This window comes from Papilio xuthus, unplaced genomic scaffold (assembly GCF_000836235.2).
Source record: "Papilio xuthus unplaced genomic scaffold, Pxut_1.1 DF828780.1, whole genome shotgun sequence".
In the NCBI taxonomy this organism is placed as follows: domain Eukaryota; kingdom Metazoa; phylum Arthropoda; class Insecta; order Lepidoptera; family Papilionidae; genus Papilio; species Papilio xuthus.
Window position 1 is genome coordinate 204,868 of NW_013529869.1, and position 116,670 is coordinate 321,537.

Genomic DNA, 116,670 nt, shown 5'->3' on the forward strand with positions numbered 1-116,670 from the left:
TTGACTTGATTAAAAATGCACAAGAGTATTTACAAGAGTTTGAAAAACTATAACTGTAAGTCAACTGATTTGTGGTCTCAGCGAGGTTACAATTAACAGCCGGGTATGCGGCATAGCTATACAGGGTTATTACCAGGAATAGTACTTAATAGTTTATGAAATTTAATGAATTTGGTACAATGCCAAATATAACATAGCTTGGAACAAAAACGATTTGTTCCAGTCGACACATTTACGTCAAAGTTGAATTGTTATGCTTACGAAAATAGTGTATGATCAGGATTCTCGCGCCAACTTAATGCGAAGTAACTATATGAACATCCGAATAATTTGTCAGATAATGAGCATAACTTCATAGAGTCAGTAACTGAAGCTGTCCATGTAAGAATAAAACAATGGGCAGTTCAATTGCATTATCACACATGCGTGGCGATACGGCCGGCAAGGGGCGCGAGACGCGGGGCGTGCGGCGAGAGGCGACCTTGCACGGTGACATTGGCGGGCACGGACGCTTCCTGTTATCTCATTTGCGATACTCCTCGACACTCGCGACCGGCATTAATCATTATTGGAACAAAGAATGTCCACTCACGGCGATCGCAATTAGCACGCGTCGACCTCGGAGTGCGCATTATCTGCCGCTTGAGCCTCGAGCCTTGAGCCTCGGTCACCATGGCGGACGCACGTCACAAAGGACTGTTATAACTAGCCCTGTGCACAAACGACAATGTTTTCCTCGATCATTGTTTCTCGTTTTTAATTGCGACAAACATAAACCAGGAAGTCGTAAGTAATTATAACGTTACAAATTTTGCAATTAACATAATTTCGATTCCATAAAATGATTTATGAGCTAATTTAATTTGAACCACACTGCCTATTTTGTTGTTTATCCTCTTTTAAAATAATTATTAAGGTATAATCGATAGAGATTGTTAACTTGAGTGTTTACAGAAATAATATTATTAGAAACACGTGTATAGTGTGGAATAAACCGAGTTATGGAGTGTTAGCGTGTGTGTAGAGGGCAGGCCGGGCAGTCGCGGGGCGATTCGCGACGTCATAGTAATATCGAGTGCGCAGCGGCGACCGGCGACTGCGCAAACATGTTTACAGCGCTCGCAAAGTTCAAGGCCCCGGCTAACTACGACTGCGGAACAATGTACTTTCCATGCGGAGGTTTCCCCGAGGACACTCCGTCAACGCCGCCTGACCCGCGCCTTCCCCGCACGCAAGGACAACGCCTTTGAAGTCACTAACTTCAATTTAAATCAACAACTATATCTCTTATCTCTTATAATAAAACTTATTGTTATATGTATTATTAAAATCAAAACACAGTCATATGTGCGCGGTATATTTGTACCTAAAAATAGGTACTGTATTTATAAAGATATGAGAGTTTTAGTTTTATTTTTTAAACCAGTTTATTTAAGGTTAGATTTTCGCGAATATTTTTGATTACTCTGATTTCATACTTTTCATAAATTTTATTTGTTTCAACTGCAAGTATCCAAAGTAACAAAACATACATATTTGATAGTTGTACGTTGTATTTCCGTTACAGGAACCTTGAAACTAAAGCCGGCTAAAGCACAAAATTTATTTAATAATGTCAAATAACATCCAACAAGCCAGCGATACCAACCAGTCGATATTAGTCACTATTTAAATGTAAGCAGTATTATTAAAATTACATAGATGTAACTGACAAACATAAAAACAAAATAAATTGTAAGCTGATTGAAAATATTTGTAATCCTTTCGCGTTTCCAAAAGTATCCAACCCCTATTGTACCTATTTATATCTTCTTACAAAAATAGTAATAGACGCCAGCAACAATAACATCTCTTGCACAAATTGGCCAATGAAACACAACGACCACACAGAAGACAGGCTTGAAATAGAAGCAATTTTGCGTTTTGTCTGATAAGTATGTAAGCGAAAGCCTAATTTACTCCTCTTTACCTACCCTTTTCTTATTAGATGGAGAAAAGTAAATTATATACAAGTGTGTAAAATTAAAATAAGTCTCTACTAAAAATGAGCATAGTAATAAGGTTAAGGGACAAATAATTAAAAACTTAAATACTTTGTGCAATAGCATGGAGGTGCAGTGTAAGTGTGCCAGTCGCCAGATGTCCGACACACCTGCAGAAGCCCTCGAAGCATTTCACTTGCGCGCCGCCTGCCGTACTGCTTCCAGGTGTTTCGGAATCTGAGCCGCTCAATTCATTGTAATTGCACGTTACCATCCGCGATGTTGCTGACCTTATTTAATTTTTTGCGACGCCATGTGCATGGTCAATTTTTTTATACAGGATGTTGCACAAGGTGATCGTAATTGAATAATTGAGCGTATTTAAAGGTAATTTCAACATAACAAAGGACTAATTTTTAAAATTTTAATCTATTTGTCCGCAACTCTGCGTTTGACGGGACTTTGACTGGAAGGTATGGTAGCTTATCAGCTATACAACCTTATTATTGGATAGTTTTTTGTGCAAAATCATTACATGCGTTACATCTGATCTTATCCTAAATTTTTTCATTCTAGTTTTGCAAATAGTTTCAGGAAAGAGGCGAAGGTCGTCTGAGACGTTAGCGGTTACCTTGCACTGTTCGACTTCCAAAGGTGGCTTCATACGACTTTTATATTTAAATCACAATGCTTTTGTAATGCTAAATCGGGATTTACGTAAATGTATTTGTTGTTAAGGATTCCATAAGATCACAATAAAGTCAAGAACTTTCCAAAATGTTGTCCATTTACCTTTTTTTCTCATAAATAAATAGTTATATTATTTCATTGATAATATAATCTGTGTCAGTGTGACCTAAACGTGATGCAAAATAATAATAAGTAATTATATTTTGGGTCATGGGCGCAGCAATGTACAGCACTACCTTGCAACTGTGTATTTATTTTAAATGAATTGACTATTGAAAATATATTAAAAACTTGGCACAATATCTTTATATATATAATTCTTCTGTGGACCAATCGGACCGATTTTGATGATTTTTTTTGCGTGTGTTCAAGGGGATCTGGGAATGGTTTAGATTCACAATTTTGTTGGCTGGACAATGTTTTTTTAATTAATTTTTAATTTATTAGCTACCATCGTAGTGTCAAATTGTCAGACAACGTCTGTCATGTCCGCTAGTATTTATATAATATTCTAATTCGAAATTCTCTTTAATAGAATAATGTTAGCCTTACACTTGTTATCGTTTTTAAATAGTATTTGAAGGTCCTATAATATGGCCGCGTGCAGCTACCTTCCCGTTAAAGTCACTCAAGACAAATGCGGATTTGTGGACAGATATTTAGAAATACAGGCACGAAAAAAAATGGATCTTCTTTATAAGCAACGCAAATTTACTGATCCCTTTAGAAGATAATTGTTAAAGGTTTTCAGTAACAGTTCAGTTTTGTTTTTAAAAAGATATTCATTTAGAGCTATCTATTGTTTTTGCTCATGATTTTAATTGTAATAGACAGCCATATATATAAGTTTAATCTCTGCGATACAATCATCTATTAAACACTTGAGTACTTCTACTTCAAAATTACTAAAATAATATTAATCTTACAAAATCTTACGGGTTTTGTGAATTCAAGAGTAATTCCAAACATAAGCACAATATATCTAGGATTGTTTGCGACCTGGGCTCCTACTATTGTACGGGTTCTGTTCATTTACATGACTATGTACTACCTTCATACAAACGGGTTAAGGTCGACAGAACACTACGGCCACGAGAGCAGAGATTGGCTTCCATTGAAAAACATTCTCAATGCGCTGGAACGATCATTTCCTTATTATTATAAACGGTTAATTTATTTTAATCAGGTACTGGAATCATAAATTCTTATTGCAATCAACGTTTCATATTTTATGTATGAATAAATTGCCAATATAGTGTAAAATAAATGTTGTTAATGAACGACTTGTAATGCAACAAAAATGTATGCATTTTGTAGGTTAGGTGTAAATTTTGCATAACACATTGTACTAAAGGGTCAATCCCCTCAAGGACGTCGTCAGCCGATGATCTAGGCTAGATATATGGGGGGGCAGGTTGGATATTTTTAATTCCATATGTATAATGCTTTTTAGGTAGAAAATGGAACAACTGACATGTAGTTTTAGTTTAGTTTTAATATTATAAGATAATTGTATTTGTAGTATCATAGTAGTTTTAATATCTATTTTTTGATTTTTCGATTCTCTACGGGGGAGGAGTAGCTGCCCCCCCCCCCCGTCGTGGTGACGCCCGTGATTCCCCTGATCCGTCATGAAACAACATGATAGACATTTACTGTTGGATGTCGTGCCAAGTTATAGGACGTATAAAATCACTACGTACGAATTTACTTGTTTATCATACATCTAATGGATTTTGGCTTTACATTGACGTAATACCAGGAAACAGATAGACAAAAATGGTGAGCGGAAATTCCGAAAATTTAAATATGGAGGCTTATTTAACGATCCTGCATCATTCTCGGAACAGACATCATTTAATAATATCGATATAAGTATAGATTTAAGCAAAATATAATTCAGTAGATGTTATAATGTTATAGATCCTAAAGATACTAAGTTAACGAATAGCATAACAAGAGACAAGTAAGAACAAAGATAACCGACTCAAGGTTGGATGAAGGTTTTCAAAGTTGACGTACATAAACTTTTACAAAGTAATTTTAGAGGACAATTAAAAAGGACAAAGAGGGGTGGCGGAGCGGCGCAGCCTTCCGGAAACCTGACACTACGCGTGAGTGAGAAGCGCGGGTGACGGGCGCCGCGGCCGTCGACTGACGACCCTGACTCTTGAAATAGTCTTCCGCATTAACGTCGAGAGCGAAAATATCGCATGATGCCGCCGCAAGGCCGCTCGAGCCCCCGCGTCCCCCGGCTCCAAATTACCCTCCTTATAAGGACGAAAATACACAGTAGGCGTTTGAAATTCGGTTGACATTTCGCACGTCTACCTTGGAGAGTCGGTATTTCGCAACAATTCGATGTTAAGTGTAATTTAAAGTAAACTTAATCTTGTAGTCACAGCCGTGTTTGGAATAATCCTTTATTGACTCTAGTGTCATTGTCTCAGCGCAGACATCCGTTATTATATCATTAATGCGACGTAAGCTTAGGTCTTAGAATTGACTTCAACACTTCCTAGTAGGCAGACAGCAAGGTCTTAACCGTTGACTTTGTTTGCAACGTAAATAATACGAGTGAATGGCATATAACTGTACACTGAACAGCGCAGTTGTACTACGTCACAGATCGCCTCATGCTTTCAATAACAATACTTCTCTTCAACATCAAAAAATGAAATAAACTTTATATAGAAAATGTTGTAGTCGATATAAGCATTTTTTGTAGTCGCAACCTCTCTTCTCGACCATCTCTACTAACTTAATTCTTTGCAATACGTAAACTAGTAGAAAAATGTCATTTACAAGTGTAATGTCGTGTTATAAGCAATTAAATTGGTAGATAATAGTTTCCTAATTCTATAATCATTCACCGACTGTTTGAAGTTATTGCAAAAATCTTGTTCAATGAACGCATCGATATGGCATCGCATGATGCATGTAATCACGATTTACCTTATCATTTCCAGCTGCGAACAGTTTAATTGTATTGTCATTGTAATACATACTTACGTATATGAATGTCATTGAAATCGCAAGAAGTTTTCCGCTGTGCAACTAATGCTAGCAGCGGCAATGCCAATACTAGTGTTTAATTATTATACTAGTTTCTGCTAAAACACGTCACGGCCTTGCCCCGGACTCTCCGACTGTGCATTCGACGTTTGTTTGAAGTCGTAAATCAAACGGTCGGCTGTAAACAAACTGCCCACTCAGCTAGAAAAGTCGAAGTTTAAAAAAAAAGAGTGCCTGGCCAATATTAACAACCTTGTTGAAATTTGAAAATGAAGACGGTCAATGTTAACGTGCCAAAATTGTTGTACGAACATTAATTGTACTATTTGCTCGTGAAAAATTTTGCGGTTTTATAAATAAATAAATGAACTATTTGCGTGTCGTGAAGGTTACGAAATGTAATATATTTAAACTATAGAAGTCAATTATGCTTTGAAAAATTAATTAACGCGTTACAAAATATGTAATATCAACATCATCATAGACAACGCTATAATCATCAAACTAATTTCCAAGAGAAGTTTCGAGTGTACTACAAATAAATCATGGAAGTGCACCACTCCGGTCCAGTCTAGCAAGACTTACTTAAAATATAGATAATTAATATATAATAGATTCTTGTCAGGAGAAACTAAGGATCTCCTTCTAAACTTAATATTTGCAGAGTTTGCAGGTTTTTTTTTTACTGAAACACGCCTTTTCTTCGAAGAACTTTTTTTTTCTTTGGCAGCGTGACAAATCAAAGTTTAAGAACACTGTAATATTCAACACTGCTTGTCTTCTAGAACCTTCTATCTTAATTATAATTTATTGTATGTGGGAATCACTAAATAATATAACTACAGCAACCTGAACATACCTGGTAACCCAGATCGCACACTTTTTTGTGTATTATTGAAAGCAAAATACAGCTATATAAGACCCTGATAAACATCTACAAATACCTGTACTCCTGATTTGGATATTTATAAACTGTCAAATTCACTTTCGCTGTCACCGATTGTAAATCGGGCATACATTACTTTGTCAGACGTATTGTGTGCCGTTTCGGCAGTCACGTTGAGCTGTCTCACGCACCACCTCACGTGCTCAAGGCATCAATATTAGTCCAATAGCACCTCTTTTAATTCACGAATTATTTTACACTGTTTTTTTTTTAAGTTTATAGAGTCAAAAATATGACAAAAAATTCTGTTATATATTTATATAAAATAAAAACTATTTATAGAAGTAATTAATTCATAGCATAATTATTCGCAACTAGTGAAAGCGACGTTTGAATGTATGTTTCATAATTTAAATGTCTAATTAAACACCGCAAAGCGAAAGTCTAATATAATCTCTTGAACCTATATATTACGATCTCGATGAAAATATCTCGACATATAATTTAATACGTGCCATTAATCACTTGAAATATTGTCATCATTATTAATCTGTACTTTGTAAAGTTTATTTTGAGTTTCTACAAATTTGTAAGAACGGTCGTTGCGCCCAGCGTTCATTCGATCCCATTTGTCACACGGTTCACTGGCAAAATAAAAAGGCAACATCCGAATAAACGATGAATCGTAAAAAATGTGTTGTCACGTCAGCAAGTAATGCAGGTCACTGACCATCGGATACGGCTCGTCGTTGTTTCGTATCGCGCTGAAATACGAGAAATTGGGCAGTTTGTTACACGAGAATGTAAATAAGAGCACGGAAGTGTGTCGCCGGCGCCAGCGCAGCGCAGCAACCGCGGCGGCGCGCTCACATTGTTTCGCTTTCTCTTCGTTAATACATCAACTCTATTGGCTAATAAATTTTGAATATGCTCCTTAACTTTATCTAGACAGATTGAAAGTTTTGTAGATAGTATAATAAGTGTAGTGTCCGAGCTTATATAGTCATTTTAACTTACACACCATCACAATGTTTTATTTTACTATACTTAACATATTAATAAAAATTACGATAGGCACTTAGATGATCATAAAAATTAGATCATTTTAATTAACTGTCGCGACTTACTAAACATAAACTTAACTCTCACGTTAAATTACTTTTTATATCATATTATAACATGTCCGAAGTATCAAATTGTAGCGCAGGAACTTTTGTTAAATTTGTCTAACCAGTGTGTTGTATACAATAAAATAAAAAGTAACATTCAGACCTAATAGAATAAAAAACTCACATGACATACATCATTACGAAACATATAATTTATATAATCTTTGTATGACAAAGCTTTTTAGGCCGGCATCAACAGCCCGGCCCACTGCCCTGACCTACATATTGATGATTGTATGTAGATGTTACAAGTCGTAAGTCAGTCGAGCCTGTGTTGCGATGACAGCATCTATAAGAACGACGAGATGTATCGCCGCGTCCTCGCCCAATGTGCAGAGAAATTGAGGCGATATCTCTTATGATACGGCCTCATGAGATCTCTGCCCTAGTGGCCAACTAACTACTGCTCGCAATCCACTTAAGTGTCTGATGTTATCATAGTCAGGTAACGTAAGTTAGAGATTGCTAGTCATTTTGTAGTTTCTATTTTTAGTTACTAAGGTAAAATTAGTTTTATAATTGTTTAATATGCACTGGATTTACTTGGTACAAAATTCTTCAACAAATAGCTATACGTCCAAGTTAACTTTGGAAATCATAGATAAAAAATCTAAATAATTGTGTATGAGAAACCGTTCCATGTAAATAATTAATAGCCAACAGGTAATTTCACATTTTAGCAACGTTTTCCATTTGTACTTATACAAGTAGAAAGCTTCTCAGCATTCACTTAATTTTTGTTTTAATTTGTCCATCCATTTCTTTGATCCATAATTGCCCTAGTTGCTTAAATTTTAGTCTTAAAATGTTTTTTAAAAATAAAAATGAGGCCATGAGGAAATAAAATTTTCGTACACAATAGGCGTTAGTCTAAAAGCTCGATACAGTAGCATCATTAAGGACGAGGTCCTTTCTCTCGCGGCGGCCGGCAAAGATTTCTCTCGCGTGTCCGTATTCGAATTGGGGTCAGGCCGCGCCCGCGCCCGCGCCCGCACTACGAACCAACGCCGCCTTATGCTCAAACAATTGCACGCTAATTTCGTGTAAGAATAAAATGATTTATTGACTATTCAAATTGCAATATGTTATTTATGAATTCTTGCTTTTAATAATTACTTATTATTTGTCTTGATAACACAGAATTTGCTTTCAACATCTACAAACAATGGAAAATTAAAGGGTAAAGTATTCTTAAATAATTTTAAGTAAAACATTATAAATAAGATTATTTAATCTTATTTATAATGTTTTTCTTTATTTTTAATTTCTCTTGCCGTATATTTATACGGCAAGAGAAATTTTGCAGTAAATCTCAAGCATATATGTAGGTACGTAGTACGTAGTATGTACGTAGTTAAACTTGCCTAAAGGGACTCCTTTCAATAATATATTTTAGGTAATTATTCGTTTTTAATATTTTATTTAATATCATAGATTTAAGACTCATCAGGTACGTAGTTATATGTGGGAGCAATGTTAGGTACCTATATGTTAAATAAGTTTTATTTAATGTTAATAATAACTAAATAATTAAAATTGGTATCTATAGAATATACATAAGTAATGATATAGAAAATTAATTTATATTAATAAATCATATGAAAATAATTATTTATATAAATAATCTCGGGGAAAACGTTGCTTTTATATACAACAGGAAGGAAAGATTATTATATTTAAATGATTAAATGATATATTAAATATATTAATAAGCACATAAATTAATAAAATATTTTATACTTTCGTAACACACATCAATACTATAAATTGTATAAAAATATCTTGCACAAACAGTAGAATAAAAAATGTGTATAATGTTTCAAACAGTATTAAATTAATAATAAATTCAATCCAGGCCTCGCTCTCAAGTCACATGATTGAAATCAAGGCAAAGCATACGAAGTCTTTAGGGAACGTCGATACGACGGTTCCTACGCAAAAGGAGGTAACGCGTTTATAACATAATTGAATTTTCTTACCTCTTGAACATTGCAAAAAAATATATTTATATTTCTGAAATCAAAGAATATCTTACTTCTTACTAATATTATAAATACGAATATTATGATGGATTGATGAATGGATGTTTGTTAGAAGGTACCTCCAGAACAGCTGAATTGATCTCGACGAAATTTGGTATAAATATAGAACATAGTCTGGAAGAACACATAGGCAACTAATAAAGTTTACAGCTAGTGTTGTATAAATATTGACATTTTGTATATAACGTATGAAGCATTGTGTGATTAGGTTATGATCTATTTAACAGTGGTAGAGCCCGCTTTAACATCGCACGAATCGGCCCGGCTCGCCCGGTGAAATACCACGACTACACAGAAGACAGGCGTGAAGTGGAAGCAATTCCGCGTTTCGGCTGATGAGTGGCCTTATTCAGTCCTCTTTCCCTTCCCCCCCTTTTTCTTGTAAGGAAAGGATGGGAAGTGGAAGTGGACTTTCCGGATGAGAGGATGCATGGAAAGGGAAAGTGTTTTCTTTCTGTGCATCCTATCCTCCGTCGATTAAAGGTAGGCAACGCATATGCAATTGCTTATGTCTATGGGCAACGGTCACTTCGCTATTTCAGCGATTTCAGGTGGCCGCTCGCTCGTTTGCCACCTTGTGATATAAAAAAATTAAAATCTCCTGAAATATCACAGTTTTCGTCTTAAGATTATAGGTGTCGTTATATCTTTAATAATGTCTAGGAACTTCAATGTCGCAAGTCAAGGCTTCCAATATGGTATCGTAATGTTTCCAGAAGCGTACACGTGTAAAACCTATACTGCTCTGTTATCTCGCCAATAAAAATGAATCGTGCTGGAGTTTTATTACGATTTTATGTGTTTCTCGTACTTACCATTGTGGATATTGATAAGGAAATATTATTTCAGATTTACGAATAGGCTAAAAAATATTTGTTCGGGTTATTTTTAGTTAGTAATTGATTTATATTCATAGTACTATTGGTATAGATTTAAAGCTCATTAGACAACTTCTAGTCTGTCTTGACATGCTGGCTATACACCGGGTAGGCGTTGTGAGTAGCCGATGCTGATATGTATGTCTATGAACGATGAGCACAAAAGGCCTATGAGTACAATCCATCAAGATACCTAGCCTTATAGATAGCAACTGGAACTGTGATTGTAGCTTTTAGAATTAAAAAGCAACAATCTCTAGTTAGCAATATAATAAGTAAGTTAACCATAAAACGATTTGATTATGTCCTTTTAAATTCGATACACGATTATTTACTGTTTGCGCATGTGTTTATAACAGATTGACATAAAACACATAATTTATGTTAGAATACATTTACTGAAACATCAGGAATTGTGGTACAATGTTGCCAGTGGTAAACATATACAACTACGCACCATTACCAATGTCACTCCACAGTGGAAATAGCTTTTGTAACAGAAATTATGTATACATACTAAATTGTTTTACGTAAACATGTTTTTCAAAACACACGCGCAAAAATTACGTAAATTATAATAGCCAGAACTAATTTTTTTATATGTACCTATAGCAAATGAAAACACAATTAATTTCTAGTATTTTAGAAGGTTTTAGTAGTAGATTTTTGTTTTTTTATTTGTAAATAAATCTATATTTTCAAACAAATATTTTATTATTAAATTATAGACAAAAGCATCAAATACAAAACATAGTAAAAGTATGTATTATATATTATTTGCAACAGCACAGTAATGTAAAACACATAGGAATATCTCAATGCCATTATGATTGGTAGAGGTGACTGTCGAAGTACATAAAACAATAATTACATGTGACAAATAACACATTATCTAAATTTTAGCGTGACCTCGAAGCGCGAGGCGCGGCCGTTGCTTCCTGGTTAGCCACTCGAAGATAGGGAAATCGTTTAGAATGTCAAGTCGATATTTTTGCGCGGCCATGAATACTCAAGGTCGGACGTTTATTTTTGCAAGCGACGCCGATAAACATGGTAGAAAGTGATTCCAATCGACTGATGTGATACACCTCTGGCTTTACTCCAAGCCATCTTCATACGTTTCAAATTTAAAATCTCGTCTATTTTTCGTCGTACAAATTGATAATGCAAAAAAACAGGTGGGCACAGATAAAATAAAATCGATATTTTGTCATAACCATGTTTTATTATTTTTCGTAAATATTCTTACTTTTAATAATGCGGAAATGATATTAACGTTTACCGGCTTCTGAAATTTCGTGTAGGTGTATTAAAAAATAACAAGCATAAAAAAACGTGCTCATCTTAAAGGTTAATTCGATTTTATTAGCTGTTTGTGGATTGGACAGTTGCGGTGCGGAGGTGAACCTTTAAAGTAAAACCATGATAGTGTAGGTCGATTGAGGAATTAGCAAATTTATTCCGTGAAATAGAGGCAAGCAAGAAGCTCTTTAGCTGTTGCGAATGTGAGGCGGAAGTGTGCGGCGCGAGGTGCGCGGTGCGCGGTGCGGGGCGGCGGCGCGAGGAGCGACGAGCGCGCTATCGGTCGCCATCGGTATCTGCCGCGTTATCGCGCGGGCACCTCGGCGAAGGTCCGTCGGAGGTCACGCGCTGACGTCACGCTGATAACGATTTGCGCGGTGACCTTGTCGCTCGCGCCGAATCTCAAGGTTGCCGCTATTTGTACAGTCAGATTAGACCGCGCCGCCCGCGACTCCGCGCCCGCCCCAGCTCCGCGCCGCTCGCGCCGCACCCGGACCTGCTACTATGCTATTATTTGCGGAGGCCGCCCAGTTTGCTTCTTGACCATCGGCTTTCAATTTGCCCTTCATGAAAATCCAGATTATTTACTATTACTTATTAATATTTGACTTTCGATATTACTTACGATGATACTTATTAATATACGACTTAGCATTTTTTTTCTATAAAACTAGTTAATGGCTTTCATATCAAAACGTACAAATCTATATAATATTAATACACTACAAACAACTCACGCTGACCTGAAAGAGTAGACAGAAATTACGTAATCCTTTTTTTTCTCTTAAAGTAAAGAGTATGTTAAATTTTGATATCAATTCATAAAATAAGTCGCAAAATAAGTTGTTTTCTCGAAAACAATATAGATCAAAAAACTTTTAAACAGCCACTTTACGTTTATCAAACTTTATAACTTGTTAATTATAATCTTGAGCTCCTGGATCATACTGGGTTACAATAAAGTCAACCGTAAGTGAATTCGTTATACTCCGCAGTTGTAATTTGGACCTAATGAGAAAGAAATAACGAACAGATGTACAGTATGTTCCTTTTCTCACTGTTTATGAGAGTACATTTCATCTGAAATTGATTTGAGTCCCATAAATTAACGTTATTCTAGTACTACCGGTTGGCCGAGACTCCATTCGTGCGGAATTTAAAAAAAAAACAAAATTAGCTTAGGTGTTCTTCCAGACTATGTTTTGACATACACATGTCAAATTTAATCGATATCCGTTCTTCCGTTCTGGAGATACCTTCAAACATTCATCCATGTAGACATTCGCATTTATACTATTAGTAAGATCACATAATAATACTTTGCAACAATAATAAGGCTATCATTTCTATGGAGCTGTTTTTTCGTAGGTACCGATTTGCGAGGCGACTCTTCCGCGCTACGTCACAAGGTCGTCGTTTGCGATATAATAGCGTGACAAAATATTATCTCCATATCGGATTATATGTATAAATATAAAACGAACATTTCCTCCATATTATAATTTTTTTTTTTATTTTTTACAACCGAAAAATTTTGTAAAGAAGGGATAATTAAAACTTTTTGCCCGTTCTCTCCTGTTTTGTACCATAACGTATTAGTATAATTTATATATGTTTTAATTTTTTTTAAATTATAGAAGTAATGTTTGCATTGCTCTTTGTTAATAATTACAGGAAACAATACTGAATAATATGCATATGTCGCCTTATACGTAAACATTGTAACGACTTATGTACTAGTATGTATAAAAGTTTTATTAACTATGTACTCATTGTTTGTTCCTGATTATTCTTCAAGGTGATATACATATAGTATGTAATAAACTAATGTCTGAGTTGTTATACATACCAATGTATTAAAACAAAGAAAAAAAGAATTGTTTCAATATGTTAACAGAAAAGATGATATTTTTTGAATATAAACTTATCTTCATTGAAAAAAGAAATAAAAAATTGCATAGTTTTCATTCTGAAAACATCGATTGTTGTTGAATTTGAATATAATTCATTTCAATACAGATGTTCTAGAATTCTTATTAGATTCGTGATGTTTTTAATTATGTCTCCGAATCTATAAGTGGGCTGGATACAGCATTAAAATATAAAGCCGGCCGATAGCGTCGCGTCGAGTCGCGCAGTCGCCAGCAGCCGGCAACCGGCGATCAATGTCAATGTCATTGTCCAAATCAGTAAACTTGATTCGTACCGCGTGTACAGCCAACGCTGACCAATGTCCTATCACTTCCCTGCCTTTATTCCTTCCGTATTGATTACATATTCTTTTTTTTTAATATTACTATTTTACTTAGTATCACCATAGTAACAAATGTTTAATCTCCCGTACATATCTATTTAAAAATATTACAAATAACTTGTTAATGGAAATAATTGAACAATACTTAATACTTATATTTGTAGTATTTTAGTTTTTTTTGCAATAAAATGTAATGAGAACAGACGGCGCTGGGACGCGTGCGTATAGTTTGTTTTATCTGTATCTCGACGAGCGGTTACGCAACTCGTGCGCCGCCGCGTGAAGAGTGAAGTTCAATGTCACGGCAACACACACGCGCAGCGCACGCACACACGAACACGCGCACTCGCGATCTGCTCCCGCGATATCTGAATAATCGCAGCCAACCCGTTACTCGCCTCTATCTCCGCATCCCGGAATAATTCGCGAAAACACGATGTTCTGTGCGAAATTCGTGAAAACATGCGATTTTCCTTTGTACGAGGTGTAGCAGCGATGTCGATAATAGTATTTGTGCGCAAGGTCATGGTAAAGTCGAGTCGCTATTTTAAAATCGCAAAGTTTGTTGCGTCATCTCTTCCTGTTTCACTGCCACGTGTGATATGTTAATGGTTGAGGTTATGGTAAAGACAAGCGCTACTTCTATTCATATTTCAGTTGTTGCGCCATAATATCCGTAATATGGCGCATCACTTGTTTACGAGTTAGTTTCACGTTGATTTATTTCTGACACACTCGTTGAATCATTACGCGAGTGCCAATTGCAATTTTCTAGAATTTCTCTTAACAAACTGCTGTCGACAACAATTGAACAATTTTCACGGCGCCACAATGTCATTGAGGTTATCAAATATCAATACATTTGTAACTACGTCATTGCAATATATTTACTTACACGTTTGAAGTGAGCCCACTGATCGACGTGTGATATTTTAAGAATTATCGTATTACAGATACCGGGGTTATACGTGATATGAGTTGAATAAGCATTGTAGTTAACGTATCGTATGTTCTTCAAGAACGACCTTTCTTGTTGGTCTTGTGAAACAGTAACTATTGTAAAGGGGAGTCGGGGCACACTAAGGGCGCGCCTTTATCGTAGGTCAAGGGCGAATGGTCTCACTGACCTACATGTTCGGTAATGTCGGCCGGCAAGGTCATGCCACCCGCCAGCCCTTTGGCACAAGCCCCAACCAGTGTGCACCACCAGTCGACTGCGAGGCGAACCGCCTGTGTTACGGGTCACAGGTTCGTTATTGATTTGTTAGACCGTGATAGTGCATTAGTTGTTTAATTCTATACCAAAGTTTTACTTTTCTACACTATTTCTTTTGACATAATTAAACTATCGTAATGATATCTGTAGTTCACAAATTATAATTTTACAATTAAGAATTTAAACTCTCCATGTGCAAGGAAACAAAAAAAGACCAACAACCCAAGACAAAAATGTTACGATTTATATCACATTCATATTTCCAAGTTCTATAGAATTTTGTTGGTATTAAATATCTGATGAAGCTAAAACACAATAACTATCCCCCATACTTCTACTAATAAATGAAACCTATCGTAACCTGAGGGACATGATTGTGTTAGATAACTCATGTTCTAGGAAATAAAATAAGGAAATATAATGTTGATTTTTTTATATCTAACACAAGTCACACAAAATACAGAGAGCTCGAATCGTTTCGTATACCTACAGACGTGGAACAACCTTGAGTTTGCAAACATTACACAAGAATAAGATAAAGACGTGATAATGGTTTTAAATAACTACTCTTTTTTCCGTAATATAAGATAGTGTTTAAAACATTCGTTGACACGTATGCTGTATGTGATAAGATTGAATGTTTGCCTCGGCGCGGCACGGCGGTCTAGGGATGGTACGACTGGATGTAGCTGCCATGCGACCTTGCCGCGACCTCGACACCCCTCCCGCCCGCCGCCCCACACCTCGCGCACCCTCGCTCCAGAACACTCCCGACCGCTCAGCTTCACAGCCTCTCACAACATTAAGTTATGCAACCGACAAAAGTCGGCCCTGTCAGAACACCCGATTCTATTCCCTTATCTACAATTTAGATTCTTTGATTTAAGTTGAGTAAATTTTCGTGTTTGGATTTCTCTTCAATAAAAATTTATAATAATTATTATATTATACGTATGTTGATATTAATATTTGTGGCAGTATCTAAAACAAGACGAGCGTATAATTTTTATGTATCAGGAATCTTCGAAACAAAGGAGCTTGTCTTAACCCTTAAGAACACTGAGAATGGGACTTTATGAGACTTCGAATGTACTCTTTTTAGCATAGTTCTTATTCAGATCTAGAAGTAGCTCGCAACTACGTACATGTGGAATAAAAAAAACTTAATAAAATAAAAATTAAAAAATTATAATATTATACATACAACACATAGGGTATTCTTCCAGCCTATGCTAAATTTCAGCATGATCTGTTTAGCCGTTTTGAAGGCAAGTAACAATAATCGATTCAGCTAAACTTTTGCATTTATATTATTAGTAACATTAAGATTAGCGTGTTTTAATTTAAAATACGCCCCTGTACAAAAATTACCTCTTTTTTCCAAAACTGATGAAAAAAATTGTCTGCCTCTCTGTGGACAAATTCACGTTTGCATCGGGTAATAGAAAACGTAATTAAACAAAAATAAGTACATGTTTTATGAATCTGATATAAACCTTCGAGTGTCCTCATTTTCATAGTATATTCTGTGTGATCCTCCCCAGCTGACCTAAATTCTTGCTCACAAATACCTGACATCAAGGTCACTGTCTTAACATGTAAAAAAATTGTAGTAGACACAAGATTTTGTTTATTAGTTTATTTGTCTATGAATATAGATCAACACTGGTTTCGCCATATTAATTACCGTGTTTAATTTATAACGTAAAATATAAGCTTTCATATATTGTTCTATTAATATTATTGAAGTTAAAAATTGCCGTTGTAGTTACAATAATTTATATTCGTTTTATTTAACTACTTGTCACCTGCAACATTGGCAGCATGATATTTAAAAAAAAGAAAAAAAATGTCTATGTCACAACCGGATACATAATCTATTTTCCATTAAAGTTCCGATCAAAATCGCTTTAGTCGTTTCGGTTTTTAACCAAAACAATATACAGGTACACTTGTAAAAGTTAAAAGTTTTTGAAATCCTCATCTGATCAACGTAATCTGAAGGCTTAATATCACCAAGTTAAATGTACTGTTTTAAGTTTTAATAAAAAGCTTTAGGTAAGAGAAGAAAGGTCGGATAAGGTCAAAGGGGGTTAATCCTACGCCACCTCTCTGCTCTTCGCTAAGGGAACGCGGAAATATGTAAATACCTTTACTTCTAATCGCAGATTATACAACTAAGATTATAATGGAGATATTATTTTTAAATACCTACTTACTGACTAGTTATTTTTCCGACTTTAATAATATTTCATTTTAATATATGTTTTAAACAAAAAATATTATGTAATTACAATTAATTTTTGCATATAAATAAGTATGTATATGTTGGATATGGGTTATTATATCTATTAATCGCCTTTTTTAGTACCTACGTCATCAACATGTTATATTGCTATGTCTGGTGTCTTCAAAACTCACTTTGGGTATGTATTTTCCGTTATATTAACATTCCGTTATATAAACTTTCCATGTGGATAATCATTTTTTATATTAAAAATAAACTATAAAAAGGTCAAAAGGTCAGAAGCAGGTGCCCGGCGCGCGTCCTAAAGGTCCTCTTATCGATCGCTTCTTCCCACAGCTTCCGCGCCCGTTTCCACAAGAGTGGAAAAACACATTGTGTCATTTATCTTTTCTTTATTTTTATCTTCTTTTCTTTTATCAATAAACTTTAATATTTCTGTATGTTTGTCAAACAGAACTTGACACTGACACTGTAAAGGTATTCTGCTGGAGCCAGAAAAGGTTTGTGCCGTAAAACATGTTTTTTAACCAATAGCTTTGATTTATTTTGATAATTTTAATTTTGTCATTATTTATATTTTGGCGTTGCATGTCGGATTCAACTAGTGATAAATAAAAAGAACAAATGTAAAAATTACATTGTATGACTTTAAATTTTTCTAACCACTCATATAAGAGATACCATTTACTTATATAATAATGTTTCTAATCAATCAATCAAATAAATACCTGTCTTCATGTCTAGTGTAACTGTTATGTAAGCCTAAAACATTAAGTATTTATGTACGTAATATACAATTATTGTTCCAGAGCGTGGATAAAGGTCACGTCCCACGCAAATCTAGGGAGTGATCGGGTGTGAAGTGCGGGCGGTGCGGGGCGGGTGCGGGAGCGGGCACGCGCGGGCACGCCGACCTTGCCCGGCTGTGACTCTGCGACCTTGGAGCCGGGCGCCCCGCCCCGTCCCGCACTCGCCCCGCGCCACCCCCGGCCGGCTCGCACCCCGCGCCCACGTGCCCTCCCGCCACCCCCGGCCCACTCGTTTTCCGCCTACATCTTGTGCAAATTTAATATCATAAGGTAATAAAGTAAATTCAATAAAATATTAGCAAAAACCTTATCACCTAGCTGCTGCGTGTCGTTTTTGTGAGAAATATTGTCTCCATAGTAGATGACGTAACCTTACAATTTGTGAGTTAATAGAAAATGTGAAAAAATACGTAGCAATGAAGGTTAGTTAAAGTAATTACTTTTGTTTTATTCTATTTAGATTAAATGTCATACATTTCAATGATATTGGTGTATTATTAAATATGAGGCATCCTGTTTCCGCTTGAACCGGAGCGCGGGCGCGGGCGCGGGCATGACCTCGCGCGGCAAGGTCGCAGGTCGCGGCCAGTTCGGGGCTTTCGACGTCGCCTGGAGGTCTTGTATACTCACACTATGTCTACATAACATCACTCTACCAGACACATAACACGTGTACAAACCTTAATAAATTAAACCATTTATTCTTTCCTAAAGTAACCCTGTAGAATTATTGATTAACATAATTTGTCTGAACGTCACTACAATTAGACAGAGTTTGATTTGTTGGTATTAAATTTTAGATGTAGTGGTAACTTAATCTACTTTGTGACTTAATTAAGCGTTCTTTAGTCGTTAAAGCGCCAATAGTCTTAACCTAAAAACTAAGATAGGGTCATACGACAAAGTAGTTGTGGGTCCGAAATCCGCTAATCAATTGTCGGAAACCTTAGTAGCTTAGACATAAGTTGAAATAGTTCAGAGAATCATTAGTAAATTTCAAATAAATGTACTATTTTATATTAAAAAAAATAAAAAAAATTACGTTGTAGTATATTCCAGGTGTGTAAAAAATTAAGTAAACGTTACAAAACAACTAGCAACATGGCTAGCTGTTAAATGCTATCAGCAGATACTAAAATTTATCTCAGTGCTATAAAAATAATGTGCTCTTGAGGTGATATTCAAACGTTCAGAGAAAACATACCTACAATGCACATTAAGTTGCAAATAAGGTAAATAAAATATACATACTTTGTCTATTCAAAATAAACATATTATGTTATCATGTCTTTGTGCGATGTCCTCTAATATGTAGGTATACAAAGGAGATTTTTTTACATTGAATTAGGTCTTTTGAAGACAGAAACGTATTTACCTGTTTTCTTGAAAATACTACAATGGGAATTTGGGAAATTTTTGGCAATGGAAAGCTAACGTTTCGTCAAAAAGCTGATAAAGCATACAACATCTAGCTTTATCTAAAGAGGAACTTAATAAATATCACGTGCAATAAAGTCACGGGGGTTTGACCCCTGACATTTTGTGTAGGAGGGAGCAGATGGCATGTGCAAGGATCTGGATGGAGGGTGCTGTACGTTGGTGTGGGGTGTCCGGGATGAGGGCGGGGATCGCGGGGTGCAGGCGGGCGCAGGGCGATGCACCGACAACGGCACGAGTCAAGTGCAGGGCCGACGCGCCGCCGCGCCGCGCCGGTCAATACACCCGTCCGCTATCCTTTGCAAACGATACACCGATGCGCCCTGTACCCACCGAAATCCCATGTTTTATTTTTTTGTTATGTTGCAGCCCATCCCTAAATGTAGCTAATGTGTACGTTGCAGATCCTAATCGAGTTATGTAGAAATATAAGTAATTAAAGAAGACAACAATGTAGAACCTGATTGAATGTCTCTATCAAAGGTATAACCAAAGCAGTTTTAATTAGGAACTTAAACCGTTGCGAAGTTATCAGGTAATTATGTAAGTTAAATGAATCCAACGAGAACCGTGTACATTTTCGGCAATATAGCTTTTGTGTTCTTCCAGTTTCTTCATTTTGTACCAAATTTTGTCGAGATCTGTTGAGCCTTAAAGAGGCCTTCTAACAAACATCCATCCATCTAACTTTCGCATTTATACAGCCTTCCTCCTCAAAAGGTAGCGTATGGTGTACAAGAGATAGAGTTGCGACAGTGGAACGTGAAAATGTTAATTTGTTTTGAAATTATTTTCAACCTAGTACTAGCCCAGGATTTGCAATTTGGTAAGTCCAAATTGCAAATCCTGGGCTCGAGCGACTGAGCATTTTGGCGTCGTTTTATACAGTGGATGTTATATGGAGTGAAGTAAAATATATTATTTATTTCCCTATTCTATAATAACTTGTATTAACTTGCATAGTTTAGAATGTCTTATTAGGTTACATCTACATCTAGCAAATGCTCAGGCCGTGAACAGCTCGCGAGATGTGGATGCACTCTTAGATTAAAAGAATAATGTAGTAAATTTTTGTAAAGATTTGATTTATTCAGTTCTAAATTTTTTAAAAGATTTCCGCTATAAAAATTTAGTTTGTATATTCTATTAAGTTTAAATTTAATTGTAGCATTGAGAAGTCAGGAAAAGATCGTGCGACGGCACGTCCGGAACACGGAAGTGGCAGCGTGAGGCGCGGGGTCAGCGACGCGGCGCACGGAAATGCGGCTGCTGTGTTGAGTGTCGACGACCGATGTCGTCCTTTGTCGTCACACCTCTGCTTTGCCCTCGAATTGTTGCTGATGTCAATCTTTTTAGATTTAACAAGATTTCTCTTAATAAGAGACATGTCAACGCTTTGTTATTGACGATGAGCTTATTATAAGTATCTGGTAACTTTAACGTATACATTTTATCGTAGTTACTACTATCGCCTCGATTAATTAAACTAATATTTTTTTTATATTAAGAGATGTAAGACATCTTGGTTTGGATCGATGTGTATATGTCGGGCCATTTATGTAATTTGTTTGATGCGCAAAGAATTTATGCGTATTTAGGTGCTGTAAATTGATTCTAAATAACTGTGTTCTCAAGTAATGATGTGAACTTGGCGGGCGCCACAGCCACACCCCCAGGTAAATGCGTAAGATGTGTTATATAAAGGAATGGAATCAAAGTCATAGAAAATTTTTACAAGTTTGTTTTATTTTAATTCGACAACCTGTCATTATATTAACAAACAAATGACTGAGCACGCTCACATACGCACATACAATACACACACAAACACACCGCGACCGGCGCTGCATTGCATTATAAATTATACTTATATAGTCTTAAATTATGTTTCAGTCTATTGCGCTCTCCTCGTCCCGCACCGGCCACGCACGCACGCACGCACGCGTCTTAACCGAATTATCACATATTATATTAAACCGATTTGCGAACGATCATTAACTACATAGTTTATTGAATTTATAGTAGATCGGGGTGGGGGGTGGCGGAGACTTGCGGCTCCGCGGGCCGGCCTCACGCCTCCAGCATGCGCGGCATGTAGGCGCGCGGCGGCGTCGGCGACTTCTTTGACAGGTTTAGCGGCGCGTCCGCCACATCCACCTGCAGCGCTAGCACGGGCGCTGGCGCCAGCGGGGCCAGCGGCGCCGGCGCGCACGGCTCACACGCCTCGCCGCGCCGCATGTATTGCGTGATGAGGTCGGTGCGCTTCAGCTGCTCCGGCGTCATGCGCGGGCACTCGCGCAGGCTGCGCGCCAGCTCCGTGTGGGTTGCCGACAGCGAGGCGCGCGGCGGCGGCTGCGGCGAGGGCACCGGTCGCGCCTCCGCCTCACCCGTGTCGCGCCGCATCGCACGGAACTTCTTGTGCGGCTTGTACGCCTCGTCCATGAGCAGTGGCGCGTCGTACAGCGGTGGCGCCTGCAGCACTCGTTTTAGCACGGGCATGTCGTCGGCGGGCGTCGGTCTCCGGTCCTCCGCGTGCTCCTCCAGCGACGACCTCGGGCTCGAGCAGCCCGATCCCGGGCCCACGATTCGCTCGTGCTTCTCGTTGCCGGATTCGATGCCAGAGTCCGTAGGGGAGTCAAGCTTGCGGTAGCGCGGCGGCGGTCGCACGGGCGTGACAGTAAGGCCGTTGTGCGCCAGGTGCGCCACGCCTAGCGCCTCCTCATCGACGGAGCTGCGCGAGTCAAGTCGCCGGCGGCCAGCCAGCGTGGCGGCCAGTAGTGGTGTACCGCACTCACCGCCTACCTCCCCGGACTCGCTGCTCGACACGGAGCCGATCGGACTGCGCGCCGACTCTTCGGGTCCAGAGTCCGCCCATGAACAGCCTTCCTCCTCTCCCCACATCTGTTGCCTTAGCAATTCCTTGTGCTCGGTGCGGAACACTACCAGTTTCTCCGTGTGGAGCGTGCTCAAGGTGCGTAGATCGGGCAACGTGTCCATCAGCTCGCGAAGGAAGCCGGGCCTGTCGGGCCTGTTCTGTGTGACGACGGTCTGCAGGCAAGCTTTTAACCTGGCGTGCATACGCTCTACCAAGTCTACGTTGCGGAGGCCGGGCCTGTCGGGGGTGATTAGAACTATGGCGCAGAAGAGTCCGATTTCGGCATCCGTGAGGTTCATAGAGTTCATGCGTTCCGCGAACTTAAATGTAGAATCAACGAGAAACCGCGCGTTAGCACCGCTCTGAATAGAGTCCCGTTTCATTAACTGTCCATTAAGGCAGATGATGCTATTGAGCGGCGCATCAAACATACAAATGAGTCGCACAAACAGAGCGTCAAAGAGACCACTTTTTAGCAACGTGAACTTGTCATCTTGCGTGAGCAACTGGAAGCCTGGAATGAGGCTGGCGAAGTCGATCACGCCGCGGATCACGTGGGCGAACCGCTGAGAAAACTCTTTCTCAGATTGCAACTCTGGCGCTGGGTTCAGCGGACACGCCTGCAACAAACAAAACATTTGGTTAGTCAATGACAGTTTACAAGAAGATATAAATTAATTAAATGATAGAGTCAGTAGACATATTTACATAAAAAAGTATATGTTAACTCACCAAAGTGGGTTGTGAGTAGGTGGGACAGTCGCGAGCGCGCGCACGCATAGCGGCGACGCGATCGCGTGTAAACTCGCAAGTGTCGAGGTGGGCACGCACTACGCGGGCCAGCAGCCGCGGCGCGTCTTCCAGCTCGGCAGCCGCGGCCTGCTCGTGTGCGCGCGACGATGACGACTGCTGCATGGCGGCCAGGATGCGCGCCTTCTCTCTCTTCGGAACGCGTCCGAATCGCACGGCTACGACAAAACAAAACACAAGTTCAAAAACATGTCCAAATGTCTAATTATTATTATAACTATATTATTATTATGAAACAATATGGGCCAACCGTTAAAAGTGCATTTCGTTCCACCCCCTGTGACCATCTTTGTTTGTTATAAAGTGTATACGGGGCTAAGGGAGGGCTTGTTGGGCAAGGTCGCGGCTCTATAGTTGAAACGGCAGCTGCGGGCCGACATGAACGTATACGGGTGCTCGGGCACGCGCAGCTGACGCGCGGGGTAGAGTTCATCGGCCGTCGCAACGACCCCTCGTTCGTCGAGCACACAGCACAAAGCCGAAAGCGTCGCGATTCAGTGAACTAATTCGAATGAAGAGTGACAAAGCGCGAGTCGCGAGGTCATATAAAAAGTGTTACGACTTTCTCGCGCTCGGCGCTTGGCGGGGCGGCGCGGGACTGCGCGGGGTGCGCAAGCGCCGGTGAAAGTGTTCGCGGCCGACGCACGATTGAAAACGAAAGCGGAGAGCGCCCTCTCGCCATTTCTCCTGACTTTCCCTGGCCGATGTGGGCCGCACCAGATGTTCCACCTATTGTTCGCTATCGCCCGATCGAAACTGTTTCACTTTGTGTCGTTGACATTGTTTCACAATGCTTTATTGATATTTTCGCTCGATTACATTGTAATACTTTATCATAAAATATTGAACACTAGATTTACAACAAATAGGCAGTAGGTCACTAATATTAACTAAATTTAAGTTTCCTATAATTTTATTTATTTACCTATTACTATAATAAAACTATTACTTATTAAAAAAAATTACAAATTTGAATAGGAAAAATTTCAATAAAAGTGTGTAAAAATTAAACTGATTTCAATAAAAAAATCACATTAGCAATAAAACAATAAAAAAAATCTGTTACTCTGAACTAACTGCAGTAACTATTGTTAATTCAAAATAGTTATCCAAAATATCGCAACAATCCAATCTTGATTAATGTTTAAACTTTATGTAAGATATAATTTTTTTTGCTGTTATAAGAGAATTAAATATAAATTGTTTAATTTAATAAAACACATCAACATAGAATACATGTAATTAATACGTGATAAGATGAAATAAACATAAATAATACATACGAGCATTGTGATATTTCACAACTCCGTTGAGGATCCCCTTAAGTATTGGTAAATCTTCTCCCATGTCTGAGACCATATTTGTTTTACACTAATAACTAGTAATTCACAGCCGATGGCCACTGATAACTAAATTGGTAACTTTATGTTGAAGTCAGTTTTAATAAGTGTCACATAGCACAAGTTAATTTATTTATTTTTAAACACAAACACTGTAATCCTTTATTGTAGTTGTGGTAATCCAATGTTTGAGTCGAAGTCAGCGAGTTGCTAGCAGCGAGAGCGGACAGTGAGCGACGCTCGAGTTCTCGTGGCGGACTGGCGAACGAGGCACTGACATAGCGATTGCGATGAGGGCTGACGACCGGTGCGCGGGCCGGACTCCCTCGCACTGCGCCGCGGCGCGCGCCGACACAACCTTGAACTTGAAGCGGGAGGGTAGTGGGGGACCGGGGAGGGGGGCGCCGTCAATAAACTCCGCGCAGATCCCCCCGCCCGCCCCTCGCCCGCCTGCCCCGCTCGCCCTACCTTATGACCCGCGTTCGCAGGTCCCTACCATTCTCAATTTCCATTCCAATCCTATTGCCAAAATAAGATGTCTTCAAATACAAGGACACAATTCTATTTAAATAATTTAAAATAATTCATTGAATACTTAAAGCCATCATGTGTCACGTTGTGGCAGTCTTTTATGTTGTTTATGATGTTGAAGCGGCTTTAATTTACTTTTTTACTTGTATTCACAATATAATCTGATACGACAATAGCAACGTTTTTAAATCGCTTAAAATAATTTGGTTTATAACAAAAACAAAAAAATACATTATGCATCATAACGCGAATGAGCGATTTGATGACTACATTTTTTAAATGAACTTCTCAAAGTGCCCGATTAATTAAAAAAAAAAATTGAACTATAAAATATCAACCTTACTCTTCCTAACTGTAAAACAATCTATATCTGCATTCATCATATTTAAACTCTACCACGTGAAAATTACAGACTTTAAAAAATGATAAGGTGTATAAATATACCCATAATTGATTTAAGTAATATTTTTCAGAAATTGCTATATGATTACAGAGTCTACTGCATATAATTTACCGTTGCATGTTTAGTTTCCTAAAATGAATCGACGTTAGTTCAATTAAACTCCGCACATCAGCCTACAGCGCTGAATTAAAGGTATAGAGAGCGCCATCTGTTATCGAGCGGCAAAACTAAAACTTCGGTTGACTAAATATTTACGCATCTTAAGAACGAAGTGTATGTTGACGTAAATTACAACATTTTAGCGTTATTCTAATAAAATCATTTATTTTACCGCAAAACAGAAATTTTGCCGATATTAATATCTGCTTGTCGATGATCGTATATGTAATTTCCAACTAAAATAATTAATGAGGCCAAGAATATAACTAATATGTTTTGTATTGCTACAAATTGCTTAGATAATGAATCCGGCGAAACTACTTCATCGAGGAGCGTTGAACTGCATTATGAAAGTGAAAACATAAATTTCACTCTCGCGCTTACGAAATGCACCTTTCTCCGCTTTCACGTTGCGTGAACGGCCGCGAGCGGCGCGCGGCTCGCGGCGTGCGGTGTCGCAACTGCCGAATCGCGGAGCGGCGAGCGGCGAGCGGCCACCGAGCGGCCGCGGCCGTCGACCCGCTTAGCGTGCGCTCACCCGCGCTTGCATAACCCACACCCCCCCGCGACCCGCGCGCTCCACCCTGCAGCAATGCGCGCACGGCGAAATAGGATCTGTCCGGCACGCGCTGTGCCGCGCCGCGCGGCCCACTTGCCTGACGAGACCACCACCTATCTACCGTCCACGCCGGATTGCGCGCACGACCTTCCCATGCTAATTGCGTATGCGTGCGGCCCCGCGAGCTGCGACACACACACACACACACACACCCACAAATACACCACCTCACACTGTTGCATAATTCCGTACGCCAAGTGTGAGTCAATTTACGCGCATAATACAAGCCAGATATCCAAATATACGTTTACTTTTTAAAAACTATTATGTTCAAGCAATATCATTTCAATATATTGAAATTTAATCAAGTTCTAACACTTTTAGAAATGTGTTTTGATGGAGTAAAATATTAAATTGTTTTTATTATTAAAGAAACATTTAGTCTAATATTTTTATGAAGAATTAAAACTCATAATAGTTTATAAAAAATCGTAGTCTGTGTAATCAAAAATAAAAAGTTTATAATTCATTGAAACTCACCATCTCTGCTCATGCCGACGGCGATACACTTCTTGAGTCGGCAGTACTGGCACCGGTTTCTGTTGATTCTTAGGATGGAACATTGCTGGTTCTTGGTGCACGGCCGATACTGTATCTTCTGTTGTATGGAGCGGCGGAAGAAGCCCTGGGAATCACAGCTGCAGTTAGTTTCCCGCTCGGGGTCTGAGCTCTCGTCGCTGGAGCAGCCCGAGTCGCTGGACTCGCGACGAGCCTCCAGCATGCTCACGAGCACCGAGTGCCGCTCGCGCAATTCTGCGCCGCACGCCATGCTGCGCCGCGCACTGCACTATTCTCTGCTCTCTCACTGCACACACCGACCGACCGGAGCTACGAGCTGAGCACTACTCTGCGCACTGCACCGACACGTACGGGGGCCGACGGCTGACTGTGCGCCGCCGCTGCGCCGCGCGGCGCTCGCCTACCCGCGCGACCTACTTGCCGGCCGCCGACCCAACCGAGAAAGTGAGAGTGGCCCTCGCCCCGCACCGCGCCGTACCGCGCGCCCTCCACCCTCCGCGCTGCGCGCCCCCCGCGCTCGCGCTCCTAACGGTCCACGTCGCTCTAGAATGCGCCGCCGCTGCTGCACCGGTGCGCCGGATATAGGCCGGGCGCATCCCGGCGGGCGTCGCGGCGTGAGGCCGTTCACCCCGGGTCGACGACCGCTCGATTGCACAACTGCGGAGCGCGCCCCGCGGCCCGCGCACTCCCCCGCGCCCCGGGCCCGGGAGCCGCGCGAGCCCCGGGGCCGACGACCGCGCCCGGTGACGTCAGTCGCGTCACGGCCTACCTCAATGCGCGCGCGCTCCTAGCTAGGGGTGCATTGATCCAATTTCATTATTGATTCAATTAAACGCGCCTTTACTACTGCCGATAGTTTTTATCGCCGCTAGTATAATTTTACTATGAGAACACACTCGATTACTAAACCCCACAATTAATCGTGTTCGCACTACTTCATTATTATTCATGAGAGCGTAAGTTGTTGCTAAGTTAGTATATTTTTTGCGCTTTAAACGTCGACCGCCCCATGATCATTTGAGAGAATAGTTGTCAATTTATTTGATTGTGATTGCGAGTGAATCTAGCCGGAGGAGGTGTAGCTGCGCAGAGGCTGCGCGGTGCGGCGCGGAGCGAACGGGGAGCGCGGGCGGCGCGGCGCGGGGCAGTTCGGCTCGGTGGCCCAATTTCAAGCTGCCATCGATCCATTGTGCGGTGTACGAGTGGCCCATAATTGGCCACCGCGGGCAGTGACCGGCCGAGCGGTCGACGACCGCCGATGCGAAAACAAAACCTTACCTTCCCCTCCCCGCCGCACTTCTTCGCTATTACGATCATAAGTAACGAAAGATATATCGTAGATACGTATTTAGCTTATCCATACATTTATTAGGAAATACATAGTTATGACACGAGCAAACGTTTTGTTAGTTTTATATTGAAAAATTATTTTTCGTGACCTATAAAATTTGTAATAATTCCCAGGACTTTAACAAATAATCAAAATATAAGCTTAATTATAAATTAATGACTTGTTTATTTGGTTTGTCAATTAGTAGAATGATTTTATAGGGTCAACGGCCGTTAATTAAATAACACGGTTACATCGTTTTGAGTTCTAAAAAGTATTCAGTTTATTTTGTGGCCGGCACTCGAGTATTATCTGCAGGCCAAATTCAATTGCAAGTGATTCACATATTACTAGGTCACGTTACTAACGTACTCCTTTATTTTACTCCAATAATTTTAATGAAACTAATATACACAATATTAATACTAAATATTCTTGAATGCATGAGTCAGAATAATGAATAAGAGCTGACCCTACTACTATTAATTTAAAAAGAATTAACAACATTTTTTTAATGTACACATTTGGTTTTTTTTTTATCAATACGTAAATAACTACAGTGTTTATTTATATACCTAATTGATCTATTACATTTTCTCAATCATGTGTCAATTTACATCGCTACTTGCTGATAAACCATCGGAATTAATTAATTTTGTACAGTTACATAGTTTTTTTTTATTAAATTTTGAGCTAAAAATATGTATTTCTTGAGCGAGACGGTTGCGCGGACACAACGCAGAGATGACACGATTTGATTGGCCACTGACTAACGGCATAATACTACTCACTTCTGAATCATCAACGGCCCATATTAATTATTTAAAACCAAATAACTCCTCAACTAATAATAAATGAGTTCTCCTAAATAGATTTACATGCATCACATATAGTTTTTATATAACTTAAGGTACCTACGGATTCAATGATGTTATGTGACATAATGACAACTGGAGTATTATAAAATAGGACAAAATAAATAATTTAATATTAGTTTTTATCCTTCAATATATTGTTATTTGGTTTCATAGTGATAATAATTATAAATTAATCAGAGATATTGAATAGTTTATCGGGGTCAGATTTTTGTTTTGTACATAAAGAGTAAAGCAAGTGTAGGTTGGTATCTGAGGAAACGCTTATGATGTGGCCTCGAGGAGTTTCGACAGCGCTGCGATTTGGGTCGCGCCGCGTCGCTCTCGCATCTAGACTTTTCGACACGACGCTGCGCTCGCCCGCTCTAACGTTACATTGACACAATTCAACGTTTATTGTCGATTGTCGTCGACTATTGCACAAATAAGGAAATTTTTATAATTTAAATTTTGAGTTTATGGTCGTGTGGGGCGGTGACCGAGTTACTTTCGGTTCGTTGCGTTTAGGAAGGTTCTAGTATCGACGGTGCGGCGGTGCGGCGGCTAACGGTGTCGCGGACGACGACTCTGCCGCCGGGGCCCGTTTCAAAACATGCTGACGCATCGCTCGGTTTCCGAGGAAACGACCGGGGAACAGCGACCGACCTCATCGCCTAACCGTCGCTTGGCAGATGTTTACTTGATAACACAAGCAACTGATTCATATCGTGCCTCTGATTCATATATGCCGTTCACTTATCACGTATCATTTTACGACTCAAGTGTTACGTGACGGACATATTTATTCTAGGATAGACATTGCCAAGTATTAAAGGCAATCTAGTCATCCACCCCGACCTTCTTTGTGAAGCGCGAGCACAAGCACTACCTTGCAAATATTACTAGAACAAAACAAATTTGCAAAGATTCAGTTATTCAAAATCTGTTTGATATACAAAATTATAAAATCGAAATATACGAAAACATATTGTTTTTATGTTTAAAAACGTTTACTCAAATAAATACATTATACATATATTGAAGCGACATTAATACCTACTTAAATTTTAAAATAGTAAAGAATTTATTATAAATTGCAATAATTTTTTAATGTATTGTAATTTATTATAAAAAGATAGAATTGTATTGTTTAAAACTAAAGTAAAACGGTGTTACAGTGGAACACAAATAGATATTTGATATTAATAATTCATATGTATAATGTAACAAAGACAGATCGGTGACATGCAGTGTGGCCGCACAGGAAATCGTAAAGGCGGTGCGGCGGGCGGGCGGGGGACTAGAGGGGGGGGTTCGTCGTGGGACGCTCTCAATAAACACAAGCGAGGGGTCGCTGAACTTTTAAGCTGACAGTTAAAAAAAATAATGTGGGTTACGCTCTCGTTGCGTACATACATTCGTTGACCGTAAAAGTTGTTACGGCAAGGAGAGGCTGTAAGAGAGGAGAGGAGAGGTGCCTCGGGCCCGCGCGGGAGCAACGACCTCGCGCCCTGCGGTGCGGATCGGTGCCGAAATTGTGAACGACCTAAAGCCCGCGCTGTATGTCGGTCACTGAGAACAAAGAGACCCGATCTCCTCCCCCCCCCCCACCCCCTGCACCCAACGATTACCTGTATGTTTGTTTACCGTTTAAGGGAGTCCTTATATAATCAGTATTAATTACCATCGTATTGATAACTGAAAGTGATTGAACAATATGTTTAAATGCAAATTAATTGCACTAAATTGTAGGTGTGCGGGCAATCTTTGTCAATAAACGCTCTGGTATGTAGATGCGTGAAAAAAGACTGTTATCAAATTAAATAAAAAATAAAAAAACTGCATCTTCACGAATATTATTCTTGTAAAGATTAAATTAAGTTTATTTAATAAACGTCTGATTTATAAATTTAAACATTAAATTAAAAAACATCGGAGAATTATTTCTGAATTAGCGAACAAAGAGTAGCGCGTTTCCTTGCATCCAACACCTTCAGTGTAACAAAGTTAACTTCTAGTATGTAAATGTATCAGCCCTAATCAGAAGTGATCGTGAAGTGTGAAGTTCTCGAAACGGCGAGCTCTAATTGTTGCTTTGCTTTATAATGTAAGAACGTGCCGTAATAAACACGGGTTCGTTGACATCGGTGCGTACGCCACGCGCCTCGTAGTGAGCCGTAAAAACAAGCCCGCTCACCATTCATTCAACATGTACCGTTCGTGATAGAACATCGCGAGCGATCGTAGCCGAGGTACAGCGCCATCTGGTGGCGAGCAGCGAAACTAACGATTCGATGTTTAATTTCGCCGCCGATAGCTGGCGCTAGACGCAACATTGAATACATTTTTTACAAGAACTGATAAAAATTGTTTTTCAAATATGTTACACTGAATTATATTTGTGATTTATTTATAATTTAGTACACATTGGTACGAATTTTGTTCATGACAATGGGAAATGTTAATTTTAATCGATCAATATCCTCCCGCCGGGTATGTTCTCCCTTTCGTCGACACACAATGAACCAGACGGCGAGAAGGATATGCTTTGTCTGGGTCTCCGGCGGGCAAGTTGTTGCTTAAACCAGTTCACTTGTACACTTGCACTTCTCCGTCTACTTCCTTGCATCGCTTTCACGCTCAACGACCTTTATCAAGTCACCATTCGGTTACTGACATTATATATTTATTAAAATTGGCTTTAAATGGAGCGACTGTTTAAAATATGCATAGTGCAATTTTGCTAATTATTTGAATTAAAATTATATAAATAAAATGTATATTTTCACGAGGTTATGAGGAAGTAAATCAATGCCAATCAGTCGTATCGATCTGAGCACGTATTCGTGATGTTTTTGTTGGCAACCTTCTAGTTTTGTATATTGAAGGAATATCAACACAAGGTTAATATTTGCATACATCAATTATATTTCTGGGTATTTGGGTCGAATTTAGAGAAACACGTTAATTACCTAAACATTCATGAACTGAAATTCTATTATATTATTGAAAATAAACACATATAAATCATGATTGAAGAACTATCCGGCTGAGATTTATTACACTAGAAAGTCAAACTGACTTCTATATAATTTTAGACATTTGAATCATTTGGCGCGAATGACGTGCTTTCGTTACAAAGTCCAGTGTCAGAATAAATAGTGAGGGGACACAAACGTCGACATTTTAGTAAGGCTAGTGTTGGGTCAATACACTGACACATTTTTGGATTTTCTTTCTAACAATACTTTCTCACAAGTCACTTCGCGATATTTCTTACTGTTTTATCTCTTTTTATGGTGTTTAATGATAAGTATGTCGTTAAATGATGCGTCTAGTAAAGTCTTACATAATGTAAACAACAGTCACCAACTGACTATTATAACGATTACATAAATGTCGCGTTAGCAACATTGTGTACGCAAAATACATACTACAAATGGTAACACAGCAATAAAAGTAACAACGTTGTAACGATGCGCTTAGCAACGATGCGGCCAGACGCACCCCCCTGCACCCCTCGTCCCGCACCCCACGGACTTGTGGACGACCTTCGCTCCTTATTTTTTATTTGGGATCACCATGACCGACCTGTTTTTAGTTTAGTGTGTTCTTTTTCCCATCCTTGGTCACACTGGCTAGACTATTGAGAGACAATGTTTTGGATAATCTATACTATATTTATAAATTTCGTATCCTATTGACATAATAAAAATTATTTTATAACAAACTAGCTATCGCCCGCGACTCCGTCAGCGCGGAATTAAAAAAATCTTAATAAGTAGTCTATTACTTCTTACAGACTATGTTCTAAATGTGTGCTAAATTTCATAAAGTTACCTTCACATAAACATCCATCCATTCATCTTAACTTTCGCATTTATAATATTAGTAAGATTTGATAACCGAATTTCGAGATGAAAAATATATCAAATCATACATTTTCTCATGCATATAACATTCCCATTAATATATTCAATATCGCTCTTGATGAATACCTTTTAACCTTATTCCATTCACACTGACCCTACACGAACAATGAATATTTCCTTAATGCTTTATAAAATGCTATCGGCGACCGTTTCCCGTGTGATTGTTCCTCAACAGGTATCTACGGAAAAAAATAATATAACTTTATCGAAATCGGGGCAAGGGACTGACCGGCCGAGGTCGACAGGTACCGGTCCCAGTCGTTCACACGACCGCTTCAAACATATATAAGTGAAACGACGTAAACTATACAATTACTTAAACAATGTATTTACATATAAAGTAAGTTTACTCGTCACTTTAGTTTTTACGTTAAACATAAGTTACTGTACGGATTTGCTTACCTAATAGTTTGCTGAAATATGACGATGTTTATCCTAGAAATTGCAATATATTTTATGTAATTACGACACTAAAATACAATTAAATACACAAAATTAGCGCGTACGAAACCGAGTTAGTTCGCTAGTGAAAAGATACAAGGCGATATCGTCAGTAAAATAGTTATTTTTAAATTCAAGTGTCCCGTTCGCCGGTCGTTATTACAGAGATTGTCTTCCGTGTATCGCGGCCTTGCTGATACTCTAGGACACCCAGAACACTTCCAGTTACAATGTTCACCGAAATTGTGCACACAGTTTTGTGCTGTATTACATACGTTGTAGAGATGCGAGTCGCGCGCGGGTGGCAATGAGGATGTGGGTGTGTTTACCGGGCGCTATTGGCATGATGGCAGTACGAAGCAGAGACGGAGAAAGGTGAGCGGTCACCAAAGTTCTGTACTTCCCGCTTTATAGCAATGCAATAAGACACGTGGGACGTATAACATTCCTATTTCTAAATAAATAATTCTTACAGAACGGTTTCAGTCGTTAGTATGATATGCTTAACGATGCAGTCGGTCAGTGCAGTGAACATTTCGAGCCGTATGATCGAAACATGATTTATATATTTCAAGAGACGAAAAGAGTTCTCTTAAGATGTAACTCTTTTCGCAGCTTGCAATTATGTCATTCTACCTCTAGTGCTTGTGAGCTTGCTGGATGCGACAAAAACATTAAAATAATATCTATATTTACCTTGCAGCCCTCACAGGAATGGACACCGTAGTGGAAACCACTGGCTTTGTCGCCACACACGCGGCACAGCACTGTGGTCCCATCAAATTCTGGAACAAAACAAAACAAGACTATATTAATAATGTATACGTTATCCAAATCGACTATTTTTTTTCTATATCTAGAGAGAAAAGAATCATTTGTAGTACGAAGTTATAAGGCAAATGTGTAGGTTTCCAAGTCTGTCATAGTATATCGAACAAGAGATTAGTTACAGGTGTACGATGATGACGAATGTTTGCACAATTCCGCACACATTGCGGCTGCCCTTGGCGTGTCCAAACATCCTCAGTTAGGAGCCAGGTATGTATAACAAACGAGCAAGAGTACACGTGACCGCTCCGATAACACCCTGACCTTACGTCACCGGCGTACATTCAACTGATACACGCTAAAAAACCTAATAAGTCATACTTTTGTGCGCCAATGTCAAAGTGACCGTTTGTTATTGAAGTCTCCTTTTGTGAAAATTTTATTACTTAATATATTTGCGTGGTATTTTAATTTATAGCGTTTCGTATGTATTGCAGTTGCACGTGCCACAATCTCAGACTCCTCGGTCGCGTGATTTATCGCTCAGTTACAAACTGATTAACTCTTTCGCGATACAGCAAGTTTACAGTCAAGTTAAGTGTTACACAATCACCTATGGTTTGTTTATAAAACACAATATAAACCTGCTAAGTGCTCCAGTCCAGCTCATTGCTAACGCATCGGGTGCATTCTTGTTGCGAGCGTGACGTAATCGCATTTCGTCGCGCGCTAAACTGACACTAGATAGCGATTTTAGAAAGCGCGTCGTCACTCCACTTTACGATGTCGATGAACTTTTACGCATATGATTATATAAGTCTTGAAAATTCTAGTTCGCAAAGAGAGTTGACGCGAGCATATCGAGATAAATGTGTTGTCTATCGCATTCATAATAGAATAATAAATTAACTCAGTGCATCGGCTTCATTAATGGAGTCATTAATGAGTGTTTCAGCTTAAAAAAGAATAGTTAATTGCTAAAGCGATTTGGTTAGTAGGTCAGTGATAGATAGGACCTCGGCCACCACAGGTGTCACGTCTGGCCGTGTAATGGTCCGGGAGCGTGCGGGGCGCGGGCGGGGGCAGAGAAGTCGATCAGGAAACGGGTTCGTGCGCTCCCCGGCCGCTCTCACTTTCCCCTTGCGTTTGTTTATTTGTTAAGGGAGCGAGCGCGGCCTTTCGGATAGTACTTTCTATTTCTGGCGCGCACCACTGGCGGCGGGTCGACGCACGCCGCCGCGGTCGCTTTCTATGGTGTTACTTTCTTTTTTCAGATGCATCATATGGCCGCGGGCTCATCTCGCTAGCTAGCTGCGCGTGCGCACAGGACGGCCAGAGGGGACGAGCACGCGGCGGTGGGGCACACAATGGAGCAGGGAAAGCGTTGCGAGACGTAACTAGTGCAATTGCAAAGAATCGGTGGCGTGCAGCCATTTCTCCTCGTGTGATGCAACACGAATTATTTTTTCTCTAATCGACGCGTGCGAGAGCCGCTAGTTAGTTAGTTACGTCAATTAAGAGGCGAGGAAAGTGTGCGAGAAAGTATCCACGTAACGACACGGCACGTCGCCTCGCCCGCCCGAACTGTGTCACGGTGAACCAAGTTTGTAAATAATTAGCTTTTAGCTATCATCCACATATTTAAAACATACGTAATCACGTTCTAATATTGTTTCCTAGTCAACGGGCACGTCCGCCGTGCTTATTTCTATAATAATAACATAGCAAGTTTCTCTGCCAAGTCGCAGCCTCGTTTTACGTTATTGGCAACCTTTCTTTTGCATATTGTGACGTAGGAGACAAGAAATTACTGTACGTACCTAGTTATAATATTCATAAAACATGAAAATTATTTAAATTTACGAAATGTCTGTTTGAAAAATTAAAAATGATGACTATAAATAGAACTCTACCAATGAACTATAACACGCCTTAATTTCCTGCCCTTGCATCTCTTTTAAATTTCAATGTCAAGTTAATAGTACATATTAAAAAGTAAATTAATTTATACATCGTACATGTATAATGATAGAAGAAAATAAGTGTAATCTAAACACGAAGTGTCGTGAGCTAACTGGAGAAACGAGCTATGAGAGAAAAGTAAAAGTGGTTGTGGCGAGACAGCTGGTTGCGCGTCACTAACCCCCCTCCGCATACCCCGCACCTCCCCGCTGTCACGACGCCCGCAACAAATATCAACAACTAGCTGTCGCCCGCGACCCTGTCCGCGCGGTATTAAAACAAACTTGAATACTAACATATGTGTTCCATATTAAAGTTCTATATCTATGTTGAATTGAGATGCCTTCAAACTAACATCCATACATCCAAACATTCACATTTATATAAGCTCGATACGCTCAAACAAACATGTAAAGAATAACCGTCAACTCTTTTGTTATCAATAAAAAAGTTAAGAATACCGAGTGAAAATAATCAATAACACGATAAGATCATTAGCGAAATCAATTCGTAGTCACCCCATTCTCACCAGGGTACTTACATCATTAATTGTACAACGTATTTCCTGCAAAGGGTTTTTAATTGTTTTCTGTCAAACCCTTCCATACATCCATCATACATTCGTTCTGCCGACGTTCAATTCCACTGTAACACAATTAACTAAAACCCTTCAATCGAATTTAACAGAATTATTTGTCGTGAAATATTAATGATTGTTGAACACATGTACTAAATGAGAACTGTCTTTAGTAAAAATATTGATAATAATATTCAATAGAAAGTTTTACAATACTCAATCACAATTTTTTTATATATATATTCAGCTATTAAATATTTACAGTAAATAAATAATTGGGTCATTTTTGAATGTCATAATGGTAGACAGCACTATAGTTTTTGGCTCATTTCTTTAAAAAATACTGGCTAATTAAAAAATACTTATCACCCTAAAATTACGTAATAAATTAACATAAGAAATCTCTAATCGTAAAAAATTATATATTATTTACCTAGTATAATATACATTGCACAAACATTAACTACCATTATATAAAAAATATCATAAAATAGTATCCACATTAATGTGTCCACAAATCCACATTACATGGTATAAAAAATTAAAATAAAAAAATATAAAACAGCACTTCACTATAGGTATGATACCTAAAAATTGTAAACAAAATATTGTTTACTGTTTGTCCTTCATTACCAAATGTGTGTCGCGGGTCGCAGCATAGTCTACTTTTAAAATTTCTACCTATAAAACCATTTGTTTACATCGGTTGTTTATCCTGTACTGATGGCTGGTAGGCTGGGGCGATGGAGGGAAAAGAGGCATACCTATATGAAGTTCTGGTTCTCTCTCGGTGTGCACCGGACCCATCATATTGTCCGTAGGTGTCGGCGTTTCGTAACGCCCGTAACTGCTGTCCGGAGACATCACTTGAGTCAAAATAATCTAAAACTAAACAATCCTCTTATCCACTTCACAACACGTAAGCCACATTCGAGCCAGTGGGCTCGGAGACACGGGCGTCCTGCGCGCTCTGCTACTGAATATAGGACAGGAGTGCATGGGCCGAGGCGCGCGGCCGCAACTCGCCGAGAATGAAGGTCGCTCGTGTCGCGTATATCGCCGCACGCGCCGCGTGCACTTCGCTCGAGCTCGATCGACGAACTGAGCTCTTGCCGCGCGCACTCGCGATCGCGGCAACGCAAGCCTCCCCTTAAGAGTGAAAGTCTGCAAAAAGATCACAGCTCCGCGCGATACGATCGCTTCGGCGACGACGCGGCAGACTACGAGCGAATATCGCCTTTATGCGCTCGCGAAGCCCGTCGGTCTGAGCTTGAGCGCGAGCCTCGGCGCGCTTCGAACTCCGGTCCCCGAGGTCATTGCCGCGCCCGCGAGGGACCAATGAGAGAGGCGCGCGGACGAGCGCGGCGAGCCATTGGAGGACCGGCGGCCCGCTCCCCGCGCCCGCTCCGCACCGCTCGCTCGAGTTCGAAGACCTGAACCTTGCGAGCGCTCGCGGCCAAGGTCGTGCGAGAGCGGCGCCGAGCGAGGGCCCGCCGCGCGCCTGAGCAGGACGCAGCCGCGCGCGCGTTGCGTCACACCACCAAAATATTTTTGGTGATGGAACGCGAGTGAACTTGAACACGAAATCGAGCTAATGGATGGCGAGCGCTGTGTAGGTCGCCGCTGCGCGTGACGGAGTGACCCGCAGCCCGCTTGCCCGCTTGCCCGATTCCCTCCAGCCGTCGTCGCTGCCGCACACTTCCGGGATATCACACACAAATGTTTACACACAATTTCCTCTTAACTTCTAAAACAGTTGCAACATTATTGCCTCATTACAATGGAATGTAACTGTTAATCTGGTAGAAGTCAGTCATAAATCAACAGCAATTTCTTTTATATAACTTATATAGGTATACTTATTGTTCTTACATCAGTTAATTAAGAACTATGTTCTAAGTATGTGTATGTATTTAATTACGTTTAGAGCTATATATCATTACTTAATGAAAATTCAGACGACCCAATTACTATACCGATGATGATGAAATAATAGCACCCCACATCCTCTCCGTACGTGTATGAACGTATTGATAAACAAGGTCTTTATACTTATAGGTGGATAGCTATAAACACAAATGATTTAATTTTATATAACATCCCAGCTGAATACAACATTGAAATTTTTATCTAAATGGTTACAAGATAGAGTCGAAGTTCGTTTGAATCAAGACTTATTTATACGAGATAAAGCCGTGCGGGCGGTGGGCGTCGAGGCGGGTGAATGACCTGGAAATTTTGGCGCAGGACGGTCAAGGCCACCGGCCGCTCTGCGCCACTCCACTCCACTCTCAATAAATTCCTCTAATTTTGATTTATTATTTTGCATATAGTGCCAAAAGTTATGTCAAAGAATACTCTTGTATTATAATAATATTATTATTACGAATGCATGAAATTGATCAACGTGTTGTTTACAAGTTTAAGATAATTGGAACGTGTCAGTTAATTTCAAATAACATTTTTATTTCATCGATAAAATTTTGTGAAAACGCTTCATCTTTTACTTTTCAGGGTTCCGTACCTCATAGGAAAATAACGGAACCCTTATGGGATCACTTTGTTGTCCGTCCGTCTGTCTGTCAAGACCTTTTTTAATTTATAAAAACACATTTGTAAATATAATAGGTGCAAAAAGTTGGGAGAACTCTTAAAAAAAACTTTTCTATATTTTGTACGTTTTATATCAAAATAATTGAATTAATTTTTTACAAGTTATATGTCAAATTGTTAAACGTACAAAAATATTTAATTGCCAGTATTAACCCTTTTTAAAAAACACTATAGCTTAAAAACATCCAGAAGGCTTCGTCTGTTGACAATTGAAAGGTGTTCATTGGTTTTTAGTTTCCTTTTTTTGCTTGAATTCCAACATTTTCCCTTTTTATTTCTGGAGGAAGTTGTCGAAAAGGCTTCGCAAATATCCTCCCAGTGTCAGCTTTGGAAAATTAATAAAAAATTTTGATAACAGTCCTTCCTACTTCTCAATCTTGTTTTTACAAGATTGAGTAAACTTTTGCATTCAGATATACTAAAAAAAATTACAAATAAAAAAAAACTTAAAAATATATATTATAAATTTTGTATCATAAAAGAATCACAGAAGTATAATTGCAAATTGAACTGCGACCTTTCGTACCCGAAACCATTATGATATTGTCGGTCCACTTTTTACTATTATTTCCGTATAATAAATGATGTTTTTGATTTATTTAACTGATTATCTTGACAACCGTTGTTGTGAAGATTTACTTTTTTTACTTTTAAATGTTATATATGACTTACGAGGAAGTGTTCCGACCAGAGCTATATTCTAAGACAAATCACTAGCCATAGAGATGATTGTTTTATACATGTATAATATTTTTTTTCCAATAAAAGCACTTTTTTCGCCTTACCTTAGTACCCTGGATTAGGTATCTACAGGTTATAAATCTATATTATTAGTATTTACTTTGGTACTAGTAAAAATAATTTATAGGAGAAAAACAGCATGTTAAAAATGTCGTAATTTTTTTTTACACTTTTGTTAGAACATAATATTCGAGTTTATAATATGTATTAAAATGATTCATCAATTATTTTCACGTATTAATTTCGCAATAATTGAACAATAAAAAATTACGCGACATATGTTTTAGATGAATGTTAGGTAAAAGTATGAACTCAATTTTTTTTTTCACTTCCTTCCGTTGCCCTAACTTTTTTATACTGTGCGAATATCAAATTACACGGTTGTTTGTTGTCATATTTCATGCGATAAACGAATCTATGTAATTACAATAAGGTTGATATTTGCTTGGGTATATTTAAAAACGTAGCGAAAGTCGTCAGCCGGTGGCCACATGTATTTTCGTATTGTTCCCTGTGACCACAACTAAAGGGATCGCCTCACTTTTGATGATCTCGATCGATAGCACCTAGTTTTTTTGGCCGTATCAAAAAGTGTACACTTAAGGCCATACTGTTTGCAATTTAGGAGGCTTCTTTTTTTCCGCGTCCGGATTAAACTATCGTTTTTTAGATCTGATGCCAAATTGCGTCAGACGTTCAGTATTTTTTACTTTCCGCTTTATAACCCTATACTTTTTTGATAAAAATTGTTTTCTGACAGAAATACTTCTTAAATCCTAAAAATCTAAACCAAAGTAAAATACCAATTCACATAATTTTTTTTTATTGTTTTTTTTATCCAACAATAACCGCTAACTGACCGTTTACCGGCAGTCTACTTCATGACAGCTCATATTACATTCAAATAACTTAATACAAACGTTTATATGAATAACTACGATTATGACCTCTAAAATATTGTATGGTCGTTAACAACCGCTCAAAACGACTTTTGTAACAATATAACAAATATAATGAAGGGGCCCGACGTCCTTCTCAATCGAAGGACAATGGGGGCGAGTGTACCCGTACCCAATTTTACAAACGAAGTAACACTGTACTTCAAACAATCCATTATCCAGACCATAAATTAATTTTACAACACCATCGTTCACAGAATGTGGTCAAGGCACGTTTTTACGACTGCCAACCGCAAGGAAGTGAACACATTTAAAAAAAAAAGGAATTAGGTCAAACTTTGTACGTCCAATGTTACCTGGAATGTAGGTCGAGGTTGTTAGCGAAACTGGATATTGTTAAGTTTGTAAATTACATGACCAAGTAATTCTAACCTAAAAGAATTTTATAACAACTCCACAAAATTAAAGTTACACCTACATTTGTCATTATGGTAATAATAATCGTTGTATACAAATGTTATATAAACATAAAATGTAAATTGATAACCATTACGTGGTTACCATACGTAGTTTAATGCATTTACAACAGCGTGTTGTGATCAGCTTTTAAAAACAGGCATATAATCCTATAAATTTAACGAGGTACAACATTATTTTAGGTTATTATTTAAGACAGTACGAGTACACGGTTAACGATGATCAAAGTTGAAATAAAAAAAAACCGCAATAACAGAGTTGGCAATTTCGCAGAAGTGGCTCGCGTCGCCGTGGGCAGTGGACAGCGGGCAGTTCAGTCGGACGCCGAATGTTCGCGGCGCGGTCAAGGTCCCGCTCCAAGCCGGTTGTGATGCGCAAAACATAATACCTCAGTCCCCAAGTACGCTGTTGTAATTGTATGTATGTACTTATGTTATGTGTTATGACGCATTATTAATACCAAGTTTACCTAATATTTTAATTATTTTACTTTGATCGTCACCGAAGCATTGTAATAGGGATATTTAATTTTAGGCCTTACAGACTTATTTACCTTATATATGTGGGGAAAGTGTCTCTGCAAATGTACTATTTTTGTTATATTTTTTTAAACAAATATTGTAAATAGTTAAATAAAATATCAAAACATAACAACAATTGTAAACCATCTTGATGGCAGTTTTTGTTGAAGTGACGAAGAATTAATTCAATGATTCCATATCCACTTTACAAGCAAAAAATTTGGACATTGTAAAGTACGAAAGAATACCAAATGTGTACCCGAATGGCTTGACAAATAACAAATTGTTGATGATATTTCAGGCTGTTTTTCAACTAAATCCGATGACAGGGGAGCGAAGAGCGGCAAGATTCGCGGCGGAGTGAGGTCAGCACGAGTCAATTACCCCGCGGGCTGCGACACCGCCTCGCCTCCGAAGCACGTTGCTCGAACACATGCCACAAGCAACGAATTTTGGCTTTGTTTTATTTTTTAACGAAAATTCAGCCCGCACATACTGGCCACATATAAAAATCCATCTTAAATGTTTAAATGTCAGTAATTTAAATAAGGAATTTTAAAATACAGACATTGTTTATGCTTTGTTATGACAAACAAGCTGTCGCCCACTACTCCGTCCGCACGAAATAAAAAAAGAACTAACTTAGTAGCCTACGTGTTCTTCCAGACTATGATCTACATCTGCGCCAAATTTCATCGAGATCCTTTAAGCCGTTCTGAAGATAACTTCTAACAAACATTCATTCATCCATGCATCCAAACATTCGCATTTATAATATTAGTAAGATTAACTTGTGAGGTAATGCAAGCAAATATTATTAATTTGTCCATATTTTTTTGTACACTGTACAAAAACCTTACCGTGACATCATTGGGTTTAGGTTCCATGTTTTTGCGCACTATAAATAATAACAAACTCGTGTAATCATGACCGTCAATGTTTCAAATTAAAAATATTTACATACATAATTGTAGATGTTTAATTCGACCAACTATTATTTAATCTGTTGTTTCATGTTTCTTATTATAACCATTATATTATAACTACCAAACCATTTGTATAAAGTAGGTACGATTTAGTGCAAAGCCCTCATTCAGGAGTTCTCTTAGTCAAGGTCTAAGTAATTACATAGTATGGGGCATAATTAGGACTCTTAGCTGGTTGATGCCTATAGTGTTATATGTATTTGTGGCCAGGCGAGGTTGTTTGTCAGCTTATGCCTATCGTCTATTAGTGAATAAGCGAGCGAGTCACCGGGGCCGTGTGATCCGGACGCGCTGAATCGCCCCGACCTCGTCTGATTCGGCAACCCGTGCCAAGGCCAAGGCCAATTGGACGGGTGCGCTCAATTAATAGCTCCACAGCTAGGGTTGTCACAAACAGATATTACTACTCGATCAATATACCATTTCCGCATTTTTCTATCGATGTTTTTGTTTATAAAAATGATGATGCTTTGTATACGAGACAAGGGATTGATTTATAAAATTTACCAGAACAGTAAATCAGATATCTGATTACCTTGCTGTTATAATTTGATTGTCGTTTTTAGTGATATTTATCAAAAAAGAAAAAGATTTTTCATCTTATCGTCACTAGATTCAAATAAGATAGCTATCACTCTCCGCTTTGCTAGTGACATGCGGCAAGGGACAATATTTCAATGATAAAAATGTTTTTTTTGCAGCTCAAATTATTTGACAACAATTCAAAATATTCTGTTATTGTGTGGACCCAAAATTTATTACGCCGTTTCCTCTTAAAGTAGAAATATATAATCTATTAATGAAGTCTAATTTATTAATAAGCACATGACCTATGATGTAAATAAAAGTAAATTTAATAAGAACATGTTAACGCTTGCCCGGAAGTGAATCTTAAATTAAGCTATATATATCACAAATTTGAATAAACGTTTAGCCGACGAACGAGCGGCCCCATCAGCGGCCAGTGTAGGAGCATTTCCTCGTTCGTGTCGGTACGTGTCAATGCCAAATCGTACCGAATTAACCGCAATGTCACAGCCGTCAAGGCAACTAACTACGACTCGGGGAAACCTAAATCTTTATATATCAAAATATTAGGTTTATTCTAAACATTAAATCTAATTTTAACACAATTAAAATAACATGTCTTTCATAATTCGTTCTGTAAGAATATTAATATCTCATCAGTTGCTTTAGAATAATCAATGCGATATCGCGCAATGGCAAATATATCCGCAACAAATGCATTTCACAATCAGAGTGCCAATCGCTTGGCTCCAACTTGCCTTGATATTTACACTATAAGAAGACTTCCTGCTCCCGACAAAGGACGACCGCGAACTATCTACACTGACGCCGACACTCTAGACAGTTCACCATTTACGAAGACACGAGGAGCCGTGAAAAATAGGAATTAGATTAGTAAGAGTATAAATGCATTCCAATCTATTATCTACGAACCGAAACAAAATTGAACGCGAACAAGCCAACTAGAGCATTGAAGTCGGGTATTGGCGCAAAGATCTAGAGGCGAGAATATAAAAGCTACGTGTTGCAGTGAGGCAGCAGGCGAGGAGTGCGGCGTGCGCTAATCAGAGCGGCGCGAACGAATCCCCGCTGATGATGCACCTCGTTGTATAATCTGTTGCGCGGCCGCGTGTTCGCGCCGACATTACGTGTCGACACCTACCAAGCAAATAAACACGCTGCACGTCGCCGCACGCCGCACACACACGTCGCACTTCGCTACAAGAAAGAACTCCGTATTGATTTCCTAGTGTTACATTTACTCGGCCTCATTAACCACCGATAACGAGTTGTGATCGCTTTTTCTATAATTTCTTATCAATTTCATTAACCTAATTGAATATTAAGTATTGACGACTTCGCGATTGAACGACTATTAAAGAGTTTCCCGAATCGTGTCCCCAATATGTCGAATTTCTAGCGAACGTCACATTATACAGATGTGGCCCCATTTTATGTGGCACCCGCCAAAACCCGTGCGCGCGAAAATCACCGACCGACTTCATCTCGAACTGAATACATTTTGATTAGCGCATCGACAAGTGGCAAGGAAAAGTTTCCGTATAAACAAAAAAAAAATAGGTAATTATAACATATTTATATCGTCCGGGCGGTCGTGATATTACAGGTGTGATATCACTGGTCATAATTGTGGTAATGTGGATTGCGATGACGCGAGAGGGGACTGTGCGGGCAGCGGGCGGCAGGGCATCGGCGGAATATTGCGCAGCATTCGCTCCTGAAAACGTGTCGGAAGAAAGTTCACGGCCGCACATTGACGCCACCACCTGCCGCCCCGGCGCCCGCACGGTCCCCTGCCCCGCCCGCCGCGCTCTCGCGCCCACACTGATAAGCCCCATCCGACATTTATTGCCAACTCGGTATAACCTCCATCACGGGTCCAGTTAGTTTTAAGTACGTTGTAAAGTGTCCACCTTAAACATTTTGTTTACCCTATTTTACACGGTGGAACCGTTAAACGTTATTACAATTTAACTACATATCTGTTGTAGTTTAAACAAATTTACTTGAACAGATAAAATTATAATAGACCAATTACAATATCGTCAGATCGTTAATATAAAACTACGGTTCCAAACTTAAGTTAAATTCTTTATGAATTGATGATGCAAAAAATACTATTGTAATAATAAGGCAAATTGAATTAATCACATTATTAATAATTAAATAAGAAACGAAAGAAACGGTAAAAAATAAATGTAAATTTTTTAATTAATTTCTGAAATCAAATCAAAATCCTACTTGAATAGTTTACTTTAGAAGTGCCAATATAATACTATTTGTCAGTTGAGCTAGGTGGCTGGGTGTCTAGGTGGGTAGGCTAGGCGGCTAGGCGGCTAGGCGGCTGGGCGGGCAGGGGACTAGGGGGGTACGCGTGGCCTTGGCGGGTGCGTTAACCGCGCGGCGCGTGTACGCCGCGCCGATAATTTCGGCAGTTGCGAGTCTACTGACCCCATGGTCGTTGTTTGCGACGCAAATGATCCTTGACTTTATTTAAATCATCTTCTTCGGCTTACCATTGAAATAAACATATTTCTATATGTTGAAAGTCTATGAGCTTTTTGAGTTTCAAATGTATCGTAATTTTGTGAGAACATCGTAAACAAGACAAGCTAATAAAATCATCTGATCAAAGTATTTTGATACTTATGTCGAGTTTAAAGTTTTGATTTGGACATTGATGTTTAACCGAAATTATCGGTATAGGTACCCATGTAACTTTGATGGAATAAAATTATGTACTTGGTGGACAGAAGGGACAATAAATCACAATAGATTACTTATGCCTTAGTAGGTTTTCATATTTTTGACAGAAATAAATGGCGTAGCAGGCGATAGAGTCTCCGGGATAGATCACAGTCGTACTATATTGCTAAATCACAAAATGAGAAATAGACAAGATTGTCCTTTCGTAACAATCTTCTATATTCGGAGCAATCATAGCTTGTTTGCATTCAACGTTACTTTTATTTTTGTTTCCCTTCCCTAGTTTTCTGCCAAACTGTACTTTATTTTTAAAACAAACGTTCGCTTTTTTCGGTACATTAAAATTTGTTAAAATCCACACATATTTGTAAACAATATTCTGTGTTTATTGATGTTAAATTTATTTCTATGACTAAACAACTATATATGACAATCTATTTTTCTCGAAGTGAGAGAATGCGAAATATTATATCAAAGGTTCGGCCGCCATTTGCAGACGGAGAAAGTAATTTATTAACCAAAGCCAACTTTCATTTCATCACAAACCGGTTCCGATCATTTCTATTACATAGTGTTAATAGCGATCACGTAATATGTTATTAAAAATAATAGATAAGAGGATAAATCTCTAAAAATACGAACAAATTTGTTCAGTTTATTACAAAGAAAGTTTCAATTTAAAGTACAAATTTACACACTTCAGTAATATTTAAATACAGCACTATGTTCATTGTAAAAAATGAAAAATCTCATGTCGAATGTAATAGTAATTATCTGAATTTTTTAAGTGAATTTTGTGATATAAATTTTAGCCAATATCAAATTTATAACTCTCACATCACTCTTAACGTTATATCAGACTTGGTTACCATTTTCGGTACCCAAGTATAATTAAGCCGAAGTAATCAGATGTAAAAGTTGATGCACACAAAATAAGACTTTAACTGCACCAGTTAAGACCTATTTTAGTTAAAAATGTAAATAAAAACGACCAAAAAATATTAACAATAAAGCAGTCGTTCAACTTCAGATATGTATTATTAAAGACGAACATTTCAAAAGTGTTCATTTTGCGAATATAACGATGATGATGGTTTGGATTTTTTGGCAATCGATAATTATAGGTGTCGGTTGGCGAAGTGTGTACTTCCTTATGCCGATGCCACAGCTGGCGGTGAAACGCGACAGACGGCATCTCGTATAAAATGTGCATAGACAGACGTCATTTAGTTTTTTGGTTCCTTTTGTAGTGTATTTTTTAAGGAGGAAGAAGGCGCACGCGCACCCGCATCACGCCGCGTCGCGTGCCCCTCGTGGTTGCGTCAGACCTTTAATTATATATCCGATCTCTGTAATCTTATAGCACAACCTTCTGTTTACTTTCATTCACGTTAACTATAATGTACTTTAACTTTCTCTCCTACATACAGGAACCAATTTCCTCAATACAAGTAAAAGCAGCTTTGCTGTTCTTATTTGAAAATGTTTTTAATATTAAGAATATATCCGACTATTTACATAGATTTGTAATTGTGGTTATGTAGGTGTTATAAACGATAATTCTATGAGTGATTAGTTGATTAGTAACATCGATATTTGTCGAGGGGATCGGACAGAGTGAGCAGGCGCGGTGTCGGCGGTGTCGGCGACCGCAGTGCTCGTGCACTCAACTCGCGACCACTCGTAACGGTGCCTACTCTTGTACCACTTCGCCATTACTTTGATAAATATGCCATCGTGCTTAATACAGTTCTTCATAGCTATCTCTATTCATAACAAATTAGAATGTTAATTATGTTGAGCGCAGTCTGACTTTAAGCGAACAGTATTATAGAAGTAACAAAAACACAATGTATTAGAAGTATTGTTTTTAAGTATAGTGCGGTCCGTACCTTAGCCATGACTAATCGCATTTGAAATAAAATAGTGTGCACATTTATTAAGAGAATCGCCGTTACTAACGAGCTCAGCGTTTTTAGACTGAGTTCGAAGAAGTCCAATATAGATATAATGTGGTATTCTTCGCCAAGAACCTTTATTTTAGTTGTAAGTCGTTTACCACGTGCTTTGTATCAATAATGGTAAACAATACTATTTTATATATGGACACGACTATTGTTATATGAATTTGGTGGCTTCTGAATCATTGGTATATTTTTTTGATTGTGACCTATATTGTCATCGAATAAGAAACCAACGAATGAATTTGATGCCATGTGCAAATACAACAAAGGAACTTTAGAAAACGCAACTAACCCTTGATCCGACTTCCTTTCAATTTCAAAGTTTTTAAGATTCCAAATTTCTAAGTTTTTTACGCAAAAAAAATCGCAGGTAAGGTCTTACTATTGTTAAAAAATCGAAATTCTAAAAACGCTACCCTTTCTTTTCATCTCGGATTTCACGAACAGGTAAACTTTAACTTTTTGCCCGCCGCGAGTTGCATCTTTGTGCAAGTTTCGCGATATCCAACTCTTCTGCCGGCAAAAAACTAAATAATCGTCTGATCGGAGACCTTTTTGGAACCAAAAAAATAAAATTGAACTTTTCAAAGATGAGTTTTTTAACATCCTTTTGTTGGCGGGTTTATAACCGACGTTCCCAGATCGTCTATGCATTGTATCTGCGCTAAACGATATCGCCCCAGCTTTGCTCTTAGAAATCGTCAACCTAATGATAAAATAGCAGCGGGACGCCTCGCAATATTTTCACAATATAGTATTCACATAATTTAACTATTTATTTGGAGGTTGACATAAAACGTAAAATTACACGTTTGATGAATGTACATTAATAGAACTGTCTTTTTATTCATTTACGACTTTGGCATAAAACAGTCCTTATATTTGACTGATCTAAACTTTTTTATTTTCACAACCCCAGTATCGCCGGTTCTAGGTACGATTTTCATGTAAAGTAAAAAAGCAAAACTGCTGACGTTTTTGAGAATAAATTCTTATAATGTAAGTGACTGATTTTTTTGTAGGTGTATACTTAAAACTGCCTTAGTCCGAGTTCCGTTTTCATAACGACTTTGTGTATTTTGAATAATCGGATCGCCACACTAAATTATATAGGACGATAACAATGACCACTATCAACAAGTTTTTGCGGTCGATTTGTGTAGCGCAGCGGGACATTCGTTTTGAACCTCATTTCGATAGTTAATCGTTAGCTCTTAGTCGTAAATTTTTCTTAAATACGATTTATGTTTGTAATCGATAACAATAGAGGCGTGTAATTTGCGTAGTGTTACGTATGCACTAGACGCGTTGCATTGCGCGATCGCACGACAATGATGGTGACGGCGTAGGGCGAGCCCCGTTAGGACGGGGTGATTGACTCCACCACTGCAGCCTGGTGCATTGTGCTCTAACGAGAACGCATTACGTACAATCATAACTCTTCGCCACGACTTTACCGATACCAACAGGAAAAGATGCTCGAATCCAATCACTCACCTGAAACAAACAAAAGAATATTATAAGACAACTGTCCTTTACATATTAAAAAAATCCGTTGAAATAAATTACCAAACACCAAATTACCAAAAATCGACTTGTCTTAATTGTCAACATATTGTAAGCCATAAAATATCGCAATTTAATTAATTTTAAACCTTGTATGTTGCTAAGTTGATTTTTTTTTATATCATGCAACGTGTCGAGTATAAGACTTCGTTTTGTCGTGGCACAGGAAATGTATAGGGTCAACGCACGAAATGGTGTCGTTCACTGTTCACTGTCGAAGGTGGCTTCTGAACTCGGGCCGGTTGTCCTTGAAACCGCCACCGAAATTGCCAATCGCCGACACAAGCGAGAAAGCGCTCAGCCGTATTAATACAGCACACAATCGCGAGAAAAAACCGCCTTCAGTTAGTTCCAAATTACACATACAACTGTCGACATTGTAGGAGCAGTTTGTTAATAAATTATCTACTTCCTCAGATCATTTAAAAATCGGGTCATTATCTTACTGAACCATACAGAATTGCCATCAGATTTTATATCAAAAATGTTGTATTTTTTTATTTAAAAATGTGATAATTAATTCACTAGGTTACGGTTATAATTCTATACTATTTTCTTATTTCTTGAATAAATTAGTTTATCCAGATGGGTGGTCAAAATTGGCAAAAGTACGTGACTTGAATGTGTCAAAAATGGCAAAACGTATTGTGATAAAAATGCGTTTGCCTGTTAAGCAAGCAAGCGAGGTCGATAATAATAAAATGAACAAACGTACAATATTAAAAGTGTCGGAGCCGCGGGCCTCGGCCACTGACCGCTGCCGAATCTCAAGGTCCGCGCGCGCGCTCGCGGTAAACAAGTGACGCCACACTGCCGCAACGCAACGCGAACCGAATATTTGTGAATATGAACAATGTTCGCATGGATTACCGAATGCGTTCCCTATTCCTGAGCCTTTCAAATCAAATTGTTGAAATATTAGATTCAACTTAAATATGTGTATGAAAAAACCTAACCCGCATTGGGAAGTTTGTTTGTTTTTATCGCAAAATTTTAACGGGTTTTAAATTTACAAAAGGAAAAAATAAAATCAAAACATGGTCATTAAGTTACACATCAATTAAAACAATTTTTTTTTCAGAAAGAAGGGTAAAGCAAAAAACGACTATAATTCAAGGCCCTGTAAATATTTTTATACGAGTATTCCAATCGCTGGTGTATATAAAAGACGCAATAAGAAGCGTGGAACCTTGAATGAGAATCAACGCGGGCCGTCAAAAGTTCGATATCTTATGTAAATGAGCCGTTGCTAATACACAAGCAGTTTGAAAAACAGCCATGATCAATTACGCTGGCTGAATATTATATTTAGCAATTTCCGCAATCGTTTCCTATCAACAAGTATATACAAATGTATATACGTGTTACATTAACTTTCACCAACATATAGATATTTTAACGCCATTTACTTTCTTCATTGGTTACCTAACAGTTATGTATAGTTTTTATTCGATATACGTCGGACAAAAAAGCAAAAAATTGATGACACGGTTCTTATACTCTATCTACTTCTTCTAGTTATTTATTAGTGGTTTTATATATATTTATTTTATTTTATAATGTGTTACCATTATTAAAATTACCAAGTTAACATGTAAGAGCAATAATTAAAGTAAGTTATATAAATGTAAATTTTCAATTAAACTTGATTACTATAACACTTATACGAATCCTTGAAACATTATCAAAAGGGCTACGCAACTACGTAGCAGCTTGTGTAACTGCTACGTGGCAGGAGGTGTGGGGGAGAGGGGGGTATTGGGGAGGCTCAGTACTGTTACGAGGTCTGTGGGCAATGCGAGCGATCATGGCAATTCGGGGAAGGAGACCAACGAGTTACGAGGTCACAGAAACATTGTGATATTTGGGACGAAGGAAATTAAGTTCTACTTTTTAGTTTAATTTATGTTTCCTTTATTATAATTGTTCTATTTACTTATTATCGACATTATTTTACTTACATATTTAGTAAAATAAGATAATAAATGTTTTTTAAATAATTAAATCTGTTTTTTTTCTATAACATGGAACATTTTGGAAATGCGTTGCTACTTTACATGCGAACAAATTTATTATCAAGTTCATTGACACTTTATCGTTTTACCTTGAAGCTATCACGTTGTCTGCCGAAATATTCGCGCTGTAAGCTGCGTTTTAGGTATATTATAAAAACAAAAGGCAACTCAAGGAGATGACGTCAGAGATTATGGCACGGCATGTGCACCTGGCCGATTTAATTGGAAATAATTGGCCGATGAACCTCATACGAGGAAAGTTAATCAAGACCGTGGTAAGGTAATCTAATACCTAGGTCTTCCTGGTTCATCGAGATGTCATAGCTAAAGCGATCGGGTGTCGCGAATTAATGGGGTTTTGTAGCGAGCGGTGCGCCGCCGGCAAAGTGCCGAGCCAGCGGCGCGGTGTCGACGCCCTCGTTGAACTTTCCACTTGTTAAACTTGATTATTGATACATGGCTGCTGCTCGCCGGCTTGGGTAAACAACGTTACGTAACCAACCGCCGGGGTTTCTAAACGAGTGGAATGCACCGCGTTCTCATCGGCCCTCGCACTGCCTTCAATGTTAAACTATGCAACTACCATAGACATAAAAAACAAAATTATGGAACATTGTAAAAGTAATCTTAAATTTAAAGTATTAGTATGATAAATTAAGGAATAATTCTATTAAATTTAAAATAAAACTTTTGGCTTGATCAGTCAATGATCCAAAATATACGTACCTTATCATTTTATCTCGTATCATCATGGTTAAACCAATGTATAAAATAAGCATACAAATCTATCTCTATCCTCTAAGAATTCCCAAAGTAGCTTATAAATAGTGCAGTGTTGGTAGTTGTCAGTATAGCAACAGTCGAGTACGTTGTTACGTGTGCCATAGATCGCAAAGATAATGCGATACGCATGCGCGTCGCGTAATCGTACAGGATTCGCACGAGGATGAGTGCAGGCGATGCACCGCGAGGCGTCAGGCGGCGGTGAGGCGAGCGAGCGGGACGCACGCAGTTCAATGGTATTTGATATAGTGCACTGGAGTTCTTTAACCCCTTAGCCTACCTGCAATTCCTGCGAATGAGGCGACGTGGCCGTTGTCCCTGACTGTACCACTATCGGACACGTCACTTTTTAGGTCGCACACGCAGTACCGTCAACAAATAACGCTAGTTGTTAATCATTTTTTCATTTATATAATTTATGTAAGAACATATTGTTATGCCAACTTATCAGTTACGTTGTAACTAATATATGTTACATTTTTGTAACGAAAAGTAATTTTCAATAGGGAGTAGAGTAGGTTAAGTACCTACTCCACTAAAATTAAACTTGCTGTCGAAAACAAGAACATAGTAGGAATGTATTTTTTTTTAAATAAAGAAAAATGTTTGGTTAGTTAGTAAAGTTTTTTGCGCGTTGTTTTTGCGAACTATAGAACATAATGATGTAACCGATTGTCTTGAGATTCCAGTCACGTCGGCTGCGAGCTGACCGCATGTCAACTATAATCTAGGATTTTACAAATTCGCAGCAGGTGCGGGGTGCGGGCGAGGCGGCGGCGGGGAGGAGGAGCGGCTGTGGACTGGTTTCCGTTGTTTCGCAATAACACGGGTTCAATGACGCCTCTATACTTATAATTGGCGGTGTGTCACGATCGTACCTACGCCCCTTCACTCGCCGACTCCGCGTTGATCTTGACGATTCCCATCACGTCTCTGATGCGTAACTTCAACTCGTTAGCTGACTCGCGTCTAAGCATTCCACGATAATTAATACCAATCCACTATTAACTGCGCCACGTCACCGCAACGCGCAACGTGAAGGAAAAGTTCCAATTATTGAACTCGAAGACAATACGATGATAGTTAAGAAAGGGCAGGCGACGCCCAAATATTTACTCGTCCACTAACCTACAAAACCGATAGCGATGAAAGTAAACAGTCGCGCTCGATAAATAATTCATATACAAAATAAATACTAAAATTGTTTTGATATTGACCTCTTTACAATAATAACTCATCAAATATACAGAGACTGATTAAAGTCTACCAGTTGAATTTCTATAACTTTCAAGTCTGTGTTTTGAGTTTCATACTTCGTCGCTGTCGATGAGACGATTTCACTCTACATTATTTTAAATATCTCTTTAAACGACTGTGCCAAATAATGATTTAAACATTTGTTTTACTATTTTGATGTTTTGGAAACAAACTTTTATCTTCAACAATAACTATACGCTATATTTCCAAAAAATAAAACTGAGTTATAGTAAAAATATCAACAAATTAACGAGACTCTTTATTAGTACATTACCTTACGAATATAACAAACACATCAGTGCCAAAGTTAAACGCTTGACTAACGTAGCATGCACTGGAAACTAGCGTAAACGAACTAAAAGAAATCAACGTAACTATTTAAAATTAACTTTAGTAACAAATCATGATACTTGTGCGGGGCTACGAAAATGCCATTTACCTCATAATGTGTGCATGAGATAAAATCTGTGCAATGAAGTTCAAAAACGGTGGTAGTGAGGCATGAAAGTTGTAAAGTCGAGTGCGTGTCGAGCTGTCGAGTTGTGGTGTGGAGTCGCGGCGATGACCTCGCGCGCGAGCGACGACCCAGCGCCACCGCCAGCGCCCCTCGCGGATTCCGAACGATGTCGTACTCACAAGTCTAGGATTGAAGACATCACCTTGCATACAATACACCGTATATACCAAACTAATTGACAATACCCATACTGACAGACCAATTAAGAATAACTCTACTCCTAATTCTATTCATCGTTTATCAACAAGAACTAATAATTCATCATTGAATGATGGTGAGAAGAGAAATTCATTCATTATTAAGGACCTGACAGCACGAAAACATACGCTGGAGGAAGTTGTGTGAGCGTAGCCCAGTCTGATGTAAAAACTTTGTTTTTAGAAAGTCTCTGATCTATCTCCTTGATCCAGGATTCGGTGAATGGGTACTGTATCTGTAATTATTTAATTATTCAGTGTGGAACGAATAATAGTACTAGTCGATAAAAATGTAAACAACTTCTTTGTAAGTCCGAGTAATCGTTGTTAGTAAAACAAAGCAAGTGCAACGAATGAAAGAAAAAAGAAATTGAGCGGAATTAAGATAACATTCGATATGTAAATTCTCGAAATAACGTCCGGGTGTACTCTAGCGGGTGTCGTAAGCGGCGTGGTCGATGACTCCGAACGTTCTAGTACATCTCTGAGCGCGGGCGCGGGGTTACGTAACCGCGTGAAAGTTGACATAAACCGTACTGTTGCGCCGGTGCTTTCATGCCGTATCTACGTACGATGCACCACCGAAACTATTAAATCACTCTAATTAAAATGTATTTTCATCACCGACGACGCGCCGGTGTTAAGATTTCAGCCGGGTCAATGCCCTCGGCATCTGTATCGGCGCATCAACCGAACGCGGATTTTACTTACATCGATGTATATTCAGACTAAAACGCCACGCGATCCCCGTGTTAGTCATATGAGGAAACAAATACGATGTGGATTGCATGGTGACAGCCGTGGAATGCGCTGAAGTTTACCAGTGTCATTAGTAATCGTTTCAATACGACCGTTAGGAGGAAATTAAACAGTAAAAAATATACGCAAAATACTTTTTTAAATTAACTTGAAAATCCTAAGACAAATATATTTCTTTATAAATAACCTTCAGGTTACCATTCATGTCCTGCTTATAAAAATTATTTAGGTTACAATCTGGTGGCGAAGGTGTATTAGCGGGTGGCTAGGTGACCTAGCTATTGCCGAGACCACTTCTCTTTTAGTATTTTTATGGTTCCATATTATCCCACAAAAGTTTGCGAAGAGATTTGAACTGCATTTATACTATTGTAAATTCCTAAGCAATTGTATTTCAGATAGATTAGATTTATACCACTACCTCACCATTCGTCTATCATGAATATTGTCGCAAAATTTATCGAACTTGAAGCATATCAGCATTACAGATCGATCCGCTCCTCGCAACATTCCGCCACCCGCTCACAGCGTGGTCAACACGAAATGTCATTGTCATAACGTTATCACAATCGAGAAGTTTTTATATAACAGTGGGTCAATGTACCGAGACGGTGTTATGTTCGGCTTATCGGCACGCAGCTATCGAGCGGGCTTTGTGTGTCACTGATAATGCAGCCGTCTCCGATACGATGTTTGTATGAAACAAAGCGAGCGTCCCCAAGAAAGTGGGACCCGCGTTAACATGGAAATAGGTGAGAGAATTTTAAAATGAACACACTTTTATCGTCGATCGAGCGGAGATGTTTACTTAAGCGGGCAATGCCTCGAGACGGTGTCGAAATCTTCCTCCTGATTCAATGATAATGCAATAGTTACAGAGAATTTATTTAGTATTTTAATGCGATAGTTATCTCGTTTATAAAAAGCTAGCTGTCGCCCGAGACTCCGTCCGCGCGGATTTAAAAACCTTAATTAGTAGCCTGTATGTTCTTCCGGACTATGTTCTTAATACACGCCATATTTCATCAAGATCCGACGAGCCATTCTGTAGATACCTGCTAACAAACATTCAAATATTCCCATTTATAATATTAGTAGATTTAACCTTACAGAAATTTAATTCGACGCTTAATTCATTTCTATTGACTTGAATAATATTTTTTAAATTTTAAATAAGTTAGAGGAAAAAAATCGGCAAATTTACTTAGCTTTTTTTAATTCTATTGTGCATTATCAATGTGAGGGGCTTCATTTAACATAGATAAAAACCGATAACTTTAAAAGTAATCATAGACAACGATATAACAAATAGATAATTAAATAATAATGTCCGTGGCACGTTGAATAATAGTCACCGGTTGATAGGATTATGTTGACCACGTGCGTGCGTGGCCTTTCAGACCCCATATGCCTGTGTCAATGTACCTCCGGCGACTGACTCACCGGCTCCGCAATGTTACACGCGAATAGCGGATTATACTACCGACCCGACATCAACTTTCAGACCACCCTATTAATATAAAAAAAATGTTTACCGGAATGTTTCATTTACGGTTCTAGAACAACATTGATGCTTTAATTATCCTGAGGCTTACTGCAGACTCATTTTATTTTTCTTTTTTTTTATAACAGAAGGGGGCAAACGAGCAGCGGGAACACCAAGGTGTTCAACGACGCCCATGGACATCAGCAATACCAGAGGAACCGCAGATGCGTTACCGGCCTTCAGACAGATTGTTTTTTGATAGACTTTTGGAACTCCAAAATTACTTTAAGAATTATCGAACGATGTATAATGTCATTTGGAATACCTACTTGAACTGTTCCTACTCAAGTTAAATCACAGCTTAAGCTATTAGACCTCTGCCCATAAGTTTTGTAAAGTTGAATCAATCAGCTTTTCTGGACAGAAAAGATTTACTTCTAAAACGAATTCTTTACAATTTATTTCATCATATTATTCGTTAGTTCTAATAGATATGTAATTATCAAAAATATATTGTTCTAATAATATATCTCAGCTTTCTATTTATCTTATCCAGATTAGAGCGATAGCTCGGGTGAACGAACCTCCGAGCTGTTATTTGCACAATTGTGTTTGTAGATTCGCTTCAAGGACGGCATTTACGTCACCGGGGGTAATAGACGAGTACAAATACTCAATTAAGGCATTCTTGCCCTTATACAGTACACCGAGAGTTCATAATTCAATATTACACAAAGTAAGTCTTTATTCGTTGTGTGCGTTAGTAACGAAAGACGGAATGACGGGCTGCCGATTTACAGGTCGATGATACCGGATGATCTAATAAGGTAACGCAAACAATAATTATCCTTTTGTACAAAATTTATATAATAAGATTTTAGTCGAGAAAGTTGGACATGTACGTACAAATGACGTAGTGACAACTCAGTGTGACGCTGAAGAGAAGTGTCACTCGTGAAGCGAGCTTGCACTTGCGCGGCAAATGACAATGCAACGCGCGAGGTCATTCACTCCGCGCTACTCGCTACGACGCGCCGCCACCGCCATCCGCCACCCCACCGGCCGCACACGACCCACCCCCTCATAGATATGCTCACATACTAATTTTCTCCAAACATTGAAAGTTACGTACTACGAAAATAACTCAACACATTTTATCCCACCACTGTCCCTATTTTTATAGCGGTGCTAAATCATTAGGGGATTTTCAAACGTCTGCCACGAATCTTTTAATATGATATAATATTACACTTGGAAAAATAGTCTTATTGTATTTAAAAGAATTAATGTGTTTAAAAGAAATGGTTTATAATTAGTAGGTCGTATAAATGTTGATAATTATGGATTAAACGAAAAATAAGCAAGGGATTGCTAGAATCTATGGTATAAGAATGGTCATCAATTCAGGACGAGTCGGCGATCCTATCGGTAAGGCCGCACAGGATTGTTCTAGACTAGACCTGTACAGTTATCTAACGGCACGCAACCATTTCCTCGTTCACACATTCGCTCCGCATTGTTATTACTTATTAATTTTTGATGACTTCGTAATAACTGAGTTTGACTTCGGCCCCCCTAATGAGCTTCGCACAACTGTCTGGAGAAAGTACAGAGCACTTTACGACTCAAGTTTTTCTAGTATTCTGTACATGTACACAAAACAAAGTAGCAACACTTTTTATACAACAATTGGGCTTTAATATGGATGTTACCATACTTTATTTTTTATGGAATTTTTGGTTCTCGTGAAAACTTGGTTGATCCATTTTATTTACGTCGCGCACCTTTAGTTTTCCGGCGTAATTTTCTTTTATTTTTCTTATAAAGTTGGATAGTTTTGTAAGTGTGCGCCGTTTCGCAGAGGTTAATGATTAAGGGGCGCGGGCGTGTCGGCTACGGCTCGAGTGAGAATTAGTTTCCGCGCCACAGTTAGCCAGCCGATATAGGGGAGTCGCCGCTCGCCTCTCGCCCGTTGCCGCTCGCAGCTCGCATCGGGCGGGCAACGACCGCGGGAACTTGTAACTACATCCGCGGTGCGCGCTCCACAACGTCGCAAGTCGCAACCGCCCGCCAGCGCGCCCGCCGTCACCTCGCCGCCCGGTTGAACCCGCGCCCGGCACACACGCGCTCTTCGCACCACCGATAAACCTTACATATAATTAATGAGTTCATTTTAAAATAGAACATCACTGATTTTATAACCCGCATCGTACGTCTACTTTATCGTGTAGACTTAGTGAACCAGAAGCATCAGTTGGAAGTAATCAATTCTCAATTCTAAATGAACCGATTAAATTATTGTTTACAAATTACGTAGCTCTGAGTTTTTAGACAATGTTAGTGTCGTAACGATGTTATAGAATGAAACGTCACTTTCTCGGTTCATCAGAGTTCAATGAAGCCGTCATGTAATAGCCCTTTACCGGAAGGCGGCCTCGCGGTCGGAGAAAGGCCTGAGAAATTTCTCCGCATTACGCCATCTGTGAAGTGCTGGAATTAGCGAGCGAGCATCGCGGTGGAAATGGAAAATCGCGAGGTGCAGCAGGGCCGAGCGCCGGGCGCCGGGTGCAGGGCGCGGGCGGGGGTCGCGGGCGGCGGGCGCGGGGGGCTCGGGCATTCGCGTGCACTGGCCTATATGCAGTGCGACGACACGGCGCCGGGAGCGATGCACTCTAAGTACATAGACGTCGCGCACTAGACGCACACTCAGCCACACACCTATTTTTTTCCTTATGCAGCTGTGTAGGGCGTCGTCGAGTCTCGCTTTACAATTTCTTGAAAGGACTTTCAACGCTGAAGGAGATTGAAATACCGTCCTGTACAATAAAACAAGCCGGCTCTTTCAGCTTTGAAAAATAAGCATTCGACTAAGAAAAAAATCACCGTCTGGATTGAATGAATCGAGCGTGGCTTTAATATTTAGTTGCGGTGGCGCGGGGCGGGTTGGCGGCAGACCTGCAGTGTGCAATCCTTCGATTACAGGCTATTTGCATATAACCTAAGGCAAGGTTAATATTATAACAACCGTTCTTCAAAATAAACTTTTAAGTTCCAAATTGCGAATTTTAACAATATCTATGGGTTATTGAAAACGGATTATATAAACATTTGATACTAATGTAAACCTGATATTAATAAATGTGCCAAAACAGACTAATAATATAAAGACTAGTAGACCTCTTTTTATAAACAAATTATTGTTTAAAAAACTACTCGGCATACAAAAATGCAGTAAGAAATAAAGTGATAGTGGATGAAAGTAAAAGCCATAAAGAAAGAAAAAAAAACTTTAAAACATCGAACGAAAGCAAGATACGCTTGGTGTAGTGAGGGGCGGCGAGTCCCGACGTTACGGTGTGATTGAGGATTGTCATAGACGTAGTTTGATTGATTGTGTTGGCGGATACGTGTGAAAGTGGAACGGATGTTGCACCACAATGGAATATGCATGGAGTGCAATAGAGCGGTGTGACCGACGGCCATCGCTCGCTCCTGGCCGAGCTGTTCCGGTCTAAATACAGCCACTATCACGTCAGGCTTGACTCGTGACGTAGTTTATTACGAGTTTCGGGCACTATGGATGCCTTCGAGTTACACTAAACTAAGTAGAGTAAGAGATAGATAATTTATAAATTTGAAAAAATATTTGAAGACATGAAAATATGTATTTTAAAATTAATTTCTTTTTTTAAAATATAAAGATAACTTAGTTTATTCAGTAAATAGCTTAAAACCTTTTTGCGAAATGAAAAATATAATCTACTATTAAACTTTCTTAAAAATATAAGAAAAAGAAATTGAAAGTTAGTTTCACTAACTTTAAAGACAGAATTTGAATACAGAACCATCGAGATTTGAATACATTGTGGTGAAGCTAAACTAATGCGTTCTTTCGCGCCATAAAAAAATAAAATTACATGAATTGAAAATAAAGATCGCCAAATCAGAAATACACCATTATATTTATAAATATTTGTGTTGTAACAAAAGTTTTCATTGAAGTTTAGCCAAATTTAAAAAAAAAACAAATAAGAAAATTCACGTGTACAAAGTTATCGTTACAAAATAACAGCTACAAAACTTATCGATTATTATCAATGCGAGGTCAATGAACTCTAAGACATGACGTCATATCACTTAAATGTTATGATTTAGTTACTTACCTGTTCCGTTTGGCGGCTGTAAACTGTCACAAGTAAGTTCCATATCGGAGTAAGTTCGGGCACGGGCGCGTTCGGGGGCGGTTTGGCGCGAAAGCCGAGGTCGGCGTGCTGCCAGCGTGGGCGAGTTACGCGCATGCGTCCTAACTCACCCCATACCATATCCAGTCCTAAATTATAATTAGTACTATATATACGACTTTTTAACATAAAATACTCATTAATAGCTTAAATTTTTTATAGATGTCTACATACGTTATGTCTGGTAATCTTTTAAATTAGTCAAAATGAGTTTGTTTCTTTATGTGGCGATAGACCATTAGCAAGAAAGTACAATACATTCAAACCTCGATAAGCGAGAACTGGATAATCCAGAAAATTCTAAAAGAGAGTCATTGTCTTATGTCAACGGAAGACTTCTATAAGCGAGAAACTCGGGTAACAGAGAACCCGCTATAAGTTAGTAATATATCGCGATCCCTTGGACTCTCACTTATTTAGCTTCGACTGTACAGATGTGTCTTTTGACATCGATTTTATTAAAACAATGTGGATATCTAAAGTGAAGGGGTTCAATTTGTGATAATGGATGTTTTTACTGTCCTTTCGGACAGTGAATGGTTAATAATTTGGTATTTGTTCAAACGGCATCTGGAAAGAGCGGGTAGTTTGCTTGCGCGGGGTGGCAGGCACCCTCGCGGGTTATTTGTGGAGGTTTAAGGGTGGGATGCGGGGAGGCAGGGGTCGGCCGAGTTCACGGTCGCCGCCCTCTGCTCACCCCTGCAGCCGCCCGCTCAGCTAAGCCGGGAAGCTATTTTTAGTTGTTCGCGTTTTAATATCAGAATTTCCGAAATAAATTATATCTTTTATAATTCGGAAAAGATCGTATATAACACATTAACTTACAAAACAGTGCATTATTTTGACAGCGATGTCTGGCGGCAAATATGATGACTAATCTATTATTAACATCTTATGTTTAGGACACGTGGTTTTTGTCGCAAAACTTTTGATGGAACCTAAAAGGATATTATTTTTTATACCATTTTACAAGATAGATTCAAAGTTACCTATTTTAGGGAAATTTTGAAGAAAAGAATTCCTAATTTATCATACTGAAGTTATCTATAATCATAAGTCCGTAGTTGATCCATTATAAAGTTTGAAAGATTTTATTTTTTATTATAATATTATAAAAGTTTCATAAAAGAGAAATTGTAGTATTTGATTTATTTCCATTCACGATTATATCATGTGTTTCTTGAAGAGCTTGTTTCCAAGCAGCGCGTGTTTGGTGTTCGAGCGACATCTATCGAAATTATCAGTACCAATCTACTCAGCACCAGATGGCGCTGTTCGCTACTCTATTCTTCGTTACATTTTTGTCACTGCAAATAGAAAATATATTTCCAATGGATTGATAATATTTGTTTAGTAAGATTAAAATATATTTGTTGCATTTAAATCGCAAATTTAGATAATAATATTATTTTCCACTAAAGGGCAATAGATTTTTTTGTATTATAAATGAATAAGACGTAATCCAGTAACCGATAAATAAAAGACAAATTAATAAATAAAATGTCCATTAAGTTAAACACAAAAGAACATCTTAAGACGGCGAATGATAGAAAGAGACATCGGAATTAACACATTGATGTTAAAAGAGGACATATAATCCGATTTCCTGAGGAAGTGTATAAGTGACATTCAAATGGCCCGGAAACTTAGTTGAGGGTAGGGCGAGCGGGTTCGTCGACCTCGCTCCCTAGCCCACTCCGGCAATATTTAGAGCAAGTAGGCTCGCGTCGGCAGCGTTGCATCGCCTACCATAATCATCAACTTCAACCCATAATTGCGTGCCCTCTTCATATTTTTCATGTTAATACTGTTTTATTTTGATTTTCCCCACACATGAATTTTCATGAGTTAAATAAAATCCTATTTAAACTCTATGCGTATTTAATTACGTACTTTAGCTGAGATTTAAAAATCTATGCTGTATTTTTCAAAATTACAGTGTCTTGGTGTTAGTACAAACATTTTATTTTACTTATTTAAAACATATACTTTTGAGTTTCTGTATATGATATGATTATTATAGTGCATACCTTTTACATGCATTTCAGAGCTCTTTTTCTACAAGATGATGTATTTCTCTGATAAAATCAAGAATAATTTACATATAGAAAAGTTTTGATTTGAAAATCTCTAGTTGCATTTACAAAATGAACTATTCATAGAAAAAAGAAGCAAAAATTTAACAGTAAATATAATCATTATGTAAAAGACGAAGCTATATACGTAGCTCCATCTTTATTATAATTTTTTCTTTATTTGTTTTTGGTACAAAATTGTTTGAAATAAAATAAACAAAATATACCAAACATTTGTTTTATGCTAAAAATATCTATAATATGGGATTTTACAGCCATTAAATATATTTTCCTGACATATACTCATAGATTGTGTTACGTCATTCGCTGTGGTTAATCCTCAACAGTTAACAACTAATTTAACTCTTAACCAATGACCTAATTAAAGTTCGTTGCGCTCAATCAATATAGAAACTGTTTGTTAATACACAGGATAATGATTAATTGTGGTCAGAGTGAGCACAATATGACCGAGGACAGCACGAGTTGCGTTATGTAACGTAGCTTGCACTCTGTGACGTTTTGTTGCGTATACTATGCGCGAAATAGTTTCACGAATAAACTTAAAACACAAATACTTTTTTATATTAAGAGTTGTTTGAATGTTGTGTTTTCTTATTAAGTGGCTTGTATTAAATAAATAAAAAAAACTTAGATTTAATAAATATAAATTGTGTAGTAAAATACTCAGTCGTTGTACCTGTTAGATCGTACTTGGCAACTCACGTTTACTTATGATTAAATCGTATGGTCTATGCAAAACAATTCTAAGAACGCTGTAATATTTCGAGAGTTTGTTGAACATAAATTGATCGTCAACGTATAAAAAATGAGGCAACGATTGTAAGTCGCTCTAAAAAATGTTGCCAGATATTCCGTGTAGAGGAACGTGGTCAGGTTAGCGGGTTAAGAGGAAAATATTACGCGGAATGAAAAAATAAAGATGGCGGCCATTATTCACCGCGTGACGTCATCGTAACACTTTTGTGGTCTCTCGGACGATGAATAAATTGCTGCAACCCCATGCTCTAGTTTTCTATTTCGTAATTAGCTGAATTTTAATTAATTTAATCAAAATAAGTAAAATCAAATTAATGATAAAATTAACTTAACTGATGATTACGAATATTATTTTTATTAAACTAATTAATTCATAACGATGATGATTTAAAAGAAAATTAACGCTGTTTTTGTGGAACATAAATTTGAAAATGTTCCAAAGGTTTGTAAAGTAATTCGTAAAAAAAATATTTTAAGTGTTGTTAATTATTGCAAAGACTTTTGTCATTTATTTTTGAATGCAGAAAGAAGCGTTGAATGGGTTTTTTCCGCTGAGTGTGGTGGTGAGGTCCGCGCAGTGGGCCGCCGGCCGCGGATTGGGGTCAGGGCGGCGCGGCCGTCGACCCGCAGCCTCTCGCTCCCGCCCCGCCCCGCACCACCACACACCCGACACTACAGACACCATCACTTTGCATATCGTAGGACTGTCCGGGATTTGCCTACAATGGTTCTCAAAGCTTTTCCAAACTTTTACTTTTACATACTTTTATGACAGATAAACCAAAATTAAATAATAAGATATAAATAGAATAGTAAAGATTCCAATTAAATTGAACGAAAATTGTAAGTATGTTATTTATGACTTTACGAAAGTTACTAATATTGTGCTCAATTACGTCTTCAGAGAATCATTTCAAGTTTTATAATTGATCATCTAAATAACGGAATTGTATACAACATTTAATTTTACTTAATTAATTGAGATTGCCGGCGATTTTAGTCGCGAAGCGACTTATCTATGTCTCAGATGTTTGTCAAGATTTTCTAAGATGACAGAGCAAATCCATACAGCGAACATTTTGAAAATTAATGTCAGCCGTGTAGTCTCTGTGCCTGTACTAACTGAAGACTTGCGACGACGATTCAACTTTGTGTGTATGGAGCGCGCGCTACGTGATACTCGCGACGTAAATACTATTATATATTACTCGTGATTTACGTTTCCTTGACTACAAAGGTAAATAAGATTCTATTTTGTAAATAATATATGAAATACATCCTATTTTAATGTAATAGAATACTAAAAAAAATCGTAAAGAAAACCCAAAAACTTGTCCCATTTTCCGGACATAATTTGTAACCACTATAGTCACCCCAGTGCCAGTTTAAATAAGCATCCCTAAAAACTGTTGTCTTAAATTTTTCTGCATTTTCTTTGCTTTTCAAAAATACATTAAATAAATATATTATATTGCATGTTTAAATGTTCATTTGTAATAAGTAAAAGAATTAAATGAATTTAAATATTATTAAATATTAATGTAATTAACTCATTTCAAACTTATAAGGTGCGCTTCAAATAAATTGATGTAATTGTTTTGAATACGAAAAAACTTCAACCGATTTACAAAATTCCGCGTTCGATGTAAACGGTTATATCGAACCTTGTAACTCGTTTCAAAATCTGTGTAATTAACACAATAATTGTGAACATTGGTTTGCGTTGTGACACTACAGGGACGGATTTAGTGAGTCGGTGCGAGTTGGAACAGTTATTTGTGTGTGTGTTGCGCGGGGCGAGCGTGACCCAATTGTGAGCGGGTGAACGAACCCGGGGCCTTGATCGCAATTCTGAGCCTCGCCGCTCGCGCCCCGCCGCCCGCCGCCGCCTCCCCGCCCCGCAGGCCCCGCTCACGTCACACTCCTCATTGTTTCTATCTCTCGTAAAACTATTTTTTGACTTTTTGGAATTTTTTAGTGATTTTTATGACTTTAATATGATTGATAGAAATTAATATTGCAATTATTTATTAGTATGCGACATAAAGATTAATTTTTTTTCATATTTTTTTCCTAAAAAAAATGATTAAAATTACCCCATTTTCAAACAAAGGAATGTTGGTTACGTCTTATAATTTTTGTAAAAAAATATAATTTTTATAACTTAACAATTACTTTTACGCGAAAGTATTTTTTTATATTTGGTTGATTTTTAAAATTAAGGAAAGATGAAGATTAAATTATAAAAATATTATAATTATAATTATAAAAAAATCAAAGTTACTACTCTAAAATCATAGTAAGCTTAGTACTAGTAGTAATTAATTTTTAACCGTACTTATTGCTAAGTGACGTTCTTAAGCGGGAAAGAGATAGTCGATCGTAGTAAATGCATTGCGAAACGAATGTCGCAGCGGTAGCGTCGCGAGTGAGAGTGGGACGACAGTATGGAGCAAGGCTCCGTGTGGATATTATTAGAGTATCGGCGCTAGGTTATTCTGAGGCGACCCAGATACCGCGGGGCCGATGACCGCGGGCCCTCGACTGCGCGGCCTCCAAACTAAATGGCATTCGGCGATGGATCCACTTGCGAAACGGCGCGGCGCGGCGAGCTGCAAACTCACTCTCTTCGCAAATAATGCAATGCAGCCAACATTACTGATCTCGTTATTGCTGTTATGTTGTATATGTTCCCTTTGTATATTTAAATTTCTGTTTATTTTTTTTATTATATCTATAAATAGGTTTGTCAATAATAGATATTATTTCATGCATATTGATTTTTTAATTTGCATAGATTGAGCTAATTTACATATATTTTTTTATATGTTTTAATATCTATTAAATTGTTTTTCCTTCAAATTTTAATTGCTTAAATTATTTAAAATGCAAACTTTTTTCGCTAATAAGCGCTATGTATATGCTAGATTGAATGTTGTAAGAATTAAGACATTTTCATTGACTATTATGAGAATAGATATAAACTAAGATGTTAAAAGGAAAAATATTTAATAATGATGTAGTGCGATTGTGCCTATGTTGCGAGTGATGCTATGACTAGAGGGGCGCGAGGCGCGGGGTAGAGGGGAGCGGTGATTAGCGAGCGACGTCGAATATAGTCGGGAAGGCCGAGGGCAACGAACTCCGCTCGACCTAGATCCGCGAGTCGCCCCGCCGCCCGCGCCGCGCGCCTCACCCGCCTCGCAGGAAAGTGAAAAGGATCTAATTGTATGTACTACTTCAGTAATATTCAATCGTTGTATAACATCTAACAATGACTGATTACATCACGGAAATGATTACGGTATATGAAAACATCGAATATACAAAACATTACATTTCAGAAGTTACATGTGCACTGAAAAAAAAACAATAGTCTCGTAAACAAAGCGTTGACAGATGATAGAGTATCATGCTCACCTGCTAGGACTCTGCCAAGCAGGACATCAGCGTCGGCATCCGCGGCGTCGGTGCGCGGGGCGTGCGGGACGTGCGGGGGCTGCGGGCGGTGAGGACACTCGGTCACCGTCATGTTGGGGAGGCGCATGAGCCGCTCGAGAAGCGCGTGCGACCGGCGGCGGCGGCGGCGGCAACGACACGAATGGCGCCCGCCGCGCTCTACACCCGCTACGCCGTACTACGCTCCGTAGCGAACGCTACGCGCCGCCCGCCCCTACCGGCACCCTTGCACCGCGGGATACAAACGGGCTTCGAGCTACGAAATCGCTACGGGGATGTTCCGGTCCTAATTATTATGTGGATAGGCGTGCTTGGATAACTCAGTTAGCCGTGTGTAATCTCCACCAAGTAAGCTTTATGTCAAAAGCTTAACACTATTAGTAAATTACTTTATTAATCTCCAATTTTATAAGAAATATAATGTATTTATAATGAAAATTATTAATTTTCATTCATACAACTATTAAAAATGTCAAATCTAAGGCATAAGAAGAAAAATAGTTTCAGTTTATATCACTTTGCATTTATACCCACTCTATATTAAGTAAGAAAGGATATAACAATTATTTATTTGATTTTTTTAACGTTAAGGCAAAAATTACTTTTAAGGACAGTTATCAATATTTGTTAGGTATTTCCTACATACCTGTGTTTCTAATTTATTTATTAACCTTGGAAATTATATACAGAATAAAATATACTTATATGTACGTCATGAAGGCATTTCTAATCACGCAACTGTCCTCGAATTGGTGTTATCTTTTTGTTGAATCATTTAATAATAATGTCGGGTGTCGAAAGCGTCACGAGTGTAGATCGGAAGCGTCCAGCTCAACCCACTGAACTGAAAACCTAAATCTAGAATTGGCGAATCAGTGAGCGGTGAGCCAAGATTATAGGCCAAGGCGACTAATTTGCCGCGAAGAGTTTGGCCGCACCAATGCCGTAAATGTAACGGATTAGTTATCGACGTAATTTTGCAAATAATCTACGTAACTGTTGCTAACCGTCTACATACTATCGTGATTTTAAAATATTTTGGTATTAATAAATTCAATGCATTTATAAAATATTTTTATGTTATTAATATTTATAAATAGGCATAACTAATTATACATATTGCGCGTGGTCAGTAATACTAGTGTCGTGAATCCACCACAATTTTTAAGACATTTTGGTTCCTTTATAAGTATAATGACGTCATCGGTTCAAGGCCTTGTTTCACCACTATGATACACGGCCGTACTACAAATTACTTTGTAAAAAAAATGTTAATAATATTTACAAGTTGAAAGTGTTAGTAATGATATTGTCACACCTTTTTAAATGCTCAATCGTTAAGGAGGGAAAAGGTTTTATTGAGCTGGGTGAAATGTAAACAAAGAGAAGCTGTGTGAAAGCTTTATACTGAGAATTTATGTGTTGCGTAACTTCTAGGATTCTAATAGAAATTACGTATAATACAATCACGTAATATTACTAAGTATCTGTATCATGATTATCCATAATTATCAGGAGGTTTCGATACTCAGTTTTTTAACAACAATGACTCGCATTAAATGTAAAATTTTAAATTATTTCCAAGTAGCGTTTCGTAATTATGTTGAGTTTACAACCATCACATTGGCTGAAACAATAAAATGACAAATTGTTAACTTTATTGAAGTTCAATTCCGTAAGTTTCATTTTTATATTTCACATAGAAAGACAGATCTCATGGACAATGATACTTGTTCTTTATATGAACAATGCGGGTCTGCGGAGGTCATAGTTCGGGTTAAGCTGAAGCCGGGCAGCATCAGGTCGCGCTGACGTCATCGCAGGTCGTTCACCTCGCACCCCCTGCACCCGCGGCCCAGCTGCCTCTGCAACCCTTGTTCCATATTCATGCACCAATGATTTTAAACTCTACATCGACAAAGGCACCATTTGTTTCGGCTTTGAATAGAAAAGAGCAAAATATATATCTATATGTTTTCAATCTAAATCAAGATATTGAAAATATTATTTTACATTTTTAAACTAAACCTTACTAACTTAACAATAATTATTATATAATTGCGTTTATGTTCATGACGCCCCAATGTAGAACATATGCTTACGTTATACTTATTCTACAAACGCCAGACTTTTCCATAAATATCCAAAATAATTTAAATATAAAAAAGGAAATATTAAGTATTCTGTAAATATTTCATTTTACTACTAACGTAAAGTAATAAGTTAAAAATCACTTCTACTCTAAAATATATACAACTAATTAAAAGTCGATATTTAGAAGAAAAGCAATGCGTACTTTCTCTAACGTTCAAGCTAAAAATAAAGAATCCAAATAACAGAATTAACGAAACGGTAAAAGTCATTTCAAGTAATGTTTACGATACGTCTTACAAATGTTATGACTACCGCAACAGCGTGGTAAGACAGGCGGGCTCGTGCGGCCAGTTCAACAATCTCTTACGTCTGTTCAACATTGTTTACTCGCCGCGTAACATAAAGCTGACGTTCGAAGCTCGTTGAATGATAAATTAAGTTGTAGTCGTTTAGAACACGACTCCACGAGGTTCTTGACCTCGTAATGGAAAGTGGACCATAATGGCACACCACTTTCATTTTCGCGCAACTCTCACTGACGCGAGCCGAGATCGAAAGTGTACCACTTATGGTGGTGCGTGCGCGCAGCCGCCCCTCCACTGCCCCCCACCAATAAAGACTTTCCTACGCTATTGGACGCGCTTTCTTTCGATAGCGACGCCGCTTGAGTACTTGTGCAATTCGCTTTCTAATTGCATTGTAATCGGCGAGAGACCGAGTGATGTCTGTCAAACACCTACTCGCTCCACTTTCGAGACCGCTGGTTGTATTCAGAGGCTATTAAGATCGGCGACATGTCAATCAGTGAATGTCTCGCTAAATCATATACGAAGTATCGTCTTTATCAGGGCATCTATATATATATACTGCTTGTCAATCATTAATGAAGTCCAAGAAAAATTAAGGAGAACTTTCGTGGAATTTTAATAACTAGACTATTTCTATGATTAACACAAATTTTATTTACATTTCCTAGATACTCTTAAACTGTCTGTAAAGCACATTTAAGTTGTTGCTCTGCGTTTATTTTTAGACTCATTAGTATTTTTTCTATACATACTAAAAGTTACATTCGTGTCAATAATACTACCGCTGCTGTAATAAAGTAATTAAGGTTGTAACATATAGCAATTATAATATGAAAACATATAAGAGGAATGATGCACGTGTATAATTGCCACGACTGATTTTAAATTAACGCTATGCCTGTTTTGTACTGCAGGATTAGAATTAGGTAGTCAGACAATTATACATTTCAATTATTATATAAATTAAAATAAATTATATGTATGTCATTGTATGTTCATAAATCATTAATTTCACTCTTACCGTAACATAATATGTTAGCATTATTAGATTGAAGTAAGTAAACATTTAACACCCTCATTATCATCACCCCTAACTAAGGGTAGGCTGCAAGCCCCTCTGTGGGCCGTATAGTGATGATGATGATAAAACATTTAACCTAATTAACCAATATTTTGGGGGAAATTATAATTTTTAGAGGTTACAATCAAGCGGGATGTTTGCATCGTAAATTCATAAGGTGAAATTAGTCAACTACCATGGTTTTAATTGCGGACCAATTGCTAAACGTATTCTGGTTTATAGTGTGTGACGTAAATACCAATTTACTCGTACCATATACCAATATAGGTCTCAAGGTGACGCGCAATAGAATCTTAGTGCGTATAAAACGTTATTTAAGATTTAGTTCATACCAGTTTCATTTTTAAATTCGGCAGTTACCGCTATCGAAACATTGTTATCCTTTTCATTTCTATTGCATAAACAGAGACAGTAATATGCATAATATAAGAGTTTTAGCTCAGGAATTAATATTCAATTTTAAACAGAAAACTTGATTGTAAATTAAACAGAAATAATTTGTCTCATTTGCTTTTCAATCAGTTTTTAAAATAAATAGCGATGTTTTTGTAAATATGTTTCGTCAGTGGGAACCGGAATTTAATTGTATGTTTTGTATTGTACCAGAGCTGGTGTTTGGTAACGGGACGCGTTTGTTCAGGGTCGAGTTGGATCGTCCATAAAATTTTAATAGTTTCTTGTGAGCCTTGATTTGTGTAATTTACGACTTGCGTTCGCGTGCAATGCGTTTGTTTAAAGTCTTTTAAATTAACTTACGTCGTTATATTTAAAGTAAAATATATTTTTTTATTAATTATCGGGTATAATTCAAAGTTAATTTGCCTAGCTAGCAGCTTGCTTTAGTAATATATTATTTTCTCTGAATTAGTTCAAAATTTATTGTATGTCAAAAAAAAGTTTAAGAATATAATGTACTTTAGATTGAGTTAATTTCAATAAGATACACTGAAGTATACCTCTTGAATCTGGAATGATTGAAGATTTAACACAACAACAATTTAACATAAAACATTGAAGTGTTCCTAACATGTAACCGGAAACCCGGAACATTTCAAATTTATCAATATCAATTGATTGACTCAACGACCGTCATATAGCATCGCCTGGGATTTGATCCAGGGTCAATACATTTCGAGGCGAACTGGCTAACCACTCTACCACAGTGACTTTGAACTTTTTGGATTATTTTTTTTCTTCGTATAAATGTCAAGTACCTATATCACGAAATGTTTTGTATTCGATTTAATAACAACGACAACTAAATTGTCATAAAAAGGACTGGAATAAAATAAAAATTTCATTTAATTAAAATCCGTAACTTTCTTTAATTATTTTTTTTCAAGTTTCAGTGCGTGCGTGAAACAATCGCTTGCGGTCGTATATTGACCCGTGTGACCTTGTGATTAAAACAAATTCAGTTTATAATAAAATGTCGAATAAGTTAAAAGTTTATTAAACCGTGTTAGCGATGTATGTGGGTTGAACGTCCCAGTTCGAGCCACCCCGCGAAGCAATCGTATCAGATAAAACTTAAGTGTGTCGTCGTCGTGCCGGGATCTAGGTTTCGAGTGCGTAATTTTGTAGGTATGCATAAAATGTAAGTAGAAAAGTGTGTCAAAATGTAACGAGGGCACGAGCACGACGCTTGTTACCATTTTTTTTGCCTATCTTATACCATTGGTTAAGTATTTGGCAATTTCATATCAACTATGTGCGGTCCGTATTCTAATACCAGAAACCCCTTATTTGAAGATTAAATTGTGAGAATATACTATGAATGACATTTAAACACGTCGTTTGTAAACTCATCAGTTAGTAAAATGAATGTAAGCTCATGCCTACATACATTTTACTGTAAAACAATCAAGCGAACACGTGAATTTCTAATTTCAATATGCAAATAATATTATTTGTAATGCAACATTATTCGTAATAACCTAAAGCGCTGGGATGTCGTATGAATATTTAGGTTTGGTAATTCCTATTGCATATTACACATTGTAGAGATAATGCTGACTAATTAAATTGCGCATATTATGACTAAAATAACTCTGAATATGCATAGTTTTCCCGACACCGTTAAGGGAAAAGTATCGGCCTACATAGCCCGGACGGCGCAGCCTTGAGATCGCTGAATAAAATTGGCAATATCCTGGAGCCGCGAGAAGTCCGATTGGCGAAACCTTGCGACGTGCAAAAGTCGGTCGACGAACTCCCCAAGGCCAGGCCGCTGCCGCTTTCTTTGTTCGCCTGTCGCAACTCGCAACCCGCCTCCCAATTCAACCTCGAATCGCTTTATCAAGCGTTCACCCATCTAACTCGCAACTCATACAAAATGCCATACCTAATCTATGACTACACGACATTATCACGAAACTAATTCATTTTACTGTTTCTTTACCCGAATAGATATAAATATTAATAATCAAAATTGTTATGTACATTGACGCACCTGTCCAAAGATAATAAAATACTACAAAGCGGTTAAGATAAAAAATACTAGCGAATCCTTATGTACCTATTTAGCTTAATATAATTGGAGGAGTAAGTATGATTTAGTATTTACTTATATAATTTTCTTTAAAAGGAAATAAGTGAATGTTCCGAACAATATCTTTGAATGTTGTACCAATTTATGTTACAGAAATAACTAAAATTTTATATTTTTAAATAGGTATATAAAAATAAATAAAAGCACTCACGCCCATGACCCAGAAGGTAAGGTAGTGCTCATGAATTTTGGCAAGTTAACAGACCTCAATGTAAAGTAACGAAGTGTTTATAAATGTTTATAGTTAAAATTAAAAATAAAATATAATAACTATACTCACACAAATCCTAATTTGTTTTTAATTTCTAATAACTTATTTATTGCTAACTACTTTGGTATAATTTTACAGTCGCAATGCAAAAAGTCTTAAAGCGGTCTAGAACTAAAATCAAACTTTTGTGCCTTGTAAGTCCATTTTTAAGATGAATAAATACCGTTTGTACAATGATTGAATTTCAAGCTTTGTTAGGACCGATTAAAAAATCCTAACTTTCCGGAAGCTAAGGTAAAAAATCTACCTATTATATTTACAACATAGGAAGAAAATAACGTAAGCTTGATAACTGTAGATGTCATTTTTCAGTTTAGTATAAGATTTTCTTGAAAAGGATCGATCCCTTCTATACTAATGTACAGTCAGCTGCACAAATATGTGTATATTGACAAAGCTTCAGTAACTCGTATACGTCTTCGGTTTCAAAAATGGGATCACCTGTCTCTTCTTATACTTCCAAATATGAATACTTGCTATTGGTGACGTGCTTATGTATTTTTTAAACCATAGACGTAAACACCTTGTGATGTTTAAATGTTTCATATTTATATAGCTGACTGTACATACTATAATTATGAATACTGATTTTCTATGATGTGCAAATAATGTATTGCTTGATGTCTTTCAATATGGTAATGTCAACAGCGCTTAGTAGATCGTGTGTTCAATTTCTAAAAACATCAGAATGGTTATAGCCTGGGGTTATATAACGCGAGCAATTATGTGGACTAGTACCTACGTTATATTTACGTAAGATGAGTCTATTCAATTGCTGCCGTCTGCTGATTGCGTAACATACACGAACGCGCGAACTATTCTTTTTCACTTTTTCATCATGAGATTCCACTAATGCAACGTCAAAATTGTTATTTCAGATTTTAAGAGAAAATTACATAGATAAAACGTTGAGGTACATATGCTTTGGTAGTAGAAAACCATAGCTAACGCTTATGATTTGTAATTCTGTCCGTGTATGTCTAACCTATAGTTGTAAATTATGCATTCATATTGAACGGCAATGTATTATCCTACCACATTCTTAAGTTATTTGGTACATTGAACAAAATTTTAATTTTTCTATTAATAGAAACGATAAAAATAAAATTTGGTCTTTAAATATTGTACTTAAAAACGAAGTAGTCTTAAAATAAATTACACATTTGAGAAGACGTTAAATCTTTGTCGATTTACTTGTTTTACAATTCAGCACGGTGCCGAGTGATTGACAGTTGAGGCCATACGCTTAAATTCGCAGCTGGAGCGTCGTTTCGCAGTTATCGTAATAGGACCCATGGCCGTGTTGCAAAAAAAAAACCAGGCGCGTGCGCAGGTAACTTGCCGACTGGCTGGGCGGGGCGAGAGGGGGTACACTTTCACCTAGCGAGGCTGCGCGGGCGTCGACCCCGGCTGCCCTACTCCGCTGACCCAGTACTTACCGAAACACTTTCATTTCTTACGAGTCTGTGATTAGGATCGAGGATGTATTTAGCGTGTCGGTGAGTGGTCGTACTAGTGTTGCGAGAGAGTCGGAGTGCTGGGGAATCGGGATGCCGCGGAGACAGCGAGGAACGAGGTGCGAGTAGAGAGTGGCTTGACGAGTGTTGCGCAACGCTTAGTGAGAGAGAAAGTGCTGCGACCTGTCCTCATACTAATGAGTGCGAGGCGACAAGTCGGTCGGTGGAATTCACAGCATTGCTTCAAGCTGACTCGCGGGCTCTCTCTTACGGCTCTTACGCAACCTTTCACTTTTGCTTTTGTTGTGAAAAGTGTTTTTATACATGTCATACATTTATTTTAGAACCACTTGCATATTCAATGATAATACAGCATGTTTTTTTTCTGTGATTCATATAAAATAATAGATTTAGGTTACACTTAAAGTTTGATCGGCTAGATATTGCGTGTCTATGTAAATAACAGATGTTGTATATAAGTGGATTTAGAGGGAACGTATATGCACCTACAATCTACATGATCCATTTGTTAATATACGTCAGCCTTGTGTAAGGTCTCGATGAAAACTTAAATGTTTTAAAAGCAATGAGAATGTAAATATATGTATAAAAACATAAGGTTTCAAGGCTTCTTCTTTGTATAATGTCAGTAAGGTCACTTCATGGCTACATTTCCTATTTCGTTATTATTATCACCCAGTTTATTGTTAATTAACATGATAAAGCTTTTATGTATTAACCTTTGTTGAGGTAGACAGAGATGAAAGTTGTTTCAAGCTAACATCCGACCATCTTGGCAAAAGTGAGCCGAGGAATTGGCCTAGTTTTTAATAATCAAATATTGAAGTTATTGAAAAATATTAAACATACTTTTTCAACTGAAAATGAATCAAATAACATTGCAGTGTACCGTACTAAAGTGATCATAGGCTAATAAAAGTGTGCAGATGCATACTTCGGCTAGTATGTATTTTTAATTGAAAAAAAATATTAAAAAACAAGCGACAGCCCGCGACTTTGTCGGCGTAAATTACATATTAAAAAAGCGGCATATAATATGCACGCGTGGTTTAGCTACCTACGAACAAACGCCTTGCGGACAGACACACAGACAAAATGTCTATATCAGCAACGCAAGTACATCACGGGAACGAAAAATGATTTTATTTTCAATATTATATATACACACTTCAATTGTATAATATTAATATGTAGTATATAGAAATATTTTGCAAATTTCGGTCTGAACGTAACTTATTTGCAATATAATCTTTATCGTTATATTAACTACGTTATTTTTAAAACATACAAATTATAAAAAAGCGGTGCAAGCGAACGTTTTGTGGAGGTTCAGGCATATTGGTCTGTCGGCGTGCGGCCTCGAGCGCGCGGGGCAACGAACGCTGACTAGGCCGAATGTATTACAAAGTCCGACTCGGCCGCGGCCGCTCCCTACCACTCTTGCTGTCGAGATCCAGCCTAGCCTCTTACCTCACCATACCTACAGCCTGTCTGTAACTTATTACATCAAGGTGAATAAGCCTACAACTTATTTATGACCTGCAAACAGTTTAGAGCGCGCGAAATATGTCTGCAGCTACCATTACTGGCTTTGTCAACGCCAGTTTTATTGCATAATTTTAAATGTAGTGAATTTAGTCTGCTTAGAAGCACTACAACCCGCACATTCAACTGTACATTTTAAAACTCATATTCCATAGAGAATATTTATAAAGGGCTTCGTTCTATTGAACAACTGTTACGTAAAAATACGCATTCGTTGTAAATTCAATTCATGATAACAACGACTACTCCAATCGGTAGTATGGTCTTAAATATAACTTAATACTGTACCCGATCTCTAAGAACTACCAAAAACCTTTGAGTCATGAATTTAAACTTTAATTCCTTTTCGTAAAATACTCGTTTTTATTTTCAAATTCCATTGATTTCTTAAGAATCTATTTTAGATTAACACAAAGCTACGTCAATCGAAGCAAAGTTATTTTAATTTCGGCCCAGTATTTACAACGAGCGGCCATCACGATAATGATTTTCTCCGTCATACTGTGGAAATCCTGTAGCCGAGAAATTGGGGTCAACGGGGACCGGTGGAAACGTTTAGTCTTTGAGATGCTGCGACCTATTTACATCACGACGCAATACTCTATTTGCTGATCCTTAAAATATTAAAGTCACATCGAAATGATACAACTAGCATTTTCTAATGATTATAAAAAATAAGTCACGTTCTAAAGTCTTTATTTCTTCATTTACATACTTATTTGGTTAGTTGTGTCGCAAAACAAGGGAAAATCTAAAAAAAAAACTTCTTTTTTTCTTTTGAAATTTGAGCATTGGTATCATAGTCACTGCTAGCCACTGCCAGTGCTACACTGAAGCATTCAGAAAATTTAATTATTTATTATTCACATGGAAGACTTACTAGAAAGTAACAATAATACATAAATGTACAGCAATTTACAAGGTTACACTTATAGAGTTGGTTTAAGTGTATGCGACATAATCTTATTATACATATAATTTAAGTAAACATGAGCAAGAAATACGAGTAACGATTGAACTTTAATACAAAATAACAAATGAATGTATCTTGGTAGTTAAAGCTACCGCTCATTACTGTATACCCATTTACAGTCGATTAGAGCTCACGAGTTAGCCTAGTAAAGTGAACGTATCAGCGTGTCGTAGCCGATGGTGCGCTAAAGGCGGCCGTGCAAATAATCGCGAGGTTCGTTAAATTCAGCGGCATTAGAATGCGAATTTGCGCGCGACTCACGTTCGCGAGATAAGTCAGTCAGGGTCGGCGCGGTGCCGACGGCCGGCCGTGCACCCGCCTTGCGACACCCGCCCGCCCCGCACTGCTCCGCGCCCTCGCCGCGCTCACCTCTCCCCCTCCTGGCCCCGCGCCGCACCTCACCGCCCCGCAACTACCATAGGGAAAACAACAACACCCACGCACATGACGTGTCCCAACAACAGGCCTTTTATAAACATGAAACTAATTTAAAACGGGAACGCACACAATTCGTGTTGTAACAGAATTCTTCAGCGACGTTTCTTAACGACCAATCTGTGCGATATAGGGAGCGCTCCTCGCTAAATGACCTAATTTTTTTAACGCAATGAGGTCGCCACCTTGCCGTTATCTTGCCGAATTGCGGTTATAGATTTGTAAGATTAGTTGTAACTTAACTGTGTACAAAACTGTTTGTTCATTCTATTAATATTTTTATATCGTGAAATTGATACACGAGCTTTTACTTTACACTTTTTATAATATGTTTGTTAAAAAAAGTAATATGTATTACTGGTATCTTTGATTGACTCTAATGCTGAGCATACTAAAGCTTTTTTATCCACAAGAATAAAACGGCCTAAACTGAAAGTAACTCGCAAAAGATTTATCTTTGTATTTAAAACGTATTTTTGTGGATACAAAACTACATAACAACTGTAATCAAACGTTTCTGGAAATACCAAAATATTCTCTATAAATAGAGTATTGGGTTTAAAACATATATTTATTGTTGAGGGCGCTGTTAGGGCGGGGGTGGCGGTGCCGAACAGGGAGCGACCCAATTGCAGTTCGTCGACCGTTGTATATTTAGCCCGGCGACCCCCCGCCACCCGCCCGCACCCGTCACCCGCCGACCGAACTGCATCCTGCACTTATTCACTGCATTCGTTATCGCGACGCATCCACATAACACAGTAATCTAACTATTCAAAAGAAATAATCTAAACGATAACTACGGCAAGAAAACATTCATCGGCTGCACTCACACTCGATAAATGATCATTAACGGAGATCCTTAGTATAGATTTAGTAGATGTTGAATAAACTAATGGTATGTTGGCGTAGGTTGTGCTTTAATAATAATAAAATAATTAAAAAAAAAACGCGAGGACATCTTTGACATTACGGGGTAAATGCGAATCAAATGTCACCTTACTAAAAAACGGCAGAACCGTTTTGGGCCAGTGATCCCCAAAGTGTTTCAGAAGGATTTCTGAGGCCGACGAAAGCCTCGGGGCCTCACGTTGGCTGGAAATAAAGTTTTGACTTTATAAAAGAAGAAAAGGGTTCACCGAAAACAGTATTTACAAACGTTAACAAATGACAACAGATTAAAAAATGTTGAGAATTTCTGGTGTTGACTATACGTATAAGTGTGACAATAGAACGTAAATACATGCAAAAAACATTACTCACCTGTCAGGCAACAAACACAATAAAAAAATAAGAAAACATTAGTCATAGTTGATCTTGAATAAAGTTTACTACGTTGGTATAGGTTATGTGCTTCTAATAAAATTAATTTCAATGTTTATATTAATATGAAAGTTTCATATTATGTAAATTACCTTTATCTGAATATTTATCAAGTTCTTTATAACTACAATGTTTAAATTTAATTAAGCAGATTATTTTATTCAATTTTCCAAAGATATTTGACGTAAAGATAATGATAAAAAATATACGCGCCTCAGTATTTTTCCACTTCCTATATTTTTGGTATTTTTATAATATGAATATATTTTAAAATACGCAAACCAAGCGTAGTGTACAACTCGATGAATGTATTGTAAAACATCAAACTTTATTTATTCAATGTAAACGTAGTATTCCACTGCTGTGAAACTCTTAAAAATTTGTTGTATTCGAATGACGAGACTGGTAACAGTAGTGGAAACTTACGGTTAATTTGGTAATTTTTTATCTAATCCTTTTAATTTAATGTTTTATAATTAAAGTTAAAAAAAATAATTGTCATGTCTTACATGAATTATCCATAAAGTTGCAATATTTACCTGAAACAAAAGATGAAAAATTATTAATTAAATAACAAAGTTGTAAAAAAAAGTTATCATACATATTAAAAAAACATACATAAATACTCAGAAGATGCAACAAAAGATTATTTTTTTAAAGGCTGCTTTTAATATTAATGAAACGCTGCACAAAGGTGGCTAGTGTGTTATCAAACAACGGCTTAACTAATAGATTTCAATATAAAATGTTAGCAACAGTGCATTTCAAAACGTTTTATTTGTATTTCCATAATTAGATTTTTTGACTTGAAAATCCATTGGTATAAAGCACCTTATTTTATCATTGTAATAATTAATTCAAATCTTTTAAAAGTCACTTGTTTTTAAAGGACAATCATTATTAAAAATATTATTTTAAAAGTTAACAAAAGGTTATTTAAATAAAGGCTTGTACGTCGAATTTACATGGAGGTATTAATGTTATTCAACAAAGGTTAGCGGTTTGATCAAATATTTAAAATAAAACGTATTTAGTTACGTTCGCATAACCCACGGTGCCCATACATGTCATCTCCGCCGTTTGTATTCCTAGAATAAACTGGAACCTATTATTATCATAAAGTGAAACACTTCAACCTAGCTCACTGCTGTCGGAGTCAGCGTATTTGCCTAATTGATCAAATATATGTAGTTCAATCGAATTTAATATGCAAATTTAAATCGTAACGTGTAATGTTAAAGTTGAAAGTGTATTGTAGCGCGCGGGCGCTCGAGTCGTTACGTTGTCAGCGTCCTAATTTTGCAGTGTCCTCGTTTTTGAGGTCAGCCTCTATCGGGGCAACGAACTCGTGCCCTTATCGCGCAGAGAGACGGGAGGTGGCTGCCAGCTAAGCGACTCGGCAAGCGTTCGTGTGTATACTACTCTGCGCCAGATGGCGCTATAAATTTTTATGAAATATTTTTGTAATGCATTTTTTTCACTAAATTAATTAAGTAAACAAATAAACATGGTTTAAACAAAACAATATTTTCGAATTTTAGCCTTTTTATTAATATCTATTTTTTTCATTGAATGAATAAAGCTAGAGTTAGTAAGCGGAGTGCATACGGCGCAACGCGTAGATCCGTAGCGGTTCTCTACGCACACACGCGCGCCGCTACTCGGCTACGTAGGTATGTATCTTAGGTACGGGCGCGGGTCGACGCACGGCAACCGGGGCAGCCTTGCTCTGTCCTCTGCGCCCTATTTCTGTCGCCACAGCGCGCCCTCCCCTCCCCTGCCGTTCACCGTAAACCCCTCCATAACCTACTACATAGAAACTTACCAACTCCAGAAATTACTTTTACAAAATCAAATTGAATTTGGGTGACACTTCTATATCGTTAGTACGTTCATTTAATATGCCAACTTCATAATTTAAGGCAAACATTAATAGTATTATGGTACCTCTTTTAACAGTATGCTTTTTAACTAAGGAGGAGACGATTGTGTTAAAAGGAATATGTGTAAGTAGGGAGCAAACACATATATGTGAATGTGGCCTGATAGAGATATTAAATATATAGTACAGTACAGTATATTCCTTACTTTTAATTAATATTCCATAAGTAAAACGCTTTAAGAACCAAATTCAAATCAGCGAAAGAATGCAGATTGCATTTGTCTTAACAAAATGAAGGTGGCATTTGATTGCGTTGCTGAAACACATTCCTAGTCTGTGGCAAGTGCTGACCTCGCACGCAAATCGCCGTCGATGTCTTCTCAGTAATCAGCAAGATATAAACAACTGCGCTATTGCAGTATGCCATTTGCTAGGTGATGGGTTTACCGACCTATGTGTGGGTATTGCAAGTCGTGGCGCTCGAAGGTGAGAAGCATCAAGGTATTATTTTAACGGATGCTGTGCGCCGCGCAACAATTTCAAATCGTTCCAATTATATTTCTTTATTAGTAAAAGGCTCGCAATCAGCCTTGAAAGTTCCGCTTTAAGTCAATATAGCGCTCTGTGTACGTCAGAGCTACAATTTTATCAGTGATGGATAAAGATTAATCTATCGCAATGTTTTCCTATAAAATTAAAAACATAAACAACGTTCATAAAGTCTAAAAAATAGAATTTGTTTATTAAGTACTTATTTCACTATTATTAATATGGATATTTATTACAATAAACACGCTTTATCCACATAACATTAAATTAACAAGTAGATTAGTAAATAAATTTTCCGACGAGTTGAAATTTAATAGGAATCAACAATGTTGCATATGAGACATACTAGAGTACAGTGTATGTGTGAGTATGACGCGGCGATGTGGGTGTGTGGGTGTGTGACGCGGGTTGCGTCAACTTTTACTCGCACTTTCTCGACGCTTGCGCAACCGCGCAGCGCAATACTGGTTCAGGTCCCCGGAGCTCGGTGACAGCATTTCTCTTCGACTCGTCGACAATTCTGTTACGTAATTTGCTAGATAATATTATAAACTGGTTGTCGTGTAAATCAACATCTATTTTTATTTAATGACTAACGTATGATAATGCATGTATCAACTCATTTAGAGGTAAAATTTATTTTGTAATTGCTCTTTATGCCCTAATTCTATTGATTCGCAATTCGACAAACAAAGAACATGATAACGTCATATCGACGAAAATGTTGCGATAAATTTTCGTAGGTTGTTTATCGTTGAATCGTGATATTGTTTTCATTTTAAAATTGCAATAGTATATTTTTAAAACGAGTAATAGTAACATTTCATTGAAATTGTAGTGGTAGGTAACGGGCCGGCGAGAGGCAAGCGGCGAGGGGCCGGGGGAGTGCAGGTGGGGGGAGCAACACGAGGTACGTGGCCCAGTTTCGCGCGGGTGCATGAACTCTAACGAGGTAAGGCCACCGACCGCGCTAGTGTTTACGCCGAAATATACCTTAAGCACATCAATTTTAATATCAAATTCGCATATTATGTAATTGACCAGTATATCGTCATAAGCTAACTATGTATTGATATGAAACGGAGGAGTTGGATGTGTGACGCCTAGATCCAGCTGCGGCGCGACCTTCGCAATTATCGCTCTCGTGAGATCCAACCATATTGTCGTTACAACTTATCTACATCAAATCCATATGTCATTATATCATCCCTGTATATAAATGAATCGTTTACTATATGTAAATCCTTTTGCTAACAATGATATTATATCCATAACGTCTCTACGTCTTACATATGAAAGAGATAGGTGATTGTAATCCGTTTAAAATAATCAGATTTAAAATATATCTTTATTAAAAATGATATGTTTACTTTGAAAAATATTTATATAATTGCAATTCATAGACCATGATATTATTTTTAAAACGTTTCACAGAATTGTAGCCTACTTTCATTCTCTCGTTCGTCAACTCGTGTAAACAAAAAAAGGTGATGGCGCGTAAATAATTCCGTTGAAATTGTATAAGTATATAGGTCACATCAGAGTCAAATGCGGGAACAAAGTAACGCGCTTGCGTTAACTACGAATAGGGCTGCCAAAAAATAAACAAAGATCTTAACACTTGCAGCGACAAAAAACACAAGTAGTGACCTGTCAACTCTTTAATCCTTATAGGATAATGTAAAATCGACTTACACACTTCTGACCTAAAGACATCGATATCAAACTCCTGCTTAATATGTGGCAGCCCTGATCTAACGTCATCGACGTATCCTATTAATTTTTTTTCTTAAAGACTCTTAACTAATTTTTGCCAATGAAATGTTAAAATATACGGATTTTGTCAAATTAATGGGTTTGTAGTGACGTAGTGACGCAAGTAAGAATTTAAAAATTAAAGTTTAACGACAATACTCTGGGTACGTTAATTAGGTAATTCGGTCGGAAGTTAAATTGCACACAATAGTTACATGGTAAAAACTAGTAGGTATTGAATTACGTTGATCATTGTTGGATCGGATTCGCTGGACTCATCGGTCGCACTCCAGCGATGTAAACAACCTGAAACTAGCACAAGAACCTACATCAAGAGCATCCAATGCTCGATAGCTCACTTATCATAGCACCCGTACTGATACAAGCGCATATCTTATTAACATACTAGCTGTCGCCTGCGACTCCGAGCAAGCGGGATTAAAAAAAATAATTAGTAGCTCTATCTATATATGTATGTCAAACTTCATCGAGACTCGTTCAGCCGTTTTGGATATACCTTCAAACAAACATTCATCCATTAATCCATCTAAATATTAGCATTTATAATATTTTTAAGATAGAAGTATGTGTGTTGCTAACTGCGGAGGTTTGACGCGATCCGTCAATGTTTTTCTTAATGAGTTTCAAAATGTCAAGTTTAGTTTTGATGTCAGCGTTATTGATTTAAACTGGTTTTAATCATAACATTTCAACCATAACTATTGAAATAAAACTACGTGGATTAAGAGTTGAATATAGCGTTAAAATGCAATTATAAATTAGTATAATGCTTTTAGATATCTTGACGGCTCTGAACTTCGCGCGAGTCGCTGCGCAGAACACAATTTTAGGTTTAGAAATGCTCTACACCCTTCTAAACCTATGCGACACTACGCAGCGCGCCGATACACTCGGGCTGCCAGTATATTTGAAAAGAATTATATATTTATCTGCTGACTGTTAACTCTGTTTATCTACAAGTTTCAAGAAACACGTCACATTTTATTTTTCCTGGAACAAATGTGTTATGTTTTCAGAGTTTATTTGTGGTATTAGAAGGTTATAAGACAAGTTGTATTTTATGATGTTTGTATAGTTTTGTTTGATCAATTAATTATCTTAGTATCGGAGCGAGGCGAGGCTGTGTACGGCGCGGAGTGGCGGGCGCGGGTCAGCTCGGGCTGGCTGGGCGGCCCCGTGCGCGGAGCAACAAACTCTGCAAGGTTGCGCCTCGGCTGCGCTATCGTTAACTACAGTTACGATATCGCCCGCCCTTCTCCGACAAACTGTTTTATTTTATTATGTTGCTATCACATCGATATTACTGTTGAAGGTCCCGGCGATTGTTGTTGTTGTGTTGCTATTACTTGATATACATTATATATTGTTACATACATATAAATCGATCTGAATAATTTTGCATTATCACAATGCCGGGATATTTAACAAATAGAACAAAGAAACTGTAAGACAAAAATGTATTTAAAATTATACGTATACCATGTCAATTCGGCACAAGAAAATCTATATGCGCCGAAAGTTACACTCTAAAGTAGCTTAAAACTCATAATAAAAAATATTCCAATAACTACGCTGCTGAAAAGTTACCTTTTAACCTATATTAGGTACACAGGTTAGGTTCCACTACTTATTACTTCAGTTTAAATAGTAGTCTATATGACAATTGTCTACATTTCTGCTTATCATAATTATATTAAAAGAAATGGAATCAGATAAAATATTTTGTCTATGTGAAATAAAACGTTTAGCGCCATCTGTTGGTGAGTAGCGGAACCAAAAAGTTGCAACTTTCATTTTTAAGTACAGCTTAAAGTGGGTACGAGACAATTCAAAAACGTCAACTACTTGCCAACGAAAACTTTATTATTTTAAAATAAGCGTGAAATATATGAAAATATAAGTCGGTAAAGTGAAACGGTAAAATAAAAAAAGTTACACACAGCAACATAAATACCGGCTGACGTAAGCGTGGGTAAGTATGCAATAAACAAACTGAGTCAAGAACGTATTTTTTTTCTGTAAAGGGAGCGATGACCGTGCGGCGTGCATTGCGTGCGTCACTCACCTCGCTGCAGCCAGCCGGAGCTCTCGACTCCACACCTCACCTGCGTAATGTTTCACGTAAAAAACAATTTTACGCTCGTTTAGTCCATAACAATGTAATGTACATACCTATCAATGAAATAAAAAAAAGTAAATCGACCTAATTACATACGCCATAGGTACGCGTTATTATATCACAATAATCAAGACTAATAAATGCAAATTATAAAAATCATACAAAAACTAAAGTCTACTTAAATTAACCTATTTTTATACATTTTTCGTATTTCCTTGTGGTATAAATATTATCCATTGAAAATAATCTTTATAAACTAATTTGAATAAATTGTACCTTAAAATTCCTTAAACTTTATTTTACTATCTGTTAACTCTAGGTAAGTAAAAAAAGATTTCCTGTAGAAAGTCAGAATTAAAAAATATTTACAATAATTTAAAAAAAATGACAAAAGAAAATTCATTCCAATTAAAAAATAATACAGAAAGAACTTATTTAACTTAAGCGGCAAGTAGCTCCATCTTGCAAGTGAACCGTGAAAGTGTTCAAGCAATAATGTAACTACTGCCATCTAGCGGAATTTTCCTGAACTACGAAGGCTTCAGCGCGCGAACATTAGATGAAATTTCATGGAATGTAACTAGATACCGCTGTATACATTTAAAATAAAAAAATCCAATGCGAATTGATTTTTTTTTATGTAACAGTAGAAATTTTATTTGCATAAAAAATACAATGACACAGTTAATTTCTTAAAACTTTTTTTTAACATTTTTATATATAGCAAAATAAAATGTAGCATATTACATTAGTTATCACATAAAATAAATAACCTTTAAGTATTATTAAACTTAATAACACATTTATTTAGCTAAATAAAAACCAACTGCCTACAAAAAAAAGCGTGGCAATTTTGGACAATATAAAATAAGAAGTATATTGTCATTTTGTACGTTTTAATACATATATTATCTGCTATAATTTATTTAGTAAGTTCTACGTAATAGTCAATAAATAGATATTTATATATTCTTGTATATAAACACTGAAATAATCAACGATCCGATCTCTTAATAATATTATGCTGATAAATCCCACATTACCATAGGTCAGTTGTAAAAATGCAGGTGTATGAAGACCTTCGTCAAATTAAATCAAATCGGAACATAATAAACTGCGTATTTCTAACCTCCAATCGACTTTCTGACTATCGTCCGGAACAAATACACGACTGACCTACAAACAGTCGCGTACACAGAAACATATATTATCTATCCTTTTCCTACCTCAATGCGGTAGCGGAGTGCGATAGAGACGGCAAGTCTCGTTACGTTGACGAGCCTCTGCTCTCAATGTCAAGTTCACCTATTATTATTAGTATTCAATGCCACTAAACACACGCAAATATAGTAGCACGCTACGTGGGCATAACATTACGTACTCTAAGAATATTTACATTATCTCGCTAATATAATACGATACAGGAAAAAAACTTCGATTCTACCTTTTGGATTTTTAGTTTTTGTTGTTCGAGAATTTAAATCTTTAAGGTATTTACGTCTTACTTCAACAGATTAGGTATGCAGTATGGCAGTGGAAATTTTATGAAATAAACACTGACCTAGTCGTCCAGGATGGTAGAGTTTTGTGACAACTTTTGGAACACCTTGTCTTAAGTCTTAAGATTATGTATGTTTGTTTAAAATAATTGTATAAGTAGGTTGCAAATTTATGTCTGTTAAACCAGAATAAAAGTACATTTATAATTTTCTTCGATATAAATCAAACATTACCCTACGTAAGTAAATGCTATCAGCGGATTTAGTGAACCTAGCTTGAAAATTTGCGGGAGAGTATTCGTATAGTTATCGATAAAATTTTGTATTAGATTTGTCTCGGGCGTAAAATACAACAAATAATGTAAACATTTTGGGTATATTTTGTCGATCACATTAGGAAGACAAACTTATCTGATTCGATAAACATAAATAAAATTAAATTATGAAAACTCACTAGCGCCCCCTGTCGAAAAAGTGGTCAAATTCTTGTCTTAGAAATAAAATAGATATCTTGTCATGTTTTTTTTTATATGTCTCATCCTCCTTGACGCCTCCTTGACCGGGCCAGATATGTTTGGAGGACTACAGTTATTTTTATGATTAACGAGGTAGGGAATATCTGCAATTGCGAATGTCTATGGGCAGTGGCGCAAAAAAATAATAAACTAAACCCGGCTACACAGCTTTGCAATGCTAAAGGTGGTAGAATAATGTCAAATGCAAGCAAGAAAAAACAAATAAAACGAAAATCTACATTTAAGATTTTTTGTGCACCCGAGACAATTGTAATAAACAAAAATAGATATAATTTATATTAATTTTAAACGAAGTTTGTGTGTATTATGAAACTGAAGCCACTGCGTAGAAGTAGACTGGGTGTAACCTTCGAACGACATTCGGGCTCGGTGTGGAAGCGGCTGCAGCACGCAGTCCTGTCGGGGGGCACGTAGCCACGGTGCAGTATCGACCAGGCGGCCGTGACTCACGCCGCCCTTGCCCGACATTCAACCGCCCCCCGTGTCCCCATCCCGTGCCCCCCACCCCGTGCTCCCGCCCGGCTGCACACGACGCAACCTATCCCGTGAACAGACGGAACGCCGAACGACGCGACGGGAAAACGGCGGCGGAATATGCAATATCATTTCATGGTAATATAATCTGTAATATTACTTACGAATAACGTAGAAGACAACATGTTGGGTTTTTCACTGAATATGACAAAAAATCTATTTTTACTTAAGTCGAAACGGATAATTATTATAAATTAAAATGACGTATATTTGTTTATGTTATTATTAATGTTACAAAATGTTCAAGGCAAAATATATCATCGAGGTATACGTTTTAAAAAACAGTGTTTGTAGTATTTATTGTTTATTTATTTAAAATGTGCAATAAAATATAGAACCGGTTTCAATTATTAATTCAATAATCGACAACCGCTGTCTGAAATAAATTAGATTTTCTAATAAAAAATAAAATCTTTAAAATAATAAATAAAGACCTTGATTTAATTATAATATTTCTATGCATATTAAGTTTCAAATAACGTAACCTTGCAATAAATTAGATATAATTGTGTAGACATGTATCTATAGTGTAGCCAACCCTCGGATCTGCCACCCTACTAACTTTAATTCCGTTATTAGAGGCGAGGGACGCCAAGAGGGTTCGAATTTGGTACAACGCGTCTCATGTATAATGCAAGGAAATGCTCAATCTTATAGGAATATTGACTTGTTTTATTCGAACATACAATCAATACTATTTTTGTCCGTATTACTATACATTCAAATAACGTTACCAATTTTTTGTAAATGCATCGTTGAAAAAATTTAGGGTTACAAATATATACTTATAAGGATGTATTTATTATGGTATTATATTTTGGAATATGTATCTTCAAAATGTAAAAAATTGTAATAGCTACTTAGGGTGAGTTCACACTTACTCGATAATCTAACTCGATCTCGAGCAACTAACGTGTGGACCACGCCAATCTCAAAACAAATGCTTGAAGCCAATCAAACTGAGGCAATGTTATCGAACCGTTACGGATGTGTACTCATGTTTACAAATAACGTAATTTGATCCTGATATAATATGTCAAATATAAAAATAGCTTAGAATATAAACGTTATTAGTTTGTCTATTATTAAATATCCACACGAAATTAAGAAGTTACTACGTATAACATTGGTTTAAGTCGCAATAGTTCACAATGACATGTGCTGACACTCTCAACGGCAGAATGCACCGTACACCGGGCACGGTACGGTACGGTCGGCGTAGTCTGCGGCGTACACTTTCCCGTTGCGCGAGGGTATGGCCGGATCGATGCCGCCCCACGTTCACGGTCAACGCCCTCCGCTCTCCCGCCCGCCCTACGTTTCCGCGTGAGCCCCCCCGCCCCTGTACCCCGCGCTCACTCCCCGTAATCGCCCGGCTAAATATACCTTCATCACGACCCTTCAGTCGGCTCTTATGAAACGCAATTAGCTCTACTATTTTAAGACTGTAAGCATTTTGTCTACACTGTCGACTGCGTAATTGCATAACTTTATTTACTGATTTCATATGAGGTTAGGCGTAACGTAGAGCTTACGAGACACCGAAAAATTACAAAAAAAACAGCTTTATCTTTCCTTTCGTAAGTTCTTATTAACAATTTAATAAGATAACAGAAAAGGTGGAAGTTGCTAATTATTTAAATACTCATAAAGCAAATGAAACTCTTGCATTACAAAAATAAACATAAACATAATTAATATCGACACAAAAAACTTTATAAACATAGGTGTTTTCTAGCGCTTGTACGATCCATAGACTTCCTTATGGATAGACAACAAAGACTTATTACAAGGAAATCACCTATTGTTAGTAGTTCACTGGACGTTCCTATTTGCGAACTACGATTGAATTGTTTAGGTCGAAACAAGAAACTGTATTACCGCATAATGGTGTTTGGTGTAACACTAACTTATAGGCATTTCATAGAAACCGATACTTAGGAATGCACGTTCAAGTAAATTTTATAATTAATTTAAGAGGAATTAATTAAAGCATCATTATTTTGTGTCGTTTCAATTTTTTATATCATAAGGTGGCAAACGAGTAGCCACATGAAATCGCTGAAATAGCGAAGCGACTGTTGCCCATAGACATAAGCAATTGCATATGCGTTTCGTAGCTAGTCATGTAATGCATTGAAATTCCAGGTTTAATATGAACAATAAAATGGATAAGGAGAGTATAAAAGAGTTTATACAAGATAGGAGAGCAGGACTCAGATATAAAAGTATAGTCAAAATAGCAGAAGTAATCGTAAAATGCGAAAGGTTAACTAGGTGAATATTCGTAAATATATTATGTGAAGAATAACATTAAAAGTAAAAAACCTTTTTAAAAACAAGCTTTATTTGATTGAGCTAAAACGAAAAAAAATTGCTGAGTTCTTTAATCGTCCAGCTCCTGCTTGACGTGTCATAGGAACTCAGCATTTTTTTTGCCCTGATTACCATTGAAAGACTAACTATTCGTTAAGATGATTCAAAGGGGCACAAAGTTCCTAAAGCCATCTTCCAGTGTCAACATCAGATCAGCACCATATCATCATAATATGTGAAATTTCAGCACAATCGGGAAGTGGATCAAATTTCATTTCTACGATTTAATGACAAGCATTGGGACCGATGAAAGTAAATTGTAATAATAGTAAAAATATTGAGATGTGACAAATTCTAATTTCAATCTAAAAGCAGGATTGATTAAAGAAAACCATAATTTTCTACTCTTCAAGTTCAACAATGGTGACGTTCCATAGCAAAAAAGGATGACGGCATTGCGACTCACTGTAGTTCGCTTCATTTTTCCTTTGGTCCTAAAAGATTCTTTTCAGATATGAGTATTCATTCCTCCGACGTGAGTGTAACAGCTGCATGCATAAAGAAAAAAAAGAGTAATACAAAAACTGCGTCTAATGCGACGAGGACGATGAGGGTCCTCAGACGTTTTGATGTACATAGCTACATGTATAGTGCACTGAGTGGGTGAGTACTGCAGTCAAAGCCGGCTGAATCCCGGAAAACTACCGACCCAGTCTAGACGTGGGGGCACTTCCCAAACCCCTCCCCCCGTCGCCCACCGCCCCTTACCCCGCCAACTCACCGCTTTCACCGAACACTTGCAGACAATGTAAAAATAAAATGCATCGACGCTTTTGAGTGAGCAACGTGACTACAAACCTCCTGAAGGTGACGGCGTACTGTTTAGAAATAAATATCTACGTCTACCTCCTGTATATTGCAAGTTATAGCATTCATATGTGCCATAGTTAATTAATATTATGGTTCGTTTATTTATCTTACCACATTTGATCTGTCAAAAAATATCTTTTGTAATAAATTAACTACGTATTATGAAGGGTTAGAACACACTGCTGTAATCTGATTTTAATGATTACCATATGTGCATGGATAGAGACGATATTTGATTTATTTAAACCGGGCAAAGTGTTCTATAAACAATGGATAATATTAATAAAAGATAAATAAGTAGAAAGTTGAAAAATAATAAGATATTAGTTAGACCACGCCTTTATTTGCATACTACGTAGTCGTCGCCTTGAATTAGATAGACTATGCGATATGCATGATCGACTGTGCTGCAGTGGGTTAGTGAGAGTGAATTACACTGGGGAGGTGGGGGAAGCTAGAGAGGGGAGGTTGCACGAGGCGGGGGGACTTGCAGACAGGGTGGGTGATGGTGTGGGGCCAGACGGGAGAAGCCCGACGCACCTCGTTTCCGCACCAACGTCCTAACAGACATAAATACAAACGTGCATTATATGCGGGGTGTGATTGCAATTTACAATGCCGTGTGTAATAGTAAGTTTAGCTCGGTCGCGTGCTCATTCCGCGTTTCAAAGACACTGTAAGGGGAACAACTTTTGACATGTCTGAGAAGACTCTTGCATTGTTATTCTAATAGAAAAAACAGCGGATTTGCTAGTGTCAAAAATTGTAACTCGAAAAGCAAAGTCTTTGAAAGTGTCGTCTTAAGTCTAGAAGAATAATATACGCCACCTCTGCATAACGTGCTGCTTAGAACTCCACTTTAACAAAGAAGAGACTCAATTTTATTGAAAAGGCTGAACTCTTTACTTCTTGATACATTTTGTGGAACCAAATTCCAAATCCTTTGCGCAATTTCGCGTACCTACTTTGATTATGTTACTTAATATTTCACTTCTTTCTTTTGAAATAACGCCACGAAAATAAGTATAGTCGATGAGCAAACTAATAGGAATTGTATAAGTTAATTTGTGATTAAGTAAACAGAGTAACGACTTCATTATAATATTGTATTTGTAATCGAGTTAGATAGCGTGTCCCTGACCGTGCGGGCCTTGGACGAGGCCGTCGACTCCCGCCACTTCTGCGGCCCTGGTACATCTCGTTAACTATATTAAAATAACATATTAGCTTGGAAATGTACACATCCCGCTATTAAATCGATACGAGACGAATAACTACGCAAAATTGTATTGATAAACTTTCAGGTCACGGTTACTTTCCGATAGATATATTATAGAAAATATAACATAAATTGTTATAATATAAAAAAAGAACAATCTTTACAAGATAAGAGCTCGGTAACTTTAGTTGTTGCATAAATCGGCTTGATCCACTTAAAATGCACCACGTACACACAATAGCGGTAGAGTATTTATACTACTAAGCTTTAGTTTGGTTTAACCTTCATCATCGGGCACTGTCGACACTATTGACATCCCTGTTATCCTCTTTGAAGAATGTAGAGATAACTATATGTTTTATAAGTGTTTCCGGGGTGGAAACCCACGGTTTGTACAAAACGTTAGCAATAACCATAACCGGTACATAAAAAGTAATAAAATATTAAAAGCAAAAGTACAATGACAACAAACTAACGACGTAATCATACGAATTTTAGAAAAATGAACATTGCCTAGCTCTCGAACGTGAAAACTTGATTTCGAGTAAACAGTGCTATTCCTATTTATCGGCCCATTACATGCTAAACTTTTATGTTTCGTAACTTCTAAATATTGTACTAAAGTTGAAAAGCTCGGCTTGAGAATGCAGATCTATTCTACAATTGTTAACTTCGTCCATACACGCGTACTGTACAGACGCACTCTGAAATATGGTGGCATCGAACCCCCTTCTCTTGTGACTCACTGGCTTGTTTATTAAATAGGCTCCGACCTACATAGACACCGTGCAACTTATATTAAATTACTCATAGTCTTCTACATCATGTAGATTAAACTTTATGCTCATAAGTTTCTTCGATATAATTAAAGTTAGGAAATCACAGTTCAAAGTTGAAAACAATTCGAAACCCTTCTTTAAATGCCTCACCTCTATGTTAAGAGATTGCTTACATTACATGCATTATTACAACTACACAAATGTCAAACGACCTTCCGAAGACGTCTAAAACGTCTGAGGATTATTAATATTTTGATAAATATACAAAACCTTAATCATCGTAGTTTTATTTTGACTAAGCGTATATGAAGATCTTTGGGCAAAAAACATAATAGCGTCATACTCGATTCCGGTTTCGGATTATTAAGTAATCTTACATCAGACCTCATCTCGGTTTAGTTCATTGTATTAAGATGTTCTTTATACGAATTTCCAATAACCTTCAATAAAGATTTGACATTGCTGGAGGTGGAGAGTAAAAGCCGAGGTGCAGGGAGTGGCAAGCGCGGGGTGCGGCGTGGCGGGACGGGGTCAAGCGCCGCGCGCGGGTCGTCGCCCGGCTCGGCTGCACTCCGCATCTGTATGCGGGGCCAGCAAACGGCAAAAATCTTGCAAGCCCGCACCCGCTGAATCTGAATTAATATAACTACAATTCCATTATCCCCAACTCTTTGTTGCTTGCCCTCGAAGCGCAAATTTCAGTCATCAGTAATCATTGAAGATCATTAGCGCTGTGACTATTGTTGAACTAAAAGCTTCTGATATTATAGGAAACGAATACATAGTCTTTAAGTAGAGTCACACGACTCTAAGCATGTGACTCAACTTAAAGAATTATTTGGTTTGAGTCAATTATATGAAATCCTATCCCCTAGATGTTTGAGAAACGTTTGTACGTAACGATACTGTTACTCTAATCGAAAGTTCTCTAGAAACGATATAATATGGAGTAATATAAAGTCTTGTAGTGAGGGAAGTAAGTGAAAGAGGTCTGATATTAAACGCGCTTCGTAATTTTACTGGCCGTGTTATTATCGTTTTATGGTTAATAACATATTGGTACGCCTTCCGGAAAACATGATCACGGGCTAGGAACTGTTAGCTTAAAGCTGCATTTACCAATTGCTTGGTTACATATATCTCACGTTTTACCTTTCTTTGTATTTTACTTCCTGTCGCTTTTGTGTTCCTGGTATGTTATATGAACCTTTTTACCTAAATTCGAAAGAAACAACGTCCTAACTAACAACTTATCTTATGTTTAACAACAATTAAACCAGAGATGATTTGGTCGTAATTTAAATTAATGGATTTTCCGAAATCTTATCATACATAGTAAAAGCCTCCGTGTGACTCACAGTATATATGTAGGTCGCGCTATTCAACTTAGAAGATGGGTAAGGAATTCCCGGAAACTATTGATCTGAACACGTCATGGCTTTGGCTACGAATAGATTATTTCAGGGAAATCCACTTTAGCCATGTGTAACGTATGAAAAGCGCTGCTTCAAAATATTAGAAACAAATTGTTTTTTGATATTTTATTATATGTAAATTTTAATTTATGTTTCAGACAAATTTGTAAATTCATTTAATCGAGCTAATTTTGTATGCAAACACTTTTGTGATGATAATCATAAAAATAAAGAAAACAATCAAAGAAGATAAAGAAATTATTTTTTGTGAATGTACACGCATAATTGAGTGACATGTGAACGGGTTAGTTCTATGACTAGATCGCGCGCTTTCGTAGCGGTCTCGTAGCGTCGCGCTACGAACCTTCTCTTGCGGGTCAGTGGCACTGAGCGGCCACTGCACTCACCTTGCTTAGATACTTCTAACGCTGCAGTTTTTTTTTATATTGCCAACATTCCCACCGAGCCGAGTTCAAACGACTCTTATATGTATTAACTTACAATAACACGTTTATAGAAACTTGAGTAAATTTGTACTTGTTTTTAAAATAACGCAAAATTATTGCTTATTTTCTAATTGAAACTTTAATGAATCTTAGGGTTAGTTTCTACATCATTTTTTTTTAAATAATTGTTAGATGTTAAGTTTCGTAAACTTTTTTGTTCGAAATGGTAAAGTCGTAGTTGACCTAATTTTATGTTACATTCCTTCAAATATGGTTTTACTGTAAGTCTTGAAATTTCGATTCTTTAACATGTACACCGGAATCATGATCGACAAGAAATAGATGCAGAATTCGATTCTCGGCCACTTATTAGTTATCAGTTTTCGAATACTTTCGGCATAATCAATTGGGTTTTCTCTGTTCACAGATGTTGTGAGTTGGGAAACTTTTCAAAAAGTCATAGCGGTGACTTTATTTGTTTAATTCCGATAAATATATTATGTACATCACAATTAAGTCGTATTGTACCGAACATACTTTGAGAGATCAAATTATGCGTTGAAAACGTCTAGAAGCAATCATGATTCACTTTCGCAACGAATGCGCACGCGCATTTGAATTGCATCTAAAGTGCAACGTCCTGTTGAACTTCACGCTACTAATTGTGTCCACAATATGCTCTAAATCTCTATATAAGCTTTATATAAAAATTTAATGATTACATTAATAATAATCTGCTAATGACGGAACACATTCACCTTTAAGTTCAAGTTCATCCCGCCACAGTAACATGATGCCCGATAAAAATAAACAACAGAAAAAATTATCCACTTATGTATGTATCGTTTATGTGACATTGTTCAACGTTGAGCAACTTTTATTTGATCGAGTCCCATAAGGCGTATTTTTCCATCGGGAGTGGTACGAGTTCGCATTAATATTTTTTGCGTTATCACGTTACAGGTAGATCGTTAGTGCGTCGAGCGATGCACATGCGACTGGTATCTAAGCGGCCGCTCTGAAATAGTCGGGACGGGATCTATTTCCCGGGCAGCTGCGCGCGTTCGTTGCCCCGGCGCAGGGCGTTAGAAGTGCAACGATCTCTGCAATTATCGTCGTCCGCGCGCAACACTAAACTTGAACTGCAGGCCTACGCCGTGCGCTTGTGCCGTGCACCTCACCTTCACTGCTTAGAAAGCAACAACTATTGCGTCGAGAGCAACGCATGTCGTCGTGCCACGTAACCGCCTGCACTAGTGCTAAGTAAAAGCGAGAGCATTAGCTACTTTCAGTGCAGTTTCATAATTGCTAATGCAAGCGTAATGATGCCACGATTCTAAACCAGTCAAATGCATTTGTATAATAAATGAGTTAGAAATAGAAAAACAAATTGGATATAATAACCTAATTTGAAAGTTAGAGGAATCTATTATTTAACTATGCCCGAAAGTGACAAGTACTCACAAACTTGGTTGTCGTGTTCTTGGTACTTTTATGAATGTTTTAAAATCGAATTTATACCTAAACATTTTGACAACCACTGTATATGATAGTTGTACTACTACTATATGATTGTCTTAAAGAAAAATATTTTATTATGTAGGCCATGTTATGACTTGTGAATGAATTCGGGTTGTGGTGTCATGTTTGCGGCCGACAATGTAGTAGTTCAGAGTGGTCGGTGGTTTATAAAACTTCTTTCTTTACTATAATACATTCACATTTTATTATCATAATGAAGCTAACATTTCTAGGCTTTGTATAACTAAATCACGTGACTATGATAATGTACTAAATAAAAAACAAAGGATTCTTTATTGTTCTCTACTGTTATGGAATTGTTAAAATAAAATGTTTACGCATTTCAAAAAGTAAATGTTGTTTAACCTGTTCATGTATGGAACACAGTTGGAACACGAACAAAAGAAATAAATATAAGTATACTAAAATATTATATTGTCACCAACGTGCATTATCTGAACGTGGGAAGTGCAAAGAACTAAATGTTATTGAATGACCTTTCCGAAATGTATAATCAAAAGCGAGTCATGACGTACTGACTGATAATTCACACTGCAAAATGCGCTTGCGTATCGTACCACCTTCGCTAACATACTGCCCTGGTACCTCATTGCACTAAAGTGCATTCTGTGCAGTTGAATGTTTAGTCCTCTTGCATGAATACTTTTTGTAAGGTTGGTTAAAGTAAAATCACTCAAATAATTCAATAATTTAAAAGTTATTTTAAAATACAAATTTTAAGAAACATGGCTGATCAATTAACTCTGTTTTGTTTTTAATAAGACGCAATTAAAACCAGATTTAAAAAAATTGCTGCTCGTACAAGTAGGGTAGATTGCGTTGTTGGTTTTGTTACTTTGATCAACAAACAAGTCAACTGTGTGTAATTTCACTACAAATCTACCAGGCGAGCTGAATCGACGAGGAGATTGCACGAAAGAAAATGCGCTTGGCGTTCACATGCAGTTAGACAGAAATACAATTTACTCTCATGTAAAAAAGGGACGGCAAGCGTCTTGTGCATGTGTTAGTACGATCGACTGTGACGTCTGTTGCATGTGTATTTATAGTGAGGACATATTCATTGGTCACGAACTTTGTGGTAGTGAACTCGTTACGATATATGATTACTGTTTTATACAATACAGCGTATTTATTATTTAATTTTTAGATTTAAGATAACATTAATCCTTTGTTAATAATTGATCAAAGAACAATAATTCTATTAGATTGAGAAATTAGGAAAATTAAAATGAACATTATTTATAGACTATAAATAGACGTACATTTTAAATTAGGGAATAGAATTTTTAGAGTGCAACTATTATCGTTCCCAAACACTTTATTACGGGATAATTTTGATGTTTACTCTTGACATTACACATGTGCAACGACCCAGTGGCCGCTGCAATGAGTTGCGTGACGCAGGTCGTTCGTTGAGTCGTCACAAAACCAAGACCGCTTCACAGCTTCTGTTGCTCTGGTACTAAAGGTTCGCTTTTATACAACCCTTTTCTGGTCCTTAAATTGTATTTTCTTCAAGGAGTACTTTTAATTGTTTTGACATTTCTTCACCTTAACACAAACACTGTGCAAACTCAGTCGTCTGATAGTTTATCTATAGTTAATCTAGTACTTATTCTAGAATGTTCCTAGCTTGTTTGCAAATAAACCTATTATTTTGAAAAACCCTTTGCTTCTATGTTATAGTTTGAACTTTATGTGATAATATATTTTAGACTGTGTTCGAATATCATAAAAATAACAAAGAATACAGTAATTGTTTAATAATATACAAGGAAATCGTTTAAAATCTGATACTTTTGCAATTAAAGTAGGTTAAACATTAAAATATTTTCTTAATGTCACGTTCACAAACCTACAATAAAAATAGTTCTTTGAGATGCAGGTAAACGTATTTATTGGTTCGTTGTTTTACTTATTAACATCGCGTTTAAAACTGATATATTATTGAGTTTGAATCTTTTGCCTTTGATTAAACAAAAAAAGTGTATCGAAATTTTTGGTTATGTTTTTCAATAACTTAATTTCTCCACCATTTTTTCCAGTATTTACGAACAGAAAGGTTTTAGAAGTAATTTTTCTGCTTTTGTCTTTGTTCATAATCAGCATTCTGTCGCTTATTCCCACTTTAAATGGGGTCGACACGGCAACCCGTACAATAACATTACTAGATATAAATAATAGCATTTTTAAATAAATTATTTGCCTTTATATTGTGATTGCAGTGTTGAATATAATTTAGTATTCCATCGCGCCGGGGCGTGGTCGTTTCTCTTTAGTGGCAATCCATTCGTATAACTACATTTATATGCTTACCAACATACATATATTTATATCTATAAAATAACATATTGACATAAATTTTCCATGGAAATCTATGCGTACGTTATAAACCTAGTTTTAGATTTAAAGTGCGGAGAGCTGGGGGGGAGGGCAACATCGGTGGCCGTGACAGTTCCGGGTGCATCCCGGGTGCTCCCGGCGGTGCGGCATCGATCGGCCGTGACCATGGCAACGCGCGCGCCGTGCGTGGGTCAGGGCCGAGATCAGCCGCGCAGCACCACTCGATACCAAACGATATACACAACTACGTCAGTACTATTACTGCTCGCTCTATATTTGTTTTAATACAATTTATATTTGTCTGGCTTTAGATATATTCACTTGGTTCTTATAGGAATAACATCGAAATATGTACCCTGTACATAAAATTTAGCTTATAAATTTTGTGTACTACACTCATATAGTCTTATTATTCATATATATATATATATATATATATATATATTAGTACATAAAGAATAAATTTAAGGTGATGAATCCGTATACATTATTCTTACGTAAAATAACTACTAAGAGCTGAGTACATAATCAATTTATTCTTCCTGAATGAACTGAAAGTCTCTCGTGTTTAAGATCGATTGGGAAATGTTATGCTGCCGCGGGTTTACCTTGGTGAAGCATGTGTACTTATCCCTATCTCCCTTATACTCTTGCAAAAGGAAGAGAAAATGTTTTCGTATGAATAGGAATATAGTCTCGAGTTTTATAATTCGATTTTTTTTTTGCTATATTTTAACGATTGTAGTTATGTTTCGTAACCATTTATGAGTGATCGGTTCCTTATCAATGACCTTCAGAAAATACTTTACCGACGAATATGCAAATACAATCTGCAGTTTTTAAATTCATATTTTAATCCCCAACTTTTAATTGGAAATTAAAAATAATAATCTTTGCAAGAGGCGTTACTATCGTGATTAGTTGTGCCAAAAAAAAATTGACATAAAAAATGACACATAATCTAAGATATGACATTTTTGGACATTGCCAGTGAGTTATTTTTACATTTTTTTTCTTTAACCTAACGGGCCAGATAAATTTGTCAGACTATAAATAAGCTAGGGAGAATTGTATTTGATAGGTGACATGATGCGGTGTGGCCGTGAGATCAATAAACGTAATTCCTAGCGGGCCTTCGCGTGTGGTACCAATTTACGAAAATAAGACGTTTCTGCGCAATAAGCCTTGGGTATTTGTAGGGCAGACATATCAGGTCAATGACAAAAAGTAATTTGTATCAATAACATATCCATAGAATCTTTATTGACACCAAATTCATAATCAGTTAATTCTATTTTATGTTATGTACATTTCGTTTATGTACAATCTTTTAACTATACTCGTACTAGCTACCGCCCGCGTCTTCATCTATGAAATTAAAAACAATTAATAGTCTGTGTGATCTTCCATGCTATGTTCTACATCTATGCTTTACAGCGAGATCCTGCAGGCGTTCTGATACTTCAGACAAATATCATCATCCAAATATTCGCATTTATATAGTAATTAGTAAATATACGTAGAATTTATTTATTGCGGTAAATGTGGTGTTAATGTAAGGCTTACTTTGACGATTGACGTGTTATTGTTATAGGTTTAATCAAGCTCTGAATCTGGCTTTGAATTACGAATGTCCGTGACCTCTACGCGGTCACAGTCGAGGGTAGCTCGGGGTTGTGTCGGGGGAGAGGGTCGCGGCTCAACATCGATATTGTTGCCATACCTACAACGAAGTTTAACGTTCAATAAATATAAATTGCATTCAAAAATTAAATGTGTTGTTTGCTTTTACTATTGCATTTGTTCTTTTGTTAAATTATTCTAATTAAAAGGGAGGCAAGCAAGTACCTATCTGCCAGGCGTTTTGGTATTTTTATGACGTTAAACAGTCTAGCTTTTTTTTAACACTTGACTTCTAATGACTTATTCATAGATAAATAATTTGTGTGCACAGATGAGCGAATAGCGTCATTTTAGTAAAAAAAAATTGATTGGGGATTGCCGATGTTTTACAATTTTGAGATTGATAATATTAGACTAATGCAAAGAAGCGAAGTGTGCGATAAAAGGAGTTAATTGCTTGTTATGAAACAGTTTAAGCATAGCAAACGTTGCAAATGACGTGCCGCGACCTCTGGCAAGGTTGCTGTAGACACTTCCCTGTGTATTCAATCGCTTATAGCGCGGTATGTGCTTGCTAGATATATATTTGCACTGTTTATGTTACACCGTATCATACGTATGCGGAAGCTATACGGAAGTGTATTCGCAAATTTCCGTTTATATTTCAAAATCCATGGTAATATCTAGTTATATTTTTGTTGATTTTATACATTTAAAATGAGTTGCACGCACCCTAGAGGAAGCTTCCCTACTAGATTTGCTATGTATTCAAGAAGGGACATCTTAAGGGTGGACATAAAAAGGACTGCGCATGCGTAGATATGGAAAAATCGGGAACGGTTTCTTCACCTCTCTGCGAACCCCTCTGAGGAACGGACAATTTAACATTTGTTAAATTTATTGATTCTTTTAACACTTTATGTTTTACTTTGGATGAAATAAATATTTACATATCTTTACAAATAATCGATTACGGAATTTCTTATAAAAGTTGATTGAACATACATTGAAGTAAATTTAGTAAAACTCTTATAAATAACAATAATACTATCAAACTGTAAATAGACTACAATATACAGTTTCTAATATATTTCATTTAGTAAACTGCAAATGTATTTTTTTTAATATAATATAAAATTGCTTGTGCACTAAAATATTAATTAAAGGTGACTTTTGTTTTTTTATATGACCTCTTTTTTATCACTGAATATGTCCTAACAGTGTCGAGCGATTTATTTTTAGATAATATTGATATGTTAATGACAACTTTGTATTCCTCATAATACATTTTAAATAAGGATTATTTGTTTGTGAATTTATAGATAAGAAACTATTTAATTTTATCATTCAATATTTTGTTTGTTTTTATCATTATCTCAATTTTTTATTGCACTCGATAAATGTTGACATAATCAAAAAAAGGAAAGTAGAAGAAATGTATGTTCACAATTTTCACATAATTTGTTTAAGGAGTAATAATTTTTTTTTGTTATAATAGTAAGAGTTAACAGTAATCATACTAATATTATAAATGCAAATGTTTGCATGGATGGATGTATAGATGTTTGGTAGAAGTTGTCTCCAGAACAGCTGCATGATTCTCCCTAAAACTTAGCATAGATGTAGAACATAATCTGGAAGAACGCATATGCTATATGCTACTATTTAAGTTTTTTTTAATTCGCTGGTAACAGCATTTGATAAAACTGTTTACAATTTTCATTTACCTTCACGTCAAATTTTGAGACCATTTAAAAAAAAATCTCCAAAATTTATTTAATATTTGCTGCGTAAAAATTAGCTGAAGCCATTATAGATGTATTATATCAATATAGATATCTATCGCGTAATATATGAATATCAGCAGGAAGTAATTTGCTCTTACAGAAGGTTAAAATGATAACGCGTTGTAGTCGACAGTTGACTTGGCATATAAGCGGATTATATACTCACATTGTACTTTATTACACCATATATAAATAAATAAAAGCTTTTATGATAAAGTAAAGCTTTACAGAGAATTTTTTTTGACTATATTGTACTCAAAATTGTCGCAAAATCGCGAAATATTGAATGAAACCAACAAGACTCTAGTGATCTACAATGTCATAACATACTTAAAGATGTCCTCGCTCCTACCATTCAATAAAAATTCAGAATGTTTCTACATTCCCCAAATTAACTAAGACTAACTCCTAAAATATGAGTACGTGTCGCCAATTTGGCACCTTATCATAGAGATGATTAAATCGCAATTCCACCTTTAAACAGGATAATATAGAGTTGCGCAGGTCTTTTATTTTTTAAACCATGTCGTTTTGAATTTTAAGTTTAAGATTATGTTATGTTATAAAAAAGAAAAAATATAGACATGATCGAACGGACCTTTAGTATTTTTATTCTATGCAAATTACGGTCCGGTCTCACATAATTTTATTTAACTTTGGTTAATGGTAATTGGTACACTTATACATTTATTAATTTTTAACTAATTTAGCTTTTTTTTTATATAATTTCTAGTTACTATTGTTTGTTCTTTTTAGATTACTAAATTATTGCTCAACTTTTAAAAATTGTACATACGCAATGTAAGTCATAGGAAGTCATTGGCTCCTTTAATACAGGGAGACCTAGTAAAGGAGCCAAGGTTATAATGAACCAGATTTGTTGAATGTACAATAAAACTTTATTATTATTATTATAATGGTGATATAGGTAGATTATTTATTGTTAGATTCATCTCACACTTGTTAAAATACATCTAACATCTATCTGAAATTAGTGGCGTCCCTACCTGTTAATTTATATTGTTTTGGTACATATAAAATGTAGGCGTGCCCTGTTTTATTATTGCAATGTATACAACGTTATCACGTGAGTCACTTGATGGATCATCGAGGAACGTGACCTGGACTCTGCAATCAGGGTGCAAGGGGTCGCGAGCACCTGCGCCCGCGCCGTTGACATTGCCAGATAAGATAGTGCTATTATTTTGTCACCGTTGTCGGTCCAATGTCACAGTGACCTTAATGACATCGAATGACGCGTCGTCATAAGCGTTCGTCGTACTGACCTTGTGATATTTATCTAATCTACAATGCGCGAAAAATTTGTTAGCACGTTTATATTTTCGTGTGTAGGTACACGATTTTGGGTTTGACTCGTAATGTAAGGAAAACTTTGTTTTTTTATTTACACTACTAATGAAAACTAGAAATCAGTGTTTGTTTTTGCTTCTACTATTTTAACAACCAAGATGTATTGAATGTGTTGACTTTTATTACAATTTTTATTCTTATATTCTGATAAAAATAATTAAAATTAGTTTTCATCAAAAAAAATTGGTGAAGACTAATTTTGTAGTTGGTTCCCGGTCGAAAAAAGGGGGTGCTTTGTATTTTAAGATTATACCAAGTACAAGAATCAATAAATACTTCGTAAATACACGATACCTATTATACTGACTGATTTTGATTTTCCATTATTTTATCTGTTCCTTTATCTTTTCATTTCTTTTAATTATACTCTTATAGTGTGTTGCAGCAAGGGGTTTAAATTAAAATGCGGAACGAGCATTTTTAGGGGACGACTGCGCCCCTACAAAGGCTCCACGATTGTAGTGTGTCGCAACTTGTGGGTTCAAAAACACTGCCTCGTGAAGACAAAAAATTTTTAGGTTATGAAATATTTTTTAGGTTATGAATGAACAATAGACGGAGAGAAATACGCAACAAATTATGATAGGTACTTAATGTCCAAAATATAGCAATGCATTGGCGTAATGCATTTAATGCTGCTCTTCTATGACTCTAGTCTCCGAGAGGCTAATGTCTAATATAATATATGTGGTTAACACTCCTAATCTGTGTCAAATAATGAAAGAAATTCTACATAGAAACATAAGTACAATTCCTATACGTATAGATAATATTTTACGTAATATACACAGATTGCATGTTGATGTTTTTTCTGCGCGTTATTATTTACGTTGACATAGACTATGTTTACATTTGTACAACCAATGACCTAACATCGATAACAGTCCGTATCTAATTATTTAGTTTTAAACATTATTTTAATATGTCGAGACTAAATTAGAATAAAGACGAATGCGTATATCTTTTTCATGATAAAACTATAGAAAAAAATGTTTAAGTGTGAGTTATATTTGTTTACATTAAAAATTTTATAATGGACTTGAGATCGGAGTAATTTGTATCGTTAGTTAACAAATACGACCTTCATAAGGTGTCGCCATCACCCGGAAATTGCTATGTAACTGTAAACGCTGCTGTTACAATTTTCCGAAGCAGGAAGTATAAATCCACGACGGCCAAGGTGAAGTAAAATTGTATTCAATCATCACACCGCGCTATAATTATGACAAACGCATCGCGAAGGTCATCGCACCGCACTAACAAACCATGCAAAATTATAGAGGACATGGACTTCTACAAGTGGGTAACTTGTTAAAAATATAAATTATAACATTTATTTACCAACCATTTATAAACATATTACTATGTTGGTAAATTTTTGTAAACAATACTTTTTTGTAAATACCTTTCAATTATTACAATTATTTGTTTTTAAATTTAACGAGAAAAAATAAATAGGACTAACCTAAATCTGGAATGGAGCTGGTTGGTTCCTCGAAGGGAGGCGGCTTGTGCAAGCGTGGTGCAGGGGGTGGGGGCGGCCGCATGCACTGGATGACGGAGTGCGGCGCCGGCGCCGGCAGCAGCACCGGCGCACGAAACTCCTTGCCTGGTGGTGCTGGCAGCTCCAGTCGCTCCAGGCGCCGCGCGTTCACCAGCTCGGCCTCATACGCCATCTCGGCCGCCTCGCGTTTCGGCGACAACTTCGGATAACACTGCATAGTTCTATACCAAGTCTCAATCTTAACTAATGTTCAAACACTCGAGTCAATTTGCAAATCGCGCATTAAAAGTACATTTCGGTGTAACACGGCGGCAAAGAGTGGCGGGACGTCTTTGGAGCGCGTGTTTCAGTGCGGCGCGCGCCGCTCCACTCGCGGACCGTTCGCTCGCCGCGACCAACTTTCTCTCACTGGCGTGGCGGCGGCCGCGGGCGGACGAAAGTGAATCTGCAGCGCCCCCGCCCCCGGCCGCGCGTCCCGCACCCTCCCCGCGCGCCCTCAGGTAGTGCACCGTCGCCGCCCGCCCAGACGACACCACTGCTTGCACCCGACCCTCGATATTAACCTTACCCTATGACCTCTGGAGTGCAATGATTCTACAGTACCTGGATTCATTTTTCAGCAAGTTCAAACACAAAGTCCGTTTCATCCACACGGACTTTGTGTGGTTCACGAAAAAAACTTTTGTTTTTTCAAAAACTGTAAGCGAATGTTTCTAATTAGCTTAATTTTATTACGTGACAAAACTTATAACCCAAGTTCAAATATTTTTTCCTTTGCCAAAATGGTCGATGATTAAGTTACTCGTTATTATAATTTTGGAGTTATTTTATATTGCGTGACAATATTACTAAATAACTGAATATATTAGCACTGACCGAAGTGAAGAATTACCCTAACTCGTAGCGTTAATTATATTCGTTTTTAAGTTTACGACAATTTCTTTCACTTGACCTTGAATAATTTAAACATTGTTCTGTAACAGTTGACCGGGTAAACGTAATAGTGAGATTAACATGAGTTTGCAGTAATGCGTAACCTTCACACAGTTCCCTTTCTTCCGCTGTTAGTGCGCAATAAATCACGGACTCTGTGCACTTCGCTAACTTCCGAAAAGCATCGCACGCACTTACGTGTTATGTGACAGTGTACATGATGCGTACATACATTATAGTAATTGCATTTTTTTATAATCTAATGTAGGTTAACAAAGAAACGACATTTTTATATAGTACTCACTTGCGATTTCGTCAGCGCAAAAAAATAAATTAGCTTATATACGCCCGCGTGTATTAGCTTCGTTAGCAATAAACGCGGCTTTGCGAACATACATACATACAAAAAGGTAGACAAAATTATAAAAAAAGTTTTTTCTTTATCAGGTCCGCAAATACATAATTTGTACGAAATATGTTTTTTCCATATTACAACCAGACACCACTCTTATTATATGTATAAATTATCGAGTACCTAGATATGAATTTTTATAACTTGTGAGAATAATATCAAAACAACCCCCTCAAACTCGGTCAATGTTAATGTCGATAAATTGCCTTGTAAAAGGGCTTATCATTTCCGTAAGACACCGATAGAGGGCGTGCAACCGATTGTCCGCGGGCGTCGGCCGGCGTCGGAGCACGCGCGTCGATACACGCTGATAACAATCTCGCAGATAGCACAGCTACTGTAACCCTATCTACTCTGTGCCAAAGTGAACAACTGGATCTATCTGGAGATAGTGCACGAAATGTTCACAACCAATACATCTCATGACACGGATTTTCTTTTTATTCTGTGAATTCGAATGGCATTATGATTAATAATACACGTATTTAGATTAATGACTTATAAAACTGCCAGTATTTAGTAAGAAGATTTTTAAGTTTGCCTTTATTCTTTGTTTATCAGAGAGTTAGCAAGTCGATTTCAGGTACATGCTGGTAGATTTACGATAGTTAAAAAGTTGTTGATGAATGAGCTGACTCATTAAAATATTTTTTCATGATTTTTATTAATGTGGAAAATATTAATATGCATATTAAAAGCCATGGTGGTAGTTTTTAAGTTGGCGGGTGCGAGTAGGAGGGGGTCGGGTAACGGCGGCGTGCGGGTCGTGCGGGGTGTGCGGGGAGCGCGGGGCGGGCGGTGCAGTCGCAGGGTGCGCCGGGGTCACTGCCACTGCCATCGCACCGCCAGCTCACGGCCGAACGCCGACCGCCGACCGTCTATTTTGGCGACAGACACCGATGAACCCAACTATGAACTCCTAACTTCAACCTAGATGAATTTCAAACAATGCTTCCAAGTAACAGACACCCTTTGTTGAAAAGTACCTGATAATTTTCTAAAGATTTCAGGCAACACCAACATCGTAATGTTAATGTTATAGAATTATAGAAACAGTGTACATAATTCCATTTGACAGATTGTATGAGTGATTCAAAATAGCGGATGTAACCTAGCGGAAAAAATGTATTATTTAGTATAATACTTTAGTACACCTACTTAGGTACTGGTACGTACTGGTCTTTGGGTTACGAAGTTTTGTTCAGTCAAAAATCTTTGCTTAATCGTTTCTTAATCTATTATATATTACCTTTATTAATTTATTAAATGCAAAGCCCAAAATGTTTCGCTTTGCAAGAGACAAAATAAAATATGGAGAACAAATCACCGACCTTCGGCAGTCGGAGAGACGAAAAGAAGACGAAAGCAAAATGCACATAACTTTTACATCAATATTGTGAGGAACTTGATATACCAGTAACCGACAAGTAGTTATGTATATTTAAAAAAAAATTCCATGCATACTCTTTGGTTAAAAAGCTAAAGCCATCTTTGTCAACATTTATAAACGTTCTTTGCCTAAGTTATATGTTATCACTAGCATCATCTAACTTCCATCCAAAGAGTTCCCGTAAACCTCAAACGCAATGCGTAGCAATTGATATTAGTTTATAGCGGCTCGGTTCGGCAGTGAAAGTCGGATGGCGCGCCGAGGGCACCGGGGCACGGCGGGCGCGGCGGGTGCCGGCGACCGGCGAGGGTGCAAGGAAGAGGCGGAACGCATGCGCGCCTGCACGCTAATGCAGCAGGACACAGCACGCACTCACACCGAACATCAAATAAAACTGCATATAATAATATTTTTTATACTCAGTTTAATACACAAAAACAACAAAACAATACGGTGACCTGATATTATTAAAACATTTCTTTACTAACATTTATTCGAAAGTATCTCCTTGCTAAAAGAGTACGTAAGGAATAAAACTTTTCAGAGTCGAAATTAAGCCGTACAACAGAGTATACCATTAGATCGAAAGAGAATATATGTATGTATACTTAAATAAGTACATATTGTGATATGTTTCTGGTAACAGGTATACATAAATAAATAAAAAGAAATTATTTCTTGTAATCGGCGAAATATTGTGAGGTCACGGTATTTCACCGGTCAAACGAGTCTATCCATTCAACAGGTGTTATTATTATTTTTTTAATTGTTTGTAGCACTGTTGGTATTAATAACTTAGTATTATATATAAATTGAACATAATATTCATATGTATTCTACATTTTGTAATGTTTAAGTTGGTTTCATTATGATGAGATGAGTCACCATAAACATACTTTTTTTTTCAAAGGAAATGAGAAAGTCATTTTTTGTCGCATCAAGCGTTTCGCCATGATAAAAATGGTAAATACACTAGGTTTTTGAGACAGATATACTTCTTTATGTCTCGGGAAATGTCATAAGCGACTACACGCTAAGTTTCGAAGATTTACATTGCCCTGTGCAAGAAATGCCTTACAATTAATAAGAGCTCTTAATTATAGTTTTACTAGCTGTCGCCCGCGACTCCATCGGCGCGGAATTACAAGAATCTCGAAAAGTAGCCTATGTGTTCTTCCAGACTATATTCCACAGACATCTTCCATCCATCTTAACTTTTGCATTTATAATAGTAGTATATATTTACATTTTTAGACATTATTAGTTAAAATCCTTTGGCGCGAATGCCGTGCTTTCGTTACACAGTCCAGTGTCAGAATGAATAGTGAGGAACATGAACGTCCACATTTTAGTAAGGCTAGTGTTGAGTCAAAACATTAGCTCATTTTCGCATTTTCTTCCAAAGACAATTAAGTTTAAATATGTTTAAAAAAATAACTTGTTTACAAGATAAAGATCCTGAAATAAACTGTGAAAATTAAATATAAAATCCTTTATTTTAAGTGAATAATCATGGAAAACGTTGCATAACTTGCGGTGTGAATGCAACCACCGCCCGTCGCGACTCCAGGCGATCGATATGCACCGGCGAGACATTTATTTTCTTCCCCTGGATACAATACGTGTCTCCTGAACCAAGGATATACGATACGTTTCAAATATTCCGCTGTCCCACAAAATCATTGTACTTTTATAGTATTTATAATTATACGTCGATTTATATGACTTTGAATTACTTTCTATTTTTAATAATGCAATGTTAATATTATGCTTACACTTACAATGGGATCTTAAATATAAAAAAATGCATTGAGACTAACTTAACTTTTATATGTACGACTATACCAAGTTAGTATTTGTAATTACTTTTTAATATTATAAAATTAAATTTATATTTTCAAACTCCATATTGGCAACTGTTACTTTAATAAAAAATCTCTAAAATAAGAATTGATTATGTTGTACACTGTAGTAAGTATGCATTAATATTAAAGTAAATAATTTTAATTTTATTATTTCTTTGGAGTATTATAGTTGAAATATATCAATTAACCACAAATTATGAAATATCCATTAATTCCTACATTTATGTATGGAGTTACTAATCCAATGAGCTTAGGATTAAACGACTGAAACAATTTACTTAGAATCGCTTTGCTACCTTACCTTTACAATTCTATTATTAAATTGTTAATGAGCCATGTCTGTTCAGATCAACGAACCCAAATACTCGGTATGCTTGTGTTCAATTACAAGTTGGATTGCTTGTTTCAAATCGAACTTATTGATTAGAAAAGTTCCAGACGTTTTGTCTCTGTCTGAAAGTTTATTGCACTATGGCATACAAGTACATCAATATGTAGAATTTACTGAGAAAAGGCACTGATTCTTAGATGTTGACGAAAACGAAGTATTAATAAAAATATAAAACTAGAAGTTTAACACACTTAGTTGGCTTTCAAAAAATTTTGTGTATCTTATATATAAAATTCTCGTGTCACAATTTTCGTTCCCATACTCGTCCGAAACGGCTTGACCGATTCTCATGAAATTTTGTGAGCATATTGAGTAGGTCTGAGAATTGGCCAACTTCTTTAATCCCGCGCGAACGGAGTCGCGGGCGATAGCTAGTAAATCTATAAAAATCATTTTTAAATTATTTAAGCAACTTTTAGCAAAAGATCGACTTATAAGTAACCAAGTAAGAAAGTTTGTGAAAAACAAAAGGCGACAGTAAGATTATGGTACCCTAGTACTAAAGTGTGTGTCTTAATTAACATATCGTAAATATTATTTGTGTTAATTGCAATATTCTTTTCGTGTCATAATGTAGGTTAAAACAATAACATAGCATAGCAGTTGAATATTAAAACTGCTATGCCGTAGAGTTCATTTTAACCGAAAATATAGTCCGCGAGTATTTCGACCCCGCGGGCCTTGAAGACTGCAGTAGTGGAATGCCCTTGCAAGGGTATCTCAATGTCGGACTTTAGGTGCAAGTCGTCGCCCTCTTGCGCTGCGCTCCCTTGCTCCCCCCGCCCTCAGCCCGCGCCCCACCACCCCGCACCACACACCCCGCACTCACAACACTTTTTCAAGAATGCAATTGTGTAAATAAACAATGGCGTCAACCGCAATCAATGAATTAAAATTACGCATCGCATGTGTTTAAAATAAAGAAGCCTTAAATTGTTCGAAGACACTCCAAATAACAATAGTTTAATTACTGGGTAGTTTAAACACTAGGTAGGTTTTCCTGCAGATCGATGTAAGATACATTTTACATTTAATTAAAATCAATAATTCTTATTGTTGAAAATCCAATATACGTCAAATTTGTTATTGGACGCATTATTTCAATAAAATAGGGACCCGTAGATGTAAAATGTTATGAAACATTGTATGTATTTCTTAATTTATTCGCCTATCGTGCAGAAAAGGGTTGGCCAAATGTTTCTAGTGTCAATTATTTCGCAAGATGCAATTCAATAAATGGTACCAAGAACAAATAAGTAACTTAAGTATCTTTGATTTGACGATAATCATTTCAATTGCCCAATTGAATTTTCTTTTTTCATTTTTATTTCTTTGTCTCGAAGAAAAATCATAGAAATTCCACCATTTTAGTTTGCAGCAGTGCACAGATCTAAAACAAAAACATAGAACCTTTTTATCGCAATAATTTTTATTTTCATTGTAGATTATTTTTCAAAATGATCCATGTTCCATAATTTGACGTTCAGTATGGAAAACTAAAATCATAGGCGAATTTATTTATTTTTTATAATATTTTGTTTACCTATGTAACATACTTATCGAATGAAGGGACTTGTAACTTACCCTAAATGATGGAAAGCGTTGTATTATTAAAAATGGGAAATAAGCGTTTTTCGGGAAAACAATATTAAACATAAATACAAATTGAAAAGTAAGCAGGTTATGTGAGGTGGGCAGGATGGGGGATGGGGTATCGAAGGGGGAGGGGACATTCAGCACGCGTCGAGGCCGGCTGTCGTTGACACGGCTCGAGGACAAGCGATCCAAGGTCGATTTCCCAAAACTGCCTCGCTCCTCGCTCCTCCTAACTCAGTTTATTTAACGCACCCGCTACTAATGCCTTGAGGAATCTGTTACGTAATAAGTACTTTTACGTGACAACTCACAATTAAACAAATTTCCTTTTTCTCATAATTTATGCATTTATTAATTAAAACTTAATACTTTAAAAATATTAAGTGATTGTTCTTTTAAAAAATTAACAAGGTTTAATGTAATATTATCATCATAGATCAGAGAAATAATTAGAATGTCAAAGCTCTTCCAGCCCAGTCTGTGATGATAAATGCCCGAAATATTTATAGAACATATTCGTATCTATGTTATAATCTATGGTATATTTATGCCATAAAATCCGAAAATAGAATAAAATTCAAATTGTAAGAATAAAAACATTATTTATTCAAGAGATAAGAGAGAAATTACATGTTAATGACGGTCAAAGAAAATTCCTCCTGAAATTGACATTACACTCAACCGGGCACAGTTTTAATCCTTGGACATACTTGAAATTTAAAGCATGCTTCACAACATAAACTTATATCTTCCTTTGTTTCCAATTTTAATAATAAAAAATATGATATGGCGTATAAATTGCAATAAGCGTTAAGAAAGGTGGTCCTGAAAAAGCAATTTTAATTAAATCTGAAATGAAAAGTACATGACATAACTAATATTATTCAGTAGATCCCGGGTACCCAGGGGGTAGCCGGGGTCGGACCGCGGGTTTGCAGGGCCTTATCGAATTTGACAAATAATAGAGTACTGCCTAAGATCCCTAAAGTCCGTATTCTTTTTTCAAAAGAGTACCTTGTTATCCGAATTACAGATCGAATATAGATTGGTTATGTTCAATGCTATAAAACTTACAAAAAATAATAAGTTTACATAGACTTAGGCTTTGGAGCCTATCGAGATAAATGTAACTGTTGTTATTTTTTAACTCTAAACTCAGCCGAGAACAAGGGAAAACGCTTGACACATATGGACTCAGGTCTTCAGTACATACCGGATTATTATAAAGTTCCCAACCACCATTCAATTAAAATTAATAATGTTTACAAGGAAATATTAAGAAATCATCTATATTTGTAACAATAAGTGGCTCGATAGATGATACATAAGGAAGGTTCTTCGCACTCAGGGTTCAAGGCGAGCCCAGTGACTATAACTTGTAACCATTATCACTAACGACCTTACGCGGCCAACAACACAATACGGACATCGTACGTAATATGTATGTATTTGTATCATTGTGGTTTAATATTTTGTTCAACAATTCAATGTCAATGATAACGACATAACGAGCTTGTTTTTTTCAATTGCAACAGCTGAGTCCAGGAGCACGTCGAGAGAACATATTCATTATAATTTCTGCATATTTCGAAGACAAAGAAACGAGTGATAATCGCCTCGTTTCAGGTCAATAGCAAATTCCAGAAAGTGGCTAAGGGGGTTGCGGTAGTCTGGCGCCCCCTACCGGCGTGGGGGTGGCGCGAGGGTTACGGTGCATCGTACGAAAGGGCAACTGCAGATAACGCAGGCGGGAGCCAGACAGTCAACGTCCCGATGCACTCCGGGCGCTTTGCCCCGCGCCCCCCCCCCCTTGTCCCCGCGCCCCTCTCTCCCTCGGGAACCCGTATCCGGCGCGGCGAGCTCCGCACCACCGTTTTTGCAACGCTCCCATCGCCCGCTCTTGACGAACCTTGATTCGTTCGACTAATGAAAACGATTACCCGCCGCATACTCGAGACAATCAGACACAGAGACACGTATTTTTTCCCACTGGCATCATTGCTACTTGGTTAATATTAATTCTTATTCTACTTACACATAGAGAGCATGAGCTATCTCTTATAACACTAATAGGTCAATGACACATATTTCAGTACTTTAACGCTTAGTATGTCGACTTAAGACTTACACGAGTTTAAATCTTCGATTAGTAATATTGTTAATCGAAGGCTTCTATTGATAAACCACAAACGAAAGTATTGATAAAACTCTTTAGATCAATATGGCCAAAAAGATTTTAAATGAAAAAGCAATTCTACCGCAATATAAAATCTTTCATACGTTTCATATTTACATTCGTTATTAATATACTTTTATCGTACGCCCAAGTTTCTCTACTTAAGCGTTGGAATTTGATTATTAAGATTTTTCCTAAATAAAAAACCATTCCTTGTTGATGTAAGTAACTTTAATTTTATTACTTTTATATTATAGCTTGTAAGCCTGTCTTCTGCATCATCGCCTCGATCATGACAGGGAAAAATCCATCTAGTCCCATCCAAGGTCCTAAGAAAAAATCAATTTATGAAAAATATGATATGAAAGAAACCATTGACCTAAAGAAAAGGAATTTTTACAAAGAATTTCTAAAATTGTAAGTATATTTATTATTTTAATTCATATTTTATACACTTTTAATACAAGCCTTAAAACGTTATGAAAATTGCCAACTCTTATTAATAAACTTAACGCCATCTGTTAGCCAAGTCTTGCACTTCTCTAAACTCCCTTTCCCGTTCCCCCTTATGCTCCATCTATATAGAGGGACTATATACATAGATCCACTGCTATATTTCAGGACTTGAAAATTGGAATGTACTTTTAAACTAACGTCTCAGTCTATGTATCTGTAAAGCAACATTTTATGTACCCCACATACAAATTATATTTTCATAATAAATAGTGTGTACTACGGACTTTAAAGAAAAAAAAACTGTAAATCATTATGTTTAATACCAAAGTATATTCATGTGAAGTTTGATTCAATTTTTTTATCATCTGTATTTAATAACATGACTTAATTTAAAAACATGTTTGGAGGTAAACAATATTTTTTTTTGTTTTTGTGAGTCCGACTATAGCTGTTTTTGTACAGGATATAAAATAATTCCGTGTTACATTCAAAGGTCGCTCCGTACCTCATTAAAACAGCTAATTATTTTAATTAACTCTGCAGCAAATTATCGATTGACCTATTTTAATATGTCAAAATATTACTGTTGAAATTAGTAGGTTTGTATTAATGCATTGATTTAAACATATCTCAAATATAAGTATGTTTATTTAGTGTAATACAATTATTAAATTACCAATTACGTTATAACCTCCTTAAAAAATGTATAGTATAGGTGGCCATTCGTCTACGAACAGATTTGTACTCACCGTTATTAAAATAAATACGGAAAATGTTAGGTCAGCAACGATGTTTTACAGCAAGGAATGCCTTTTATAACATTTTAGAAAATTACCATCTTATGATTTGTTTGATTTTAAAAAGTTATTAAAGGGGAAAAAAGCAGCGACGCGACTAAACACCCGTCACGTTCATGGATTGCGGAGTTTCGTGGCAAATGAAGGTCCGTGGTCTCTGCCTACCCCTCTGGGTTAAAGGCTTCCTTGTTTTTGTATGTATTTATTGTAGCCTTTAGAGGCTAAGGATTGATAAAAGTAGATCAAAATCAGTAGAAGAAGAAAAAAGTAGTAGAAAAAAAAATAGTAAAAGAGATCCCTTTAAATTCGTCATTTACTTTTCGCTAAATTACTTAAATCGTTAATAAATTATTACAAAGTCCCAAAACATACAAACTGTAAATGTAAATTAACAAAGTAAACCTGGACGCGAGCGTTAGGCGATTGCGGGGTGTATCGGGGCGCGGGGCGTGCGAGCTTCGCGGAGGCTGCGCGGCGCGTGTCAAGGCCACGTCCTCGACCGTGACCGCCGCGCAGCCTCCGCCCGCACCGCCCCGCTGCACCCCGCTCTACCCCGCTACACACCCCGCAATCGCCGGCAAATCGGTGTGTTTATACGATTATAAAAAACCTTTTAAATGGAATACTATAGTTTTATATTGTTAGCTACCATGTTTTTGAACCCTATACTGATAAAAGATATGGTACTTACAAAACATTTTGTCGAAAAAAATGCACAAACACGATATAATTGTCTATTTCGATTACAAAATTTATTTCAATGGAAAATTATCGTGATTTAAATTAATAAGAAACAGATTAAATTTTCTACGTCGCGTCGGTCAGTTTACAAAACAAAAGTGT

General features: G+C 37.2%; 2 protein-coding genes across 8 annotated transcripts; one reads left to right on the forward strand and one right to left on the reverse strand.

The window, feature by feature from the left end:
- The first annotated feature begins 18,685 nt into the window (after positions 1–18,685).
- On the forward strand, positions 18,686–21,662 carry LOC106128378 (uncharacterized). Of its 4 annotated transcripts, XR_001228443.1 has the most exons (4): positions 18,701–18,913; positions 19,000–19,106; positions 20,333–20,411; positions 21,097–21,662. XR_001228443.1 is itself a non-coding variant. In XM_013326739.1 (3 exons), the coding sequence occupies exons 1-3, from the start codon at positions 18,908–18,910 to the stop codon at positions 21,332–21,334; spliced, it is 351 nt and encodes a 116-aa protein (XP_013182193.1). In that variant the 5' UTR covers positions 18,701–18,907; the 3' UTR covers positions 21,335–21,662. The 4 variants fall into 4 exon arrangements, 1 of the variants encoding a protein (XP_013182193.1); XR_001228442.1 differs by lacking the exon at positions 21,097–21,662 and having other exon boundaries at positions 20,333–20,608; XM_013326739.1 differs by lacking the exon at positions 20,333–20,411.
- On the reverse strand, positions 21,654–106,228 carry Eip75B (Ecdysone-induced protein 75B). 4 transcript variants are annotated; one of them, XM_013326735.1, is made up of 5 exons: positions 105,773–106,228; positions 34,438–34,526; positions 27,146–27,290; positions 23,536–23,771; positions 21,654–23,423 (listed from the first exon to the last, which is right to left on the reverse strand). In XM_013326735.1, the coding sequence occupies exons 1-5, from the start codon at positions 106,026–106,028 to the stop codon at positions 21,999–22,001; spliced, it is 2,151 nt and encodes a 716-aa protein (XP_013182189.1). In that variant the 5' UTR covers positions 106,029–106,228; the 3' UTR covers positions 21,654–21,998. The 4 variants fall into 4 exon arrangements, with proteins under 4 accessions (XP_013182189.1, XP_013182190.1, XP_013182191.1 ...); XM_013326736.1 differs by lacking the exon at positions 105,773–106,228 and adding an exon at positions 67,601–67,754; XM_013326737.1 differs by lacking the exon at positions 105,773–106,228 and adding an exon at positions 37,813–38,149.
- Positions 106,229–116,670: the final 10,442 nt, after the last annotated feature.

Coding starts and splice junctions, on each gene's coding strand:
- Eip75B (XM_013326735.1), bottom strand. CDS start 106,028: ATGCAGTGTTATCCGAAGTTGTCGCCGAAACGCGAGGCGGCCGAGATG. Junction 34,527..105,772: donor CAGCTCCATTCCAGATTTAG/GTTAGTCCTATT, acceptor GTTTTGTTCCAG/AATTTGATGGGACCACAGTG. Junction 23,424..23,535: donor CCTACTCACAACCCACTTTG/GTGAGTTAACAT, acceptor TGTTTGTTGCAG/GCGTGTCCGCTGAACCCAGC.
- LOC106128378 (XM_013326739.1), top strand. Junction 19,107..21,096: donor GCTTTCGACGTCGCCTGGAG/GTCTTGTATACT, acceptor ATTTAATTGTAG/CATTGAGAAGTCAGGAAAAG.